Consider the following 143267-nt stretch of genomic DNA (forward strand, 5'->3'; position numbering starts at 1 on the left):
GAGGTGACTTGTCTGTTAAAGAAAATCATTGACAATCAAGTAACGCATTTAGATACAGTATTCTACACTTACACATCTCACTTAGAAGCATGACAGAAATCCAAATAATCATCATCGTCTCCACAGTATTTGAGTGATTGGCTTGCCTTGATAAACTGCTGCCAGATTATACTGTACACCTCTGTGTCTTTCTTTTTGTGACATCACAGACTTCCTGTAACCTTTTCTCGAAAAATGTCCAGACCACAACAACTGTACAGCACAATTTAATGGTAAAATATGGATAACTGCTAAATTAAGAGATACAAACATTGTGAAAGTCAACTAAATCACTTTGATTTCGTGAGAATTGCAAGTGTTTATAAAAAAAATAAAAAGTTTATTTAATATGTCCTTGTTTCAGTGTAATTATACATTTATGTACTGAGTAATATTAATTAACTTGTACTTACTATAGGGTTACGGTTAGGATTTGAGTTCGGTTTAGGGTTTGTTGCATGTATTTGCATAATTTATAGTTATGCAATAATTTATAGGTAGGCATAATTTATTGGTAGTAGCCTAACTACATGTAAAAGGGACACTTTAAAATAAAATGTTAGCAAAAAAAAATTCAAGACGTAATGTTTGGAGATTACATGCGGTCACTTTCCCTTTTTTCTTGCAAACTCTTTTTGGTGGACACCCCATCCACATCTGTCTTCTTTTCTTTATATTCCTTTATATGACGTAAACACGCATGGACGAGTGGCAAAAGTTTGCAGTTTCCCACAAAATCCGTCCTGTAAGAAAAAATGATGTGGACGTCGAAGATCTCAAAAATGAAGTTTATTACAGCGCATAGCAGTGGCAAAGTACACGAAGCGTCAGAATGAACACAGATAACAATCTCTGCTCAAGCATTTGATCACATCCGTCTTCCCTCTCAGCATGTAAATGAAGCTCTGTCTTAGTCTTAAATGTAAACTGAGGATAACAATGAAAGTGATAGCATTCTGTTCCCACATCTTCGATATTCTTTCAATAAGAACAGCCAAATGTTGAGGTGATAACTGATAAGATCGTTTGAAATCCCTGTATTCAGGATGGTTCTTGATTGCCCGCTACCGCTCCCACGCTTTCAGTGTTCACTGATCACATATAACCACACACACAACCAGGGGTGCCACTAAGGGGGAGAAAGTTAGGACGATTCTAAGGGCCCATACTTTTAGGGCCCCCAGAGATCGATTTTATTAATGTAATGGGTGCGGTAGGGGGCCCAACCTCATATTCTTTCATAGGGCCCAACATTTCTAGCGGCGCCCCTGCACACAACCACACTCATACAGCCCCTGTTGTATGAATAATTCAAATATTTAAATTAGTTGTAGGCGATACCTGAGATTTAAATGAAAACCACAAAAACATGCAATTTGGTTAAAATTATTTTCCTAATATCTGCTTCTCTTACCTCCCTAAAAATGGTTTAGTCCGATCTAAAGTATTTAATAATTATTCAGTCAGTGACAAACATCAGATGGACCCAATAAAATTGTAAGATCTATATAATTCCCACCGTCATTATATAGATCAGTGGTCCCACCCCAGCTCGTGAACAGAACCAATCAGAGTTGAGGCGGCAGTGCCTGAAGTTAACGATGAACTTGGTGGAAGAGCAGGAGACTAATTGACTGAAAAATGTCGGGGAAAAGAAAACATAAATCAGGGTACCAGAAACGCCATGAAAGAGGGAGGCCAGGAGAGTTGTTGCATCCCATTCGATCAAGACGTTCTTAAAGACAGGTTGTATTGTTAATTACAACCTGTCTTTGACAGGTATTTTGACAGGTACAAGTATTTGACAGGTAACTGTCAAATACTGATGATGTATTTATTACATTAAGAAAACACGAATACAACACACTGCACTTGAATGAATACATTTATTAGCTTTATTTAATAATATTACCAGTTCCATAATGTCTTTATTAAAAAAATAAGACAATAAATGATTTTATTTTTTACATTTGACTGTATTCTTGTCAATTTCTAAATGTTTACTTTTTGATTTATGAATTATAACAGACTGATGGGGAAAAAAAACATTATTTTGCTGTTACTTTTTTAGAATTGGTTTTATTATTATTTAACAATTTCTTGCTTTTTGTTAGTTTTTATTAATTGCAATTTTATATAAACATTTAACTTTTAAAATAAAGTAAAATAAAAAATGTACAACAACATCACCATCTGTTATATGCAGGCCTCCATGCTCATCTATTGTACAGAATATGATATTGTTGGAGGGTAGTGGAGGCCCACATCAATATTTTTTCAGGGGGCCCCAAATCCTCTAGCTACGGCCCCACTCCGGTGATACTATTTACATATTACTGAGATCAGAAGGAATTGTCTCTATGATAAATAAGCTCTTTTTAGGGAAGGAGCATATTTAAATATATATATATGACTAAATGTAAATGTAAACTTTCACTCCAATATATATATATATATATATATATATATATATATATATATATATATATATATATATTGGAGTGAAAGTTTACATTTACATTTAGTCATTTAGCAGACGCTTTTATCCAAAGCGACTTACAGATTAGGACTAAATTAAGCGAGTCATCATGAAGAGGCAAAAACAACACAAGTAGTGCCCAAAAAACAAAGTTCAGGCATTATTCAGAGTAGCATAAACCCGACAAGTGAGGTTTTAAAGGGAAGGGGAAGGAATTTCTTTTTCTTTTTTTTTTATAAGGTTAAGTGCTCACGGAAGAGATGGGTTTTCAGCTGTCTTTTGAATGTTGTCAGGGATTCTGCATTCCGGATGAGGGTGGGGAGAGCGTTCCACCAGCATGGAACTGTGAATGAGAATGTTCTGGAAAGTGATTTTGTGGCTTTCTGTGATGGAACCACGAGACGTCGCTCTTGGATCAGAGCAGGCTATAATTCCTTACAGTCTCAACATAATTAAATCATTCTTTTAGGCTTACCATGGTGATTTAGGGTAAGGCAGAAACACAGGTTGAAAGATGGTTTAAAAAAAAAAAAAGTGTAGTGTAGCAAACATCATGTAAATATGTACCTTACGCCATAAGAGAAAGTTGCTTATGACTTGAGTTTCTGCCAGAGAACACTGCTTGTGACATTTAATGCATAAGCGACCTTTATAAAGGAGTGCACATGTGGGAAAACGTTGGAGAACAAATAGGGTGCTTCTCAGACGGAACCGGCTGCATCCTAATACATTATTGGCAGTTGTCACAGGAGACGGTAGATAAAGGAGACTGAGGAAATAATAGTCTTTAATAATGAATACAACTCGGGAGAACACAACCACAACAAATATTGACGATACAGGACAAGGAACTAAGGATAACTCAGGTCTTATAAACACAAGAGGTAATCGGGGCAGAAACAGAACATGTGTTGGGAACTATGACAACCAACGAGACTAATTAGTGAACTAAGGCAAACGAAATAACAGAAACTGAGCATACATGTTACACAGTTTAGTTAAGTAATACATTTTTTCATCAAAACAAAAGATAACATGTAGGCCTATGCCTTCATCTCTAAAAAAAAAAAATATTTTTGTCTTACATTTCATGATGATCTCAAACAAGCTCGGTGCCAACCTGTTTTCTGTCAGTTCTTTTTTGTGAATTGGAATGTGTCAATCCTTAAAATTAAGACAACCTTCGACGAGATATGCAGCCTTACTAGGAAACAGCCTTCCATTTCAGAAGCACCCTATAGGCTAACGCAGTGGTTCCAGGGGGTCAATCCAGCGCTTGAATTCCGTACCACCCCCGGGAGCCGCCATTGGCTAACAAGCCTTCACCTGCTGTTAGCATCCCATTGACTCCCATTCATTTTTGCGTCACTTTGACAGCGAATAACTTTACATCTGAGGCGTTTAAAGACTCCATTTGTCCATTGTTTATTTCTAAAGAAACACGACAATCTATAAAAGGCTCCATTACCTTGTATCTTACGTTATGGCCCCGTAGATGCAGTTTTTGTAAAAATAGGCTAACGATTGCGTCATAACCACGCGACTCTCTGGAAATTACCGTATGCAGGAGGAGAAGCTCGCAGTCAATTGGGGGGACGTGGAGGCATAAAGTCAAGGGAGAAGCCCATAGAGTCATAAAGTTTCTCCTGCTCCTAGCTCATGGACAGCTCCTACTCACACTCTCCGTCTCTGCAAGATTCGGAAGGGAATGATTCAGATTTCGCTTGGCACAGCTACTAAAAAACGTACAACTGTCAGACAGGCTGCTCACGTCACATCCACGTCGTCAAGCTCAGTTTGAGTCTGCGCAGTACGCTCAACCATCAGGAAGTGAGTGCTTCTAATGTTCTTCACTTTTCTCCGTTGAAACCTATGGGGTCGCTGTGTCCAGTTTATATACTGTCTATGAGTGGTTCCCAATCCTGGTCCTGGAGTACCCCTAAGCCCTAACACTGCACATTTTTTATATCTTTCATATCTAACACACATATTTGAGGTCTTGGAGTCTTTACTAATGAGCTGATGAGTTGAATCAGTGGCGTCATGCCCATTCAAAGTGAGGGGGCACGTGCCCCCTCAGATTTTTCCTCCCTGATAATTTTTTTGTCACAACTTTATTCCTATTATGCTCCATAATATACCAGAGCCTATAACGACTCAAGTGTATTCTTCTGGATGTGTAATAAATCGGTCAGCAATGCATCAGCCCGCCCCTTTTTCCTAATATGGTGTCTGTCAAATCTACGCGCATAGCGCTCTAGAATCTTTGCTGTGTATGTTCAAGCAACTCGCTCGTCTCGCACGTTGAGCTGGCAATGTTTTACAGATGGTCTTGAAGTGGTAAGTGGGCAAAGCAACAAATCGGCATTGAATTAGTTATCGGATGATATTAAAAGGTAGTGGGATTATTTGTGGTTGACCTGGAAATTTTAACTTGTTCAAAAAGTTATGGATTTGATATTAGCTGCGAATTCAGAGCATTAACTTAAGTTGTGTCAGTGTAACGTTATCGATAGCTAGCCTAGTCTAACCGTAAACTAGTTGGCTAACGTTACTGCCATACAAAGCCATAGTAACGTTATCTGATCGGTTTTGATTACTTTTTTACATTTCTGTCAAATATTAACCATTTTCAAATAAACGGGGTAGTGTTAACCTTATTCAGCTCTGAAATCTGTCAAACTTCTTTCAAAGTCCTTCATCACATATTAATATTAAAATAACTTAATTTCAGAGCACCAAAAAGTCGACAGACCTCAGCACCTTTATGTACCTTTAATGTAAGATCGTTCTTAGGTCACATACCAATTATCATAACATAAAAACTGCAATGGTACTGTTTTTAAAATAATGTGTAGTAGGCCTAAGTGTACAGTAAGTGTGTGTGTAAACATGCTTTAATGAAGTAGACTTCAAAAGCTTTTGAATTTGAGCTTACAGTTCTTTCATCAACCTGTCTTTTACATAAACTTACGAAATAGATACTTTACCTTAGTCCTCAGATAGAGGAGGGTTGCTGCTAGCTCCGTTAAGGTATTTCTGTCCCTCCCAAACTGCATTGAAATGGTATGTTTAGCAGCCAGAATTTAAAAATGTTCAGGGGGAGAAACCCCCTGACCCCTCCTAACATGATCCATATCACCCGTCAGAAAACAATTGCAACGTCTCAGATTGTGCCCCCCCAGAATTTTGGCTTGCATGACGCCCCTGAGTTGAATCAGGTGTTTTTGATTAGGGAGATCTCAAAATGTGCAGTGCTGGGGGGTACTCAGGGTTGGGGAACACTGGGCTAACGCAAAAGTGTGGAGAAAGTTGCTTATACTGACGACACATGCGTGTATACGAGATTTAAAATGTGCCACTTAAAGAGTGCATAGGCTACTTAAACAGATTTTGTGCAAAAAAAAAAAATGGTTTTCTGGTGGTCTGCATGTAAACAGATCAGTATATTTATATCTCTCTCTCTCTCTCTGGCAAAACTCTCTCTCTCAAAACAAGCCAGCATGTGACACCACACTCAGACAGCTTTACTGTGAAAATAAATTCTCACTTTGCACAGCCGTGATTATGATGCAACTGGGAGTGATATTTTAATTGCATGTCATCTAAATATATTGCTACTAGCTAATTCTGCACAGTCCGCCCTAAAAGTAAAATGAAATCATTTAAAGTAATCATCATTTTAAAGGGTGGCTTGCCTGCTTCAGGTTGGTGGAGAGTTCCTGTCTCAAGTGGAGGATTTCAAGTATCTTGGGGTCTTGTTCAAGAGTGCGGGAAGAATGGAACGGGAGATTGACAGACGGATCAGACGGGTCGATGTACCGGTCTGTCGTGGTGAAGAAAGAGCTGAGCTGCAAGGCGAAGCTGTCAGTTCACCGGTCAATCTACGTTACTACTTTCACCTATGGTCATGAGCTGTGGGTCATGACCGAAAGGACAAGATCCCGGATACAGGCGGCCGAAATTAGCTTTCTCCGCAGGGTGGCTGGGCACTCCCTTAGAGATAGGGTGAGAAGCTCGGTCACTCGGGAGGAGCTCATCTTAGAGCCGCTGCTCCTCCACATCGAGAGGGGCCAGCTGAGGTGGCTCGGGCATCTGTTCCGGATGCCTCCTGGACGCCTTCCCGGGGAGGTGTTCCGGGCACGTCCCACTGGCAGGAGACCCCGGGGAAGACCTAGGACACGCTGGAGGATTATGTCTCCCGGCTGGCCTGGGAATGCCGCAGTATCCCCCCGGAAGAGCTGGAGGAAGTGTCTAGTGAAGGGGGTGGATTGGAATCCACTGCTGCTTCAATGTATATGTAATGAGTGATTATAATCAAGGTATTAATCAATATTTAAGAGTTGAATGACTTCTCTGGAGATTTTACTTTGTTATAGAAGTTACCAGTGTGATTACTGAAATGTACTTTTCATGTATTCTTTAATGTCTATATTTGATATTTGAATGCAGTAACATTGCTTGCCTATTTATTCCGGCTTCCAGAAATGAAATGGGGACATGTTTTGTGTTTGAGAAAAGGTCTTCAACGTGTTAAAACATATAGGGGTCATTGAAGTCTATAGTTTAAGGGACCATTTCTCAGTTAAAGCCTATATTTTCCATTTAGACTAAAGTGTCCTATCCTGAGAGAAAGAACTTATCTTGATGTTTTCAGACGAGACTCCTGTTTATAGTTAGAGCCTGGCCAAATCCAACCTTGGAAAAGATGTGTGTCGGTGTGTGTGTTAGTCTTCTTGCTTACAGGTTACGGAACCACTGGCATTGTTGGAGATTGACTGAGTTGTTGTTCGAGACATGCTGGCACCCAGCAACCCAAATCTGCAACCTGGAAGGTCACGACGTGTCTAACTTCAGGGTCTGAATGTCAGCTGCATAATCTATGGAGATACATGCTTCAGTCTATCTGTATATGTGTGGAAAATGTTTATCTATTTCTTAGCCAATGAGAATCATTCAACCTGTAAGCAATGACGTAGCTTAGACCTTGGAAATGGTATAACTGCTGTGATCTTTGTAACTGTAAGCGGGGCGGCCTACAAACTCCTGTGTGAGTCTTGAAGCTGACTTCTGCTCATGAAACGGCAAACTATCTTCAGTAAAACTTTTCTTCATATTTTTATAATTCTGACTCCGTGTCTTCTTTCAAACATCTGGTCCTTGGGTCCTAAACTGTTAACCCCTAACACTAGGGAGAGGGAAGTCTGGGCGTCTCTGCCCCCGCGACCTGGCACCGGATAAGCGGAAGAAGATGATGATGATCATTTTAAAGTAACCTATAAAAAAAAAAAAAAATGGATGCATTGTTTTTGTCTACTGTCACAACGTTGTGGGTAAACAGATCTTTGTTTTACATATCAAAAGATAACTGGTGAGGTGAGGAGGACAGGCCTTTTTTTTTTTTAAGTATCTCAACCAATGGTGATTAATTTGGTTACCAGTGTGGTTAGTACAGGAAGTATAGCTGCAACGTGATCTCATGAGAATACGTGTGTATTTTTACATAAAGTGTAATTCTACCATACGTACATTTACTTACGTTTTATACACACAGAAACGTATAATACTGACGTATTTACAGCACTAAAACGTAAAATATTTACGTATTAAAAGCACAAAAACGTAAATTATTTACGTATGAACAACTCTACCGACGTACATATTTGTACGTATTCTTATTTATGCATATTCAAATCGTGGCATTAATGTTTTGACTCTGTTGCATTCAAATGTCTTATCAATTAGCCTACGTTTTCAGTCGCATTTATTAAATGCAGTTTACTCAAGAAATAGGCTAATAGCATTTCGCTCTGTTCGTGCTTTCTGCTGCAAACTCGTTTCGGAGGATTAGCCTACATGCAGTTAAACAAGAATACACTTTAAAACCTTAAAAATACCTTATTTAATCGTTTAACCATTTTGTAATATTTAGCAGCAAGTTTATTTACAGTGAGACACAAAATGCGTTTTCTCCAATAAAACAATAATACACCAAAACCCAACATAAATTCACAAAAGTCATCAATTTTATTAGCTTGATATAATCCAAATCTTTAGAATCCATACGTTTGCAAGAAAGAGATCCAAATGCTGCCCTTTATCCAGTGAGTGATCTTCATCTTCATTTCACAGGCTATCACAGCAGCGCAGTCCGTAACTGCCAAATCCCGCGCTCGTGATGATGAATTCAAATTCAAAAATTGCGCCCTCAAGAAGCGTTACGACATGTTTTACGGCAGTGATATCAAACGCTCATTGGTTCTCGCCACAGATTGCGACATGCCGTATCGCAGTCGGTAAACTACATTTGAAATGGAGAAGCGCGCGCGCCTTCACACAAAGAAAATGACAATTTTCATGGATTAATAACTTAAATTCTGAAAGAGAGGACTGTGACTGCAACACATCGTCATGTGAACGACTTTTGGTACCGGTTTTGACATTTTCGCAATAAATAAATTATTGTGATTACACGTATGTTGTTTTTCTTCATAATTGTTGTAGCCTATGTAGTTTAAAGAAATTGTCATGGGTAGGTTTAGGGGTAGGAGTAGGATTAGCTGCAAAAAAAATCTTTTAATGCTATATTGTTAATAAAATTGCCATTTCCCTACACATCTCTGTACGTTTTATCCTTTTTATATTCTGTAAGTTATAAAATGGGTAACGTTATGTTTAGGTTTGGGAGTAGGGTTAAGGGATCTTCCATTTATCTATAAAAGGTAAATTATACAGATATCTTAATTCGTAAATATTTAACGTTTTGTAGCTGTAAAAACGTAATAATGTTACGTTTAATTGTTGCAGATACGTCCATATCATACGTTTCAACATCTATCCAAACGTATAAAACGTACGTTTCCTATCTTTGAAAATTACGTATTAATACTACGTATTAACAATGAGACCAGGCTGATATAAGGAACTTCTTCTTTGCAAGAAAACTATTCCCAGTTTGAAAAAGTAAATGGACAGCAGAAAAATTGTTACAGTAATTTTACAATGATTCATTGGGCATTTGTTACTGTTTATATATTGCGTAAGTCATGTTTAATTTTTTACTTATTTAAACGTCTCTTATGAAATGTTTATTTTAAATGATTGCTGAGATTTATTTTACATTTTTGTGATGGATTTGCATAGATAGTGCAAACAATTGTTTGATTAATAATTTATTTATACTGCATATCCAGTAGTGGACATTTCATGTCTTAACCTGTGGGCATTATCAGTTTTTTCAGGCACTGCACATCATCATATTCATCAGCCAAATAAAGTCATAACTGTGGCACTTGGCAACGTGACTCTGCAGTGTAATGCACGTGGAGATAACATAATTTGGTATAAGCAAATTGCTGGAAAACAACCTCAAGTCATATCAGCATTTTTGAAATTGTCGGAACCCATATTTTACAAAGAATTCAAAAATGATCGATTCTGGGGCAAGAGATTGAGCAACGACTGTAATCTGACAATATCAGGCATCACTCAGTCAGAAGAAGCAGTGTACTATTGTGGATTAAGAACATCGTATATTGAGTTTGGAAGTGGAACACATCTGATAATTAAAGGTAAAACAACTTATTAACAAATTAAATGATCACAATGACTTAATTAAAAAAACAATGTATTCATTATAATTATTTCATTTAAATTTAGTCTATCATGTACATCTGTAAAATTTGAAATATTTATGCATGTCTAAAACAATGAGTTAAAGAAAAATGTTAACCCTTCGGGTGTTTGATTGTAGGTCAACTAAATTTAGCATCAAAGATTTCAACTGATCATCTAAATCACTACATGGAGTGTCAACAAAAATGCTATGAAAACAGTACAAATCAAGTCAAGAGAGGTAAACAAATTTTATTGCTTTCATTCAATAACTTTTGTGACAGAAATGTGTTTATTATACCAATCTCTTTTGTATTCATAATAAACATTTAGTGTGCATATTTCAGAAGACATTTCAGAAGAAAAGCTCTATCCAGCAGTGCTTGGGTTGGCATGTGCTTTAGGATTTTGTGGAGTTCTAGTTTTTGCTCTCGTGGCTTTCCTGTTTAAGGTGAGCCTGGAAGTAGTTTTTGTTCTTTATTTTTGCATTTGTCTTTGAAAATGCTTATGGTTGTTTCTGCATCTTTTTCATACAGTGCGAGGCTCTGGACAAGACAACCAAGTTAGAGGGCAGTCAAATCCTCAGGTAAGAGGATGGATGATTTGCTATCTGTCATAAAGCGGAACCTATAATTTAAGTAATGCAGCAGTTTAGTTTAATTTAGTTTAGTTTAGTTTAGTTTAGTTTAGTTTAGTTTAGTTTGTAGCAGAACAGACACTTCTAGACAGGTCCCTTCATAGACCACATTAAGTGCTGCCAAACTAGGCAGGGTGTGTTTTGTTCAGCACCAACAAAATGTTTTATTTAATTACAGTTAGTTTTCTATTCATGTTGCTTCTGGAAATTAATAATGGCCTTTAATAGTGTTTTTTAAATTATTTGTTATTGTTATTTGTCACTGTTAATGGTTTGCTTTAATCTTATAAATGCGGTGAATTAGCATGCAATAAGTCAGTTTTATACATCTGGTAACTTTTTCTCTTCAGGACACTGATGATGAGAATTTGACATATGCAGCCTTGCGATTCAGTCGGAAAAAAATGAAATCTGGGGGAAAGTGAAACATCTCAACAATCTATGCGTTTACACATCTAATTTTTTTAATGTTCAGCTATTATCTGTTCTGTTGTGCTGTATAAGATGTAAAATTATGAGTTGAATAAATACATAGTGTTATTCCATTGTGATTTATTTTTATTCATCACTTACATTGGTCCTGTCTATTCATTTTCCCTCCACAATATTTTAAGTCTCATTAGCAAAAAAATAAATAAAAATAAAATAATTATATATATGTATGTATATATATATATATATATATATATATATATATAAGCATTGATAATAAATGATATGCCTTTATAAGTTCTATTACAACTGTTACGGAGGACAAATAAATAAATGTCATTGTTTAATCCATTGAAACAATACAGTTGAAAGATTAAGAGGGCTAACCAACTACAAATCAATTTCATGCATGTTTGCTGATAAGATGCACAAATACTTCATATACTCTTCGCACTCAGACTCAGCAGCTGATGTAGCAGTGAATGGATTTTTTTCTTCTGCCCTGTAAAAGCAATGCTAGCATGAAGGTGTTGTTGTGCACAAATGTGTGATTGCTGCTCTGATGATTGTGTGGTAATGGTGGGTTCTGTTGTAGCTGAAAACTGGAATAAACTAGACTAAACTCTGCAGTGAGCACTGGTTACAATAGTTGGCTAAGTTTTCATGTGGGCTTGTCTAGGTCAAGTGGGAAGGAAAGGGGATCAGTCAATCTAATATGGCTAATTAAAAGTGAGTGAATTAGTTGCACATCAAAATTGTAAATGGATTATAAAAACAGAATACTTACCACAATGACTTAACTTAGTATTCTGGACAGCTTTGCAAACTGTTTTTCTAGTTTTTGACAGTTAATAGTCAAAATATTCCCTAGCGACCACAGGTTAACTTTTCATTATTCTCTTTCTTTTTGCACTTGTGTATTATTATTATTATTATCGGTCTGGATTGAAAAAAAACGCATGTGTCTTATATTTTGTAAACACCTGTTGGTAACACTTTTACAGCGAGTTCCAATTTCATAATCAGAAATAATATTGGTAACACTTTACAATAAGGTTAACATTAGTTAATGTATTAAATAACATGAACTAACAAGGAGCAATATATTTGTTACAGTATTTATTAATCTTTTTTTAATGTTAGTTAATAAAAATACAGCTGTTCATAGTTTGTTCATGTTAGTTGTAAAGTGTTACCATAATATTTAAGTATGTTACATGTTACATGCCGGTCGCAGTTTTGTTTTATTTAATTGTTTGGAACATTTTCTTCCACAAAATGAGGAATTAAGAATGTTTCATTGCCTTGTAACCAGCCAAACAAATTAAATAAACAAAGCTTAGAGCTTCAAGCTTTCATCTTTTTTAATTTTTTGAAAAATACTTGTATGTAGTGTATACACAATACACCTCCTATGAGAAGTTGTGATTATGTGAGGGAGGGTTAAAATTCAGTCTTGACTTAGGCTCCGCCTCCACCACTGTGCATGGCTGAAACACCAATATTGGTTTCTAGTGTTTCAAAGTCTGCTATTTGTTAAGTGTGTTAGCCTGACCTCAGTTTCTCAGACAGGCCGTTAGTATTTGTCATTTTCAAGAGAGAAATAAAAACATTAATATATAAATATATTATATAAAGTGTTGGTAAAAAGTCCATCCTGTTGTATGAATGTCACTAGTTCTGATCCCAAAACACACAAATAAGAGAGGAGCAAAACAAAATTTTGTGTCTCTTGGGACCATCAAATGTCAATTTCAGGAATGCATGCATATTTTTAAATATCAACTTGTGTTTGGGGTGCACTGTTGAAGTGGCCTTGCATGTGTGAATGATTGTTTTTATGTGCATGGGCTTCTATCTGTGCAGAAGTGCATCTGGGCTTATACGTGTGTGTGTGTGTGTGTGTGTGTGTGTGTGTGTGTGTGTGTGTGTGTGTGTGTGTGTGTGTGTGTGTGTGTGTGTGTGTGTGTGTGTGTGTGTGTGTGTGTGTGTGTGTGTGTGTGTGTGTGTGTGTGTGTGTGTGTGTGTGTGTGTGTGTGTGTGTGTGTGTGTGTGTGTGTGTGTGTGTGTGTGTGTGTGTGTGTGTGTGTGTGTGTGTGTGTGTGTGTGTGTGTGGTGGTGCAGATCATGAGACCTGTTTTAAGCGGTTTCATTGTACCGCTCCTGTCCTCCTGTCACCATACCCACACTTAAGTTTCCCCATGACCACTCATCTCTACTGACTTACACCATCCTCAGTGGGTTTCTCAGTAAACAACTCACTTGCCGCAACAACATTTAAAGTTTCCACAGGATGTACATCTATTTTTGTCACAGTTAAAGTTAGTAGTGCTCAGATGCATGCTGTCATTTAAGGGAATAGGCTACTTATAAAAAGTAATCTCTTTTTAAAAAACACTTTTTATACTTTTATATGAATTAATTTTCAATTACGGTATTAGTTGACCAGAGTAGGTTTAGGGTTAGTTGATATGTACTTAAAAAGTTACTTGTAGTCAGTAGTAGAATGTCTGTTGGGGGACCATCAAAATAAAATAAAATAGCAGATATTAAGCAGACAGTCTACTAATACTCTAATGAGAGTTAGTTGACATGTACTGTATAGGTGCAACTTATAGTAAACAGAATGTGTTGAAAATAAGAGAAAATACATTTTTACCATTATTATTTGTCATTTGCATGTTGTTGATCATCCGGAAGGCAGCTCGTGAGACCTTATACCTTTCAGTGCTAAAACCACAATGATGCTTAAGTTTCCAAACCATGGCCACTATGTGTGCAGAGACAAGTACTGCTAGTGCTACTCAATAATGTAATGCAAAACAAAGGCCAATCAACCGCACCATCATACCAGGACTAGCAGTCACACATGGAATTTGTCACATTTTTAAGTTCTTTTCTGTAACTTTTTCTAGCATTCCAAAATCCACACATTTTGTGAATTATGAACCCATTTAATGCATTCAATTTGATCATTTTAAGGGGATTTTTCCTAGATGTAGAGTTGAGGCAAGTTGTCACTTTTTCATGTTATTTTAAATGAAATAAATGAATACAATTGTTTAATTGTGCAGGCAGTTAAAGGGGTAGTTCACCCAAAAAAAATTTATTTGGTCATCATTTGCTCACCCTCAAGTTGTTCCAAATCTGTATGAGTTTCTTTCTTTTGTTGAACACAAAAGAAGATATTTTAAAGAATGTTGGTAACCAGACAGTTGACTGTAGCCACTGACTTCCATAGTATGTTTTTCCTATTGTGGAGGTCAATGGCTACGGTCGACATTCTAGTCTAGAAATCTCTAGCGCCATCTTTTGGTGAAATGTGTTTTATCTGTCCGGACAAAACGGATTTTAATTTCCATTAAGACAAACAAAAAACAACAAAATTTGATTTGGCTTCGAGGTAGATATCTGAATATTTTAGGCTTATAAAGGTAGCCTATGTTATACTTATAGGCCTATGTTTTGTTTGTTTTTAAATGATGTCTTTGTGGCTTGCTCGTGTACTAAAGTTTATTTCTCATTGCAAATTGCACCGACATTACGATTCTTATCTTGAACTTGATTAAACTCCCAGGAAATGATCGAGGATTAAAGGGCATGTGTTCACGTTTCCTTTGCAGGTAAACATTAACTTTCTTTACTGTACAGTTGGTCTCCACACCCTGAGAACATAAATCAGCCAAGGCTTATATTCGTCACATCGCCTCGCCCTACGGTGATAGTTTTTCTTCTGGAGTAGATCTCTTAGCCCATTTCCAGCTCCAGAGAGGTCCACCATCATGTTGTTCAGTCAGTGGAGTCTCCTCCTGACCGTGTGGATGCTTCGGCCACCGCAGTTTTCGGCTTTTAACCTGGACACACAGAACGTGATTAAGAAGCGTGGAGAAGCAGACACTTTGTTTGGGTTTTCTATGGCCATGCACCATCAGCTCAAACCTGCAGAGGAGCGCGTGTGAGAAACCTTTTTTTTTTTTTTAAACGAACACGTGATAATTGTTTAAATTACGGCAGAACTTTGCAGATTGTGTTACATCAACATTTTATGTTATTCTTTTTTAAATTATATCTATTGACATTACTTGCATCTTCAGATTGCTAATTGGAGCGCCTCATGCTAGAGCATTGCCCGTTCAAAATGCCAATATATCTGGAGGTCTGTACAAATGTAAATTCACAACACAACCTGATGACTGTGAACGCATTGCCGTTGATATAGAAGGTTGGTGTGGTTTACTTGATTTATGTTTTGTTTCTTTATTCCTCTTTTTTTATATATATATATTGTAATGATCAAATACTTTTTATTATGTGTATTATTTAATAATACAAGCAGTTTAATTATCCCTAAAAAAGCATTCTAAACTCACTTTTTGTATACTGGCAGCTCGTCCTAGGGAAAGGACAGGAGTAGACTATAGAGAAAACCAATGGCTAGGTGTTCGTGTCCAAAGTCAGGGCCGAGGAGGCAAAGTAGTGGTAAATTGTGCTTTTCATTTTAACTGGTTCTTATTCATTGTGAAAGTATTTTATTTAAAGTTGACACTTCAAACGTAAACATATGTGTACATATGTTATCTTAATGTTTTAATTGACGCTATGTGTAATGAATGTGTAATAAATATGCTCTGTTTTATTTAGACTTGTGCCCACAGGTACCAGGATTGGAGTTTTACCAACCAGCGGTTATTGGGCAGATGTTTTGTCTTGGAACAGGACCTTAAATTGGTGACGGATGGAGTGGGCACAAGATCATTTTGTAGGAATCGGGAAGCAGATAAGTACAAGTTTGGATACTGTCAACAGGGTCTCTCTGTAGCGTTTTCCAAAGACAGCAAATATCTTGTATATGGAGCTCCAGGAGCCTATGACTGGAAAGGTACTGCAAAGCATTTTTTATTGATAATGTTAAACTTCACACATACAGTAACAGTAAAGTCTGTAGTATTACCTCGCAACCTATCATTTATAATGACTTCTTCTCCTTTTCACACTTAAGGCATTGTGCACATGGAGCCTGTAGATGACTTCTCTCTAGAGATCTATGAAACAGGAGATCATAACCAACAACAACACGAGCTTATTCCTGTGGACATCAGCAGCTTTTTAGGTGATCATGGTCAACCTACTACTGTGTACCAGAGGCCAATCTATCGCACAATTGTCTGTTCAAAATAAAATATGACTGTAAATTTTGACTTATCTGATGCAGTAGTTAGCAATACATTAGCAACTATAAAATGAAGAATACATTTTCTTTAAATCATACTGTAACTTCCAGAAGTTTCAAAGAGCAATTATTAAAAATGAGCTACAAAAATGACTCATTCTGACTCTTTTAAATCTGATATCATCCATTTATCAACAGTTTTCCTTCTGTTATTTCTCAGGCTTTGCTTTAGATACTGGGATGAACCTTACAAAGAAAGGAGAGTTGAATGTTGTGGCGGGGGCTCCGCGCTCATACCACAGTGGGGAGGTTTTGTTGCTAAGACCGGATGAAAAGGCAGAAAAAAGGAACTTGAAAGCTGAACACATCCTTCGAGGTCCAGGTTTGGCCTCCTCCTTTGGCTATGACCTCGCTGTTCTTGACTTAAACGCAGATGGGTGAGTTTACACTATGACCAAACAGGATGTGATTGTAAAGTTTCTTATGTAATCACAGGGAATTATTGTTTTACAAGTTTAGTCTGTATTAGAGATGACAATGTCCTCATTGCCTCAGGTGGGATGACATCGTGGTGGGTGCACCTGAGTTCTCTGATAAAAACATGGATGAAGATGTAGGAGGGGCTGTGTACATTTACATCAACCAGGCCAATGGACAACGCTGGAACCAAATCGAACCAGTGTGTCTGTACGGGAAAAGGGACTCCATGTTTGGACTAGCAGTGGCGCACATTGGGGATATAAATCAAGATGGATACCAAGGTTGAACAAAAGGTTATATATACTTCAGTCTTGAGCCTCAGTTTTCCAGTACATCTGACAAATGATCTTTTCTGATGAACAGATTTTGCAGTGAGTGCTCCCAATGAGGATGCAGGGAGAGGTCGAGTGTACATACATCATGGTTCAGCTGCAGGCTTTCATCAAAAACCAGTGGTTCGTAAAAGGACTCGCATATTTATAATTAATATAATTAATTTATATATACATTTTTATCATTTATTTTTCTTTAGATTTAAATTGTATTTAAAATATATTTTTAACACTTTTTAATTTCATAATATTATATATTATATTTACAAAATATTACAAATTATATTATATTATATTATATTATATTATATTATATTATATTATATTATATTATATTATATTATATTATATTATATTATCCAGCATGATTCATTATACAGGTCTGGTGAGGAATTTTGCATTTGCTACTTTTTTCAAAGTGACTGTTAAAACAATCTCTTTTTATAGGTTTTAGATGCTGGAGACCGCGGTATCAAATTGTTTGGCTATTCCTTGGCTGGAAACATGGATATGGACGGTAACGGCTATCCAGACCTTGCTGTGGGTTCACTTTCAGATACTGTGCTGGTTTACAGGTTGGATGCTTCCCACTCTGATAAATCTATAGATTCAATGCTGATCAGGGCCCGTATTCATAAAGATTCTAAGAATCCTCTCAGAAAACTTTTAATTTAGCTTAAAAACTTTTACGTAGGAGTCTTAGCTTAAAAGCGATTCGGGAACGATCTGAGAGCAACTCTGCGTAAGGAAAAGACAAAAACTTTCATCTTAGTAAGGTGGCGGGGTTGACCCCGTTGCTATGTATGACACAATCTTTTGACGACTGTGATTGGTTGGTTGTCCAAGAAGGGAAAAAAAAAGTTATTTTAAGTATAGGGTCTATTCTAAGCCTTCACTTTGAAATTACATACGTCATTTTTCCTATTTGACCGTTCTCACACACACACACACACACACTCACACACACACATTATATATGTGTATATAAATCCTTTTTATTTACCATGCTGTTAATTTCCTATAAGGTATTTGCTTGGCTTAGAATGATAAAAATTGTTCCACTCTTTCCAATTACACTAATTGCTGGCATGTCTATTTAAGTGGTGGTTTGAATGTTGGTTTTAATGTATCAAACATGGAATTTTCCCAGTTGCCAAATATCGTAATGTAGTGATTACTTTCATTTCTGGCGCTATGGCATATGCGCTGTATCGGAGATATTAGCGTGTCTCTAATAAGATCAGTCACAAACATGATCCCTGCACGATCTAATCTATAGCGTCTTATTAACTCACTGTTATTCATTGTCTGCAACACATTTCTTCTCCCTCTTCGTCTTTCTGCCATTTTCTCCTCTGCTAAAGAAACTCTTAAGCCTCTTAAAAGTCCTCGTCCGTGCTCCTAACAATTTTGACCTTAAGACCTCTTTTAAGGGTTAAGATGCTTTCTGAATTACTCTTTTCTTTACTAGGATTTTTTCTTTAATTTTAAGAGTAAACGCCCACATTTCTAAGAATTTTCTTAGAATTTTGTCACTAGGAGCTACTCTTTGCATTAAGATTCTTTATGAATACGGGCCCAGATCTTTTGCATTCATATAATTCATCATATGAAATGAAAGAATAACCAGACACACCCCACACTATAAATATACTTTCATTAAATATAATTATGTAGGATCTGTACATTTTAGAATTCTAAATTAATTACGTTAATATTATTAATAAATAATATGTTCTTTTTTTTTAAGGACTAAACCAGTGGTAAACATAGAAAAGACATTGACATTAACACCGAATAATATTGACTTCAAGGCAGATGACTGCAAGAAATATCCATGGTGAGATAACAGCAAAATCTAACACTAAGATATATATATATATATATATACTGAACAAATGTATAAACGCAAATATACCGATCCAGAGCATCCCAAACCTATTAATTCATGCTGACTGCAGGAATGTCCACCAGAGCTGTTGCCCGTGAATTGAATGTTCATTTCTCTACCAAAGACGTTTCAGAGAATTTGGCTGTACAATAAAACTGCACATTTTAGAATGGCCTTTTATTGTGGCCAGCCTAAGGCACACCTGTGCAATAATCATGCTGTCTAATCAGCATCTTGATATGCCACACCTGTGAGGTGGATGGATATCTCGGCAAAGGAGAAGTGCTCACTAACACAGATTTAGACAGATTTGTGAACAATATTTGAAAAAAAATATTACATAGAAAAAGTCTTAGATCTTTGAGTTCAGCTCATGAAAAATGGGGGCAAAAACAAAAGTGTTGCGTTTATAATTTCGTTCAGTGTATATGTGTATTTTAAAATAATAATAATTTGACTTATAAAAATAAACATACACACTTATATACATTTTTGTTTCTTTCCTCTTCTTTTTTTTTTCTTTTTTTAAAATCTTTCAGCATTATTACAGCTCAGTCCTGTTTCACTTACACTGCCCAGCCACCTACATACAATCCCAAACTGAGTGAGTCCATTTCCTGTTCTCCATACTGCATTAAATATCAAAACAAAAATAAATGTCCCACTGCAATCTGTATGAGTCATTCCAGCTGGGTGTGTTTGATTAATTATTATATCTTGGCAAACAGCTTCTTGTCAAAGCAATTTCTTGGAACTTTTTGAGGCATGTGAAATTGCATTTGATAGTCACCTTTCTGTAGGGATCGAGTACAAGCTGAAGGCTGATACAGTGCGCAGAGAGAGGGGTCTTCCTTCACGAGTGGTCTTTGTGAATTCTGAGGCTGCGCAGGGAGACCGGGAACTGCCTGGCCAGGGCAAACGAGAGTGTGTCCAGACCAAGCTCAGGCTGCTGGTACTATCTACTCACACTCTGATTTGCTGGTTTCAAGAACTGAAAGTGAGAATTTATGATTAAAAACCATCGTACTGTTTTTAGGGGGATATCCAGGACAAGCTGACCAGCATTTCCATCAGCTTATCTGTTTCTTTGCCATCTGACAATCCAAAACAGACAATCAGAAACCTCCCTGACTTAGAGCCAGTTATAAACGCTCTACAAGAAAACACAACCAAAGCAGAGGTATATTTCCATATCACTTCCTTTATTGCTGTAATATCCCACTGTAAAACATGGCTTTCTTTACCACAAACTTCTTATCTCCCAGGTCACCTTTTTGAATGCCGACTGTGGAAGTGACAACATCTGCCACAGTAACCTGCAGCTCCAGTATAGCTTCTGCACCATAGACCAACAACAAGAAAAATGTGACCCTCTATCCATGTAATATCATTATCTATGTGGCTTGTGCCAGATTTAGAACAATACACTACTGTTTTTTACAGTTCAAAGACCACATGATTGATATTTGGCATTTGGCATATCTCAATATTTAGCTAAAGTTTTGTTGCTGTAACTGCAAAACATGTACTGAGAAATCAGGACCAAATCAGGAGTTTAAATATCTCAGGGGTATAGCTTGCAAATCCATTAATTGCACTAAGTTATAATCATATTGTGTAAGCACTACATAATGCAAATTGCATATTAGCTACATATTTGACATGTGTTTGGCCTTCTTGTAATATAGACTTAAGTAGCCATCCTTGGAATTGCTAAATTTGGGTGTATCTTTGTGTGTTGAAGGGAAAATGGTGTTTCTGTCATTTCTCCTGGTGATGAGAACGTCGCCCTGGAGGTCACTGTAACCAACATAGGTGGAGAAGATGCACACCAGAGTCAACTGTCTGTGACGTTTCCAGAATTTCTGCACCTATCATCAGTCATGCCAAAGAAGAATAGTGTGAGTGTCCTATTTCACTGAAAAAGTTTGCATCAACAAGTCTTATTGTGTTTTGCTTTTTACTGTAAGATGGACACATTTGTATAATGCTTCTATGCATCTGTTTTGAAGGACTGTCATATTCAGGCCTAGACTTGTACACTTGAAAAAATAGAATGTTGGATTTGAAAAAAAGTCTCAAGTTGTTCCATACAACTGTGTAAAGTAGTTCCTAAATTAAATTGTATGCACTAAATTACATTGTATGCACTAAATGTATGGTTCTTACATTTTAAAATGTTGCTTAATTATGATGTACACATTCTGCCTTATATTTATAATTTCACTTACTAAACACTGACTGAACAAACACTTGTCAAGTAAAGCTAAAGCTTGTCAAGTCAAATTTCAATGAAATAAATCTGTTATATTAAGTTCACTTGATTACGCAAATTTTTTGAGTAACAAGGGGATTTAAAAAAAAAAACTGTTTCAGATTTTGCATAGATGTTTTCAAATACCATTTGTTTTCATTTTTATCGCTGTGCAGGAAACCCAGGTGCAGTGTAACCCCAATGAACACAAAACACAGGCTGACTGCCAACTTGGAAATCCTTTTAAAAGAGACTCTGAGGTATGAAGAGTAATTCAAATTCTCTCAAACCATCAAGCATGCTTTCAATATAATCAAATCTGTCAGTCTCCTAACCTAGGTTCTTTTCAACACTTTCAGGTTTCATTCTACCTGATACTAAACACGGAAAGGCTTTCCTTGAGAGTGACAGGCGCTAATGTGACAATGTCCCTTAAAACGTAAGAAGAGTCTAGCTTAGCTATGATGGTATCTTCTAGGTACCTCTAGTTTAACAGTTAATCAACATAATACATTTATAGAAGTAGTACTATAAAGTTTTATTGCATGAAAAACAAGCTAATGAAGTTTTAAAGTTTAAATGTTTTAGTGTGTTTTTGTGTGTTTGTGTGTGTGTGTGTGTGTGTGTGTGTGTGTGTGTGTGTGTGTGTGTGTGTGTGTGTGTGTGTGTGTGTGTGTGTGTGTGTGTGTGTGTGTGTGTGTGTGTGTGTGTGTGTCCTGGTAAACCCTACATTATGGGGACAAAATGTCATATTACAAAATCATATTAATTGATTTTTAATTTTTTTATGTAAAATGCTTTCTATGATTCATAGAGTTTTCTATGATGGGTGGGTGTAGGGTTAGGGGATAAAATACAAAGTTTGATTAGTATATAAATCTTTATTTCTATGGAAAGTCCCCTTTAAACATGGAAACCCAATATGTGTGTACATGTTTCATTTTTTTCTCTTTTTATTTTTTTTGTCAAAAGGATTAGCATTCAAGATATTCCAATAGTTGTTGCAGAAGTGAAAATTATCTTTGAACTGCATCTGAAAGTCACTGGGTAAGTCTTATTAATTGTTTTAAAAAAAATGATGTACAATACCATTTAAAAGTTTGCTGACAGATTTTCTTTTTTCTTATTTTTTCTTTTTTAAGAAATGTATATTTTTATTTAGCTTGGTTATTTCAAATTAATGTTGTTCCTTTGAACTTTCTATTTATCAACAACAACAAAAATCATTTAAAAACACAAAAGCAGCACAACTGTTTTTATTATTGAATGGTTGTTTTATGATGTATTTTGTCATTGTAGTGTTGCTAAACCTTCCCAGTTGTACTTTGGAGGAGAAGTGAAAGATGATAAATCAATGAAATCAGAAGATGATATTGGCTCATTGGTCCAGTATGAGTTCAGGGTTGGTGTCTCAGTCCCCCTAATGTCACAGTGATGAATTTCTCTCTTTTACTATTCATTATCATTAACTGTAATTTAATCTGGCATAATCCCTTACACTTGCTAGTTGCTAGCTTTACAAAATGAATGGTTAAAATAATAGCCTAAATTGTAGATATTATCATATCTATATCTCCAATCAAAAATAAATCAGTAGCTTATCACAGAGAGTGCTATTGCATTCATGTCTGTAAATATACAGTATTTAGATGTATATTATACTTATTGGGTTTAGTACAATTAAAAGTCTGTTGATTTTGCGCTTCTTGTGCTTGTACTTTCTATGTCAGATTATTAACATTGGTCGCCCTCTGAAGTCCTTCGGTTCTGCAGTGCTGAACATTCAGTGGCCAAAAGCAACCAAGGAGGGAAAGTGGCTCATGTACCTTGTGCAAATCAGCGATCGAGGAAATAATATTATTCACTGCACACCATCAGAGGCTATAAACCCACTCAGATTTATCAAGGTAATTCCTTCATGGGACATAAAGTTAAATAACTATCAATTATTAACATCAACTCCCACTGGTTCTACTTTGCAGCTTTCTGTATTTGATGAATGATAAATCCTTGAGACTCAGACACAATATGACTTATGACACTCTGGTAGAGGTCACTGATTCTATGTGCTCACTTCTTAGGCGTCATCCAGAGGAAGGCGTGAACTAGAGCGTGAATCAGGCCTGAAGGCTCTTGCCTCCACTACTGATTTTTTCCCCTTTTTGGGCAACAAAAGAAAGTATAAAACTCTGGTAATTTCACTTTACACATGATTATATACAATTCCACTGACCAGTGCTTTATTTTCATTTCACTACTATCACTAGTTATATACTAGTATTGTGTGCCTTTAAAACATATATCAAAGGTTTTAAGGTACCTACCTTTGTCCAGTTCTTTGCAAATGTATCTCTACCTTTCATGTTGCCGCCCCAGACGTGTGCTGACGACTTAAAATGTGTGGAGATAAAGTGCCCTCTTGAGGCACTGGACAGCACTGCAGGCATCGTCCTTCATGCTCGCTTATGGAGCAATACTTTTCTTGAGGTACACTTGCTGACATTCTTTTTTTATTTCCGCACTGTAAGACTTAAAAGTGAAATTTACAGAATGAATTGAGTTCAATTCATTTAAATAATATTGAATGTTTATTGCAGGTAGTAGAAAAAAGTACTCAAACTGAAAGATACATTTTATTTTCAATTCAAATGACTTTAGTTACAGCATTTCATTTGGTTTAGTAGCATATGTGTAACAAAAACAAACAAAAAATGCTGCTTGCTCAATCTATGTTGATTAATGCAGCAAATTCCTCAATATTTGAAAATTGTGGTAGCATATGCATGTGTGCTGTTTCCAGCTAATAATTAACAAGATTTTTTATTTTTATTTAAGTGTTAGTTCACCCAAATATTTTAACTATACTTGTACTTGTTTCTGTAAATGTCAGTGCATTGTTTTATTATTGTTGCATTGTTGTATGTAATACTTACAGTAGGCCTACCTTATGCCTCTGAATCTATGCCTGCCTTCCTACCCTCATATCAATATCAAATTTATTTCTAGAACACAGTTCCAGTAGTGGGATTGAATGTGAGATTGAATTAGTGCACTCAATAACATCCACAATGGTTTCGGACACCCAAATGGCTGTTCCCTCAAATAGTGCCCTATTTAAAGTTTTTTGGCTTTTAGTATGAATATGTTAGCCTTACTGTTATCTATAAGCTAGTGTGCTCCAAAACAATAACAAAATTCGCATTTAAAAGACCAAACCCAATGTTGAAAATGAAAATGAGGTTGATTTTAGAATCCAACGCCAGATTGACATTAATCTCCAACGTTGGAAAGACATTATATTATGGTTGAAAATGAATATCGGGTTGACGTCAGAAACCAACATCAGTCGGGTTCTGACGTCAATCCGACTTTCATTTCCAATCAAAATCCAACGTCTGTCCGACGTCGGATGCTGACGTCAATCTGATGTCAACCCGACTTTCATTTCCAACCAAAATGCAACCCCTGCAACCAAAATCATCCCCTGACTGACATTACTACTTTATACTCAAGGACACTGACAGAGTTGTAGTGGAGTATAAAGTATGATATTTGTCTTTCAAATGTAGTGAAGTTAAAGTAAAAAGTTTCCAGAAAAAAAGAATACTCAAGAAAAATACAGATACTCAAAAGGTGTACTTAAGTACAGTGCTCAAGTAAATGTACTTTGTTACTGTCCACCTGTGGTAACAAATGTATTATAACTAGTTGATTATTGACAAGATGGCTTCTTTTACAGGAGTATAACTCATTGAACTACTTGGATATTGTACTGGATGCATCTCTGACCATTAATGGGACTCAGGAGAATATTGGGATTCAGCCATCCAATACTAAGGTTACGTGTCATGTAGATTAGTATATACTTACGCATATTAGATAAGCTATTTTTATTTGATGTAGTAGTAGTGATTAATAAAAAGTGTATTAGGCAAAGCTCACTCAGTGTTTTTATGACTGATATAGGTGAAGCTAACTGTTTTTCGTGAAAGGAAGCCTGCTTTGCTCAGTCGAGTCCCGTGGTGGGTCATTCTGCTCAGTGTACTGACAGCACTGCTGTTACTAGCTTTGCTGTTCTACTTGTTATGGAAGGTAAGGTGACCCTTTTCATACAATATCTTAATTAAAACTAATACTTGATTTACCAGAAGCAATTAATACTGTTACATTGTAGATAAAAATATAGAAAAACAAGTGTAGTTACATGTTAAAAAAGGGAGTGTTAAGGTGCTTCCATATTAGTGTTTTTGACTGAACCGTGTTGTATTTTTTTGTGCTCCTCAGTTTGAATGCTTAACTTGTGGAATATGTGCCAAAGAGAAGAAGGTTTATTAAGAATCAAGAGAGGAACATTTGACCAAACAGAGGTGCGTCTTCTCAAAGATGGACAAAACAGTCTTCTGATTCTGTGGAATTGTTTTCCTGCACAGGTCAAAAAAAGATTCGCTTTTTTTACTGTTTTTTAATGTTGTCTGTAAATAAAAAAAGAGTGTATAACTAAATTATCTACAAACAATAGATGTCTTACAAAATAAAGTTGTAAACAGCATGTTGATTCACTTAGGACAGGTGATGCTACTTTACACATTTTACATTTGACTTAACATTGCTGGTCATCTTATGATGTTAATCATAAATCTGAGTATTTAATGCAGTGAAAGAACAAATTACTTCTACATTGTAATGTGCGCTGTCTGCACTATTATTGGAAGTACAATAATATTCCCATTTGTAATGTGATGGATTTGACTGTAATTCTGGACGTCTCATGGAGAAGGAGGGGGGGTGCTCAGGAACATCTTCACGGCAGGTGTAAAGATGAGGATGGTGCCAAGAACAGATACAGTGAGGAATGCCCAGAGGAAAATCCTGTCCAGCACCTGGGCCACAAACTTCCAGTCCTGTACGACCTGCAAGAGCCAAAGAATATTCACTAACACTTTACAATAAGGTTCCATTAGTTAACGGGAACTAATCATGAAAAATACTTCTAAAGCATTTATTAATCTTGGTTAATGTTCATTTCAAACTTTGCTACTGTATTATTCAAATCAAAGGTTGTATCTGTTAATATTATTTAATGGAAGTGAACATGAACTAACAATGAACAGTTGTATTATTATTAATATTGTAACGCATGTATTTCTCAGTGTTATTTAGTGTTAGTTAATGCAACTAATGTGACCTTATTGTAATATTCATTGCATCATAATTGTCACGACTGGCATATTCATCATCAAATAAGAGTCAGCATAACACTTGATTAGCGTAAACATTTTTATTCCTGACTTTATCCTTAGCATCAACAGTATGCCAGAGGAACCTTATTACTGCAAAACATCATTAACTTTATAAAATAATACATTTTCTGGCCAAAATATATTTAAAATATATGGTAAATATATCAAGTATTCAGTGCAGCTTAAGAAATAATTTTTCAAACTGAAAATAGTTTTATACATTTTTATATAAACTTTCAAATGGCAAAATATATTACAGAATGTTATTGAATCAAGATTCAATAATAAAAAATGCTTTGTGTGTTGGACAAGATAAATATATTCAGATTTATACACTACTGTTCAGAAACTTGGGGTAATTTTTTATGCTTTTAAAAGAAGTCTCATATTTTAGTGGAAACCGTGGATTTTTTTTCCTTTTCAGGATTCTTTGATAAATAGAAAGGTGAAAATAACAGCATTTATTTAAAATAGAAATCTTTTATAACAATGTAAATGTCTTTACTGTCACTTTGATCAATTTATTGCATCCTTTCTGAATAAAATGTTTATTTGTTTGTTTGTTATTTGAAAGTTTGTTTGTAACAACTGAACTTAAAGGTATATCTAAAAATAGCTTTATTTCTATAAATATTTGCAGTCATTCACTTTACATTCATCTTAAGACATTTTCAAGTCCTTACCTCTCTAATAAAATGCTCCTTCTTAATGTGACTTGAGATGTAGCGAACCGAGTTGGTGGCTTGCTCCAGCATATTAATCAGAGCCTGACCTTCTCCTTCAGGGCCTTTCTTGTTCCTGGGCTTCAGGTCAGGGCTGTGGGGCTCCATCTCTGGGTACTGGTAGCGGTCAGTGTTCCCCCTCATGCAGAGCAAATGTGGCAGTCGCTGGAGGAACAGCGTACGCACCCATGGAGACATCGGGTGGTAAGTAGCTGAAGAGCGGTGGTGTACGTTGATGACAAACACGGTCACGATGATAGAGAGAGTGACAAAGATCATGATAAAAAGCAGGTACTCCCCAATCAGTGGGATAACCTTAGAGGAAGAAGGGATGATCTCTTCAATGACGAGGAGGAAGACGGTGAGAGACACCAGGACGGAGGTGGAGAGGGAGACTTTTTCCCCTTCATCGGATGGAAGGTAGAAAACCAGCACTGTTAGGAAGGACAAGCCCAGGCATGGAATAATGAGGAAGAGTGTGTAGAAGAGAGGAAGGCGTTTCAGGATGAACGAATATGTGATGTACGGGTAGAAGAGGTGGCCGTCTCGCCGGCTTCCTCTGACCCCAGTCGCACTGAGAATCTCCCATTCGCCGTTATCAAAGAAGTCCCTTCTGTCCACCTGCTGGTTGAGGAGCACTAGTTCAACCATGTTTCCATCATATGTCCAAGAGCCAAACTTCATAGAGCAGTTCTGGCGATCAAACGGGAAGAACGTCACATCCATGGTGCAGGCTGATTTGTAGGTGGAAGGGGGGGTCCAAGTGATCATGCCATTGTACCTCACAATGACTTTGGTCATAAGTGAACCTTCAAAACGTCCATCAGCACTAAAAGTGAGTGGACAGGATGACATGTTTAATATTCCAAAATGATGATTTACTGTTGTATTAGATAGCCACACAAACTTACTTCTCGTATAAAACAATGTCTGGGAGCCAGACGGTCTCTGACGGGACTCTGATAGAGGTGACGCCACCATATTTATCAGGGTTCCAACGCAGTTTATAATCCAGCCATTCCTACAAAGAGTTTATTATGAAAAACATATCCGATTTGCCAATGTTTGTTTCATTACTTTTCTATTGTCAATGTCCGGTATCATTCGCAGAGAACTGCTAATTTAGTCTCTTACATCATATGCATTTTCTGTTATTTTCAATAATGTTGCTAGAAGCAAGCATATACTGTATATGTATGTTTGGGGATTTGTACCATCAGAATTTGAGGAAATTATTTTATATTTTTAAATATTTTAAATAAGACCAAAACACTAAACTTGGTTAAGGTATTTATCCGACAAAATTATTTGGTAAAAAAGGGTAAATTACAGCTACAGGTTTTAGTCTATGCAACAACAACAAAATGCAAAGAAAAGCAAAAAGCTCACAGGAAAAAGCATACACTGACTATAACATAATCCATTGTTTATATTTCATTGGTTCTATATTGTTTTTGCATGTGTTCATAATTTCAACAGCCAGGGCAAAAATAATACTTTTGACTTGAATACAACCAATTAATTTATCTGCGTACAGCACATTATTCATTTACCTGGCGAAGCATTTTTACAGGGATGTTTGAGGTTATTTACCTGCCATAGCCACACATTAGTGGTCATGAGTTGGTTTTTCTCATCCTAAATTCATAAACAGAGAAAAAAGAAAGATAACACCATAAACAACTGAGATATATATGTGAGATTCAATATATGTGATTATTTTGCATTACTCAAGTCTAAATTCTAGTAATTGTATTCTAATGATTGCCTAAGTCTGTTGTAATACACCATAAAAAGAGCACAAAAGACACATCAATCAAAAAACTGAATTATATTATTATCTATTTTTCTTGAGATTATGAGACAGTTGAGGCAGAGTGGTGCTGAGAGGGGTGACTGGAGCCCACATAATAATAGCTGTCTTTATTAATTTTCCATAGCCCTCAAAATCATTGGCTATATCTTTTGATAAACGTCCAGCATAACCATTTTCAAAGCCGTCTTATACTCTGAATTACGGGGCACTTGGGCACCTGTGCCTTCAGGCAGTTTTTAAATCAATAACATCAAACAGGCACATCTGAGCCCTTATCAAGTAAATCAAATTGCAAGATGTACATGTAACAACAGTAAGTTGACGTCATCTTTTTTTATTGTTGTCATCATGGAGAGAAACAATTAGCCCTAAAGGTGCAACTTTGTTTATTATTACTAATTTGTTTTGTCGACAATTAATAAAATGCACATTGAAGCTGGTTAATACCTGCAGCATTTACTTAGCAAATATATTTTCTTAGCAAATATATTTTCTTCAGGCTGAATTCCTGTCAATTTATTTTGTATAATTTAATCACAAAGGGAAATGGTACACCGATGGATTTGTGTGGAGTGTGTGCACACTGTTAAAAACGTGAAAGCTCACTGCATCTCTGCACTTTAAATAATTCAGCCTCCCATCATATGAGTCTTCAGAACAGCAAAACCCTTTCAGAGAAAGAGCAAGGCAAAATAAAAGTTGGAGGAGGAGAGCAGCAGTAAGGCAATATTTTCTATTTATAGACTCTAAGGAAGCAGATGCCCTAATATATGCCTAATATAGAGAGATGTATTGACTTCATAAGTCAATAGCGTTCAGAACCACGGACAGCTCCATCTGCTGTATTTCAGCACCAAGGACAGAGACCAACTGAGTACCGTTCACAGTAAGGCTTCCAAATGAAGTTTAAAATAGCTGGATCTGTATGTTTGTCTTACCACATCCACTAGCTGAGATATCTTCAAGCCAAAGCGGACCTTCACAGAGTGGTTTGCATGCTGAACAGGCCTGACCCAGCGCTGGTACCCCTGAAACAAGTCCCTGAGCAGAGCATCTTCTCTTTCTGCCAGAGATACAAACTCTCTAGCTGCTAACACACATACTTATTACATTACATTATTGATATAATTTCTACAACAATCACTATTTATACTATCTCAATTGATAAGGTATTAATGTTACATAGATAAAATAATAGTGGTATTCTATTAAAGAGTCCTGTTATAAAATTGAGAGTCATAGACTAAGTACATTAAGTGTAATGACACACAAGGACAGACAGAAACCAGACACTTTCATAGACATGGCAGTCAGCAGAAGTCCGCTCATTGCGTCCTCCACAAATTGTTTACTGACCTCAACTGAGGACAAGTGCACTCATCAGCAACACATAGCGAACAAATAGCATTTTGAGATACATTAAAGTAAATCAAATAGAATCACAAATCTATATATCTACAAGATTTCTTATAATGTGTAGATTTTATTGCTGATACAACGAGCGAAACTTTGTTCAACGACTTATTCAAGATGTGCAAGGCATGAACATAAATCATTCTGATAATAAATAATTAACGATTACAAATTGATTTCAGATAATAAAATAACTCATCTCTTTAGTAACATCCATTATGTCTATAACTCATAAACTATAAAAAAGGATGCTAAACACACTAACATAACCAAGAAAGTACTTTACAGGGCAGAGAGACAAGGATTGGTTTGCACTTACCAGGCGTGGCGGCGATGATGCTGATTAACAGGGAGAAAAGACCAATGACTGCCAACGTCATTTCGAAAGAAAGTATTTTATATTGGCGTGACACGTGACAACGCATTAATTGCTCTTTAAAAACAAGTTTTCATAGCAAGTGATACAAGTTTGTAGTTGTTATTTTCTGTTAGTAAAAGCAGAGGATGGGAACGAATCACTCCCAGAGAGAATCCATCCAGGTGCGCGCGCCCGCGCTCCGGTCCCACACTAGGAGAGGAGGAGCGCGCACCGTGCCAGTTTTTAAAGGGACAGATGAATGTATCGCTTCACCAAGTAGATCACCACCATTCACAGAAAATGCAGCAGAGTGTCATTTTTTGGCCAGCCAACAACAGCACAATTCAAGTGAACATAAATTGCATAAAAAAAAAAAAAATTTAAATCGAAAAAGATTTTTAAAAGTTAGTGAAAAAATTGCTAGTCAACAACACCCTATTGAAAGTTGCATTTAACAAAGCAACTATTTAGAATAACACATTTTTTAAGACAATATTTAAGATATTAAATACATAAAAAAATGTGTTAAACAGTAATAGACATTTTGAAGAAGTAATTGCATAAAGTTATAATAAATGCATTTTCTAATGTAAATTAATCACAAGAGGCTGTGTTTTCTCACACAGGTCACAAATGCGACCACTGATAAGTTTGAATGTATTTTGAGCATGATTTATATGAGGCATGAGATAGATAGAGCAATCTTAATACACTAATAACAGACCCTTTAAATATATGTTCCAGAAATGGTAGTTGTATTATATGTTTCCTTTTATGGAATTTTGACATGGGAATGTGGGCACAAAGGCATGTCAAAATGAAAATGAAATATAGTTGTCAACAACTCTTTTTGCATTATTCAAACACAAATGTGGATGTATGGATGATTTTGGACCAGGAAAAATAAGAATATCAACTGACCACTTAGGTAACACAATGTCATTTGTTGTAAATACAGAATATTATGCTGCAGCTGATGATAAGAATAGCCTTTCTTCAGCTTTGGCCAGTTTTGTATAAACATTATTTTTTTATGTTTCTTTTTGTTATATGCACTCGTGTAGAGAGTGTTTGTTTACAACAACCTTGCAGACAAATTTAAATAAAAACTCAGCGGCGTCTCTTGTGTAAACCCTCACACTGAGTCCAAGCAGCAGCTCAGGCAAACATATCTCCTCAGCATTCACGGCTACTGTCTGAGCTCAGATGATTTTCTGCTCCAGTTGGAACCAGCTGTGGCCTCCGTGAGGGTCTGTGTCACTTTTCTCTCACGCCATTGCATGTTATTCTGTATCATTCGGAACATGGGAAAAACTTCACTGGATAACAAAAACATGGTCAAACGTTCTGATACACATCAGAACTCTCAGTTGAAATAAAAAATGCACTGATACAATCAGAAAACAGCATTGCAATAGCAAAGTCAAGTGAAGTCTACGTTGGCATTATTGCACTTGGCATCATGATTTAATGGTTGCTGACTCACATGCTGTGCTTATTAGCTTCCTTCATCCACACTGCATGTCTGCATGCATCTGAACATAGACTGCTGTCTTTAGAAGACAGCAAAACAGACTGGAAAATGACTTAAATATTCATACACTCCTTTAAATAATGCATCTCAGCCTCCATTTGCACACTCCCCTGACTTCACTGTCTCCACCTGTCAGATCAGCAGAGCCACAGTCATGATGAGTTAACACTGAAAAAACACTAAAAATATCTCAGAGTCCTGAGAAATTAATACAGCAATAATAGTCCTAAACCGCAGCAAGAATGATTGGTGATTAAAGTAATGAGAAGGGGAAAAGGCCCCCTTCTGCATTGCAGATGCATGCTTTGTTTTTGTTTTTACTACTGTAGTGTAAAAAGCAGTCATGTAGAAGCACAGAAAAAAACATTGTTTTAACAGATTCTCTTTTAGTGTTATTTTAGTTTTATAACACAGTGTATTTAGCACAATATTTTAAAAAGACTTTTTTTTAAAAAGAGATTTTATTTGTCAAACTGTTAATAAAAAGTTAATGTTCATGTTAGTTCGCAGTGCACTAGCTAATGTTACCAGACGCAACTTTCCATACAAATATATTACATAACATTTACAAATATATTCGTAAATGTTGAAATTAACATTAACTAATGTTAACAAATTAACCTTATTGTAAAGTGTTACCGATTAATAAATGCTGTAGAAATACTGTTCGTGGTTAGTTCAAGTTAACAAATGAAACCTTATTGTAAAGTGTTACCAAATTACCTGAAGAGATTTTTCCTTGCCCTTATATGGCTAAAGATAAATGAATTATATGCATACTACACATCAGCAGTAAAATATACGTAAATGAAAGCCCAAACATGATACAATTTTGTATGGTTTTAATTTACTTTTCTTAATATATCACATAACCATCATAATAAAATGACATGATAATTATATGTTAAGCACTCATCAGTAATTCCAACAACAGCATGTTCAAAAATCTGTCTGTAAAACTGTCAATCAAAATGCTGTTGCAGGAAGCTGCCTATGTAACTTTTAAACCAATCTAACAGTATAATGGGGGGGAAAGGTCTTGAAAATGTGTGTTAAAGAACGGTACATGCATGTGTGTACAGGTGTGAAATCTATGTTCCAGTAAACAGCTTATTATTATTACTATTATTATTATTATAGTAGCCACGTCTCTTTTGAGCTAGGATTGACTTTTTTTTAAAAGACAATATATATTGTAGTCTTGATGCATCAAAGCATCTTAAAACAGGTTTCAGGTCTATAAAGAGTTCCTCATCCTGCACATGAACATTTTGAGAATTTCTGAAAATTAGAATACGTTTCAGAAAAACAGTTTTGACAAATCAAGTCAAGAGGAGTGTTGGTTTGGAGCCATTTAGGGATTTGGGGAGTTATTTTCTATGAAAGGTTAGAGAATGCTGAGGCCTCCTGGGCTAAATGTTGTGGATGAATGACAGCTCTGAAGGGTTTTTGAGTTCGGGTCAGTGTTAGAGGCAGATAAATATTCAGTGTGTGTCCAGTATTGTGCTCTGACTCAACGCCATCTAAGAACTTTGTGTCATTGTGCATTGAATGGTACACAGAGCTTAATGCTTTATGAAATGTGTCAGGTTTGAAGTCCATTGTTCGGTTTGCTACAGTATTTACTAAAATAAGCAGGATGTCATGTCAAGTTCATGATAAGTCTGGGTTGTGGGGTGTGCGCTGAAAATAAACATATGTGGGTTGGGTTGAAGCTGGTCTGACTTTAAGTGATCTACAAATCATCACTGGTGGGTGTGTTATAGCTCTTGAAGAGCGGCTGCGTAAAGAGGCCGAGGGTTCCTGTAACACACACTAAAATAAAGATCCAGAGAAACAGACGGTCAATCACCATAGCCACGTATTTCCAGTCCTCGACAATCTGTGAGAAAGAAAGAATATGCACTGATTCATTACATTTTGACATTTACATTTATTCATTTAGCTGACGCTTTTATCCAAAGCGACTTACAATTGCTATATATGTCAGAGGTCGCACGCCTCTGGAGCAACTAGGGGTTAAGTGTCTTGCTCAGGGACACATTGGTGTCTGACAGTGGATTCGAACCCGGGTCTCTCACACCAAAGGCATGTGTCTAATCCATTGCGCCACTACCACCCCATTTGAATTAATTTGTGAAATAAATGTATCTGAAAAACTCAAAAGAAATGATCTGTATTGTTTAGTAGTGCCCATGTTATAGTGTTGATTATTATTTAGCATATATATGAGGTATGCACCAAAACCAGGAATTAATTTTGCATGGGTGGTTGTTGTAAAATTGTAGTTAATTTTGCAAGCATAAATTTGGCCCACATATATAAATACATACACACACACACACACACATACACATATACTGTATATATATACACATATACATATACATATACTCACCTAAAGGATTATTAGGAACACCTGTTCAATTTCTCATTAATGCAATCATCTAATCAACCAATCACATGGCAGTTGCTTCAATGCATTTAGGGGTGTGGTCCTGGTCAAGACAATCTCCTGAACTCCAAACTGAATGTCAGAATGGGAAAGAAAGGTGATTTAAGCAATTTTGAGCGTGGCATGGTTGTTGGTGCCAGACGGGCCGGTCTGAGTATTTCACAATCTGCTCAGTTACTGGGATTTTCATGCACAACCATTTCTAGGGTTTACAAAGAATGGTGTGAAAAGGGAAAAACATCCAGTATGAGGCAGTCCTGTGGGCGAAAATGCCTTGTTGATGCTAGAGGTCAGAGGAGAATGGGCCGACTGATTCAAGCTGATAGAAGAGCAACTTTGACTGAAATAACCACTCGTTTTAACCGAGGTATGCAGCAAAGCATTTGTGAAGCCACAACACGCACAACCTTGAGGCGGATTGGCTACAACAGCAGAAGACCCCCCCGGGTACCACTCATCTCCACTACAAATAGGAAAAAGAGGCTACAATTTGCACGAGCTCACCAAAATTGGACAGTTGAAGACTGGAAAAATTTTGCCTGGTCTGATGAGTCTCGATTTCTGTTGAGACATTCAGATGGTAGAGTCAGAATTTGGCGTAAACAGAATGAGAACATGGATCCATCATGCCTTGTTACCACTGTGCAGGCTGGTGGTGGTGGTGTAATGGTGTGGGGGATGTTTTCTTGGCACACTTTAGGCCCCTTAGTGCCAATTGGGCATCGTTTAAATGCCACGGCCTACCTGAGCATTGTTTCTGACCATGTCCATCCCTTTATGACCACCATGTACCAATCCTCTGATGGCTACTTCCAGCAGGATAATGCACCATGTCACAAAGCTCGAATCATTTCAAATTGGTTTCTTGAACATGACAATGAGTTCACTGTACTAAAATGGCCCCCACAGTCACCAGATCTCAAACCAATAGAGCATCTTTGGGATGTGGTGGAACGGGAGCTTCGTGCCCTGGATGTGCATCCCACAAACCTCCATCAACTGCAAGATGCTATCCTATCAATATGGGCCAACATTTCTAAAGAATGTTTTCAGCACCTTGTTGAATCAATGCCACATAGAATTAAGGCAGTTCTGAAGGCGAAAGGGGGTCAAACACAGTCTTAGTATGGTGTTCCTAATAATCCTTTAAGGTGGGTGTATATATACGTATATATTATATATACAGTATATATATATATATATATATATATATATATATATATATATATATATATATATATATATATATATACAGTGCCCTCCACAATTATTGAACCCCCTGGTAAATATGATCAAAATTGGCTGTAAAAAATAAATCTGCATCGATTATCCTTGTGATCTTTCATTCAAAAAATGTGCAAAATTCTAACCTTTCATTGAAGTAAAAGAATTGAAAGTGGGGGGAAAATCACATTATGAAATAAATGTTTTTCTCCAAAACACATTGGCCACAATTATTGAAACCCTTTTATTAAATACTTTTTGCAATCTCCTTTTGCCAAGATAACAGCTCTGAGTCTTCTCCTATAATGCCTGATGAGTTTGGAGAATAACTGACAAGAGATCAGAGACCATTCCTCCACACAGAATCTCTCCAGATCCTTCAGATTCCCAGATCCATGTTGGTGCTTCTCCTCTTCAGTTCAGCCCACTCATCAGGTCAGGGGACTGAGACGGTCATGGCAGATGCTTCATTTTGTGCTCCACAACAAATTTTTGTTTTGATTTTGATGTTTGTTTTGGACCGTTGTCCTGATGGAAGATCCAACCACGGCCCATTATAAGATTTCTAGCAGAAGGCGTCAGGTTTTGATTTTTTATCTGTTGATATTTGATAGAATCCACGATGCCATGTATCTGAACAAGAAGTCCAGGACCTCCAGCAGAAAAATATGCCCACAACATTAAAGATCCAGTGGTATATTAAATTGTACACATGGGGTACTTTTTATCCTTGTGTTCACCAAACCCATCTAGTGTGTTTGCTGCCAAAAAGCTCTGTTTTAGTCTCATCTGACCACAGAACCCTGTGTTGTTTGAAGATCCAGTCGTGTCTGACAATTAAATTTGCTGGGATTTGTTTTTGGATGAGCGAGGAGGTTTTTTTTTAAACCCTCCCAAACAACATGTGGGGATGTAGGGGTTGTTTGATAATTTTTTTTTTAGGCTTTCTGACCCTAAGACTGAACTAATCTCTGCAATTCTCCATCTGTGATCCTTGGAGAGTCTTTGGCCACTCAAACTTTCATACTCGCCGTGCATTAAGACAGTATAGACACACGTCCTCTTCCTGGCAGATTTGTAACATCTTTAGTTGGTTATAACTTCTTAATTATTGCCCTGATGGTCAAAATGGGGATTTTCAATTCTTTAGCTATTGTCTTACAGCCACTTTCTAGTTTGTGATGCTCAACAATCTTTTGCTACTCATCAGAACTGTATTCTGTGGTTTTACTCATTGTGATGGATGATTAAGGGGATTTGGCCTTTGTGTTTCCTCATATTTAAACTCCTGTGAAACACGAAGTCATAGCTGGACAGTTTCATGTTCCTAGTCACCCTGGTGTACTAAAAAAGGTAAATATTAATGGGAATATACTTCAGAGATATTTTACTTGTAAAAAATTCTAGGGGTTTCAATAATTGTGGCCAACATGTTTTGGAGAAAAACATTTATTTCATAATGTGATTTCCCCCCACTTTCAATTCTTTTACTTCAATGAAAGGTTAGAATTTTGCACATTTTTTGAATTAAAGATCACAAGGATAATCGATGCAGATTTATTTTTTACAGCCAATTTTGATCATATTTACCAGGGGGTTCAATAATTGTGGAGGGCACTGTATATATATGTGTGTGTGTGTGTGTGTGTGTGTGTGTATATAAATACTGTATATATGTATATATATATATATATGTGTGTGTGTGTGTGTGTGTGTGTGTGTGTGTGTGTGTGTGTGTGTGTGTGTGTGTGTGTGTGTGTGTGTGTGTGTGTGTGTGTGTGTGTGTGTGTGTGTGTGTGTGTGTGTGTATATAAATACTGTATATATGTATACACACACACACACACATACACACAATATATATAGAGAATTTTTAATTTTAGAATATATTGTTAAAAATATATTTTTTGTTTTATATATATTATTATTATTATTATTAAATCGATGAGAGCAGATGTCCTCAATTTAATTTGGTCCATTGATCTTTTGTTTTTCAGTATATTTGAGTGAAAGCCAATCCAGCACTCACCCCTTCATCATCATCCTCATTCTTCATCTTGTCAGCAATGTATCGGACTCCCTTTACAGCCTCCTCAATGTCCACAGGGCACTTTACTGCCATTCGCTTACGAAACTCTGTGTTTTCCTGCAACTCTCCAGGTCTCCAACCAATGTGTTTGGCAGAATCTTCATTGACAAAGAAGGTAGAATCAGTCTCATCAGTCTCACTTTTTGCTGGGAGATCAGATGAAGAGCACTGCTCGTGCTTCATGCGGAATTTCTCTCGTTTGTTGGACTCTCCTGGTCGTCGCATGAAGAGAAAATCAGGCAAACGGCTCAGGAAGTAGTATTTGACCCACTTGGGCATATTGTGTGTGCTTGGGGACCGATGGTGCACATTTAGCACACACACACTTGTAACAATTGAAAAAGTCACCAACACCATTGCAAACATCAAGTACTTTCCAATAAGGGGCACAGCGAGTGAGGTTGGAGGTACGATTTTGGAAATCAGTAAGAGGAACACAGTTAAGGCCAAAAGAACAGAAATACACAAAGTCATCTTCTCCCCACAGTCTGACGGTAGGTAGAAAACTAAGATGGCCAGTGAAGTGATAAGAACACAGGGGATGATTAGGTTAATGGTGTAGAACAGAGGTTTGCGTCTGATGATAAAATCGTAAGTTATATCCAAATACGTGATGTCATTAGGGTCTTCGTTTTTGCGACCAGGCAAGGAGACAATATCCCACTCACCGCTTGGCTTGAAGTCATCGCGGCTGGCAAAGTCTGACAGCAAGATGAGGTCGATTTCTGTGTGGTCATAAGTCCATGAGCGGAACTTGAGTGTGCAGTTTTGCTGGTCAAAGGGAAAGTCCCGGACCTCAATTTTACAGGCACTCCTATAAATGGCTGGTGGTAGCCAGGCAACCTCACCGTTATTTGACACGACTGCATTGGAGTAGAAAGACACTTCATATGTCCCATCAGCACTAAAAATGACAAACACATTGTTTAAAAAAAATAAAAAAATATCTAAGTATCCTAATTTGTGTATGATAAAGTGCATAATAAAGGTGAAACTCAAAGCTGATACTATTATCCCGAGTGTTTATTTTTGCATATTTTTGCATATTTATAATTTTTGCATCATCATGTTCCTGAGATTAACGCAATAACTGTCCTTGGACAAAGTTAAACCCTGCCCAAATCCTGTGTCGATGCAGCATTGTAAAAAGATTACAAAATAAGTCACCTGCTGCCACCTGTATTTTTTATAAGGATTCAACCTTTGCATAAATAAAACCTCTTCTAAATTATTTAAAGAGATAGCATCAGCAGCACACAACAGATGTTTTGAAAATTAGTTGGGGTTTTTTGCCCATACAAATGAAAGTCAATGAGGTCCAGTGTGGTTTTTGACCCCACTGACTTCAGGGCTTTTCATAATTTATAATAGTTAACCCTGGGTCTATAAAGGTAAGGATGAAACAGTCTCTTTTTCAGTCCAATTGTCGTGCTTTCTGTCGCCATTTTTCCCCTCAAACAGAAACTACTGTTTATACAACATGCTATGTTTCCCTGACTGTCCACAGCACATGAATAACACCACAAAAGCAGTACTAACACTGCTCTGAAGCAGGGTTTCATAACCCAGGGTAAAAAGCGATGCTAACCCCGCTTCTAAATTACAATTGTGAAACGTCCCTTTACCCGGGCTTAAAGGCAGTCTATAGAACAACAATAACTCGGGATTAAGTGCAGTGCGAAACATTTTCAACAGTTTGTTTTCCGCAGAAGAAAGTCATTCAGGTTTAGAATGACATGAGTGTAAAGTAAATGATAACGGAATTTTCATTTTTGGGTGAACTGTCCCTTTAAGTGTTAACAAATTAAAATAAAATCAGAACAAAATTCCATGGTGTACTTTAAGTGCTAGAAAGTTTCTCACTTGTTGTACAGGACAATGTCAGGCAGCCATATATGCTGGGAAGGAAGGCGGACTTTCCTGATCCCTTCATACTCCTCTGGGTCCCACATCAACCGGTAATCATTCCATACCTGCAAAAGACACACGTCTTAGAAAGAAAAAATACTACCCAAACACAAAAAGTTCCACTGCTCATACCTGAGTAAGCCAACAGTTGGTGGTCATGATCTGCTCTCTTTCATTCTGAAATACAAACATTATCATATAACATTGATATAATCAAATAAGCAATGCGAGTCAGCTTTTCACGTTTCAACCCACCACACTGATGAGCTGGGCAAGGGACACTTGGATTGCAATGGTGACCTGCTGGCTCTTGTTGATCGCCGGCCGGATCAGCTTGTTGTATCGGTCAGGGGAGAGTAAATAGTTTATCAACCGCTCCTCCACCTCTGCACAGCATACAGCTGAAAAACACAGACATACACAGTTTTTTTAAAAATGTTTTTCTAAAAGAGGTTTTGAATTTGAAATGGAGGTAATTGTTTATTCGGGATTTATCTAAATAACCTACACATACGTATGTAATAAGCACAGAATTTCAAACACCATCAATATATTATACTCTACCAGTATAAGATTAAGATTTTTTTTACAAATGCAGACTTGGTGAGCATAACACCATGCCTACACCGGACGCAAGCGTCGTGAATCGACAAAAGACAATAGAACACATTATAATGAGCGATGCGGTCTACACTGGATGCGGTGCGACTCAACAGACTCAATCTCCTACAGTAAACTGATGCCCCGTTCTATTTCTGACATACTTCAAGCGCTCGTGCTACTTCTGGCATGAAGAACAAATGAATTTGCAACAGTAGCTACATCACATCCTGTGTAGACAGCCTCAAGCTGTTGCGACAACTGTTGTGTCCAGTGTAGACACGGTGTAAGAGACTTCTTTTAAAAACATTAAAAAATTTCAGCAACCCTAAACTTTGAATGGTAGTGTAACTTAAAAAAAAGAAAAAGTTTCTAAATAAATAAATAACTCAATTACTGTTATGTGTCTTCTAACAGCCTTTACATAGAAGAAACATTGACAATTAAATGTTTAACAAAGTTCTTTTCAACTGTTCTCAAGTTCTTTTCTACTTTTGTCATAACTTCAGAATATATATATTTTAAATACATGGTATTTATACATGGTCACATACATAGAATTATAATTTAAGGGAATAATATGAAAAATAGTTTCATGGCCATTGAAAACTTATGACTGATGGATTTTCTAAATTTACCCATTATTAGCAAATGTACCAAAAGGGTCATTAATGTTTTACACTATGTTACACTTTATTTTAAGGTGTTATTGTTAAAGTGTAATTATACATTTAAGAACAGAGTAATATTACTTAACATGTATTTACTATAGGGTTAAATTAGGTTGCATGCAATTATGCATAATTTACATCTAACATGTAACAAAGACTGTAAAAAAAAGTTACCGGATACTATATGCACTTCAAAATAGGGAGGCCAAAAAGTAAGTTTCAGAAAGAAGCAAAAGAGAAAGCCCAAAACTCTACTGGTGTTTCTGTTCCACTGTCTCTAAGGGACAGCAAGTCAGGACAAATGACATCACTCTGCGGACAAGCAGTGCGCTGTGGGGACAACGAGAACAGAGACTACAAGATTAAAGTTGACAGAAGAAGCACTGGGGCAGCAGTCAGCATTCAACACACAATCACCCAGCCTGTGCTCAGCGAGACATACTCCATCTGACTAACAGCTCAACAAGTACAGCTGAAACATGCGAGAAATTAAATGAACGCCATGATAAGCAGTTTTGGGAGCCATGTGCAAACGAAGCAGAACCTCTGAAACTCTCCAAGAATATCTCAAAGATGAGAGTAAACATTATCTTAGTCAACCATCTTTTTAGAACACTTTTTTTATGTTATTGAAATGGCAAAGGTCCCAGACTGCGTATGTTCAGATAAATTAACTATTTTTAAATACTAAAGACACAGTACTTTTTTTCAATGCTTTACGGGCTGTCTTAATAATGTATTTAGCTTCTGTATTTCTTCTCAGCAAATAGTGACATTAATCAATTGACAGCTCTATTAGAAACATATCTCCAAAAACAAGGCAATAACAATCTGTTTTATGAATCTCTCTAAGGGCATGTTGATGCTACCTGTGATAAATGTCTCTTTAAAATGTCAAATTACATTACCCCCTCAAAAGAACTGACACATCCATTATGAATCTAGACAGTTACATAATGAGCCCCATTCATTTGTAAATAAGATGCACAGAAGCAACAATCCTCGTGATTCAGGGACAGCTTGCAGAGGGTCATAGAAGCCCTATGCCACATCTCCCATTAGACCCTATGGGGACGATCATTCTTTAATGCCAAACATGAGTCAGCAGTTCAGCCCATCACTGCTCCATCAGCACACATTCTCTTTATCACAAGCTCTCATATTACAGCATATGAAAGCAGAGTCTGACAGTAATTATCCTAATGAGAGGTTAGTGAGCAAAATGGCATGACCATAAATGAACACTACAAACAAAGCAGTAACCATGTTAGTTTTTGTTTTCAGTTGCATCATGTTACGCATTGTGGGAAACATACAGGAACAGATTCTAGTCAATAGTAGATATTTAAATATTTTTTAAAAAAGTTTTGAAGTAAGTGACATCAAGTAAAAGACTTTCATTGTGAATTTGAACGTAAACCAATACATTCTGTTAATTGTTTTGTGTTTGTTTACTTATCTTGCATATTCAAAAGTGCATCAAAATATATAATATAACTGTTATGTTACGGTTATATAATATAACCTACTAAGCCTTAGTAGTGTAGTCAAAAATATTGATATTTAGTAGAGATGCACCGATGTATCTGCCAACAATCGGTATCGGCCGATAAAAGCAATTATTTTCACTAGTATTGGCCATCGGTTGATTGTTTAAAAACAGCCGATTATCAGGGCAGATTATATCCTGTCAATCAAAAGGGTGCAGTAAAACCATAGACTGTAAAAACAAATATGGACGTAGTGTCCGTGACGTCACCCGTAGGTTTCTGAAGACCGTTTTTGAAGCCTAAAGTGGGCGTAGCTGACCGTCGCCATCTTGGCAGCGCGTCACTCCCGAATTTATTTATTTTTACAGTCATACAATGAGCTGAGGTAACGTGACGGCTAAAGGCTGATTTATACTTCTGCGTCGGACCTACGCCGGAGCCTCTACGCTGTAGGCAACGCGCTGGTTTTCATTTATACTTCTGCGTCGTTGTCCGCATTCAGGCGCGCAGAGGGAGCATGTGAAACCCAAGGGAGCGGTCCTAGCAGACCAATCACAGCGCTTGCGTCCGCGTAGAGTTGACGTGTTGTTTAGGCCAATTTATACTTCTGCGTCGAGTGTACGCCGTAGTGTACGCCGTAGTGTACGTTGTAGGCTACGCACGTAGGCGACGCCGTCGTGAGCATTTATACTTCTGCGAATGTCTGTGTTGCTCTGAAGTTACACCGCCGAAACGCTAGGAGGCGCGGGTGGGTTTTAATGTTCCAGTTCCACTGTGTTTACATTCCTCGCGGCTGTTTTGAGTTTAGGTTTCTACGAGCAATGGCGACTGAAGGAGTCATACAGATGGCTGTATTTCCGCACTTCTTCAAGCAATCTCTCGGTCACTTGGTCTATTTCCATGGCTCTTCACTGATCTTCGGAATTTAAAAATGGCGGGCGGGCGGTGCAGAGTGCAGAAGATCATTCTGGAAATGCGTAGGAGGAAACGCGATGCTATCCAGCCGACCAATCACAGATCTTGCGGTCCGCGTCGCCGCAACGCGTGCGTAGTTACATTTTTGAGGAGGTGCGCGTCAGGGTACGGCGAAGGGTACGCCAAAGCCACTTTTTGCTCCAGGCTGTAAACATGTTTTTTTCTGCTGTAATTTCAACATGGGGGAGATGCAGATTTGACTCACTTTTGCAGCCAGCCTTAAGCCGCCAGTTGATGAATTGCCATTTAATTCACTTCCGTGTTGGTTTCAAGAGAGAGACAGGGAGGTTGCCGCTTGAGTAAAACATTATGGACTGCAACTCACACTGTGTGTGAAAAAAATCTCTCATGTTGAGTTAGTTAGGGCAAGTTAATGTGACAATGACGCATTAACAGCTAAAAACAACTACATAAAAGCAGACTCTATTTGACCCTATGAATCACCCGTAGTTCAAGCCAAGGTTGCCAGATCTGCAGTTTTTCCCTATAGACCTTATTCACAGCAGCACCATCTTTGATTTTTAATGGGAATGAAAGCGAGGCAGTGAGGGACATTCTTCTCTTCAATGGGCTGTACTGTTGTATGGGCTGTATTGTTCTGCTCATGAAACACTGGAAAAATATATTTCCAAGAAATTTCAGTCTACAAAAAACTCCCGACAGTATAAGCTGTGGAAAATTGTAGTAATCTAGGAGCTTTTTACAGCGGATGCCATTGGAAACAAGGCAAGACTATCCCTCACAGCCTCACTTTCATACCTTTCATGGCACTGCTCTGAATAAGGTCTATAGCTACTAAACATTATTTGTAGCGCGCCTCTCACCCAATTAATCGCAAATAGCTCTGTGCTTTGTTACTAAAAAGAAACAGTGTCATCTTTATCACGAATTCAAACAATAAATGGCGTTTTGACGCTCTTTTATGTGACGTGACAGTGCCTCAGTTCAAGCAGCAGTGCGGAGCGCAAGTCTATTCTTCCACTTTAATACAAATTATATCTAAAAAAACATGCATGAATATCAGAAGGTAAGTTGAAAGTTACAGTGCAACTTACCGAAATCTGTATCATGTCTCATGTAATCACTCAATCTGTGTTTCAACCGTGGAAAGATGTCAATAAAACTTGCTTGTGAAGCTTGTGAACAAGTTCACTTAATGTAGCATTTACCTCAGGAAAGTCATCGGTTTGTTAGTTAGCATAACATTTTTTTTTTTTTTTAAACTGGAGAGGAGCTTATTTACTGTTAATTATATATGTATGTTTGAATAAATTTGCCATGAAGGCAAGTGCTTATGAAAACTACCTTATATGTGTAACTGAGTTGTAGCCTATTCAAACATTTCAGCTTTTATTTGAGTGTAAATATTATATCTGTAAATAAATAGCAGTTGAATATAATAGCTCTGTTGTTAATTTTAACCTCTAATATTATAGTGTAGCAAATGAGAAATGAATTTTTTTTATCCATAAAAAAAAAAAACTATCGGTATCTGCATCGGCCAATATCATTCTGAATAATCGCCTATCGGTATCGGTTGAGAAAATCATATCGGTGCATCTCTAATATTTAGATATGTATCGATACTGAAATATCTGAAACGGTTCCAATACTCCTTTTCTGCAGTATTGATACACAGATAACAGCTGCGCATTCTAACTCTCTCTTCTCTCCAACGCGAATTGACACAAAACCACCGCTTCTCACTCACTCACTCGTCTCGTTCGCTCAAGTTGAATTGTGTTTGTATTGCACATAACTTTAGTCATTCTCGCAGGTTTCACGCTTACACCAAAAGCTCATGCACCACTGATCTATATACAAGTGGAGATATCATAAAGCCGCCTTTCAAACAGTTCACGGTTACCAATTGACTACTTTTACGGTCAAATGATTTAAACGTTCAAATACATAAAATTTTTTGTCAAAATGCCATCTTGCCGAGTAGAGTATTCATGTAAATACAGTCAGTTTTAGAATGGAAATAGTTGAGAGGAAACGCATGTTGTGTAGCAGTATATTGGATCTGTGCATAAGCTATTAAAGTGACAGCCGCCTAATAAACCTGTGGACATCTGTCATGTTAATCAAAGAACAAAAGACAACGAGCAAATCACTTGCTGCTCTTGACTGAATAACTAAGCATTAATCTGTATTTAATTTTTACAATGGAAACTATCCAGTTTTATTTTATATTTGATTACTTTAACTAGTATTTCTTACCTAAAAACTGTTTGACCCACCTGAAAAACTCAAACGCCATGATTATTTTATTTGTCTCTTTATTCTATTGTATATATTTGTGCTATCGTTTGCAATTTGTTTATTTATTCTTATTTTATTACTGACTGTTTACTTGTCTTTTTTTTTTTTTAAATGTAGTTCAACGATTCAAATAAAGCCTCCCAGTGCTGTGTGTAGGTTATTACAAAAAATTCCCCAAATTATCAAAAAATTATGAGATAACAAATGATCTGTAAGGCAGTATATATCCATGGTATCGAAAATGGTATTGAATATCTATATTTTTCAAGGTATCGTATCGAAGTTGAAATTCCAGATATAGAAATTCCAGTATTGTGACAACACTAAGTAATTTAACAGTTAGAGATTACACCATCCTCAGCATAAACACAATAACTTGACATGACTATTCAGTGTGGATGATGCTGTCTACAGTGGTGACTAACATCTATGGAAAACCCTATGAAAAAAGTGTTTCTAAAACACTTGACTTGCTCAGACAAGCCCCATGTCCTGCTTCAGGGCTCTTCACAAAAATACACACACACACCGAGGCAGGACAGGCCAGGGCCTTGGAAAGGAACACAAACTTGCACCATCTCAAGATTATACAAAACACACACACACACACACACACACACTCACAGTTGCCTGCACTGAGCTTTTCCACCCCGGTGCACTTCAGCTCCGTGAATAATTCAGCTGCACTAAAATAAAACCTGCCTCATCACACAGACAGCAACAACAGATACACACACCAACACAGACAAACACACACAGACCTAGTCTAACTCTCAGAATACTTTACTGGGGGGATAGTAGCATTCACATAATGCACATAAACACTTCCCAATCTGAGTTAATACAGTTCAATACAGTGCTCTACGGTTTGACAGGGCGGTGCTTAACCAGTGTGTTTCAGCAAATGTGTTATTGTTTGAATGGCATAAATATCCAGCAACTAAATTATTAAAAGCTTCTCCATCTGCGGCCAAGCTTTACTGCATCAAACAACTTACGCAAACATTTATACACATATTCAGTAGCTGTGGCCCTACAGTTGCCCTAATGCCACAGTTTATGGTAGTGGCTTGGGCAGTGTGTGAGTGTCAATTCCACTTCATGCTACCCTTTAACTCTAAAAGAGGGCGTTTTGAGCTTTCTCTCACTCTCGATCAGACGCTTTCTTTATGCTGAAGGCTTTTCCCCACATTTCAGTTTACATTAAGAATCTGAGACTGTGTGGGGCTTTAAGTATAAGTCACACATTTTCTGCAATAACAGAATATTTTCTCAATTCCAACAGAGATTATAACTTGACCAAATTGTAGAAAGCCTGGTTCAGATAACCTGACTTCCATTTATTGGGCAAAGCATGTCGTTTCAAGCCTTTCTAAGGTTTTAATAGACTAATTGACAGGTCATTGACAGGTCAAAAGCAACTTTAGATTACTATTAAAAGGAATTTTTGCCCAATCTCGCCTGATACATGACAGCTGCTCAACAGTCTGAGGTCATCGTTGTCTGATTCTCCTTTTCATGATGGGCCATGGAATTTCAATAAGAGACAGATCTGGACTGCAGGAAGGCAGTCAAGCACATCCACTCTACAAAAGAGCGTCTGCACAACCACTCTGTGGTAGCACATGCTGAATGAGGCCCGTCATTGTCTTGCTTCCCAGGAAAGATGTCATCTTGATGACATGAAATGTCTGTAAAATCAAAAATTTGCACTAATGCATCCCCATTCCGTTACAGAGGCTTGCTTTTGTACCTGTCGCTGACGAAAGTCTGGATGGTAACTTTCGTCTATGAGACTGAGAACTCAATGTCTGTTTTTCCCAAAAACCAGCTGAAACGTGAACTCATCTGACCATAGCACACATTTCCACTGTGTTTTGGATCATCTGAGATGAGCTCGGGCACAGAGAACTTGCCAGCATCTCTTCATCAAACTGATGTATAGATTTCTCCTTGCGTAACAGATTCAAGTGGCATTTCTTGATGCAGCATCAGACTGTGTTCAGTGACAACAGTTATTCAAAGTCCTGCTGAGCACATGTGGCTGTATTTAACAGAGCAGCATGACGGTTTCTCATGCAATGCCATCTGAGGACTAAAAAGGTCAAGCACATTCAACAGAGGTCTCCTGCTTTGCACAGACTGAGATTGTAGGGAGATGGTGAAAGACCTAAATTTTTTGCAATCTTCCATTGAGAAATATGATTTTTGAATCGACAATTCTCTCATGATATTTGGCACAAAGTGATGAGCCCCATCTTTGCTTGCAAAGAATGAGATCCTCCTTTTACACTCAATCACAATCCCCTCACCTACTACCAATTCACCTGCTTATTGTGGACCGTTTCAAAAGAGCTTAACTTGGATATTCTATACTTTTCACTTTTATTTTCCCTCTCCTCTTTTTTTGGAGTGTGGCTGATTTGGGGCTGTACACGGATTGTTTAAGCAATAAAGCAAGTCAATTCAGGCATTTAATGACAAAATACATTCAAAGGAGTTTTGTTCGTATGTGCATGTTGAAAGAAAGTAGTGCAAGAAATGCATTCAAAACAAGCTGTCCACAGAAACAAGCTATTCTGAAGTTCAGTTCTGTATGTGTGTGTACGCGCATTCATGAACGCGTTTAAGAGACCCTCTGCAACTCTGACTCACTGAGCAAAAGATCTAATCAGAGTTATGACAGAGTAAGCATGCCTCAAGAACCAAAACACACACACATATACACGCTATTACAATGCATGTCCTGAAACTGACTGAAAAAGACACTCTAATACTGAATTGTACATTTGCTCAGTTTACCTGCACTACTTGTGGATCAAGCAAATGCATGTAACCTTTTGGTGGCAAAAAAACTGTAAATAATCTTATAGTTATTTAATGTTCAATGTGAGTCTGATCGATGATTTTAAATGATTAAAAGTCAAGACTTTATCATGCGTACTCAATGAAACATGATGCACTCACAAAAGACTGCTGTGTGGGCACTGACGTGATACTTCACAGCTGGAAACGGATCTGTGAGTGAACTGTGCTATGGGGCACAGAGAACGTGTGGACTGGCCCAATTTAACCCCTTTAATCCCAACTTAAAGCATTTGATTAATGCTAACTTGCTGATTTAATTTGCAAAGAGTTGTCAACTATGAATGAAAGTGAAGACTGTATTGATATGTCATGTGAATCTTTTACATGTCTGGTGTAAATAGTCACATACCCAGAGCCATTTAATTCTTGTTTTTCCTTCTGAAAAAACATGTCTGTCAAAACTTCACAAAAGAAAGCAATACCTGTCCAGCCAACTAGCATATTTATTAGGCTACATATAATATTAGGTAATGTCTATTATTAATTCAAGAAAAAATATATATCTATCTCATATTTGTCATGCCCATAATACATACAAATTTCATTTCACCATTTGTGACAAGTGGGAAAACAGTCAACTGACTGATTCACAATATAGCGATGTACATTAAGTTTTAATTATTCAATTAATTAAAGTTAAAAGAAACAATCTTTATTTTATTTATTTATTTATTTATTTGCATTTTCCTCATAGTTGCTTGTTATGTATTTAAATATTTTTTTTAAAAGAATGTGCTAAATTATTGTTCTCAATTGTCTTATGGGCAATTTTTGAACGACAAATTTTGACCAGAAATAAAAAATGAATAAAAACACTCTTTCACTAACCATATTTAAAAAAACTAAATACAAAAAAAAAAGAAGCACATTTAAGCCTTAATCGTAACCATATAAAATGGAGCGTAAATTTGAATGATAATGCATTTGACCATTGAAAGTAACACACACCAATAGAAAAAAAAGAGCTGCTTGCTTACTCGCCACGGTGAGCGCGACAAACCAAAGTCCTGAAGCCATCGGAACTGCCATCTCCTGTACGAGCCTCTCCGTCCACACTTACGTCAACTGACAAACAAAGATCGCGCCTTTAAAGATCCATTTTCCCCGTACACTTCACGACAGTCCCTGCGATTAAGACAAACAGATTTGTATACGCGATAATGAGCAATCCAGGCTTGTTACGCACTCAGATTGGCGCTTCTTACGCCTGAAGAGTTGTCCGGTGCCTTTTCAGTGATAATCGCCCACAAACACGTGCGTAATGATAAAAGATCTATGGGATTTTCTTTTCTGCACGCGAACTGACTCACGCGCACTCGGCAGACTGCGCTTCTCTTGCGCGCGCGGGAGACTTAACATCCGCGAATGCAATCAAGTCATGAACTTATGAAATAACAAGGCTTCTAAAACTTAAACACATTTCACAGTCCGTTTGTTTTTTTCCCATATGTCCAATGCCATCGATTTTAATGTCGTTTTAAATATTATAGCCTAGCATTTTAGAGAGAGAGCAATTGTTGGTGGCCCGGTGTGCTAATATAATGATAATTACAGACTCAACTGCACGTTAAAAGGACTGTAAATTGCCACGGTGTCTTGCATGGGCAATTGGCTAAGTGTGCGTCACGGGGGAGGAGAGTTTACTGGTTGTGTGTTCTGCACCATGAAGCATAAGACAACACTTTATTAAATAGCCTACATATTTGCACTAGATGGTTATTCACTTTGCCACATTATGGGAGACACTGGCATTACAATGACATTACAAAAATAAGTTTCTCAAGCAATGGCTTTGTATATTGCTAGTTTAAATGTAATAAGTTTGCCCACCAAACTTTCCAATTTCATATTTTTTTGCTATATCTGCTGAGTAAACAGGAAAACACCATAAACCCACAATGTCATACATTCAGACAGGAGTCAACTAATAAACAAGTTATTTTTAATGTGCAGTTTGTCACACAAGTTTTATAAGTTGCAGGTCAAAACATTCGTTCAGTATTTTTCAATGTTATTTTTGCCGTTTCATTCTGTATTTCAGAATTGTTTTCCTTTTTAAATGTTGCTGAATAGCCTATAATAGACTGTTTAGTAGCAGGTTGTTATAGTGACAACTTACCCCATGTAGTGTGACGCTATAGTCAACATGTCAAATTAACAGCATCATTTTGGTGGCCAATAACGAAGGAAATAGTCCCAAAAATTGTAGTCAAGACTTTAATATACGTCACTGCAGAAACTGACTTTCAAAATTAAACCTGTAAAATCACTGTGAAAGAGTGATCGCCCAATTCACTTTCTCTCAGGTTCGTTTTCGTCTTTATCCATAGACGAGAGCTTAGAGTGTCAAGTTCAGAATGAGGAGAGCTTATTGCAGTTTACTGCAGTTTCTCATAAAATAGCTGCTCACTTCAAAGGATAAATGTATAGCTAGAAAAGCATTGTTTCCTTAATTAACTTTCGATAAACTTAATTAACCACGAAAACCCCAATCACGCAAGCAAATTAATCTCTCACACATAAAATCTCACGGGGAAAGACATAACACAAAACGGCGCAAAGCAGTGGACCCTTGAAGCGAGGTATAAAGCAGAGACCTGACGTTATAGTCCAAAATAGGACTCCCTGTCTTTCCACAAACCATGTGCAGTGTGAGAGAAATCAAGAAAGCATGAGAAGAATGAGGGAAAGGACAAGGGAGATTTGTTTGTGTGGAGCCAAAAGGAGGCTTTAAGGTCAGTATTTCTACAAAGTGGCTATGGATCTTTAAACTCCCTAAGCTGTGCATGCATACACAAACACATACTCGACGCTCTCTCACTCAGCCAAGCCCAAATGTTACAGCTATTAGTGTTGGGTAAATGGCTGCTAATTTAATTTAGTGAAAGTGAAAGAGGATCTCACATAACGTTACCTGATCCAAACAGAAATAATTTAATACACAAACAATGCACAGCCTTTCTTTTGTTTAAGGACATATATGGGAGATATATTTTCTGGGACCGACAGTAACAGTGTATGTTAACAAACTGTAGGCATATTGTGACGTGTATCAGAGTAAAACAGCTTCTCAAACAAGAACAAAAAATGTAGGGCTGGACTTGATTTTGTCCTATGGGAAATGGTTGGATCGTTGTGGTTTACTATTGCTGTGATATAATGTGAGTGACAGGTTGTGAATGCATATGTGTCTGCATACACATAAATATACCTACACAGACATTCACTGCTATATTGCCCTTCACTGACTGTCTGCAGCACTGTGTGGTTAGCCATCCCTCTCATGCTCCAATTCCCCCATTGGAAGGTGTTTGGGGCCTGAAGCAGACTGCAGTATAAAGATTTAAACGCTAACTGACATTAGCTCACCATTCGGATGCCTTATATGTTTACACATCAAAAGCACTCATCCATGGACTTTCAACATGTTCCAACACAGCATTTACCTACCACATATCCGGGATAAACCACTTTACTCTTCAGCATCTGTTGGCTGATGGTTACTCACTTCAGTCATCTGATCTCCAGCAGGTGAAATTTGCTCCATTCATTCTCTGCTTGGGCTGAAATACTAGCCAAATGCATCAGTCTGAGAAAAGAAAAAAAAATCTATTTGAAATAGTATATACAAAATATTTTCAAAAGTGCACATAAACCTTTCAAACCATGTACAGTGTAAACAAACTATTGTTGGTTTAAGTTAATACAACGAAGGAGATTATTTTAATTAACAGAAACTCAAAATATATTATCTAAACCATATTATCTAAGTTGATTTAAAAAAAAAAAAAAAAAAAGGTGTTATAAATCATGCATTTTTTTTTTTTTTTTCAGTGTAGCCACATATGAAATAAACAAATAAATACTCACTTACATATACTTGTTTGAAAATCGAACTGAACAATGTAGGCTAACGATTATTGCAGTTTAAAAGTTCTTTCCTGACTTTTAGTCTTGGGGGCTTACAAACCCTTGCCAATAACCAGGCCAATCATTTACCAGCCGTAGATCACAATTCAATCACAATAATCATAGAAACTATCATTGTAAGAAATTCCATGCTAGCCTCTAAATCTTTTGTAACATATGTCTACTCTTTTTTAGTTGGGAGCAAAAAAACATACCACGTGTAAGATCTGCTAATAATAACCAAACCATGACATGCGAATAATGTGCCTGATTTGGAAGACTGCTACAGGGAATTATGAAAGACACAGGGAAAGGTTAAATCTACCTAAAGCGTGATAAAACAACATAATGTTGATTTTTACGAAGAATACGAATTGCTGCCCAGTCATAAGCAATTCATTTAATTTGCACGCGGTCACGGTTTGTTTACTTGCGCATTGCGTGGCACATTCACGTCTTTGTCTTATAGCGCCATCTTGTGGTGAAAAGTTGTTACACTGTCCCTGACCAAAACTCCCTTCCAACGAAAAAAGATTTTTTTTTCATTTACCAGACAGTGAGGATAAACAAGGATTTAGATTTTGTTCTTTACATTCTTCTGTCACTTGGAAAGTGTTTATAGATACCTGCAGATGCTTTAAATTTAAACCCAACTTTAACCAGAGGGAGAGTTAACTATTAGTAAAATCATTGAAACTTGTTAAAGAAAGCCCTTAAGTTGATTTAACTTTTGGATTTAAAAATGGGCCACCATTTCTTTATTTGTTTGTTTGTTTGTTTGTCCTTCGACATAGTTTAACCGGATAGAGGGAGATGATTTATTTATATTTTAGATGTAGCTATAGCCTATGCATTTTTTTAAAGCATTGATAAAAAATAAAAAAAATGATTCCAATCAAATATTTAAAGGAACCGTATGTAAGATTGTGGCCAAAACTGGTACTGCAATCACTTTCAAATTACTGTAGAGTGGTGTATCCCCTCCCCCTCCCCCTGACTCGAGGTTGCCAGTTAGGCTGCAGGATCCAGCAGGAACGTAGGCTGACACGTAGCTGTGGTAACTAGAGCAGAGCTGGCAACCCGGATGCCGAAACACTACTGACTTTGTGATTGGTAGATAGGTGGAGGGTGGAGCTTCAGGCCAAAACACAACATGACAACATCAACATCAGTTGAGGGCTGCAACTTCACTTTAAAATGACAATATCCTGGACGGACTACTGTTGTCAGTGATATAAGTATTTGAAATGAACATGATTTCTTAATGTCTAGTGACATATCAGGGCCATTTTATGATTAATTGAAATACATTTCTTACATACGGTTCCTTTAACATTAAAAACTGTCCAAGTAACAAAAAAAATACTACCTGCATTGATAAAACTCTTTTTGCTATGCTGTTATGCGTATAGGCTAGGCTACTTTGTTTTATTGCTGGTTCCAATTTTATTTTATTTTTTTCGTTGTTTGTTTAGCCTACTGCATGAACCCTTTAGAGAAGTTTTGGACTTTTGAATAATTGTTGTAACCAATGAATTTTGTTGAAAAATGTGCTTGTACTAGGCTTTGAGTTAATTTTTCAGCTATTTTTTCTTTTATGTAACTTATGTATGTCCATTTTAATGTTATATTTATAGCTTTCCCAGACTTTCCCAGTCCTTTATCTTGGTATTAGGACTTCCTGTCTGGAAAAGACTCCACACAGCACCCTCCTCACCTTCAGTTCCCAAACAAAACTTTACCAACTCGCAGTCTCTCACTCCAATCCGCAACTTTTCCTCCAGCACTCTCCATCGAAAAATCCTGTCGCCAGCCAGAACCGCTGGGAAAACAAAAGCAGAAATGTCCCCTCCATCCGAACGTTTGCAAACCAAACCCGTGATAACGTGTCTGAAGACATTTCTCATCTCGTACAGTTTGATTTTCTGGGTGAGTTTGTGTTTTCATCAGCTTTGCGTTAGCTTGAGGCGGCTACAGCTAACTCAATCTGAACAATGGGCTCAGCCAACTAACACGTCTTACTCTTAGTTTGATCCCTATTTAAACTTTAACTAGATAAGCCTGCGTTTAACTTTTACAAAAACAAGATGCCATTCTAGGTTTTAATTAACGTTAGTTGTTTATTTACTTCTGACTAGCAAAAGACTTTGCATAAATCCCGTCGACGACCTTTTATTGTTTACCGGCTTGTTTGAGATGTGTCGATTAATTTTATGTTTTTCCTGTATTTTACATTTTATATATCAAAAGTATAAAGTAAAACATAATTGTAGTATACAAGTTATAATTTATTCCAGAGGAAGACCTATGAAACTTTTCAGCCTTTTTGTACTTTGGGAACACAGCTGTTTTGATCGATGTTCAAATATATTGATCTATTCAAATATTCAATAAGGAAACTGTTATAGACTAAATAATAGTTCATCAAACGTGTCCCAAATGGGTGCGAAGTCCGATGATGCACTTTTATCTCGACTATTTATTGCTATTCACAGTGATTTTCAGCAGGCAGGGGACAGATGGTCATGTTTATAACCCCTGCTGAGAAAGGAAAGTGGATAAAGATAAGTAATAGTCTTAGACGCAATCAGTTGCTTATGGTCGAAAATTGAACCCCGGTTTTTATATACATTATACAACTATACTTTATCCACATGCATAAAGTATATTCACATTAAGCAACTATGTACAAACAAATCTCAAGTGCTTGATTGTTTATAATCACAAAATGTAAACTATATTATCACACAGCTCTATATATAAGGTTGGGTATAAAAGTATCCAACTTTACCCACACACAATACATATAGCCTACATAACGCAATGTATAGCAAATCTCAACTGCTTGATTGTTTGTATTGTTGCAAATGTATAACTATTTTAGTCAAGCTCTAATCTGCTAAATGTGACATAAAGACATTAAGATATTATGAACACCAACATCGTGATTATTTTTATTTATTTTTTGTAAAGAAGAAAAGCACTACCCAAGAAAATTTTACTTTACTTTGCTTTTATTTATTTTAAACAGTTTCTAAATAGGTCAAGGCTTATATTTGCTAACAACAGTTGTCATGGATCTTGAGCATTCCCAGATTCCCTGTTTTTATTTAACTCTCTCTAAACTGTCTGAGTTTTGAAGCTGAAATTACAAGGTTGCAAGGGTGTTATCAAGAATCAGGATGCTGGAAGGCAAATCCATAAACACGTTTTGAAGAGTTTTTAACTTCATTTGTAGTTCACAGGAGTGATCCTGTTGGCTGTTGGAGTATGGGGAAAGGTTAATTTGGAGTTCGACCTCCTGCTGAGTTCAGACAAGGGCACTAATGCACCATATGTCCTCATTGGGACCGGAGCCATCATCATTATCTTCGGATTGTTCGGTTGCTTCGCGACCTGCCGTGGAAGTCCATGGATGCTAAAGCTGGTACGTTCTAAACTAAATAAAACAAGTTTCTTAAATGTGAAAAAAAAGTATTTGGAGCACATTTTAATGAATAGGGTAAGGGTACACTTTGATGGCTTAAGTGATAATCCTTTTATATGACATACAATTGACCTATCAAGAAAAATACGTAATGTCCCCTTAAAATGGTAATTTCAACCTTCAAACCTGTTAAAAAAAAACTTTTTTCTTTATGTTTATTACTGCAGACCATAGACTGAAAAAAAGAAGAAAAAAAACATAGGTGACATTTCTCCACTTCCTTCCACTATAGAAAAATGAAGCCAAAACATTCGATAAATAACCATTGATATGTTGCACTGATTACATCATTTGGAGCCTGAGTCTGCGCAGTAGTGATCCTGAGGTGGAGCCGCGGTATCAAGGTCCCGCGCATACTCCCCCTCCCACAGATTCAATCACAAGCACAGCTGTAAATCATGTTACACCCGGTTTTTATAACTTTACTAACTAAAACGAACACTTACTACTCAGCGTGATAATACCTAAAATAACAGAAACCGTCTTTAGAAAAAAATATTTGAAATGTTTTTTTTGGTCTCATTCAATTACATGGAGAGGGCTGGGATTCTGACCTATATTGCAGCCAACCACCAGGGGGCGATCAAAATGATTTGGCTTCCCTTTTCCGGATGTGTGCAGACCAACATTTTTTTTTTTGCAGTCTATGGAGCAGACCAACATTTGGTCCTAGACTAGCTAGCCCTACTGAGTGTCTATTTATTTATTTATTTATTTAGACGATTGACATTTTTCTGAAAGATCTGAATATTTTTAGATTTAGATTTTAGATGTCTCCTATTTGTTGAAAGTGCATTGTGTTTTCAATCAACATTATTGTTAATTGTTTTCAAGCATTTTACCTTTCTCCCTCCTCTCTTGTAGTATGCTATGTTCCTGATTATTGTGTTCTTAGCTGAAATCGTGGCAGGTATATCCGGCTTTATTTTCAGACATGAGGTAATATTTGTTTTTTTTTTTTTGTTTTTTTTTTTACCTTTACATATTCATATGCCATCTGTTGTCTACAGCCAAATGATGTTTGTACTCTTTTTAGATTAAAGCAGTGCTTAAAGAAGGCTATAAACGTGCTGAAACAAACTACACTGGTAAAGACACTGAAGATCTGGACAGGATCCAGAGAACAGTAAGCATATATTACTGGAAGCAGTACAAAATTAGGAATTGTGCAATATCACTTTTTCATGTAGATATCGATACTGTAACAATGAGTATCTGCTAATACAGATGCCTATCTGATACCAGTACTATATATATATGTGTGTGTGTGTGTGTGTGTGTGTGTGTGTGTGTATATGTGTATATACACTACCGTTCAAAAGTTTGGGGGCAAACTTAAAAAGTTTAAGATTTATGTTTTTAAAATAAGTATCTTCTGCTCACCAAGGCTGCATTTATTTGATAAAAAACAATAAAAAAAACCAGTAATATTGTGAAATATTATGAAAATTTTTATTTATATATATATATATATATACACACATTTTTTGTGTGTGTGAGATATAAAGTCATAATAACAAAAAATAGTTCACAATTACCTTTTTTCCTGTAAGGTGGAAACAGGTTTTTATATTAATGTGATTTGAAATAAACCTTAAACCTGTATCTGATTTGTTTGTTTATTAAACGTACTGCTTATCGTTTATTGTTCCAGTGAACATCCTATATCCAGCTACAATATTGTACAATAAAAATTAAGTGAATGTGAGTTTAAATGATTACATCTGGTAAAAATCTTAATTAAAAAAAACTAAAACTACAATTTCAAATGACTATTTGTGCTACATGCATGAAAAATCCTATGAACAATATATTTGTGATAGTTATTACTACATGAATGTACACACTATAAAAAGCATTTCTTTGGAATGTATGGCACAGAAATAGGACAACAGACATGGTAGATAAGATAGAACCAATATATGGGCTACACATGAACAAATATATAGGCTACACATGAAAGTCTTCAATGCAGAGTGGCACAAAAGCACTTTTGCGCATTCTGGGCTCATGATGATGCTTTTAAAGCAAACCAAGTGTACCATGATGAAAAAGTGTAGAGCACATTCATGGTGCTTTTATAATACTTACAACCAAAACAGTAACAACCATAATGCACTGTATTGAATTTGGATTGGTCCCATCTGACCAATACCCGATTCAACAAAAAAAAGGTCCACATCTCTATACAAAACATCCGGACTACATAAAACTTCACTAACCTGCTTAAATGTTTTGAGGAGCGTAATTCAATATTTTGTTCTTTGTAGCTGCAATGCTGTGGAGAGAAGAACTACACCAGCTGGGAAAGCACTAATTACTTCAAAGATAATGGCATCCCCAAAAGCTGCTGTAACGTGACTGCTGGTGGAAACTGTACATCTGAAGAACTTAGGGATCTTAAAAAAGCTGCATTAGTGGTATATCAACGGGTAAGAACTGTTTCTGAATATGCTAAATCAACAAAATCATAATCCTTATTTGCAATTCTGGAATAAAATAATGTATTCCTCCTCTTGTTAGGGCTGCTTCGCTCTGATGACTACAACGATGGAGGCCAATCTTGGTATTATTGCTGGAATTTCTTTTGGAATTGCATTCTTCCAGGTACTCGTCAGGCCCAGTTATTTTTTAAATGTTTCTGGTCTGTAATGCACCTAATTATGTATTTTATGTGCCATTCAATTCCTCAGCTCATTGGGATATTCTTGGCATGCTGCCTGTCTCGCTATATCACCAACAACCAATATGAGATGGTGTAGCGATTCTCCTCCACAGGTACATTTTCTTACTCTTCCCTGTAGGGTGTTCTTTTTTAAATGCCACACTTTTCTGTTCTATTACATGTCATTTTAGTAATTAATATTATTGAACAAACTGCATTACTAGGTTATGATCTAGGGGTTCTTATTCTCACTTCTGTCTGTTTACAGGGTATCATCTGCAGATCACAGAGGGCTGAACATGACACAAAGGGAAACCATTTAGTTTCAGTGTTTTGTATGTGTGCCTTAGCTAAACATTTCATTTTAGAGGATTTCTGACTGCTTTTTAAAGAATATTTCTTGTTGGTAATTACATTGAAGGGAAATAACCCATTCCAAAGGGATAAGATCGTTTTGCATTTGTTTTGCCCAAGTGTAAATGTAATAGTGATTAGATATACAGAAGTTTGTAGAAAGTGCATATGTTTTAAACCAGGAACACACAGTCAGTTATGACGTAAATAGTGTATTGTACACCTTGACTTTTGTTTCACTGGAATTAACACATGCTAAAACTTTGTATCTATTAAAAATATTTGTAACTTTTCTTGCATACAACCTTAAAGTTCAACATTTTCCAAAAAGGATGTTTTGAAAATGACCCGATAGTAATATTGGGTCATTAAGGTGTTATCCACTTCACATGTTACATATGGAGTTCTGTTTATCATCACCAGTTCATTTTCAAGAACTAGTTTTAATACATGTATGTCCATTTCTGTTTGGATTGCTGCTTTGAAAATTATGTTTCTTTGCAATTTCTTTGCTGTCTTTATTAATGTAGCAGTGATAGTGTTTATTATAAGGTTGTTGAAAGTCATGGCTGTAATGTGCTGAACAGAAAATGTGTAGTCTCTCTTTAACTTTGTCTGTGAAATGTGAAATCTGTTGTCGCTCTGGTTGATCAGGTAACAATATTTAACATGTACATAAAAGGCTACAACTATCAAAATTATCCATGCCAGGGTTGAAAAGTATTTAAAACATCCTTGCATTTGTAAGGAAAGTAAAGTGATGTATAATCCAGATTAAGTTTGAAACTATTATTCTTTTCTCTTATGTCATCATATTCATGCTCATTAATTCTTGTCATAAGTCAGATAAACCACCCTCTGTGCTTTGTCAGCATATGGATTTATTTTTGAGTATGTGCACGTCAAAGACTATAGATATTTATATCTTTGTAAGACAACATTTTCAACAGCCTTTTCGAGTGTTTGTTTTTATTTTTTATTTTTGCAAACTGTAAAATGCATAGGAATAATAAACTGTTTTTATATGCTCATAAGCTTCAGACACAGAGCCACCAGATGGCGCTATCGGTTTATTTATACACCTGTACTCTGCATAAATGGTTCAGAACAGAGGAATACTTTCATATAAAGAATTGTTAGTCGCTATTGCTATTACTATCACTAGTAATGAAAACACAACTACTGTAACAGTTAGTAGAAATAGTATTTTTAAAAGAAGGTCGCATTATTGATAATACGACACAGACTAAACGATTACACCGGGGAAATATTAGTTTGTGGGTTATCCCACTATTTATTTAATCACCACGAGCAACTTTAAATTAAAACTGTTCACTGCGTTTAGAGTAAAGACAATTCTGTTATCATTTACTCACCTACATGTAAAGAGGTTGTATTTTGTAAAATATAACGACAAACATGGATGCGGATGAAAAGCAGGCGCTTGATTGGTCCGATGCCCTGTCAATCACTTGCATCTCGGTATAATCATTGGACATGACGCTTCCCCGCCTGTCGTCAACAGTATAAGTTTGTCGGTCTCCCACTGCACTCTCAGAAGAAGGGAACTTTCTTCTCTATTGGAACGATATAAAGCGTTGGCAACTTCGTCAGTCTTTTATAGTTTATTATTGGGTTATACCAGTCAATTACCAAGTCTCAATCAGGTAAGTTAATTGCATCTAAACCCTTTTTTTAAAATGTACTGCGTGTCATTGCAAGGTCGGTGAAGCGATGCTTGTCTCCTTTAACGTTACATTTGCAATGCAAGGTTCTTTAGTAGTGTTACGTTCTGTACTACCGGTTTAATATCTGAAAATCTATAATATCAATGCAAAATGTCCTCTGCACTAGCGACGCGAGGAACTAAAACAATATTTTTTTTAGAGAGCTATTTTACAGTGACTCGATTGAACCGCTAAAACCCGGAACGAAATGGTCGCTCTGAATCTGCGTGGTTCTCTGGTGAAAATACGCGGAGTTGGTTTCTTTTAAATCGCGCTTTATTCAAACGTTGTAACGCCTTTCTGCTGAAACGTAAATGAATTCGTGTTTAAAATAAATACAAATTATATTTAATATTTCGAGCTGCATCATGGCTGCAACCAATTGAACTAGGGCCCGTTAAACCACAATAAACTGCTTTATTGGACTGTTGTAGAGCATGTATTTTGCAATACTGGCATGTCAGGGACAATGTCATGCCGTAACTCTGACGTAAAATAATCAGTTTATCACACTCGTCGATTTATAATGGTTTTAGTTGCAAGAGATTGTAGCCTAGTGTACACTTCCTGCATCGCAATGCGTTTCGAAGTTATGAATGTTTCACCTTTTAATTTCAGCTTTGCCATGATGCAACTCAGCAACGACACACACTGCAACAAGCACTCACTGCTCAACGTCATGAACCGGTTTATCGCCGCTGCCAACAACATGGACGAGACCATCATGGTGCCAAGCTTACTGCGGGACGTGCCTCTGGAGGACCAGGACAGCCAAGCCTCTGTTAGCCACAACAACAACATCCCCCCTTTCCCCAGCAAACAGAGGGATATGTATGAGCACTACCTGCTGGTGAAGTCCCTTAAAAATGACATGGAATGGGGCCTGCTGAAGAGGGAGATGGGTGGTGGTGCCAGCTTTCTAGAGATGGCAGTGAAGCAAGAAGAGCCGCCACAGGTGAACGGAGGAGCCGAGGAGGAGGGCTCCGACCTGGAGGGCCAGTTCCACTACCACCTCCATGGACTGTTTGCCGTTCTGTCCAAGCTCACCGTCCAGGCTGATCATCTCACAAGTCGTTACAAGAGAGAAATTGGCGGAGGTAGCCTTTTGCGATAGGATTGATTCGTTAACGTCTAATGGACAATTCATGAACTGTTGGACTGGGAAGTGAATGTGCAGCAGTGGACCTAAAGGGCTCTAGATCCCCCCTCTGCCATCAAAAGGGTTTTTTACCCAAATTAGTTGTCACGTTGCTTGTTTTGGCAGTCTCTGGTGCTTTCAGGATGTTTCCACTGGAAGTTAAAGGGCTATGAGAGTAAATATATTATTATAATTTTTTTCTTTTTTTAACTGACCATTTCAGCAGCGTGAATCTCTTCCAGCTAGTTTTGGGTTTTGTTTTTTTAAAATCTCTGTATGCCAAGTCAGAAAGCCCTTGACATTGTCATTTTGAAGCTGTAGAAGAATCTGAATGCTGGTAATTCATTTCTTCATATTAGCCAATTTGCCTTTTAATGAGGGGGTTTTTATGCATTAATGCTGCTCTTGTGCACTTGTCCATGTGTCATGGCGTGCCTTCTGTCTTCATTTCCCACTTGTGCTGTTCAAGTATGTATGCTTGTCATGCATTGTTTCCTTTTGAACAGGACCCATTTGAGTCTGTAATACCACTGGTTGTTTTTTGTTCTAAAAGATTTCAAGTTTTATGTTGTGCTGTTATGTAATATAGTGACTTATAAATAAAGTATTAACTTAAACTGCCTCAATGCGCTGTCTTCCTCCAGAGAACTGCGTGGCTTCTCTCAAGTGCAATAAGATGCCAACATTTACCAGCGGGCTGGGTCAAATTACAAAACCAGATTAGCAGACACTCACTGACTCAAATATCTAATCCTGAATGGAGTTAGTGAGTGTCTGCTAATCTGGTTTCGTAAGAGTTGCGTGTGTGACGATGGCTTTGCAAAGGCAGGTTTGAGCTTGTTTTTATTAAAGGTGTTCTCGTGTTTGTAACGTCTTGAGGGGGTGGTAAATTCTGCAACTCAAGTTTGCAAAAGGAGTGTAAACAAACAGTTTTTGGTTATTGACTTTTCATTTGTATGGACAGAACCAAAACATTTCTCACTTTCTACAGAAGAAAATCAAACAAGTTTATAACTAAATGAATGTGAGTGACAATTCATTTTTGGCCAAAGTATCATTTTTATTCTCCATTCTCAACCATTTTGACTCCTTTTAGATACATTAAAACCAGTGGCGTAAATGCTAATGCAGACAGTTCGAGACATTACACTACATAATTCTTAATGGTTCAAAGTGTATTAGACCCATAAATGTCTGATGGAGCTTATCAGTTCATGACCTTTAATCTAATTATGATATATCCAGTCCTTAAGACAGTTTTAATCTTCAGTTCTCATATGTTGTGAGTGTTTGAAACTGAATTAAGTCTCAAAAGATGTAGGCCTGGTTTCAAAGGCAGGGCTTAGATTAAGCCAGGATTAGGCCTTAGTTCAATTAGGACATTTAGGTAGCATGTCTTTTTGAAAAGGAAAACATTACTGGTGTGCATTGAGACAAAACAATGGCACTGACATGATTTAAGGTATGTCTGTGCAAGTTGGAGGGTAATGTTTAAGAAATTATTTTTGCATTTCCCTGTCATGCATTTTATTTTCCTGACTTTATCCTTTGTGATTGGATATTGATATATCTGATTCTGAAAACCTTCTCACCTTTCTTAGCCAAAGTTGTGTTTTTCATCTTATACTACACGTTCACTGAACCATGAACAATACAATTTTCTAACCGCCCAAGCCACAATCATGGTAGCACCCATCCTTTGAAGTAATGTAGGTGGATGGAAACAAAGAATAGACAAAAGCAAAGCAAATGTGAGAATTGCTGTATATATTAAATATCAAAATGGCTGCTGTAGCTACAAAGGGGCATTATGGTATGTCAGACCAAATGTAGTCCAACGATCTGACCATTCATGTGAAATAGGTCAGCGTGAGATGCGCATACTGCCAGGCGGTCAAAGGAACTAATCTGCATGATGCATACACTAGCGACTAAATAAGGGATTTGCAGTTGATTTAAAATGTCATTTTGAGGCTTGAACAAACATGTAGCATGGATTAAAAAAATTTTTAAAAGGCATTTATGTCGTTTCATCCACCCAGAGAGCATATTTACAGGATCCACATACATGTATACTAGAGAATGAAAAGGATATTATGCTGCGGAAAAACATTAGCCTATATATGATGGTGTTGTCAAAGCAATTATTCGCATCTAACTTAAAAGTTTGTGGTGTGTGTGTGTGTGTGTGTGTGTGTGTGTGTGTGTGTGTGTGTGTGTGTGTGTGTGTGTGTGTGTGTGTGTGTGTGTGTGTGTATATACATATACACACACATGTATTATATAAACAGAATTTATATATATATAGGCCTATATTATATAAACAGAATTTATGTATTTATATATATATATTACATTTTATATTAAAAAACATTTCCTTTTTGATGTGCACGAACTGTTTTATCAGGGATATGCAACCGTGACAGACTGGCATGATGATAAAACCATCATAAATCATAAAGGGACTCATAAAAGCATAAATCAGTTTCTAAATGTTTGGCTGGATCAGCTCTTCCCCATGCCATGGTGCATTGAGCGACTACGTGATCAGGCAATCCAGACTTGGCCGGGCACATCCAGTCTGCTGGATGATATCTAGCAGCTGCCCTTTATGTGGTCCAGAGCATCTTGGAACCCGCAAGGGAACATTGCTAAACAAATGTAATGCTAGTGACTAGCATTCACGTGTGAGACGTGGCAGAATGTTCCATGATCAGATTTATGATATGGGTCAAACTGATATAAACAGATTATTTATATATTCTGGTTAAAGGCTGACAAGCAAAAAACTTGAATCAATCAAAATTGATATAAAAATAATAATATAATTAAATAATAAATTGTAACTTTTCCAGTATGAGAGAGGACTGTTTATGATGAACCAATTCATTAGAATGAATCAAACTTTTCAACAATAGAGAGAGAGAGGTTAATTGAGATGAGCATGTCAACTTGTTACAGCTATACACTTTTAAGGCCAATTCACACTGCACAGACAAACGGCAACAAACATGTTTGTTGGGTTTTGTCGGATCAGTGTGTTACCCCTGTCGGCGTCTGTTGCTGTTGGTCGGGGTTTGTTTTCACCTGACTGAAAATGTTCAATCAGCATTTGTCTGTGTCTGTTGGGGCAGTGTGAACATGACAGTTATTTTTCATAAAATTCTAAATCCAATGGCCTACTTGTTTTTCTGTGCCGTGTGAATTGGCCTTTAAAAATAAAGGTTATTTTTTGGGCATTTAAGGTTCCATGAAGAACCTTTAGAATCCATGGAACCTTTCCATTGCAAAAGGTTCTTTAGAGTGGAAATGGGTTCTATAGATTATTTAAATGTTCTCTACACTAAGAAAAAATATATATTTTAAGAACCTTTCACTGAAAAGGTCTTTGGGGAACCAAAAATGGTTATTCTATGGCATAACTGCGAACACCCCATTTTGGAACCTTTATTTTTAAGAACGTTGCATTTAATCGAGCTACTCAATGAAAAAAGAAGCATGTTACTTGAAAAGTTACACTAAACTGTTTAAATGAATAGTTCAGGCATGAAACTCTATTCGATTTCTGATTGGTTGTTTCAATGTAACTTCCACAGACAAACAATTTTACATATCTATTACTACTTCCCTTTATAACCACGATGCATCCAAAAGAATACACTCTGCACGCTATGCAAATTCTTATTCTAGTCCTCCGCCTCCCCAGTACCACCTGCCTAGATCTGCTATGGGGGTCTCCCTCTCTCTAGGAGCAGCAGCTTGTTTCAATTCATTTTATGTTCTGAGCATTTAGCGGAAGCAATCTGTACTTGCTCTGCAGCAGCACAATAGCTATAGTCCACCAGGACCAAACCTGTATGTACATTCCATTTAAATTAATAAAATGTTTTATAAAGTATCCTGAGGGTCATGAAAAAACTATACTGTCGTAAGTGAAAGGCGTAGTAACTGTACAGTTGTAGTGAAAATTATTCAACCCCCATTGCAAATCAGGCTAATTGGCAAAATTTACAGACTTTCAGCTGTTTGCAATGAACAAATCAAACAAAAGTCATTAAAATAGCTCAACACAACAAATGTTTCAAGTGTTTTGCCCAAATTCAACTGAAAATGCAACTTTTAATGACTTCTGCAGGCTTCAACCCTTTCATGGTAAGCAGCTTTAGTACTTAGTAGAACACCCTTTTGCCATTATGACCTGCTGCAAACGAGATGTATAACCAGACACCAGCTTCTGGCAGCGTTTCTGAGGAATCTTAGCCCATTTCTCATGAGCAATGGCCTCCAGTTCAGTAATATTCTTGGGTTTGCGTGCTGCACCCACCCGCCTTCAAATCCCACCAGAGATTTTCCATGGGGTTCAAGTCAGGTGACTGTGATGGCCACTATAGAATCTTCCAGGACTTCTTCTGCATCCAAGCCTTGGTGGAATTTGAGGTATGCTCGGGATCATTGTCCTGTTTGAAGGTCCAATGATTCCCAAGCTTCCGCATTCCTCACTGACGGCAGGACGTTTTCTCCTAGGATTTCTTGATATACAAAAATGAATCCATCTTGTTGCAGGTTTCCAGTGCCAGAGGATGCAAAGCAGCCCCAGAGCATCACAGAGCCACCATGCTTAACTGTAGGCAGAGTGTTCTTTTCAGCATATGCTTCATTCTTCTTCCTCCAGATATACCGCTGATCCATAGGGCTGAAAAGTTCCAGTTTTCTTTCATCGCTCCACAGAACATAATCCCAAAACTTCTGTCACTTATTTATATGATTTTGAGCAAATTTGAGCCGACTTTTCTTGTGCTTTTGGGTCAGTAGTGGTGTACGTCTTGGAGTTCTGGCATGGGAACTGCATGTATTTAGTACACGCCTTTCTGTGCAAGCTGAAACCTCTGCCTGTTGCCACCAAGTCTTGCTGCAAGTCTTTTGCAGTCACTCGAAGGTTTTTCTGAACCTGCCTTCTCAGAAATCTGGTTGCAGCCGTTGATAGCTTCTCTTTTCTGCCCCGTCCAGGTAGTGTGACTGCTGTTCCTTTAACTTTGAACTTGCAAACTATCCTTCCTATGGTGTCTCTAGGAGCATTTAATCCATTTGCTATCTTTTTGTATCCTGTTCCTTGTTTGTGAAGGGAGTTGATATCTTCTCTTAAATTTTTTGGACCATTCTTTTTACTTAGCCATATTTCTAACATGCAGTCAAACGTGACTCAACAAACCTAGCCAGTTCAGATATTTCATGTGTTCTAGCTCAAGCACACCTGGTGCAGCTAATGAAGCCCTTGATTAGTTGCATCAGGTGTTCTTGAGACAACACCTGTTTTGCAGATTTGTGCTGTTGTGAGGGATTCTGTTCAGGGGGTTGAATAATTTTGAGACTGCAGAGGTCATGTAAAAGTTGCATTTTCAGTTGAATTTGGGCAAACCACTTGAAACATTTGTTGTGTTGAACTATTTTGAATACTTTTGTTTGATTGGTTCATTGCAAACAGCTGAAAGTCTGTACATTTTGCCAATAAACCTGATTTGCAATGGGAGTTGAATAGTTTTGATTACTACTCAATGTTGTGGTCCTGGGTAATTTATTAATGGCATAATGTTGGGTGGCTGACAGCTGTTAGTGATGCTATGGTGAGATGATCAGCTGGTTTGGGTAAGGAGATGCTCACCCCACTCAGCCTTACAATACTAAGCCTTGTGTTATATAATGAGAGCCTGTGTGCTCCATTAAAGCATTACCAATCTCTCTCTGTGTGCGACCTCTCAGTACTAGAGGCCGAGCTTTCACACCATTCACGCAGCACAAAAGTCAGCTAGGGATATGCCTTATGGTCCTGTTTTTTCATTGTGATTTTTAGGAGATGCATGACAGTTGTGTGGCAATATCTCTTGTGTCTGCAAGTGACATGTCTCTGACAGAGCAATAGTCTGTGGTAATGGTATGATTTCATAAAAATGCAATAAAGCAATAGTTCTGTTTTATTTTATTCTTAAGAAGTCAGTGTAAAATCAGAGTTGGTATAAACTCTTAGGTGTGATCCGTTGCTCTGTAATTTATAGCCTATGTAAAATACACAGGATTATGTTTCAATGGAAGCCCATTTCTGCTTTGGAACACAATATAAATAATTATTGTGATTCTCTATCTCACACTGATCGGAGTGAAAGCCAATATCATTAGGTTCTATGGAAGCCCATTCATTCTATAGGTTCTATGGAAGCCCCAAATATTGTATTGTTTATACTAATATAATATGTATTCATTATTTGAGTTAGCTTTTATTTTGATATACAGTATTCAGTTTAAGTGTCATTAATGTTGTTATGTGCTTTTGTCATTTTCATTAGTTTTTTTATACATATATATTTCTATTTACAGTAGCTTTATTTTTATTTACATTTTAGTTTTAGTAATCAGCGCTGTCTCACAGTTGTGACTTTATTTATTACTTTAAACTCTATCTCACTACTATATATATATATATATTTTTTTTTTACATTTGTCTGAAGAAGGAACAGGCTTCCATGTGTTTCCCACATTATATCTTAATATATTTATATATGAGCAGTTCTAAAACAGGTTGACTTCATGACACTTGAACTAATCCAGATGCTTATATGACCTTCAGACTGCTGATGTTTTTCCCTCTGATATATTTATCGAGTTATTTTGTGCATGCATGACACAAGGCTGAAGTGCAAACCCTTCCCCTATCTTTCACAGGAAACAGAGCCTTCAAAAAGTGCAAAGGTGTATGCTAACAAACAATCATCAAAGAATAAGTGCTTAGTGACCCTTAAAAACTTCTAAAGTTGACATTGCCTTGAATACAATATCTTATCATGAAATGTTTGTTCTCTTTGTGCCACACTGCAAGTTAAAGACTATGTGAACAAATACTAGACATGCTGTCATTCAACAGAGTCAGAGAGGGCAGCATCCTGCAGCTGTCTTGCTGTACATGATCAGCTCATGCAAACTATAAGACAGGGTGCTCTGTGAACAACGTGTAGCTGTAAGAATGTTCAAGTCAACTGAGGTTACATAACACGGAAGGTGTGGCGCTTAGCTGGAACGTTTTCAACCTGACATGCAGTGTTGCATTGGTTCCCTCCACCCATACAGCCAATAGCTCATGCAGATCTGCTATTACTTAGGATAATCATAGCATATCTGTTAAGTTCACTATAGTTTCTCTGGTAAAATGAGTGTGCTCACCCATTCACTGGAACACATTCCTTTTTTGTGATTATTATTTGCCTGTTGAGATTTTGGGAAATGCATTTCTTGTGCATTTACACAAAATATTCAAGAAAAAGATTTACTATTTACTCTTCTCAGCCTGTTATCCTCATAAATTGAATGGTATGTCCTCAGAAAGGGTCGAGCTGACTCCTTCACGTGATTTAATCTAATCTGAAGGACAAGAGGAACATTAGATATTGTCAGTCATGTAACGCTGCATTATGTGGAACTTCCACAGACAAGGATTCAACTTTTAATAATTGAACTCAAGCACTGAAATTGTATCTCTTTAAAATTTAAATGTTTCAGTTTGAAGCAATATATTTCTCAAATTTTACATTTCACATGTGTGTATACAAACCCTATGTTTAATCACTTAAGCTTCCATATGGCTGCCATATATTTCCCACTTTTATGTCCCAGGGGTTTATTATTATTTTAATTGTATTATTTTCTTTTCTTTTGTTTATTTTTTGTTATATGAGGGTCACATTAAAACTGTCTCGGAAAATTTTTTATTATGCTTTTGTAATTTATTTTTGCTTTATTTAAAATTACTTTAATGTATACATTTAATTGCTTTACTCTAGTCCCAAACTCTTAATGAAACCAAAACCATTATAAAAATATAAATTATCGTGTGATTAAAACTATAAGATAACATAAACAAGGAGTGTTATTAATGTCTAATAATATGTCTAATATGTATATGCTTATTTATTTTTATTTTATAGATTAAATATTTCCATACACACACAAAAAAAAACTGCCCTAGTTGTTAGTTTCCACAACAAACATTTTTACCAAGGAGTTAACAGTGTCAATATGGAGCGTATTTGAGATGAAATGAGAGATTTGTAAAGAAAAGAAAAGAAACTCAAGTTAAATACACTAGTGAACAGAATATTTTTATTGTGCATCATTTCCAAACAAGCTCTAATTTTGTAAACGTATGCAAAGAGTATGAAAATAATATTGTGGATTCAGGATTAATATCTAGGATGCTAGGTTTGAAATCTGCAATTTGTATAGCATAATTGAGGAAACACCTGTGTGTTGCACCAAACCTTGTGAACTGGCAGTGTGAAAGTTTGCACGTGGTCACACTATTCAAGTGTGTGATCTGTGCGTGATCAGTGATCTTGATTCACAAGGGCCACATGTCATGATGTTTGAATGACATTCTATACTTAACATCCAGGAATATTTGTCCCTGGCAGAGATGAGTCATTTAAGAATAGCAAGAGATTATCGAGCCATGCTAGCAAGGCTATAAATAATTATAAAGAATGGAATTAGCAGCACTGATCAGTGACAGTATTGCTCAGTCATTACTCAGCATGTCTGGAGAGTTAAACTAATACAAGGTCAGCTCTACAAACATCTGTTTAAGATAGCCTACATAAGAACAGAGTGTTCCTAAGTGAATAGATATCTGTGCATTGCTTTAAAATACTGTAAACCCTGATGAAACTGAATCTGGGTTAACCAGGGTAAGGAGAAAGGGTATCTTAATTAACATGTAAGCAGTGCCCGCTCAGGTTGTCTGGCATCTCTAACTGTTTCTGTTTCTCTATAAAAGCAGAATGCTAAAAGGGAAGTTCCCTGGTGGTGTTTGAGAGAAGCAAAGCTGGCAGGACCGCCTCTTTGTGAGAGAGCTCTTACATAATCTCCCTTTGAACAAAGACGAAAACTTCTTGTCCCCCTGTACGCAGATATTTAAGATGGGAGGGTAAACCACTGATGTAATCAAGTGACTTTTAGACTTTAGTGTTGGTAAGTTTCAAGGTTTATCTGATGAGTAACTTTGCCATTAGCTCACTCCAGCAGAGTTTAGCTTATGATATTTAGTCAATGCATTTAGTCAAAGACATGTGCATTATTTTATTATTTTAATAAATAATACTGTATTGGGGGGGAGGCTGATGTAACCTTTTTCCTTTTCTTATGTTATTTTTAACACTGCGATTACTTCCATATGGCCGCATGTGCATATTTAACTGTCAGTATGTCTTGTCAAGTCGTGCCCTAGATTTAGACCAATCACGGTTTAGCTCCAAAAGGGCCAACCAATGACAGGTAGTAGATCTTGTGGGTTTGGTGAAGGAGTGGCTCTGAAATCTGAGTCCACATATGATGCAATTGCGCTTGTAACAGAGAAAAAGACATGACTGGTCATTTTGGTTAATTCTAACATATTTAATCTAAATGGTTTTGATATCATGTCAATAAGCCAAGGTTTGGAACGATAAAGTGGTAGTCTGTTTTATAATAACTATGTGACACCAGTGAACTGTAGTAACCTCCAGTATAATTGCTTTGCTTTGTAAAGCAATCCCTGAAGGTTTGCATGCATGTTTTTTTTTTACTAAAACTATTAAAAATCATTTTAGGTAACTGAAATAAAGCTGAAATTAAATTAAATAAAATATAAATATGAGAAAATTAGAAACTTAAACTTGAAAAACTTCAATTAAAAATGAAAAAAGTTGCCTTGGCAACTAACTGAAATAAATAGCCTATATGTTTAAAGTTACCATGAAATGTTTTTAGTTTTTTTAATGGAATATTGTAGTTTATTATAAATGATTTATCCGTGCACATCATTTAAAAAAAAAACATGTAACTTCTTAATCTTTAATCAAAATAACCCTTGCAGCAACATCTCTTATCTGATGACGAGTATTCTGGCGCGAGGGCGGGACAACGTGTCTCTCACGTGACATCACAGCAATAGCAAACTACAATGATGACTTAGAGAAAAGACTATGGGCTTGTTCGACTTTGTACAGCGCTGCGCAGACCCATCAGTGTCTGACTTGAAGCAGCGTATGCCGGCTAGAAATTTTGTTTGATTTGAGACAGCACCGACGGCACGACTGTGACGTATGGCATCAAAGTACCAGTGATTCGAGAGCAGACGGTTGACTCAGCCGCCGCAGCTTCTCAAGAGCCGCACAAGCTCTGATGACACAGCCGTTTTACAATTGGTCGGGTTCACCGCATGACAACGATCACATGTGTTTCGTGGTCATTCTGACACCTTCATTTCCACTAATGCTCACATATCTGCAGTTTTTATAACAGTAAAAGCTCTTTTCATGTAGTCACAACAATGTTATATTGTGTCATGTTTATCAAAATAAAACTGATAAAAAACGTGACCCCACTTGATTGGTAGATTATTTGAATAGTATAGGCTTATGTAGAACTTTATTCTTGTACAAACAGATGCTGTATCAAGCAGTAGGCCTACATAAAGAATTGAATGAAAATGTATCTGAAACTTCTGTGTATTTGATAATAATTGCATTTATTCCACTTCAGCTGTGATAAAGTATGCAAACAGCGGAAGCGTCACTATGGGAAGCAGAAAGTATCCGACTTCACGTCTCCGTTTTCAGCTCTTCGCCCGATGGGTTACATCCAGCCGCAGACGATGTCGAATGGACCTTTCGTCTAGACGTCCAGCGAGGAGGAGTGAATGTAATTTGAGCCTAATGGGTGGAGCTAGAATATCCACACACCCTACCCACAACTCTATCCCTCCAGCCCATTAGACGTCCAGAGAGGTGGAGCTGGACGTCATTTGACTCTGCAGTAAGCACCACTTAAAGTTGAACACACCTAACAGCACAACTTCCGACTTTAAGTTGAAGTTAATTAAAATAAAGATGAAGCTGAATAGAAATTAAAAAACTAAAATGACAAAAGTATAACAAAACAAAAAAAGATTAAAATTTAAATGAAAACTGAAAATCTAAAACTACAAGATAATTCAAAATAGGCCTATTAATTAATAGTAAATTGCAGCCTATAAATAACCTTTTTTATTATTATTTAAGATTACAGAACAGTACAAATCCGTGAAGTGACTTAAGGATTCTGAAGAAATCTGACTGACTGACTGAATGGACGTTTCGTTTTCCATCATGAGGCGCCGATACAGAGATACAGTCGAGGTGTTAATTGAAGCATGTCGTCATTTCGTTGCATTCTGCTTTAATTCGGTCTCAGCCTGTCCCCAGCGGCATCCTTAACTCATCTTCCTCATGATGACTCTCTCCCACACACCTCACCGCTGTACCGTGCTGCAATTTCTATTCGCTCTTTTGCATATAAATGGCCCCCAGCCACTCAGCATTCTCTTCCATCCCACTGCTTCAATTCAGCACCAGGCAACCGAACGAACCGACAGCTGAGAGTCGAGTTACGCAGTTGCGCATGTTATTTAGCATTTTCTAGCTAAACTGTGTTTTTTAATTCATGGGCATATAAAGAAGCACTGAGACATTCCAAACTAACCGACTCATAGGCTGAGAAATATATGTGGGTGAACGAAGTTATCTTGTGGAGGATTGACTTGAAATGAATCAAGCTAAACTTTGGCATTCGACTTCATTTGTGTGATTCATTTAGGCATGCTGCGACTGCGTTATCTGTTAACTCTCGGATATAAAACGTAGATAGCGTAAGAGAGGTATATTGCAGGACTGTTTTATTGTTTAATTACTTTTTATAACACGTGTCCCTGCTGCAGAAAAAGCCTGACTCAGGAATTATCTGACTCCCTCACCTCAGCATAACCCGGTCTCCTGAGGCCATAGTCTACGCAGACAACTCTCATTTCTAAATGCTGTCTCGTCTCTTTCCCCATACAGTCCACTAGTTTCTCAACAAATTGATTGTCCTTTCCTCCGAAAACCAGCATCACCTACTTTGACTGACCTTTTACCGCAGCGAACTGCCCTCCAAACCTTTGAATTGGATGTGTAGGAAACTTTATACTGATACAGATTTTATTTATTTTTTTATTATTATTTTTTTTTTTTAAGAAATCTTTTGCTCACATAGGCTGCATTTATTAAATCAAAATACAGTAAAACATTGTGAATATTAGCCTGTAATTTTAAATAACTGTTTCTACTTATCTTTTAAAATGTAATTTATTCCTGTGATGGCAAAGCTGAATTTTCAGCATCATTACTCCAGTCTTCAGAGTAACACGATTCCTCAGAAATCATTCTAATATGCTGATTTGGTGCTCAAGAAACATTTCTTATTATTCTCAATGTTGAAAACAGTTGTGCTGCTTTTATTTTTGTGGAAACCGTGATTCATTTATTTCAGGTGATGATTCAGAGAATTAAAATGATACAAATTTGCTGTTTTTATTTGAAATATAAATCTTTTGGAGCCTTACAACTGTCTTTAATATCGCTTTTGATCAATTCAATGCATCCATGCTGAATAAAATTGATTAATTTTAAGAAACGGTCCTCAAAAACGTAGTGTAGTAGGCTATATGGTGTTAAAATGTGTAAATAAATAGCTTCTTTCATATTCATGTAATAATTTAAACGATTTAAACAAAATCAATTCAAAATAATTTGCTTCAATTTGAAACGTGCACTTTGATTCTCCTCTCAGATCATAGCGCAGATAAAGTCATGTTGTTAGTATCTAGTGCCCCCTTGAGGACAGTGCTCATTTTTATATCGATATTTTCTTTTCCAAAATGATTAAATGGCATTTTAATGGTTGGCGACATAATTTCTAATATGCAGTGTGGGTAAAATCTATATCAATGATTTTTATTAATATAGATTAATACAGAATTTGACTGTAAAAAGCTGAACATCACTTCTGATTTTTATTAATACATTCAATTACTGAACTTTGTCATCTTTAATCATATTGCTCTTAAATCATAATGCAAAAACGTATTTAATGCTGTCGTTACAGTGGGCTTACTATAAGTAAGTGTGGAAACTTCACCATATCCGGTGTTACAAACACACAGTAGATCACAAGCAAGACTTGACAATCATGCTTTATTCTGGTTGATTTCTTAAAAAAAAAAGATTCAAATAAACAGCTCTCCTCTTTGAACAGAGATCACTGAAGCAATATGCCTTCTTTAATCAAAACCCAAGTACTTTCTTCATGTCTCGCGGTATTTCCATAAGTAGTGAAACTAAACTCTATCTTTACATCTCTGTCTCTTCATTTAAATATTTATTGGTTTCAGTTCAAAACAAAACTTCATTGATTGTCAACACAAAATCTAGCTTAGCACCAGTACAATAAAACTGTACTTTAGCCTGTTAAAATACTGTTCGCAGTGTGGGAAAACAAAACAACCTCAGGATAAAGGGATCATTATTTGTACACTGTCAAATAAAGCACCAACCATACAAAGCAATTTTCATATATCATTTGTCTGATACACACAAAAAAAGGTCAAATATATTAATGACTATTAAATTAAGCACAAACAACAATCAGTGTAAATAAAACACACCACGCGCCACAAAGCACGCTGGAATCTGGTACACCAGGAAAACCTTGGAGAGGACCCCTTCCAGAAGCACTGGAAAGCAGTTCAAGACGGAATCTAGAAAAACAGCTCTAGAAAAACCTTTAAAAAAAACACACTCCACAGGCTCTTTTTTTGTTTACCACTTAACTGTCAAGGTTGATATCAGCTGATATCTTAAAAGAATTAAACCAGTGGATAAAACCAACAGCTCATCAACCTGCCGATTTCCAAAGCAAAAACGAAGCGATGTCACAGGAACACAATCCCGTGCCTGTTACGACACAAACGAAATAAAGAGAAGGTGTATTGATCCTGGCAGAGCTGCAGTGGTGCTGAGGTAAAGAGGGCCGGGGATGAGGAACATATGCTGTAGGTTAGGGGGCTTCTTGGAGCCGAGAGAGGCTCGATGGTTTACACAGGAACCATCTGGCCCAAAGGCATTCCTGCCGCTGTTAGCTTGACGTAAGCCTCTTAGCAACACACATTTAGTTTACCAAGATAAAAAAAGACTTGGATTACCACTCCTTCTAAAGGACAGTCAATAATGAGCGAACATAAAAACATGTTAATGATAAGTTACAACCAGTTGCGTTCACCCTGATGTCAAGATATACATATATATTTACTTATACATATAGGTTTATTTAAAAAAAAAAAAAAAAAAAAATTATTGAATACTGAAAAAACAAAACCCTACAGAAGGAACCTGAAAGTTGCTTCCCAGTGGAGTCCGTCCCCAGCCTTTCTCCCTGGGGTGAGGGCATGGAAAAGTCGCTCCCTAGGGCCCCTTTCATTGCTCAGGGCGTCTGTGAGAAGAGTGTCTGTGAGGAAATAGGACCTTTCTGGCTGATTCTGAACATACAAAGTGCTGGTACTGGTAACAGGCCATCGGTTGCAATGGACCTCGCATGACTGCGGACGGCACCTCGCTGTAGGGCAGGAGTCGCTATCGACTGCAGGGTCTGGTGTTGACCTCTGAATTGTCGTCCTCATCATCTTGAAGGATCTGTATGGTGGAGCCTAGCAGCCCCTGTAACTCTGGCACGCAGCGCACCAGCTCCACCGTCTCCTCTCCGTCTTCATCGTCGCCCGGCTGGAGCTCGTCCGAAGCGCTGCACGTTTGACTGACGGAGATCTGCTTCCACAGCTCTGCCTGAGCGATGCTGGCCACCTCGAACTGAGGGTATCGAGCCCGGAAAATGCGTGCCGACATCTTTAGCCGCTTCAGCACGTCTGCCAGCAAGAACCAGTTACAAAAACTGTGGAGAGGAAACAAACAGATTAGGTGTTGTCATGATCATGTTTAAAAAAATAAAAATTCCGCTGCCACTTACCCCTGCGTTAGTGATACTTGGACATGGTAGCAGGGTAGGAGGGGCTCGGAGGAAAACTCGAACAGAAGACAGTCAGTGTCAGCGTCTCTCTCCTTCACCTGCTCGCTCAAGCTGTCCCCGCCTTCTTCCTCAGGCTGAGACAACAGGAAGTCCCAGCAAGGTTCCTTTTCGGTCTCTGTATAAGTTTACAAACAAATAGAGACAGAAGTCAACCTCTAGTTACAAGACCTCACCACAGCGTGTTTACAGTGCTTCTGCTACCCTCAAGTGGGCAGCTATGTCACTGAATCCTTGGATCACTTCCAGCTTGAATTAGGGGACGCTTGGACAATCGATTGTGCTTACTTGGTACACCACCATTATTGAGTGATTTGGAGTAAAGATTATTAAAAAATTAAATACAATGATGTCTGAGACCATATTAAAATCTGGGATCCAAAATTGAAACACTAAATTACATTTATTAATTTTTTCTTGGTATTATGTAATGTGAATAAGAAATATTTAATATGCTGCATTATTCATAGTTACTAATCAAAACTATTGTTGGACATTGAACAAAATAGGTCAGATTTTCTTGCTTCTATTCTCAAATCATCAGAGCGATGCCAGTTAAAGCCAATACTGAACCAAACTGATGTTCATGTTTCAAATAAACTTTACTTACATTTTTATGCTGCTGATGGAAACAAAATTTTTTTTTTGCAATTTAAATCACAAAAATGAAAATTTCACGGGTGGTCTCTGACTTTAAATCCACTACACATTACCATACAAAAATACAATTTAATTAAAAAAGATTTTTAAATTGTTTTTGAAAGAAGTCTCTCATGCTCACCAAGGCTGCATTTATTTGATCACAAATACAGTAAACATAACACAAAAAATACAGTTTAATGTTTTATATTTTAAAACTATTTATTCCTGTGATGCAAAGCTGTATTTTCCACATCATTGATTCCTTCAGGAATCATATTAACATGATATGGTGCTCAAGAATCTTTTCTTATGTTGTAAACAATGCTGATTACTATTTTTGTGGAAACCATGATAAAAAAACATTTCAGGTTCTTGAACAGAATGTTCAAAAGAAATGCATTTATTTGCAACAGAACATTTTTCTAACAATCTAAGTTGCTGAATAAAAGTACTAATTTCTTTCTTTCTTTTTTTTTTTTTACTTACTAACCCCAAACTTTTGAATGGTAGTGTATTTAACTTTAATTTCTTACCAAATACAGAGCTACTGTAGAAATCCCAGTGTAGACTAGGATCTTGGTCTGCTCGTCCCTCTAAATCAGAGAAGTACTCTGTGGATAAACAACCACAAAGACATCTAATCAATGTTCCAGAAGGACTTTAGAGATTATTATGCAAAAATGTTTGAAAATTAAGGGGTTTTACCTTTGAGGAATGTTTTCATCCCGGGACTCTGGGCTAGTTTAACTGCGGTCTGACCAGAGTAGGTTGCCAGTGTGGGATCTGCTCCATGATTTAACAGCATCCAGACTGCTGCCAGATTATCAGCTGCTACAGCATCATGAATTGGGCTACAAAGGTTTGAAAGACGTGTCAGTACATAATATACTGAATTCCCTATCTAAAATTACGCTTATTGTTACTGCAGATGGGCTGCAATGATGAAAAAAGCATGGAAAAGCAAACTCGGACATGGCAAAACTCTTATAGGAAGTGGTAGGAGGAAGCATAGTTTCATACAGTATGGTAATTGGACACAGTTTGTTGGACACATTGTATCTGTGGGTGGACAAATATAATCTTAGTTTGTAGAGTATGATTCTAAAAATAAATCTCCCAAATCTAACATGGCCCATTAGCTACCTAGCTCAAAACTGTCATTACACAATTAAAAAAGAAGTAGCCCAAAGCGGTTTAACAGGGCTGAACTGAATTTGGTGCCTTTCAGTGGCATTAGGTACTTTTAATGAATATTTCAAGTAATAAATAAAGCGCTGAATCTATCTGTATCATCCTATCATATCCTGACTGTAACCTGCTGCTCACCGCGTCCCGTCCTGTGCGCTGCAGTTAACATCTGCGCCGTGCTTCAGCAGCACCTGTACAATGTGCGTCCAGCCACGTGCACAGGCCTCATGCAGTGCCGTGTATCCCGCATTGTCACGCCGGTTCACCTCTCGCACATCCTTTTCCAAGCAATATAAAACCACATCCTGAAAATAAACATTTATATAAATAATAAGCAATTGATCCAACATTCATATTTTTAGGGCTGTTAAGCAAATTATTTACATAAGTGTTTCCAAAACTGTGATTTGTGAGGGACCTGCAAGGGGTTTATGAACTGATGAAAAGATCAATTAAAATAAACATTTAAAAATAAAAACAATCAAAATAAAACAATTACTAAAAAGGTAAATGTGTTTACCTGTATGACATTCGTGACAATTAACCAACATCAGCGAACAGTCAAGGTGCAAATATGTTGTTAAATTACTGAAATATTAACTTAAAATATCAAGGGGTATTTAAGGTAAAGAATTTAGGTTAAAGGGTTCGGCTCAAAAAAAAAAAGTCAATATAAATTTTGTTATTATGAATTTAATATAATGAATTAAATCACACTGGATTAACTTTTTTAATGAATAGAACTTTTCTGTAATTTACAATAAATATGAATATATTTAATAATTAACATTACAATGTCAGCTAACAACCAAAAGGGTTGCTTTACCTGGTAACCTAATCTAGCAGCTCTCTGTAACAGCGTCTCTCCTGCATTCTTATTCACAATCAATCGACGGACTTCTGGAGGCACTGGACGGCTTGGAGTAGATTCAGGGATTCCTGTTTTCCCAGCTAATCCTTTTTTACCAGAGAGTGGAGAGTTTGACTGCTTGGAAGAAGTATAAGAAAGAGTTGGGGTTTTCTTGGCGGCTGGACTGTCCTCATCTGGCATGAGGGGCCCTGTGCGTTTGCCCAAGCTGCCTTTCTTAGTCTTGAGCTGAAACAAAGACATAAAGACAAAGAGAGTCATGCATGAGGGATGTGACATTGTGGGGAGGGCAATTGTTACATGGTCCCAATAAAAACAGCTGTTGTAGGAAAGTGCTTTAGTGACTCAAAATGCCACTAGGGGGCAGCATAAGACTAATTGAAAATAGGTATATACCTTTGCAATGAAAAAAAAACAAACTTGATATCACAATTTTCAGTTTAATTGCTCTAGTTTAAAAATGCTTTAAAGTTTGATAAGATGCTTCAGGCTAACCTTTTTCTGCTCGTCTGTGTCACATAAGTGTTTACTTTTGAACTTCCTCTTCCCTGAGGGTTTGTCATTAGGATGTGTGGCGGGAGGACTCTCTTGAGGTCGTGCCAAGCCAGAACGTGTGAATTGGGTCCGCCTAGGGCTGATGTCTGGACTGGGCACTTCGCTGGTCAGCGTGGCACTGAGACAAGGGTACACACCCACCTTCTCATCTGCAATGGCATAGACTGACATTTCAGCACCAAACTTTTTATTACATCATTCTTAAACATAAAGTCTATCCATATTGTGACATATATCCGAGTGAACCGGCTTCTCGAATGAGTAAAAAAAGCCAGGGTGGGACTTGATTTTGTCCATCGGGAATTGATTGGATCGTTGTCATTTGCTATTGCTGAGATCTCATGTGAGTGACAGGTTGCTGGAGAGGAGAGGTTTTTGTCCCGCCCTCGTGCTGGTGAACACATCATCAGAGCAGAGATGTCGTTGTAAGGGGAAGTGGGCGGTATATTTATTAAATATTATGTGGGCACATGAATGAAAAAATGTGGATGTGCAAGGGAAAAGGATGTTCTAAAACATTCCAATATTTCATAAAAAACAAGAATGGTCCATTTTGATTTTATGGGAACTTTAAATAAATTGCTTTCAATAATAAGCAATTATCAAAAATAGACTTCTGCTAAATAACCAAAACATGCCTACCTCAACCCTATTCAAACAGGACAATTATTTTCCTGAGGAGGTCAGGTAAATTTGTAATTCACTGACATACAGACCTTTGGTAACACCCACATTCAGACATGATTGGACACTCCTATTTTAGTAATAGCAACACCGATCTTATTTCCAGTACGTGAAATTCACGAACATCTTCACATTCAATAACAGTCAATAATTGTAACTAAAAGGTTTTTTTGAAAGTTTGAATCATGCTAGATATTGCTCCCCAACGGAAAATTTATTTGACATTTTAATTATGCTACCCTCAACTACAGCCCATGGACTAAATATCAAGACCAGGCAGGGAAATTACAGAATGACGTTCTCAGCAAAATGTTCATCAAGCCTCAGACATCTTTACTCAATGGTGGCCTTACCATTTTCCACGCCCAGCTTCTCCTCCTCTCCATCTGCCACCTTATCCTTCTCTGTGATGTATTCCCCGTTCTGATATTTACGATTCTTGCAGCGTTTCCTTTTCTTTATTGAAGAGGTGTCTCCACCCTCAGTGGGCCTGTCCTTGTCCGCATCCACCTCCTCAGGCAGCGGATTGATTCGAGGCCTGCCGCGCGGCCGGCGGACTGGTACAGTAGGGGGTGGTGTAGAGGGGGGATCGAGAGGGGGAGGAGTAGGTGGAGTAGCGAAGCTCCAGTCTCGGAGCAACGCTTCATCAGTCCGTCTGCGCCCTCGCCTCAGCCGTGGAGAGGCCTCCTCCTGGGAGTCTGATTCCTTACTAGGCCAGCCCGGACTGCTGAAAGAGCCCGAATCTCTGTCAACCTGAGGACTTCTGCATGGACTGCTCTCTGAATCGGCGATAAACCCTGGTGACAATTCACAATTATCCATGAGAAATACTTTGGTATCTGAAAAACCATCCCACTGTCTTAAATATGACAAAAAAGCAAAAACATCTTGCATCTTAAATCATCCAAAACATGTTTTGATGTTGTTGCATCAAAAACATCTTAAATCACCCCAAAATTTTTATTCAGTCATTCTTACTCACTCTTTTCATTTCAAACCTATGTTGTTATATTGTGGTGGAATCTTTTACACAGGTCTTTTCCATATATGTTTACAGTGACTACAGCTTTTGTTAAGCTTTAAAAAAATGACAATACAAAAAACAAAACACACCAATTTTTACACTAGTTGGTGACTGTATTCCAGATCTTATGAAGCCGATCATTGAGTTAGAAAGTAGAACTTGATCAGTGCATTAATCGTTCTTTTGAGCTGGTTCTTGTCAATGATCTAGTTGATCTAGCTCACAAATCGGGCTGAACAATTTATTCTCAAATTAGAGTTCACCTTAATGACTCTTATTGTGCTTTTTTTCCTTCTTTTTTTGATCTCTTCTGTCACTCAACAGCTATGACACATCACTGTAAGAAAAAGACCTGCTTAAAAATATAATTTTCTTTTAATACAGAAGATAGGCCTAGGTATGGAAAGACATAAGAGTGAGTAAATGATGACAAGGTGCCCCATGGGTGAACTACCCTTTAACTACGATTTGGGTCAGTACCTATTTTGTTTGAGTCCGAGTGTTCCATATTAGCTGGACAGATTTTCCCTTTGCGAGTCTTTCCCCCTACTTTGGGGGCTGCGCCTATTCCATCTTTCAGCACATTTTTTCCAACTCCAGGCAATGCATCTTTCTTCTGATAAAGTACAACACAATGGTTTAAAAAAAATCATAAAGCATTTCGTCTGTCAATAACACATGCATATTTGTCATTTAGATAAATGGCTATTTAAACAAAGCAAAAATTTAAAATTTAATTGTCTAAACCTATCACTGGCTCATAATGGTAATGCTATCATCTCTCACCAAGCGCTTTCACAGGGCTTAGACACATGCAGCTCATTTGCCCAGCAGAACACACGTCACTAGGCTACTCCCGCAATAATCTCACGAGAACTATTTTAATTTCCCTCCAGAATTCCCCAAAAAATGTCTGTGATCTAGCTGAATTGTGTAGGTCTAAATTTTGGGGGAAACCTGATTTGGATTGATACCCTGGTTTTGATTGAGGAAAAATATTGTTTTAAAAAAAAATTCAAAAAACATATAGAATTATTTTAGATGATTATGCTTGTGAACTATACACAATCAATATTGTTACCATCCACGATACATATTGTTGCATTTTTGTATTGCGATAGGCCTATATTGTGACACGATATATTATGATGTGTTACACCCCTAATTGTATCAGAACACATATTACAAAACACAGATTCAAAAGAAAGTATAACCACAAAACTTTAACAATGTATGATAAAATTGCTTACTAAAACTCCAGTTGTGACCATATACCACAGACTGTCTACATGGGGAAAAAACACCCATAGGAATTACATTGTAACTCATGATGAGAATAACACCCGAGTACTAAAAGGACAATTTAGACAGATCAAATGAAAAAAGGAATAATTAATATAAACTCTTATAATTAACTAAACCACAAGCTTCCTATTTTTGTTTTAAAATCCTCTAAGATGTCTTGTCAACTCTAAAAGCCATTTACACCAAGAACAATAACTACAAAGATTACAATAACCATAACTATATTAGCGTTCACACCAGCGGGCGATATAGTTCTGTTTGTTAGAAGCATGCGTTGGAGTTTTGTCATCTGCCACTTTAAATGCTGGTGCTCTTAAAGCAGAATGGATTTTGATTGGTGATTCCAACTATATAATTGTGGTGTGGATTTCACTATTTGTTTTATATTTCGAATTTTTTTTAGAACTATATCTTTATCGTTATAGTTGTTGTTCTTGATGTGAACAGGCCTTAAAAAAAAAACTGACTGACAAATCAAGATGATTTTGTTAATACAGACTAACTTACTTTTAACCCAAAACAGTCCTAAAGGAGAGTTGACTAAACGTTTTTTGACCAAGGGCTGAAAGTAAATGTTGCATTATATCAAACTTTATTATTTTAACAATTTCAAATTTACTTATATTCTCTACATTTCAATGCAAAGATAAAACAAAAATGTTAATACAATGAATGAGATTAATCAAAAATTTAATTTCTTTGAAAATTATATAGATTTTTCCTATCCTGCATGGGGTCTGAGGAGCATGATGATATAATATATACAGACAGAATGTGGCTCATCCAATCATAATTTTGAATCAAAACAATCACTTTAATATTAGTGTTACCATTTGAGTCTTTTGTTTTGAACTCAAATGTTAATTAAAGTTGTTTTTCATTGACACAGTTTGCATCTTTTCCATCAAGGTCCAAATAAAATGAGAAAATAATCAAATGAGATAAAGCACATTTTTCAAGTATTTAATTTACTGGATGATAAACAGACGTTATCACGTGTTTTTAAACCATTCTTGGCTGAATGTCAAGCAGAAATGATTATTTTGTCATATACTTTTCTTGAGACAAAATCACTTATGCTGTGATATCAGATTTTACCCTTAGACTGAATTAAGGGGATGGTTCACCCAAAGATGAAAATCTGGTCACTCACCCTCATGTTGTTCCAAACCTGCATGAATTTCATACACAAAAGGATATGGGCAACCAAACAGTTAATAGGCCCATTGACTTCCATAGTATGGGGAAAAAATCCTATGGAAGTCAATGGGGAACATCAACTGTTTGGATACAGACATACTTCAAAATATCTTCATTTGTGTTCAGCAGAAGAAAGAAATTCATAGAGGCTAAGAGGGTGAGTAAATTCTGACATATGACAGAATTAAAAATTGAGTGAACTATCCCTTTAAGGAAAATTTTAACGTAATCAGTCATGGCTTATGCAATTGTTGGAGATATATTACACACACTAGCTATAATAAAAAATGAACCACTAAATGTTCAGAGTAAAATAAATCTTACCTTTTTATGGTAGGGGCCTTGCTTGACTGATGGTCTGTCTTTATCTTTTTGCTTTTTAGTTACTGTAATAGTCTTTTTTTGCGCTTCAGAAGGTGTCTTCTCCTTGGCAGGCTTTTTCAGCTTCTTCTGTTTGGTGGTGGATACTTTGCCTTTGGAAGGTATCTCCTCTTTGGCTCCATTAATTTTTGCCTCTCCTTCTGCTTCTACAGTCTGGCTCTGAAGGAGGGAAAAGGCTTTTCCTTCAACCTTAACATTAGAAGAAGCCTTCCTCTCTGATGCTTTCTCCTCTTTTGTCGTCTCATCCTCTAACTGTTGAGACAATTTCCTTTTAAAACTGGTAGCAGTCCTTTTACTAGAGGAACTAGATTTATTTTTTTGTCTACCATCAGACACTAGATTTTCTGTCTCTTTTGCCTTTTTTTCTCGTCCCTTATCCTTGGTCACAGGAGCGGTTGTGATCTCCGGTCTGTTCAGAGCTGCTGTAGCTTCTGTTTGTGGAGAGGTTCTGTCTGACTTGTTGACCTGTTCTTCTATGGCCCTAAATGGAGGAGAACCAGTTGTAAGAGTCTGCTGCAACGTGGAGTCCTGACACCTGTTCTGCACGCTGGCTACCTCAGGCCTCTTGGATCCCACACAAGACAGATTACAGTAGTTCTCACCAGTAAGTGCAGTGGTCTCAAGAGTTTTCTGCTTCACTATCGACTCCAGGTTGGACAGGGGGGATTTGGCCTTCTCCCAGTTTTCATCCTCTACTTTAGTTGGGCTTAAATGGGAGTTATGGAACAGGGCTCTCTCACAACCAAGGGTGCTCTTAGTCTTTGGGGCCTGAGTCTGACTTGGCCTCTTCTGCAGAGATGATCCTTGGGAAAGAACACAAGGTGGTTGCCACAAGGATTTAACTGGAGGTGTAAACAGGGTCCCTTCTTTTCCACCACCAGACTTCCGGTGGGGCTGTGAATTTGCTGTAGTAGATAATTGGGTGGATAAAAAACCTTGTTGAGTACCTGTCGAGAGCTTGCCTCCCTTATTATGCTTATCCTTATTAACAGCAAATGGTGCTTTCCTCTCTGTACAAACCGGCTGTTCTCCTTGGTCAATGATGGAGATGGTTTCCTGTTTAGCAAATGTCTGAAAATCTTCAACAAAAGCAGCACTTTTTCCATCTTTGCTACGTAATGTAGATGCTAGAATGGGGCTTGCCACTCCAACATATGTACCAGGGAGATTGTTTAAGGAACCAGGAGATGAGGCTTTGGCCCAGGATGCGTTGGGTTCCAAAGCATGGTGATTAGTTAGTTTTGAAGATGATTTTTGTGTTGCACCATTTCTATGGGTGTCATATGTACTGGATGACCCAAAAGAAGCTGAATTAACTTTTTTAGAACCAGCAACGTTTTTCTGATGAGAGTCGGCAGAATGCTGTTCCGTGGCCAATGATGGGTGGTTCTGGGTATCTTTAATGTTTTTTTGTCGCTTGGACTTTGCAGACAGATCAAGGGGCACATCCCTTGACTCAACGGGGCAGGAAACATTATGCTCCTCTGGAGTGGACAGAGTTTTTGGTTTCAGATACGTTAAAGAGGTCTTTTCAGCACCTCGGTACGTCGAACCTTTTTCTACAAGGCTAAGCAGCCGACTTTGAGTGGTGATATTTGCCAGAGCTGGGCTGCAGCAGATGGCAGCAGTGGGAGAAATGGTATAATGGGTTTGTGGAGCCGAGCCCTGTGTGGCTTGCTGTACTGGAAGGGCTAGAGCTGGGGCTGCTACAGAAGACATTGTGGCTTTATGCTCAGATCCACCTTGAAAGCCCTTGGACAAAGAGTCACACCTGACTTTGGATAATGAAGTCTGAGGCTTCTTCTCAGCACCGGGTCCTCTCCCAACAGAAAAGTGATACGGGTATGTTTTAAGCATAGGTGTCGTGCTCGAACAAGAGCTTTGCGCTGGGCAGTCCTTTTGAAACTGGCTAGCAGTAGCTTCTCGCAGTGCTGCAATCTGACCTAACCCTGGTGGCAGTGTGATCTTACAGAGAGGAGAAGAAAAATTGGAAGGGGGAAGGAAAGCAACAGGCTGGCCGGGTTTAAACAGTGTGGAGCACTGGAACCCTAAAGGAACGCTTATCACAGGCTGGGTGGGTGCTGGTGCGTTAGTCTTCTTGTTTAGGTTTAGACTAGAATGAACAGAGTTCCCAGGGTCCTCTGTGGTGACCTTTTTACCACAAGGCCACTGATGAGTCGAGTAGATACCAGCACTGTCAACCTTGCCTTTGGAAACCTCAGTCCGATCAGGCAACGGTGTGCTCACGGGATCAGTGCTAAACACATTGCTGTGGGGTTGAACTTGGGGACAATGATTTGAATTGCTGGATTCTGAGCAGACGTCTGGCGTTTTACAGTCTGTGGTCACCCTCAGCTTGTTCCGCTGACTTTGAGGTATGTCACCTCTAAGTTCAAGAGGCAGTGTCTGCTGTGGATTCCCCACCATGCTCTCAGACACGTGGGTAGGGGCACTGCTCTCTCTGCTCACCGTCCCTCCATCCCCTACATTCATTGGTGAGGGATCCACCTGAGCAAAGAAACAGGGAAGAAAGTTTGACTTAGGGGGAAAGTAAAAAAAATTAAAAAAATTTAAAAAACACGAAAGAGACAAGAGGGGAGACTATAACAATTAAATATATGTTACCTGCATAGGCGTTTTCTCAACACATTACTCAGTGTGTGTGGACAAGTGATTCTTTATGGGATTCACCTCTGGGTAGCTTGCAGTTCTGTAGTAGAATTAGATCATAAAAAAAAAAATTTAAAAAACAGCTTTAAAAAGTGCACAAATTGAGTATGTAAAATTCAAATGAAAAGTTACAATTTGGAACATAAAAATTTGATAATTTAATTGTTTAACGTTAATAGCCTACAATCTTTTTAAAATAAAGATAAATCATTCATTGATCACGATCAGTCAATAATCTGCGATTGGACAACATTCTGACCCTTTCAAATGATGAAAGTTAATATTTGTCATAACAAATCTGTTTGCTTCATCAAACAGAAAAAGTATAGCTAAGCCATACTGTTAATTTTTCACTCATTTCCACTTCATTCATTTTTTAATATACCTATAACTGATTGCAGAGGATAAATGTTGTGTAGTTCAGCCAAGGTCAACTCAGACCTCATTAACTAAAGCAAATGTAAAATATAGATCACAGCACTCTCTACAATACACATTGGAAACAGGGATTTGAACTAAGAGGCAACTAAAATCTTGTTAGCACATTCATTAAAAATGGTTTAGTTGGTTACACTTTCCCCTAACATTCTTACAACTTGTTACACCCTATTAGTAGTGCAGAACTACATGTTTCATGCACATTACTGTCAAGAACTTTCAAATTATTTTGAGAGATAAGAAATATTTCTAGTCATCCTTTTCATTTGTCAGAAATAAAATCAAAGCAAGCAACTCCGCTCACAATTACTAAATAAACACTAACACTTCTAGAATTTTAACAAAAGATGGACATGGATTAGGCGATAGCTTTAATGTTTTAAATCTTTTTCCCTGTAATCTGACAAAAATGACACTCTAACCATGAGGCCACAACGTCACTTCTCTTGTTACAGTCAGTGATATGAGACAGGCTGGAAACTTCCTGTGAGTAACAGAGGTTTCCTTAGTCAAGATGTCACAATTTCCTTAAGACCACGGCTTGAGTAGGAATAGATATTAAACTTAAAAGCATTCAGATTAAAATAATGGATTTGAAAAGAATGCAATGATCTCTGAACTGTATACCAGCGATTTACATTTTTTATTTTAAGTTTGCAAATGCATGGTCATAGGAGATGAAATTATGAGATGAAAAACACAGAGTTTGACCCATGACTCTCTCTGAGATTGTGAGCAAATCAATTTCAAGTACACAAGAGTGCATAAACACCAAAAACTCAGTTGAAACAGAGAAGAGTAAAAACCTCAACTCCCGCAGCTGAAGGGACAGTTTTTACTGCAACAACATCCTCTTAACCCACATTGCATGTGGTCAAAATCTGCATCCTCTAATTCCCCCCTTTTTAAAGAAGCAGAGCACCCTACTGATCAGATCCCAAACCCTCACACAGCTCAATGGAGGGGAATGGTTGAGTGCACGACAGGCCACAAATGCCAGGGGTTGAGGATAAAGGATGCAGGGCCATGCAATAGTTGATGCAGGTTTTACTGCCTGATTACCTCAGTGAGACAAACTGCAGTAGATCAAGACAACATCAGATAGAACAGAGCAACCATTAATGTGATGCTGTGCCTAACACGGGCGCTTTACTCTTTACAGGCATTAGATAAAGGCGAAGCAACTCATGTCCAGTCACAGAGTGTGCATTACTAAAATGTTTACTTATAATGAGGTGGTCAAGCTGTGATTTAATCTAATTCTAACAGTGCTGTGTGTAGGGCCTTGCAAAACTCCTGTCAGAGCCCAACAGTTCAAATCAATATAGAGTTCCCACACTTTTTGACAAAGTCAGTTCAGTAACCTTTTCAATTATGCATAATTAGTGAATAGGGATTTTTAAATAATTTTGAAAACTGTGGTGGTAGATTTCGATTTCTGTGTCACATAACAGCTTTTCAAATGATCATAATTATTTGTCTCTAACAAAACGGTAAATTCTGGTTTTACTAAATATAAATGCAATGCAATTTAGAGCAGAGCATAAAATGAAAAAAAAACTTTAAACTCACTATAGAAATGTCCATGACTTTTACTCATTGTAATGACTATGTTCGCCAAGAAATATCTATTTTAAAATGTCTTTTTTGTATTTCCATGCAGGTGGTAATCAAACCGATTGTTCTGAGCTCGAAATGAAGTTACACCTTGTTGCATTCAAGACGAAATCATCCAAATCTATCTCTCAAGGTTATGTTCTTAACTGAAAAAAATAATAATACATGAATAAGACTGGATATTACTTAGGAAGATCAAACGACATACATAACCACCACAAATAACCAAATCTAAACACCCGAGTCTCATATGCAAACAATATGAACACCGTAAACTCGCATCAGAATGCAGGTGAGCGCAGCAGCAGCACCACCTTGACGATACAAGTGACAGCTGTCTTAAAATATGAACTGCTTATCTTTCTGCCTTAAAATTAGATCCAACTGATGTCGGTACACTTAAAGTGCATGTATGGCATAACCAAGCCGTATAGGCCTTTAGCAAAAGTCTGATAATTGGAAAGTTTATGATGTGTTATATGCGAGATTATATCTGCTAAAGATAGAACCGATCATTTTCGTTGAGACATTTTTCATCTCGAGGCATCTCAATTATTGAAAACACAGGATCAGTGGGAGCGGGAGCCCGTGTTTTCTTTAGCCCTCGTTCTTTTGAATGGGGTTACCAGCTCAATGATAAACGGAGACGAGGAAATAAGCATCGCCTCTCCTCTCTAGACTGGAGCTCAGCACACTCGCGGTCTCCCGGTCAGTCCGTCGGAGCTCCGCAGCCCGGAGCTTATAGATGCACAAAGGATGATGCAGGAAAGCAGTCGATGATCAGCCAATGTCACGTATCCACAGCCAGCTAAATATTAGGACAGAGCATCGTCCTAAAACAGACCAAAATGTTTGTTTCTCTGGCCAACCCACTCGCTCGTTCTAGTGGAGCTACTAAAAAACCGTATCACACAATACAAGAGACTCTCAGGTGACACGAAGCGCCTCGCGTGCTGAAATGGGAGTCAGTGATAAATAACGCCGCTGTTTAAACACATAAACAACAAAATGTTGGTCCCGCGAGCTGGGATTAGTCGAAAAAGACGTTTCCTTCGGATAGAGAATCGAAAGCCTACACAGTTCGTGTGGCCACAATGTTGTAGCCCAACTCACCGACGTTCGTACTGGCCGAATCCTGTCAAACTATAAAGTGACCGTTGGTTTTTCGCTAAGCGCGAGCCGAGCTATGACGTCTGAATTAGAACTCGACAAAAAATACACGGGCAGAGAAATGTCACGCGCACATTTAGGTTGGATGATATATCCTTCACGGGGAAACATCGTACTTTGGCTGTCTCTCTCCACATTGCCCTCGAAAGAGTGTTTGGAAACTAATAGGGTCACCGAGTTTTCCATTCGCTCCTTATTATTATCGTCACTTGTGCTGCGTGACACGCGGGGAGAGCGTTATTTAGTACGGAGCAAGGTGTACGAAACTGAAGGAGCGATTTTCAGATCCCTGCGCAGCGAAGTCTCCCCTCTAACAACTCGGTCTGCATTACTCTGCCACCGTACGACATGAAATGTTTCCATAGCGAAGCAGCTTCAACAATCAAAGTGTTATGACATGCCACAGCCCCAGAACCGACTCCTTCGTCTATACAACCCTGAATAATTCCAAAAGGCAATTAGCGAGCCAAATAACGATGTCAGATTGTACAAACGTGCACCAACCCGTTTGACCGACATTTGGAAGATGTTTGCGCATCAAGATAAGGGCTTTAATCCGGTCTTCCGTTCTTGTCTCTCGCAGTTCACTAATCTCGACGTTTTTCGGTTCTGAAAGTCCGGGGGGGTTCGTACCGTATCTCTCTGTCTCTGGTCTGGTGGGAGAGAGAGAGGGGCAGATGGAGCCGAGCTCGTGTGGGAGTTGTAGTGCTCCGACATCCACGCCCTGACCGCGTTCGCCCTGAGAAGGGAGGAGCGAGGACTGCAGGTCCCAGCATGCACCGCGAGAATCCAGCCGCTCAAGGGGAAAGGGGATCGCAACGGTGCGCTAAACTGCAAACCATACCCGAGTAACAAAGTGAAAATACACCCTCTCTCTCAATTAAACCGTTGCTCTCGGACGCAACACGCGAGGGTCGCGGAGTAGCACGTGCATGTTTGTATAATCTCGTTTTCAGATTCGCACACGTGGGCCGTCACAAAAAGAGTTGAGACAAACATTGCAGCGGAATTAATAAAAACCCTCCTGGGTCTCGAACTATTCCAGTAGAGCCACGAGACTGATGTCTACTACCGGACACCCAGGGAATCAATAGTAGAGGCACATGAAGATCCACACTGATGTGTTTATTTATATTTTCAACCTAAATGAAACAGATTCTTCTCAGTAGCCAACGAGAAACCTTTTTTTTTTTTTTTACATGCTGCGCAATACATGAAGAGCTTTTACACGCAAGTTCAATTAAAACACCATCATGAGGCCTAACCAAATCTATTTTAGGTGAACAGGAATCATGCTTAAAGAATTAAAACTGGGATCCTCAGGTGGATTTACCCTTCTTAACTTCTAAAAAAGCCCACCACTGACCTTAACATTTTAGTTGTTTGTTTTTTTTAGTTTTTGCCAGGTGACAAATAGCATCAGCTGTTGCAAAATATCTCTGGAGCTTCACTTTATGTTTCAACTGTGCTGGACTATTACTTAGCCTACTCTTCAGTTGCTGCTGAACAAAATATATTGCTATTTTTATTGAAACATCTGCAAATCCATTCAGTAGCTGAGCAATTTCCCTCATTTGAAGGCAAAATCATATCACTTATAAGATCAAACAGTGAAGTATTTTTTGTTTGAGTATTTAATGCAAACAAGACCTGGAGACCATACAAAAATCATCATCATTAGATTTGGTGCAGCTCATTACAATGGCTATCTATTTTGACATTCAAACAGGAGGAATTCAACAACAAAAATCGCATTATTATGCCATTCTTTAATAATTCATGTTTTATGAAGTGTTTGGAAACAAGAAAACTGGTCATATTTGTTTTCCTGTAAGAATATGATGATAACTAAATAATACAAACATACAATTCTCCTGTGGGTCTATAAAGTCTGTTCTCGCCATATTTTTTTAATTGGGTGAATGATTTTTTTTTCTGCCTGTCATGCTTATCTTGAAATAATCAGTCACTTTTTCAGCAGAGACACAAACAATCTAGGGTTATCTTCCTTATCAAGACAAGACAATGGGCATGATGATAGCTAAATCAGGTCCATCAGCTGTCCAGTAGACATTTGCTGCATGGCTTCTTTGATCTCAGGTTTAACAAGCGAAGCAACCCTTACTTTTCAGCCTCAGACACTGTGCATTGTAAACATGTCAGCCAAACACTCTTTATTACATCCTAACAGCCTGCTATATTCAACATCATTCGCACAATCGCTTATTCACAATATTCACTTTATTTTAATGCACCAACATCATGAACCTTGCAAACACCAGTATATATACCACAATTTGACCTTATCTACCACCAAACGAAAACAATAACATCTCTCCAACAGGTTGAAGCATCACTGTCTAAGAGTCTTCATTATTTGTGGTACAACTTTTTTTCTGTTTTAGCCTGATCTTCTGTAACTCACAATGACCATTTAGACATCCTGCTCAGCAACCACTGTATAATATCTCAAGACCAAATCAGTGTCACTGTCCCTGTCCCATTCAGCCATTTCTTCAGATGAAGTCTTACGTAGCAGAGCAGCATTACACACTGACAGCATTGTGTATTCTTATAAGTTAGGGGACGCTTATATATTTTGATGATTAGGCTTTTATTCCGACAGAAAAATGGCACTGCATCATCATCATCGGACGATATGCAATAGCCTATCACACAAATATCCCGTTTTGTCCCTCCTGAAAAACAGCTAAACAGAAATTTAACATCTTTGAGTCGGTGACCTATTTTTGTCATAACTGCTCCGATGCAAACTGACCCCGTATAGACTGCGCTGAGAGCATCACGTCTTCTCAAGGCTCTTACACTGATGCTGCCGTAAAAATACAGGGTATTAACTGTGACTGCAACATACGAGTAAAACAATCATATCAGACAGACAGTCACTGCAACGAGGACTAACTGCATTATTAAAAGCTAAAATATCACAAACAAGACGAACGTGCCACATGCTCCTCTACACGTGAACCCATCTATCTATCTATCTATCTATCTATCTATCTATCTATCTATCTATCTATCTATCATCATGAAGGCTGACACATTATTACGTTAACTGTAAAAGGAGATTCTGGAAAGTTTGACTTGATAGTGTCAAATCGCCACCATTATCTGCTTTAAACAGGCCTGGGGTGGCTGCAAATGAGCGTCACCGCTTAGGCAACATTTACAACTTAGTTTCAAAATACAATTAAAAAGAACTTGCACGGGAAATGACAACAGAAAGGCCGTGCAACAGTGCAAACTGAGGTGTCTGACCGGTGTATGCTCCACTGCATGATGACTGAGGTAGCCTAATGTCGCAAGGGTGGAAGAGAGCACATGAAGTGGACAGGTTGAGGGGATGCAAACGATATCCAAACTTATTGCACCGTGAAATTTTGCGCGATGCATCACTTTCCTAGGCCGTAACGCACGTAATGACATTGGCTCTTGTGATCGCGTGCGGTCAGTTTAGGACATAACATTATCCATATATTTGCAAATGTTGCCGCATGTTGTCTTTGCACTGTATTAATACATCCAACCGTTTCAGATAGTTAGATCTCGTCATGACAGGATGTTAGGACTTTGATGCACTCATGTACAAGTGCAAAGTTTAGAGAGTTGACTGTCGCCCTCCATTGCGTTGTGCAATGCCCCCTTTAATGCCCCCTCGCTCGCCAGTATAGCGCCTTTGTTATTAATCGCATGGAATCGCGCCGCCTTACCTTAACGGCCCCAAACTGTTTTCCTATGAATCTGAACTTGACGTATTCATCCAAATGCAAGAGGAAGTGTCTGTGCCTGTTGTTTCCGTTACCGTCCGATAGTATGATTCAGTGGAGGATTTAACACTGTGAATTTTGGGTTTCTCCTCGCGATCTTCCCTCATCGCCGCAGCAGCTGGAGAGGAAAATCGCGCACGCTGGGTCCTAAAGCCGGCTGCGTTCCCACAGGTGACCAGGCTCCGTTGCCGCGTGCACTGGTTACAAGCCACGCTCTCCTTCCTCCGAAGCCCTACCTGGTCGGAGCTCGTGCAGATAGGTGAACAGACTGAGCTACACGGCTAGACTAGTTTTTTGGGTTATACTGCGTACGATTTTCATGTGCATCTATTTGTAAAATAATGAAGGCTTTCATGTTTGGTCCCTTTTGTTCGTTTAACGGATGCGGTATTGTGGATTGGACCAACGGGCCCCAGACTGTCAGGGGCCTCCAGCTGAGCTATGTAGAAATAAAACAGATACATAGACAATGTGAAATAAAGAAATAAATATGTTCCCTTTATTGCAGCTTTGTTGTTATCGTGGTTTTGTTGTCTCTTTTGTAATATTATAGACATTTTGCGTTCATTTTGCAGCTTTATTTTCTCACATTTGCAGTGTAATTTCACATTATTTGGAAATTGCATCTTGCAGCTGCAACAAGAGGGGGCTTCCACAGAGATATGATTTAATGGAAGGGGCGTTTCCTCCGAGGAGGCAAGGGAGACATTTAGAAATTTGAATGAGAAAATAATCCATATTACAAAAATAAAGCAATGCATTACAAAATGTGACATCAAAACATGTATAAATCGCTTGTTTTTCTAAAGTAACACTGTCCAACAGCGACACTTCGCAGGTAAAGTTACAGCAGGACACCACCTCTCTCTTGCCTCCCCTGAGCCCAGTGAGTTTTAACAGACCCCCTAAAGCGTGGGGTGGGTTTGATGGGGGTTAATTGAGAATGAATGGGGAAAGTCAGGTGAGAGGATCGTGATGCAAAAACTTGAAATGGCCTGAAAGCATGATGACTGTTCTTTTTAGTGAGCAATCAGCTTGGTGAAATTAAAGGTAGGCTACATCTTCGTGTCTGTGACCAGTTTACCGAGCTTGATGACTAATGAAAATAACTTGACTATTAAAAAGTACAGTTGAACATCAGTTCACAAATAAAATATATTGTTTAAATTGTTACTGCCTTTAATTATTATTTTGGAATAGGCCTACATGTAAAAATGCTTAAATAAAACTTTGATGAGATTTATAATTGGTTTTGATAAAAAGAACGTTAGAATACAAAATAGAATTGAATTTGGTTTCTCTGTAATGTTTATTTAACCAGGAACATGTGACAACATTAAGTGTAACTGGGACTTGAATTTACATTTGATTTATATTTTAAAAAGAAACTGTGAGGACTTGGCCTCCTTATTTCAGAACCACTGCAGGCCACTGAACTTGACCTGCTATGTTGAAGAGGTTATACTGATATAAACCCCAGTGCCAATTAAAACAATGCTGTTATTATTTATAATTAACAAAGGGGGGTGGGAGTGCAATTACTGACTAATTGTCCAATTTTGTCCATATGCATTTAAGAGTGCATTATCTTGGCGTTTCGACTGTGCTGTAAAATCAAAGAGCATGCATGGTCTTATAGGGAGTGAAACCAAGGAGAAAACTTTGTAAATTACATGGGCATGTGATAAAAAATGCTGGGTTGTTTCAACAACCAGCATTTTCTAAGGTGTAATTGTTTATCTTTCAGAAACTGAGAGGCGTTAAAGAATTCAAACACTAAATTAAAGAAAATGCCTTGACTGAGTGTCTGTCTTTGGCAGTTCTTCACTGTTCCTTCACTCTGGTCTACCAAGCTTTCCAATCTTTATGCAATGCCGTCAGTGCCACAATACGTTCACAGTAGGGGTGTAACGACACCCTCATGTCACGATTCAATACATTTCACAATACTGAATTCACGATGCGATATTATTCCGATACTCCAAGACATGATAAAAGGTTAACAAAAATTTACTGTTGATTAAAATGCTAAATTTGATATTACATTGTGGGTGTAAATGAATATGCTTCGACTGATAACCCAATGCACAGGACAATTGTGACACCAGAATAAAAATAGTCATGATTCTGAAGCTGGAAATACAGAATTATTTTAGATGAATATGCTCTATCCCTGACTAGATATATTTAAAATAATGTAGGCCACTTTTTACTGGTAACGGAGGACATTTGGCATTATCAGGAAACAAATATTCCCCCACTGCATTATTATACATTGTATTCAACATTATGTAGTAGTTTAATGTATTATTGACACTAAAACTCTAATAACCTGATTTTATTCTCACACAGTCATTTTTATTTTAGGTGCACACAGTAAATATTGTCACTCACTATCCACGATACGTTGCATTTTTGTATTGCGATATATTGTGACACGATATATTGTTACACCCCTACTTCACACACATTTATTTATTTATTTTACAACCTGACCAAAAGTACAACTACAGCCCTTGTCAACTCTTATTTCACACAGAAAAGCCAAAATAACAGAAGTCAACAGAAATTCACAAGAAAGCTTAATGAGGAACTGTCATGTGATTTTAATTAAAAAGTGCATCAAGCTTTATGCACCCATTTTGCCTGAAGCAATGTAATGAAGAGAATATATTGAGATGTTTGCATATTAACCCCACAATGTCTCTGAAAAATACATCATCTGAATATTTTGATATGAACTGATATTTTCACTTACTGATTGAAATAGATAGATAGATAGATAGATAGATAGATAGATAGATAGATAGATAGATAACGACCTTAAAGCTCTGTTAAATGCGATGTAGGGGCGTAATCCGGGCAATTTGTCGGCCTGTCTGTTTTGTGTTGCTCTCACGAGCCAAACGTTTACAAGTGGTTCCATAGTGTAGTGGTTATCACGTCTGCTTTACACGCAGAAGGTCCTGGGTTCGAGCCCCAGTGGAACCAAGCATTTTTCGTGTTACAGAATGCAGAAATTTGCCTCCGAGTTTGAACGACGTCGCGATACTTCTATAAGCACAGCGTAGTGTTTCCTGGTCAACTGTGGTTCCGAACAATAACATAGGTTGCAAATTCCAGGCTGTTTGAATAAGGCCGATGGGACTGAAGAGTGCTATAAACAAATAAGTTAATAATATTCGTATATTTTGGTGGAGAATGAATCAAATCGCAACGCCATCAGCTCAACTGTAAATAAAATCCTTTGGTAATGACGGCGGCATTACTAGCGGAGTGCTAGCGTGAAGTGAAGAATAGTGTTTGTGCGACCCCTACTGTTAACTTTAATGATTACCCAGCATCACACATTTGTGCTTGATTGCCTTTCCTACACATTCAGACACCAATTAAAGTAGACTTTAATTAATGCAACTTGGCCCAGTGCTACACTTATAACTGAGCTTATAGGGCATGGTGCTAGCTAGCAATGCCATTATCAAAGATTGTAATTCCAGGGAAAAACACAAACTGATTAAATATAGGCTAAGATGCTTTGGATAAAAGTGTCAGACAAGCCTCTATTTAAATTCTCAACAGAGCGAGACACGTTTTTTGGTAAACCAGGAAATCTTTAAGCATGACATTTTAGACATAAATAGCCTTGCTAAATTGTTATACTCAGCTCTAAAATATGTTATCTGCTGAAAATCTCTAATGACCACTGGGGGGAAATGGCTGAAAAAAAATCATGGAAATTAATTGGTGGAGATGATTGTTTAATTCTGAATGCACAGGCAAATTAACATTCACTTACATTGATATAAATACACGTTTATTTTATTAGTTGCCTATTAGTAATGACATAAAATGAACATGAAGCTAATACTGAATATTTGTAATGCCAAAATTGAGTTTGTTCAAATGACCTTGAATATGTGACAATTTCCAGACTAATCAAATTGCAACTAACAAAAAGCTTAAGGACTTCTGGCAAGTGAGGCCTGTCTTATTATAGACCTCTTTTAGGCCCCAAAATAAGCTGAAGTAAACAATCTAATACATACAGATATCACTTCTGGAAAGAGGTTACTCTAATCCACATTTGTAAGCATTACTGTTGTCATAAATGTATATATAATATCAAATTTCCACTCTCTATAATGATGAGCAAAATAAATGCTGAACAATGTAGTTTATAGAAGAGAGAGGGCATTAGATTGTCTTCACTGAATAGATTTACTGAAATATAGTTATAGCTTATCATGTCATTATAATTTCTTGATTTAATGGCAGTGTTGGAGCTGTCCAAGGTTCTGAAGAAATTCATATTACATGATTTACAGTAAATAATAAACAAAACAACATGCTCTTGATTAATTTATATTTTATAAGATAAAATAAATAATAATAATAAAAAAAAACTGCTGATTCTACTGATTAACTATACTGTGTGAACTCACACAAAACACAAGACCCTCAAAGGCTGTTTGATGCTCACACTCGAATGCCTAATTTTACAGTATTGCAAGAACAAATCAAAATCCTTCTGTGATCACATGTATTGTGATTCTTTTTTCATCTCACAAACAATATTTAACGGAGAGTTTTGAGTTCAGATTTATTTAATGTTGGTTTCTTAAAAAAAAATAAAAAAAGCAAATAAAATAGATTCTTTATTCCAGTGCCTCTCAGGGTACATGGTTCACAGGGGGCCTCAGTAACCGAAAGGGGCCACAGGATGTATCGGAGGGAAAGTTCAACCACAAAATGGAAATTTTGACATCATTTACTAATCCTCATGTTGTTTCAAACCCATTTTCCTGACTTCTTTTGTGGAACACAAAAGGAGACGTTTTGAATTTTGTTTTGAATTTCTGCTATTTCATTACACTGAAAGTAGGAACCAAGGGCTGTCAGGCTGCAAAAAGGATACAAAAGTATTATAAACGCATTATAAAGAGACGACTCATGCACTATACTCATGCACTATATTCCAAGTCTTCTAACAGGAACACTGTACAAATCAAGAACTGACAACATATATTTCGTAATCTGCATGTAGAAAAATCCATAACTTTAATTTCCGTTTGAATTTTTAGTTCCTTAACAATTTAATTTATAGCTTATTTATAGTAGTTATTTGTAGTTTTATAAGGCCTATATATTGTTCTAAAGCAGCTTTGCAGAAAAAGAAAAAGAAAAAGAAAAAGAAAAAGAAAAAGAAAAAGAAAAAGAAAAAGAAAAAGAAAAAGAAAAAGAAAACGAACAACCCCTCAGTTAAGCTAAAGGCATGAGAAAAATCTCCCTAAGATATTTAGGTTGATAAATACACATGCACTTCTGAGCTCTCACTGTGACAATTTGTTTCATTTGCTGAGATAACACTTAAGAGATAAGCCTATTATTCATTTTGTGTTTTCTTTAAAAAGTATTGGTGTTCTGCATCCGATGAACCTGTGGCATCAAGAATCGGCTGTTTCATATTTTGTTTTCATTCACTAAAAATGTAACAATTCTTTAACAAAAAATCTCAAAATGTAGGCTATATTAGAAGACCCACACCCATAGAGGGACATCACAAGTTCTATTTTAAGAAAAAAATATAAAAAAGAAGAAAAAAAAGAAAAAAGAAAAAAAGAAAAAGAAAAAGAAAAAGAAAAAGAAAAAGAAAAAGAAAAAGAAAAAGAAAAAGAAAAAAAGAAATCGAATTATTTAATTCATGTTAGTGTGGGCTAAATTCCATAAACATAAACCCCAACCAGCCACATTAATATTATATATTCTATAAATAAATAAAATCCAAAAATAATTGATTGTGAGCTTTACAAAGTATTTTATTTGAATTATAATTTTTTTTATATAATTTTGGTAAGCTATATAATTTTGTTGTGCAGGGGAAAAAAGCGCTTGCTCGGACTCTTATTTTGAAATATCAATGTACCGGTTGTGTAGCACCATCTATATTTTTCCCACACGGTTTCCGGCTTCTCATCGGTCTTTTCTGATGCTTTGGTCGTGTTTACTGTGACTTTATCATTGAACATATGGCGAATTTAGCACTTGCCGCTGCAGCAGCCGCAGCTGCTGCCAGGGATCCTGCCGTGGACCGCTCGCTACGTTCGGTTTTCGGTATGTGTGAAGAGTTTGGATTCGTTTGTTTCTTGTATGTAACGTTACCATTCTGTTTCATTAGCCGCTAAGCTAAACCGCACTAACCTACAACCTGCCTTAAATTATGTACCACTTTATCTGACTGTTTGGTAGACTCCTACATTTTTACTAGAATTAATATTTTTTGCATACATGTTCACATACACATCATTAGTTGTAAAACTACTGCAGATTTCATACGGTCCCTCTGCTAAGTTTTGCAATGGACGTAATGATTCAATGGTGTAAGTGATAAAAAGTGTTAAAACAAATTGAGTAGCTCCTAAACAGATGCTGCAACAGTACATCAGTGTGCATGTGCAACATGATTTCTTATTTCCATATTTGTTTGTTTTTTGGTAACAGTGGGAAACATCCCATATGAGGCCACAGAGGAGCAACTGAAAGACATCTTCTCAGAGGTTGGACTTGTCGTCAGTTTTAGGTATGCACGATAATGCTTGAAACAACGATATGCTCTGGTCACTTTGAGGAAACCTGGTGCTGATCTAGAATTAAAAAAACATCTTGCAGGTTGGTGTATGACAGAGAAACAGGTAAGCCAAAGGGATATGGCTTTTGTGAGTACCAGGATCAGGAGACAGCGCTCAGTGCCATGCGTAACCTGAACGGCAGAGAGTTCAGTGGCAGAGCCCTCCGCGTCGACAATGCTGCTAGTGAGAAGAATAAAGAGGAGCTCAAAAGTAAGTTTCAGTACTTTTTAAATGTAATATTCCACCCAAACAGAGTTTGAAAGTTTGACTTATAAATCTTGAGTTATAAAAATGGCTGTTTTGTTTGAGCTGCATGCTTGTTTCCTCAGGTTTGGGTACTGGTGCCCCTATTATCGAGTCCCCTTATGGAGACGGCTGCACAACAGAAGAAGCCCCAGAGTCCATCAGCCGGGCAGTAGCCAGCCTGCCCCCTGAGCAGATGTTTGAGCTTATGAAACAGATGAAGGTGACTTTTGGAAAGTGGCTTGTTAAATTTAAAGGGCTCATATGATGCTATTTTAAAATATAATTATTTCGTTTTTTGTGTTAATAGAATAGGCTAACATGCTTTAATGTCTGTCTGAGACGTGCTGATTTCTCCAAAACCCCTCCTTACTAAAAGCTTATAGTGCTTTGATTGGCCAGCAGACCCAGTGCGTTGTGATTGGCCAAACACCTCAAGCTTGTGTCGGAAATGTAACGTCACCATAATCCCAAGCTTCAGCTTCCAAGGCGTTAGACAATTGTTAACATGCAGTTAAAGGGTTAGTTCACCCAAAAATGAAAATTATGTCATTAATGACTCACCCTCATGTCGTTCCAAGCCCGTAAGACCTCCGTTCATCTTCGGAACACAGTTTAAGATATTTTAGATTTAGTCCGAGAGCTTTCTGTCCCTCCATTGAAAATGTATGTACGGTATACTGTCCATGTCCAGAAAGGTAATAACGACATCATCAAAGTAGTCCATGTGACATCAGTGGGTTAGTTAGAATTTTTTGAAGCATCTCAAATACATTTTGGTCCAAAAATAACAAAAACGACGACTTTATTCAGCATTGTATTCTCTTCCGGGTCTGTTGTCAATCCGCGTTCACGACTCTGCAGTGACGCTGCTAACGTAAGACGCTGCTTAGTTCTTCGTCCGTGTATTCGGGTTCAAATAAATATGGCTGGGCAAAAAAATGCAAGTCTTCCTCTGTGTCGAAATCCTTAGGCATGTTTGCGAAGATTGTTTTGTTTACAGCGTGCGTCTCCCTCAGACTGTAAACGAAGCTCGGGCGCACCAGATAACACGTCAGCAGCGTCTTACGTCAGCAGACATGTCAGTAACAGACCCGGAAGAGAATACAATGCTGAATAAAGTAGTCGTTTTTGTTATTTTTGGACCAAAATGTATTTTCGATGCTTCCAAAAAATTCGTACTATCCCACTGATGTCACATGGACTACTTTGATGTCGTTATTACCTTTCTGGACATGGACAGTATACCGTACATACATTTTCAATGGAGGGACAGAAAGCTCTCGGACTAAATCTAAAATATCTTAAACTGTGTTCCGAAGATGAACGGAGGTCTTACGGGCTTGGAACGACATGAGGGTGAGTCATTAATGACATAATTTTCATTTTTGGGTGAACTAACCCTTTAATTATGTTGTTACCGTACCGTAGTTTTACCGTATCAGTTCGAGCCGAGTCAGATTCTGAAAATGCAGACGATTAACCCAATCAATCGAAAACAACTTTGCAAGCTTGACTTGAGCAGACCGTTTCACAGTGGTAAGTAGTATATTTGGAAGTTGTATATAGCCGGCGTTGTACTGTCCCAGGTTCAGGAAGCTGTCCTCTGTAAAATGCTCTCCACGAAAACACTACAGTTTTCTGAAGGCCTTTTTATTTTTTTATATTTTATTTTTATTTTTTATACATATGCCATTGGGTGGTCATTATGCTAATATTTCACATTGTGACGTAGTAGACGTTTAAGGAAGTAATATCTGTACTTGACGTTTTGGATCTGTTAGATCCCTTTGTGGGAGACCAAAAACTTTGCAACTTTAAGGATCATATTCATGCACAAACAGATACATTACACACTAAAGAAAAAGGTAAAACATTAAAAACCCAATAAGAGTGATATTTCAGATCAAATGGGTCTAAAAATAGCTGGAGAAAGCAAGTTACTTAAACCAATAGTTCACCCAAGAATGAAAATTCTGTCATCATTTACTCATGTCATTTTAAACTCATAAGACTTTTGTTCATCTTCAGAACACAAATATTTTTAATGAATTCTGAGAGATCTATTCCAGCAAAACATTGACGTTTCAGAAAGTTCATAAAGACATCAATAAACATTGATCAACACAGATTAAAAAAAAGATTTCTTTTTCTGTGAATAAAAGCTTAAAGTAAATCTTTTTATCATAAAAATCTAATGTTTCTTTTCAGAAGAGTTGGATTAGACCGGATTAGATTTATGTGGATTAATTTTAACGTGTTTTTATAAACTTTTTGAAGTGTGAAATTCATGGACTTCCAATGTTGGGACAGAAATCTTTCAGGTTTTATTAAAAATATCTTCATTTGTATTTTGAAAATTAGTCAAAGTCGTACAGGTTTGAATGACATAAGGGGCGACAGATATTTTTTCATTTTTGGGTGAACTTAGCACTTCATCCTTTATCTGCTATTTATTATGTATTTAATTTTATTGTTCCAAGTAATCTGATTTAAAATGAATTGTTGTTTTGAAGTGATTGTTAGAATTCTGATCCTGTTTTTTTGCTTGTACAGCTCTGTGTGCAGAACAGTCCCCAGGAGGCCAGGAACATGCTCTTGCAGAACCCTCAGCTAGCTTATGCCTTGCTGCAGGCTCAGGTGGTCATGAGGATTGTGGATCCTGAAATCGCTCTGGTAAGATCATTAAAGAGGAGTGCATTACATAGAAGAATGGAAAGTGTCTTAGTACATGGATTGGACAGACTTGGGAATGTCTTAATAACCTTCTTAAATAAGCACTCTTATAAATATCAAGGATTTTGAAAGTGTTTTTAACCAAATGTTTAGTATGTGGCATTTTAAACTGTATAAGATAGTCAATAGAAAAATCATCTCTTACAGAAAATGCTTCACCGTCCGGCTGTGGTTCAGCCCATAAACCCGAGCCCTCAGCCTGGGCCGGTGCCGGTACCTAACCAGCCCCTCCCTCAGCCCAATGTCCCTGTCTCTCAGCCACAACCAATGGTCAGTATTACATCTTTCATCGCTTTCTGAACACTTGTATCACGAGATGCATGTAGTGCTTTGTCTGTTATGATACACTACCATTCAAAGCTTGGGGGTTTTAATGCTTAAAAAAAAAAAGAGGCTATTATGCTCATCAAGGTTGCATTTTAATCGAAAGTAAAAAATAGTCATATTGTGCAATATTTTGCAATATTATAATAAAAAACTTTTTTCTATTTTAAATTAATGTATTCCTGTGATGGATTTCATATCACATGATATTTCAGAAATCATTCTAATATGCTTATTTAGTGCTCAAGTAACATTTCTGATTAATAGAAATAGATTAATAGAAAGTAAAAAAATAATAAAAAAATCACATCTGAAATATGTTCGTCAATACTGTAAAATTTTGATTAATTTAATGCATCCCTGCTGAATAAAAGTCTTGCTGGCCCCAACTTCTGAAACTTTTTTACCCTTTTGTGCTTTAACATGGACAATTTTTCACTGATTATGCTTAGTATACCAACGATTTGTTAGGGCATGTACATGTTATGACAATTTAAAGCTCCAGTCCGTAACTTTAGGCACTCTAGCGGTTAATAAACAGAACTGCATGTGTCTTGCATAAGAACATTGTAGCCGGAGCTACTTCTCTCTGTTTATGTCTATGATGAGTCACGCAGGTACTGGGCTACTCCGCAGCGGTTCGACTACGACCCGAGCCAGTCTAAAATAGTCAGAATATAGACACTTATTATAAGTGTACCTTAGTGATTCAGGATAAGACAAAAACACGGTTTGGAAAATGGATTCATGATGTACTCATTATATAATTTCTGTAAATTTTGAACACACAAAAAAGTGAAGAACTGCAGCTTTAAATAAAACCCAATAAATGCACTTGGATATTTTCCTCCTGAAACTCAGTTTTGCTTGGCATGTACTTTGTATGAGAGAAATAGAAAGTCTTACTGTTATTTTGATGTAAAGACTGAACACATTTCAAAATCTCAAGTTAGTGTTTTTATTCCATTGTGATTTAAATAGTTTATTCATAATGACATAATAGTCATCAGCATTTGTTCTACATAAAAAAAAATAATTGTCTTCATTGTCAGATATGCTCTGTAGTCTTTCAGTGAATGAAAAACAGCTCATGGTTGATATTTAAAAAAAGTTTCAGTTGGGTTCATGGACAGTTAAGCCGTTCTCTTCATTCATGGCACTAATGAGTAATTTTCTATTGATCCTGTGACTCACAGCCAGGTATGCATGTGAACGGAGCCCCTCAAATGATGCAGCCTCCACAGATGGGGGGTGGAGTACCTGGACCAATGCCAGGACAGGGACCCATGGGACCAGCTGGTAAGCCCAGTTGTCCTTGCAGTACTTTGGCGCTTGTGTATCTGTGTGCATAGATAGCAGTTTACCTCTGCTCCCTCCCTCTACAGGTGGGATGCAGCCTCAGATAGGGATCCCTCCTGGAGGCCCTGTGCCCATGGATAGGGGACCAGGTACTCATTTAAGGCATTACCAGTGCATTACTCATTTAGGATATTATAAGTCATAGTGAGAAAATGATCACATCGCTACATGATTTCTTTGTACCTCCTGAACACCATTACCAAACCTGTCCACAAGAAAGCAGTATTGGGCAAGCTTTTATGTAGATATTTCATTTTCGTTCTCATCTTTTCAAGGTGAAGTGTGTGATTTCTAAGTTGTTGCTGTCACCTAATGGAGTTACAAAAACAGTTTTATCAAAAATTCTGTTTTCAATTGGTCAGAAAGTCCTGTAACAAACTCTCAACATTTGGTTGAGTCTTAAATATTTTAATTGCATTAAAGTGCTTAAAATTATGAAATTACACACTTTACCTTTATAATCACCATTTTAGGATGATTGCCATCAGCCGATGACTGTGCATGATAGACAGAAGTGGAATTTCCCACTTACGTCAGATCCAAAATTAAAGCCTTTATACCTTTAAATATTTTTTGTAAATTTAAAAAGTGTTTAATTTGTAATAGATATTATAACTTTGTGTATGCTACTGTTAAAAATTTGGGGGTCAGTAATTTTATTTAATTTAATCTTTTTATGTTTATTTGTCAAGGATGCATTAAATGAATAAAAACTGTAAAAAAAAAAAAAATATATATATATATATATATATATATATATATATATATATATATATATATATATATATATATATATAGATATATATAGATATATATATATATAGATATGTTTCCACAAAAATATTAAGCAGCACAACCATTTTTAAATGTGTTTAATAAGAAGAAATGTTTCTTGAACACCAAATCAGTGACACTGAATACTGGAGTAATGGCTGCTGAAAATTCACAGGAATAAGTTGTATTTCAAAAAAATTTATATTTGATTTTTGGTCAAATAGTTGCATCCTTGGTGAACAAAAGAGACTTCTTTAAAAAAAACAACGTACTGACCTCAAATTTATATAAGACATCGATCTTGATTTCTTGATATTTATACAGTATCTGCATTAGCCAATTAGAAACCCATATCGACCCCTACTTTAACCCATGTCCATAAACATCAGTACAAGCATCCCTGGGTAATATCAGTAAGTGCTACCGTGCGCTGTCTCAGTTCTTTCTCCTGTTCTCTTCACTTAATGCTGACCCAGGAACCCTTCAAGACTCTTCTGTGGGAGCAGCTGGGCAGGCTGCTATCGAGCGGCCTCAAGGTATTATGGGTATAACTCTGGTCTGCTCAAAACAGGGCTGTCAAGACTGTCTCCTGCTCGTTATCTTACCCCTATGTGCACCTTTTGGAGTCCACTCCTTCTGTCGGCATACCCCTAAACACCACGTCTGAATTGACAGCAGTGTGTGAACTTTGTGGCAGTTTGCAATTAATAAAGTGCAACTTCCAATCATGTCAAAGAGAGAGAATGACTCAAAAACATTGTAAAGCAATATTCGTTGATTAAAACATGTTCATAAATAGTGTTGAAACATAGGTGTGCCTTTGTTTGTCTCTAAAACAAAAGTGCTTGACGCATTGTAAACAGTTTTGACTTTTTTTAGTGTCCGAATCCAAAACCTGAACAATGAAGTCTTGTTACCTAATGGAATGTGCCAGTGTAGCAGAATAGAGATGAGTATTTATGAGTTTTACTTTCTAAAGATGTTGAAACCCTTCGGTATGAAAGTCACTGTGACAGGTGAAACAGTATCCTTTTGTTTCTGAAATACAACCTTTTTGTTTCCTTTAGTTTAATTTCCTTGACACTCGAGGAAATGCCCTGGTGTATCATAACGGTGTCATACCTTGGAAATTTGTGTTTAACAATACAACAACATTATTCTTTTTTTTTTTTTTTGCATAAAAGGACATGTCCATGTTTTGAAATGTTTGTGTAATGCACTTTGTCACTAGTTTCTTTCATCATTATGATTCTGTAGACAGATCTCTTTTAGAGTCTTGTCAGAGTTACAATGCATGCACTTTTCTTTAAATCATAATTGTTCTTTGTTCTCAGTGCCAATAGTAGACCCACGTGCCCCAATGCGAGGGGCCCCGCAAGGCCCTCCAGGGATCCCACCCAGAGGCCTTCTTGGTGATGGTCCGAACGACCCGCGAGGTGGATCTTTGGTCAATGTTACTGGAGATGTGGTGGAGCCAGGGTAATGCCTACTAAAAATCTGTTGCAGTGACATTCAGAATAGATGATCACAGGTCATTAGTTTTGTTAGCTTAATTTTTTCCCCCTTTATGCATTTGCTATTAACCCTGTAAAGTCTGACAAATGAAATAATAATCAGGTAAATAAAATATAATGGAAAAAATTATCATTTAAAGTCATTGTTTATTAAGGTTTGAGGTTAAGGTTTTTTAAATGTTTTTAAACGTAGTCTTATGGTCACCAAGGCTGCATTTACTGTACATACAGTAAAAACTGTTGTGCTGATTTGGTGCGCAAGAAACATTTCTTCTTATAAATGTTAAAAACAGTTGTGCTGTTTAATATTTTTGTGGAAATTGTGATAGATTTTGTTTCAGGATTTTTTGAATAGACAGATCAAAAGAACCACATTTATTTGAAATGGAAGTCTTTTGTAACATTAATATCTTTACGGTCTCTTTTCATCAATTTAATGCGTCCCTGCTTTCTTAAAAAAAAAACTGAGCCTAAACTATTGAATGGTAGTGTACATCAGACTTTTATGGCAATTTATTGACCACTAAATCTTTTTTTTATTGCTTTTACAGTTTAAGTTAATAACGAAAGCTTATTTTTTTGCTTATTGTTCACGTACAGGCGTGGTTACATTGGAGGCCCTCCGCAACATCAGGGGCCGCCCATGCACATGGCTCCCCCAGACATGCGTGGCCCTCATGACATGAGAGGAGGACCCATGATGGGAGAACCTAGAGGCCCTATGATGGACCAGCGTGGTCCACCCATGGAGCCAAGAGGTACTTGAAGATGTGGTTTCACTTCATTTGTTGATTTGGTTTGTATATCTGTAATACTGGTTTTGCTCCTTACTGAAAGAAAACTCTGATTGAAGGATTTCTCTTACAAATAAGATTTTTAGACCTTTTCTTAATTCCTCAAGGTCGTGATCCAAGAGCTGTTGATGCTCGGGGTCCGATATCTGGCCAGAGGGTTCCTGTTGCTGGTGGAATGCAGGGTCCCCCCCCCCACGGCATGGCACAAAGTGCACCTCCAGCAGTGAGACCAGTAAGATTTCCACACTCCTATAGTTTGCTTTTTTTCAAACGTTTTAATACTTCAAATGTAATCATAGCCTTGTGAGGGACCCCCTTCCTAAAATATAAAGGCAACTATGTGTTCAAGTCAAAAGAACCTGTGTTTGTTGTACTAAACGTGATTATTTAAGGAAAGCAGGTTTGCAAAATTGATTCGCTTTTATTTGCCATTGTCCTGAATAAAAAAAACAAATGATTAAAAATGAACTGGAAACTATTTACTGTGTATTAGGTTATAAGCTTTTTTTCCATTCAGTATTAATATTAAATACAGCAGCTTTACAAAAAATAGTACTAAACAGAATTATTAAGAAAAACAAAGCCCTTAAAAAGATGCAAATAAAACAAAAAAAATTTTATCAAATGAACACCCCAAAAGTTTGGGGTGTCTCATGTTCACCAATACTGCATTTATTTGATGAGAAATACAGTGTCAAACTCTAATGTTGTGAAATATTATTACAATTCAAAATTACTTTTCTATTTTAATATATTTTTAAATGTAATTTATTCCTGTGATGGCAAAGCTGAATTTTCAACAGCCATTACTCCAGTCTTCAATGTCACATGATCCTTCAGAAATCATTCTAACATGCTGATTTGCTGCTCAGGAAGCATTTCTTATTATTTGTATTATTAATGTTGAAAAAAAAAAGTTGTACTGCTAAATGTTTGTGAAAACAAATTATTTTTTTTTTGTCTTTGATTTAATATAAAGTACGTAAGAACAGCATTTATATCAATTATATATTTTTATATAGTCTTCGCTGTCACTTTTAATCAATTTAATATCTTCTTGCTGAATAAAAATATGAATTGTTTAAAAAAAAAAGTCTGTCTGACCCCAAATGGTTTTCATTGCAAAGGAAAAATAATGTTTTCCCCAAAAAATCATGTTCATTTCAATTTTCCACTGCAGCCCCTCTCTCGGAGAGCAGTATTCAGCTTGCAGGACTTAATTCAAATATCTGCATGTTTTAATTCTGTCTGTCTTTTAACAGGGTCCTACGTCAGATGTGTCATCACAAGACCACGAGAAGGTGAGTAATTTTATTTTATTATTTTTCACACCCTTTTCAGATCAGCATCACTACATCCTTAAGTGTTTCACTGACCAGATTTTCCAGAATTACTTGTTGACATGTTGATTTAAAAGTTCACAGGTTAACCACGCTTCAATTTGAATCTTTCATTATGTAACAAGGTTTCTGTCACGCAGATACTAATCTATGTGCTGTGTTTCCACATTCCTAGGCTGCCTTGATTATGCAGGTCTTGCAGCTGACCCCAGAACAGATCGCCATGTTGCCACCAGAACAGAGACAGAGTATCCTGATCCTGAAGGAGCAGATTCAGAAGACAGCAGGCGCCCCCTGAAGACTCCTATTGTGATGTGAGCGCTTTTGTTTCTTTCTCATCTGTCCTAAAACAGCTTATTATGATAATTACAGGCTCTGTGACAAAGTGGAACATGTTTTTTTTTGTTATGTAACAGAATGAGACATGGTTAATTTGGGTAAGTGCAAGTGTGAAAATCTGACTCTACAACTCATGTGATTACAGGAACATGCGCATCCCATCGGACAACCATCACCTGGATTCTTTTGTATTGGTTTGCAAGAGTTCCACATCTGTAACTTCGTTGTTGTTTTTGTTTTCTAGTGATATTTTCTTATTTTAAGTGAAATCAGTTGTTTATTAATAGTAGTGGTTCACAATTTTCTGCTAATGAAAAAAATAAAGAACTGGATTTTGAAATAAACTGGAATTTTTTTTTTTTTTTTTTACATACAAATAATATTTATAATGTACAGTATTTAAAAAAAAAACCTCTTTTGTATGATTACACAACCAGTGACTAACCAAATGTGACATGTAAGATCAGATAATGTGTGATTCTTTTTCACTTTCATAAGGAGCAAAAATTTCCAAAAACTCAGTACCTTTTCAGCAGCTTCTTGCCATGCTAATTTTTGAGCTGTGCACGTATTTACACAAGGAGTTATTTATAAACACAATACATTCTGATGTAGGTCCTATTTCCCTAATTCTTGGTGATTCATTTCTAACCAGGAACTTGAAAAGCCAAACCTTGAAAAAATAAAAAAATACAATGAGAGGACTTTTGACCCAGACATGGAATTAGTTCCTTCCAGCAAGTTGTTCACTTTCCAGCAGGAAGGTTGTCGCGTAGTTTTCACACACTTTTCACGTAGTGTCACAGTAACAGAGAATCACTTAGATGGAAAGATTTGATAAATGACAAATCCTGATACTGCTGAAGAACACAATCCCTAGTGCACAAGTCTTTCAAGAGAATTAGGTTTCCTGTAAAATATATTTCCTCAGAAGTTCTCTTTGTTGAAGTAAAACTTGGTTCTCCGTGGATCCACGTCCGAATACTTTGCACATTTCTTCTCCAAGACCTCCGCTAAGGCTTGTGGGCCACACAAGAATGTTCCAACCACAGACCTGTTGATATTTAAAATAAAATGTTAGTGTTGGGATATTTTATGAGCATCATATGTAGGAAGCAATAACATGATGAAAAGTTTTAAAACGTACGACGGGTTATCTTGCCGAACTTGCTCAAATTCTCTATCCCAGTTCGGTCGGCCATAATGAGTCTTCTGCTTTAAGCCGGTGATGATATCTGTATCCTTATCGAAATGCACCATTGCATGGTCTGCCTGTAAACGCAAGATTAGATGTTCTGTGACATGCACACATTACTCATACTTCAATTAAGTTCATCGTACTTTTCATATCACAGGAGATTTATTTTTTTGCACCTACATGACTCTGGTCCCATCCGGTGAGATAGAGCTTATATGTGAGGAAGTCCCTCATTCCTCGTTCCTCCATTTCTTTCTCAAGGACTTGTAGGAGATCTGCAAACCACTCAAAGGCATGTGTCTCCCTACAGAGCCAGTAGAAGTAAATCTAAACACAAAAGTTATAAATGGTAAGGAAACTGAGTTTCAAGGAATGCCGGACTTTGTTATCTAGGGCATAAAGCCCGTTGTAATATAACAGCAACAACAGGAGTTATTGTACTTGACCTTTGCACTAACTTCCTTATTTAAGTCCCAAATGTTCTTACCCTCTTTGTTCGTAGTTTGGGGTTGGAGTCTTTAAACTTGTACCAGATGGACTTCAGGATAGAGGCAAATGGGGTCACTCCAATCCCAGCACCCACCAGCATGCTGACCTCGTAATCAAATACATCCTCGCTCGCGGTTCCAAACGGCCCGTCCACACCCATCCTGACACAAAAATAAAAGATCCATACATTATTCTTGATATTTTGTTTTCACCAAGAAACCAAATAAATTAAAATGGACAATTCGTAATTTATGGAATAGTCAGTGTTTATTATAAATGATTTATTAATCCATGCACATCATATTTTTTGGAAATCTGTGTGCCCTCATAATTGTTGATCAAAATAACTTCCCCCTCCCCGCCCTACATTCTTACGTGTTTCACTCAGACATACAATATGTCACAATAGGGAAGAAAAGGCTATTGTATCTTCTGTTTCATGCATATTTTAAAGTTGAAATTAAACAGCAATTTGAAGATTGCATGAATATGTTGTGCCCAGAGAATAAGTAAAATGGCAAAGAGTACATACTTAGGTCCTTGCCCACCCTCTGGTAGCTTTTCGACCATACTGATGAGCTTTTCAGTCCAGTCTCCAACTGAGCGGATGTGCACACTAAAGAAGTCTTCCTCCGGGGCTGATGTCATGGTGAATGGGTGCCACTCCAGCTGAGAGATGGCTGGGCAATTGAGGAACACATACTGGCCGACTTCCATCTTGAATCCAGACTTAACCAGCTGTAGTTCCAACACTTTGGATGGGCGGATTACAATCTAGTATACAAGCATGAATACAGTTTATATATTTGTAGTTTTTTGTAGTATATATTTATTAGTTTATATATATATATAAACTATATATTTGTAGTTTTGTCAAAACGTTCATGACAACACACCTTTCTATAACTGACAGGCTGCATGTAGCGAATGAAACGTAGAAGCCGCTCACAAAGGTAAATGATCATCGGTCCAATCACCCACATCCATGTCTGCAACAGAGGATTCAGCTCAGCAACCACCAAAAATAAATTTATCATAGGCTTGTGCATTGTAAATTTGACAACTTTTACCTGAGGAAACCCTCCGGCAAACTGCGGGATTGGACATTCAGGTGTTTTCCCCCAGATCTCTGGCCGGTCTTCGCAGAGATCATTATTGTGAGGTGGATCGGTCTCTTGCTGACTTCGCACAATCCGTCTAGAAATAAACCAAACCGCATGTTTACTTGCTGTTAATAATCTACTATAAATCAGTTTTAAAATTGAGCTCAACCAGTAAATAGCCCTTACCCTGCACCGTGGAAAACCAAGCCAGCAAAGAAAATGATGAAGAGGTGATGCGTGTACCAAAAGACCTCAAAGTAGCTCCTGCGAATGACTTCCATAGAGGAAGTGATAATAAGGATGAGGGCAAGAGTTATGACGACACCTGTGAGACCCGCGATAGAGGTGAATACAAAAACCGTTGGAGTCTGGAGAGGAAGGAAACAAGATTAGAGCAGGCATATCACACCTCAGAAAAAAATAAAGTATAGAGCTCATTTGTAATGTACCGTTCATAAGTTTGGGGTTGGTAAGTGTTTTTTAAAAATGTTTTTGAAAGTAGTAAAAAAACAAGGCGGCTGCATTTATTTGATCAAAAATACATATTCCTGTGATGGCAAAGCTGAATTTTCAGCAGTCATCACTCGAGTCACATGATCTTTCAGACATTTTTTGATAGGCTTTATGATAGGCTGATTCGGTGCTCAATAAACATGACTTTTTATGATCAGCACAGTTAAAACCGGTTTTGCTGCTTAGTATATTAGCGGAAACATGTTACTTTTTTTCCAGGATTTGATGAATAGAAAGTTAAAAAGAACAGCATTTATTTGAAATAGAAATCTTTTTAAACATTATAAATGTCTACTGTCACTTTTGATCAATTTGATGCATACTTGCTTAAAAAAAAAAAAGTATAAATAAAAAAGAAACCCCACATTTTTTAATGGTAGTGTATATCAAAAACCTTAATAAAAGTAACGAAAAGTACAACAACTCACCGTAGAAGTGGAGCGAATGGGATTAAGGTAAGTAGTATCTAATTCAGGGGAGTCGTCAAGAATGGACAGATTCCCGGCGAGAGGCCCATATCGACCATCTAAGCTGTTGCTGTACCACTCCACGTTAAGCAAATGAGCGACAGTGTGAACCGCTGCATTAAAGAAGCATTTCATAAGGTCAAAATCAGATACCATGTCAAAGTAAAAATTTAAAAACATAAAATGTCTGTTACAACAATTCTAATTTTTGTTCATTAAAATAGTTTACTGGCAAATCTGAATTTAAGTTGAAAATATGATTTATATATCCATGCAGAACCCCCTCGAGTAAGTTGTTTAATAGAACTTAAAATACAGCATTTTGGACTAAAACTTCTTTGGATGTTTCTTTTTTAGTTTTTTTCTTTCTTTCTTTTCTGATCTATCTTTTCACATTGAAATTTGAAAAACCTAACATTTCCTGCTGGATAAAACTCTCTTCAGCCAGACACAAACGTGTTAAATACTACAGTCAGCTTCTTACAAAATCAAAACTTGGTCAATGTTTATCCAGATTTGGCCTAGATCCTAAAAGAATAACACTACCTGCAATGCTATAGGGTTATCATGGGTGAAATACTCAGACTACCACTCAGACTGTGATTGATGTGTTGTTAATAATGAGAAAATGTTTGATTATGTATCCTGTTGCATCAGAGCATGAAAGAAAGAAAGAAAGAAAGAAAAATGCCAGTGTGAATGTTTTGAATAGCTATGGCACATGTGAGCTCTTTCTTGTAATTCAGGCGGAAAACCAAGCCTACTTTATGCACAACAACTTCCTATTAAGTTTTCAAGGAAAAGTTGTTTACCTGTCATTAGGGCAATCATGTAAGCGACCAATTTGTGGAAAGTCAGGTTTTTGTCCAGCTGTTTCCTCACTGTTCGTCCACAGCACTAAAAAATGGACATGAGGGCAAATACTTACAGAGGGTCTCATATAGGCTACTATCTCAAACACAAAGGTACAAGTGTGCAGCAACTCACCATGAAAGAGCCACGGATAAGAGACAGCAGGTTGCGACAAACTGGTAGAAGAATCAGCATACAGTTGAAGTTGAGTACAGCAGCTGGAGCTCTGGCCCAGGACAGTGCAGACTAAAAGAAACAGTCCCTTAATACTTTCTCTCTTTTTACTACATAAAAAGATGTTATTAAATAGCCTACATCATTTACTTCCTATTTTCTCTTAGAAAACGCTTTGAAAAATGCTTTTTTTCTGTCAAACTTACCCCTAAAAGTTCACGAGTGTATTCAAATTGTGGACCCTGATCATAGAATAAGTAGAAGTGGACAAACAGAAAGATGTTGATGGCCATCCACACCACCTACAAATACAGATCATAAATATCTTCAGATAAAAAGATCGACTTACTTTAACATAAGGTTTATAGTTAACTGCATTATCAATTTTTTTTATACAAATAGCAAGCAAAACAATGCCTAAATACCACGATGAAAGCGCTCAGCCCGTGATTGATTATCCAGTTGACCATCTTTACTCTTTAGCGCTGCATAAACGAATGAACAACACTCCTTGCAGATGAGTGCTATATTACTCACCTGTCCCGTTCAGGACGCCGCCCTCTCATTGACCAGGAAATAGGCTGTGAAAAAAATTATTTTGTTGCATTGTCTGAAGAAATTCCCGAGAGGAAGCTACCTGAACGTGTCTGCGTCTTGGTATTTGACTGGAAACGGTGACATAAAAATAGGCTCGGCCGACGGCCGTTACACAATGTCAGCAATTTTTTTCCATACAAGACAAAAGAAGGGAAAAAAATGAGAAAGAACGTGTCACACGTAGGCTTATGTAAAGAAATTACGTTGTTGTTTTTTTTTTTTTGAAAGATTTGTTTTTTAGTTTGGCGTTCAGACATTTTACTTTTACGTTTTACTTTACATTATGCTCAGTCATTATTAAGTTGGCTTGGAAAAGCCAACTTACTGATATTGTACTTAAGATTCTTCTTCTTCTTCTTAGACTAAATTTCTCCACGCATCTCCTCCTAAACTGGTCAAGCTACAACCACTAAACTCAGACTAGACCTTCAAACTGTTCTGACTCGAGTTGCTTCATCTATTTAGACTGATCAGACTTGCTGTTTTCCTAAAATTGCAGATAAAAACTTGGAAAAATCCCATAGACTTTCATTGCGGAATGTTCAAATTGAGCCAAGACTATTCAAACTTCAACTGTATAAATTCAAATTTTGACAGTTGAAGAGGCTGATTAGACACCATCAGCTGCCATTCTATGTACTATTTCTAATTCATTAAGACTCATACGCATTCTTTCTTTCTTTCTTTCTTTCTTTCTTTCTTTCTTTCTTTCTTTCTTTCTTTCTATCTATCTATCTATCTTATATTTCTTTCTTTCTTTCTTTCTTTTTTTCTTTCTTTCTTTCTTTCTTTCTTTCTTTCTTTCTTTCTTTCTTTCTAACTCCAAACTAAATTCAAATTTTGACAGTTGGGGGAGGCCCCATTAGACTCCAACAGCTGCCATTCTATGTACTATTTCTAATCCATCGACACTCATTTTCCATTCTATCTAATATTTCTAAACTGAAAACATTCAAACTTAAAACTTTTAAAACTACAAAACTAAAACTTAAACTAATTAAAACTAAAAACCTTCAAACTTCAAGCTTTTAATTCTTCAAATTTTGGTACTAACAAACCATCTTTCTTTCTTTCTTTCTAACTCCAAACTAAATTAAAATTTTGACAGTTGGAGAGGCTCATTAGACTCCATCAGCTGCCATTCTATGTACTATTTCTAATACATCAAGACTCATGCCGCGTAGGCAACCTGTAACCCGTGTTTTTCCAACTCGTAACTGGGAGTACATCGATCTAGTTCAAGTTCACGGGTGGGAAGTCACGGGTTTGACTGCCGTTCCAGTGCACTTTCACGGGTATAAGGTTGGAAAAACACGGGTTACAGGTTGCCTGGAACGCGGCATCATTTTCCATTCTATCTAATACATCTAAACTGAAAACCTTCAAACTTCAAACTTTTAAAATACTAAACTAAAACTTAAACTAATTAAAACTAAAAACCTTCAAGCTTTTAAAAATTCTTCAAACTTTGGTATTAACAAACTTTCTTTCTAACTTTATCTATCTATCTATCTATCTATCTATCTATCTATCTATCTATCTATCTACTACTTTAAACTTCAAGCTTTTAAAACTTCTTCAAACTTCGGTACAAACTTTATTTATTTCTCTCTTTTCTTTCTTTCTTTCTAACTCCAAACTAAATAAAAAATTTTGACAGCTGGAGAGGCTCATTAAACTCCATTAGCTGCCATTCTATGTAGGCTACTATTTCTAATCAATAGAGTAATTTAAGCTTCCCTTAATATTTCTAAACTGAAAACCTTCAAACTTCTACAAACTTTTAAAACTACTAAACTAAAACTTATTAAAACTGAAAACATTCAAACTTTTAAAACTACTAAACTAAAACTTAAACTAATTAAAACTAAAAACTTAAAGCTTTTAAAAATTCTTCAAACTTTCTGGCAAGGCTTTTTCATGCCAACTTAAAGTTTGTCTACAAACTTTTTCATCTAGTTCTAATTACTATTTGTATTACGATAAAAAAAAAGTGTAATACAAAGTTTTAATATTATAAACAGCACAACAAACACCATTATATTATATAGGCTAAATATTTGACCATTTACATAATGCATAACATTTAGTCTAGGCTAGTGTATATTTTCAGCATTACGTCATGAGCCATGTACATTTTTTCTTTCTTTTGATTTTCAATTGAAATATGACCCTGATATATTTAGTTTCATATTTTAGGTTTCATATATGATTTCACCTGAAAATTGTATTTATGAAATTATCAGGCATGATTCAAATATTCAATGCATCTTTATTCATATATTCCAACTCAGTACTTAAGAGGCACATATTTCAGGCAAACACAGGCAAAAAATATTTCCATACAAAATAAACAAACAGACTTTTTTTGCCAGTGGAAAATTAAGAATATTAGTCTATTCAGGCACCAAATTACAACATCACACAATATTAAGGCAAATGAGAGTTCAAATTGCCAACATTAAAGAAGGCTCTCCAAATCTAAAGGTTTAATAAAAAGCACAGGGCTGATGAGGCAAACCTAAGAAAAGTTCAGAAGGCTCTTTGGCTAGTTGAGTCACAGTTTCCTGGAAAAGGTTAGTAGCCTACAGCAGATACCAAAATGTTACCTTTTCATTCCTCCAAAATTGGCTCATTTCCCACACACCTGGCCATTCAGCTCCCTAATGAAAGCTGCCTTTGTGAATCATCACAGCATAACTCAACCGAAGGCATTCTTTGGTCTTCAATGGCCAACAAGAAGAAATGGGTCAGTCTATGGTCAGCGCTCTACAATTAATAAATGATGAGCTACCCTCTCCACGTAAACGTAATAAGGTTATCATGCTCTACACCTCCTTTTTTGGAGGACAGCTCCAAATGGCATAAAACAAAATTCCTAAAGCTTTTAGGACCATATAAAATCAATTGTTCCTTCACTAAGTACAGTAGTTCATCGACTTGAAATAATACTCCTGAGTCAGGATGTGTGCAAATACGCCTAGCATGGCCCCAAACAGCGCTACAATAACAATCAGCGAACTTAATTCATGCTGCCTCCATGATATCATCCAAAATATCGGTTTCTTTATCTGTCAGGTGGTTAGTGAGGTCAGGAGGTGCATGTTCCTGAAGACCTTCTGCACTGTCTGCAGGCAGCTCGAATTGCTTTTTCTTCCAGCAACACGCACAACGTAGACAGTCCTCAACGTTGTAGTGGAAGAGTCTGCGGCACGGATGGCAGAACTGATGGAAGACCAGCATGAAGATCACAGCCAGGCTGTAGCACACGATAAGCTGCACCACCAGCAGTGGTGTGCACACGTATACGTAGAAGTCGGACTTGAAGTAGTACCACAAGCCGATAAGGGTAACGTTCTCAATAAAGCGAAAGGTGTAGTAAATTGCCAAGCATCTCCAGCGGGGCTGTTTCTCCACCAGGTCGTGGTCGGCCAGGTCCAGCTGCACGGCAGACCAGCAGAAAATATTAATGCAGGCATAGAGGAACGTGATCATGCAGAGCACCACGGTGGTGCCCAGCTTGCTGAAGTTCTTCTCAATATTCTCAGGCAGTGACGCCCTCCTGACCCAGAACTCAACCCATGGTTGGAAGAAGAAGATCAACAGGTTGGTCAGGCCCACCAGGACCACCCAGAACGTGAGCGCTGAGCTGAAAAGCACCAGGGTGGTGATCCGCGTGGCGATCTCTAACCCTCGCCAGAGGATCATGCACAGGTAGGCGGTAGGTTTCATTCGCACTTTGTAGTCATCGTACTTGATCTGTATGGCCAGGACACTGCAAACTAAAGCCCCGTATACGATTGATATCAAGGAAATGATCATCAGGGCAACTGTAAACACAAATAGGATGAGCATTAGTGTAAACAATATCCTAAACAGTTTCCATTTGTTGACATTAGTTAACTACTAAACATGAACTACTAACAATGAAAATACTTCTAAAGCATTTATTAATCTTAGTTGTGTTCATTTCAACATTAACTAATATATTATTAAAATAATCTGTTGCATCTGTTAATATTATTTAATGGACATTTGTATATTTATGAAATAATGTTATTGTTAAAATATTATCACACAGCTCTCTGAAATGTTTGATTCTGATTGGTCAATCGCGACATTTTCGAGATCAGTTATTCTCCGATAATAACTGTTGTTAATAGCAACGCTGTATAATGGCCACTTATCTGGGTATTTTAGGCCAGCTCTTCTTTCATGTCTCTCGCTTTCTGGGAACTGTTTTTCTTGGTGGAAACTTCGTATTTTCAACTGAAATCAATCTTTTGTGTCTACTTATTTACTTATGTGGCAAGTAGCGGGATAATGTACATCAAACTGGTTGTTAATCGCAAAATAAACCCAGACAGGGAGATCAGGATTGGGGTTTATTTCACGATAACAACCAGTTTGATGTACATTATCCCGCTTATTACACGGCTGGATGTACATTATCCCTTTATTATCCCCATTATCCCTTATTTAACTAATGGGAACTTTTTGTGCAGAGGGTAACACTTTATTTTACAGTGTCCTTGTTACATGTAGTAATTATAGTAATAACTAGTTACCCTAACTACTAAACCAACGAACCCTAAACCAAACCCTCATCTTAACCCTTACCCAATAGCAAGTACATGTAGTTAATTATTATTACTCAGTACTTAAATGAATAATTACACTGCAACACAGACACCGTAAAATAAAGTGTAACTGTTACCAATATTACAATTGGAATCTGGTAAATAAATGAAACTCACGGCGTGGGGGAAGGACGTATTTCTCCTGAATGGTAGCGTAGAGCTGTAGAGTGAGCTGAGGAGTGGAGCCTAGGAAGGCCTGGATGACAGCTGTGCGCTTGAAGGCATTGCGGTGGACAGCTAGCTTGCGCTCAGAGTGTCCGATCTCACATTCGAGGGCTGAGCCTAAGCCTCTGCCATGCTTTAGCTTGATCTTTCTTGAAATCGTAACATATGGTTCCTCCTTTTTACCCGCCTGACAGTAAACAATAAGAGCTTCAATGCACCTGTTCATAGAAAGGAAAAAGGAATCAGTCAGATACTGGAAATAAAAAAAGCAGATTATGCTGTTTACAATGGATTTTAAGGATATCGCTACTGATTTATATACAACATAAAATAAACTTAAGTATTACTCTATTTACCAATTTGAACAAACACAGCAGAATTGTACTATTCATACACTTAGTTTCCACAAGGTGGCAGCATTATCTTAGAGATAAACCATTTCAAACCAGTTTATCAGCTTAGCTGAAATAAGAGAAACATGTTGCTGGGTAAAAACTACACAACAGTGGTGTATGCATGTCCGGCTTGAGTAAAACATTAAATCCTTCATTTGAATAAAGTATTGCCTTTAAACTTGAATCAAATTGAATTAAAAAAAGATATAATAATTACTTTTACTCAGCAAGGGCACCTTAAATTGTTTACAAGTGACAGTAAATACATTTATAATGTAACAAAATATTTATATTTCAAATAAATTCTGTTCTTTTAAAACTGCTCTTCACCAAAGAATACTGAAGAAAAAACGTATCATGGTTTCCACCAAAATAAATGTACTGACCCTAAACTTTTGAACTGGTTTGTATGAATAGGCTAATCAACTTTATACAACTGATGAATTAATTTTGTTTGGTGAAACATAAAAGAATATTTTTGGAGAAATGCCTCTTTTTTCCCCCCTCCATACAAGATGGGAACCAAAACTGTTTAGTTACTAACATTCTTCAAAATATCTTCTTTCGTGTTCCACGGAATAAAAAACATCGTACAGGTTTGGAACGACACGACTAAAAGATGTTTTCATTTTTTGGGTGAACTATCCCTTTAAGAGTCACTCACACTGATTGTGTGATTAAATTGTGTGAAGTTGTCACGTCTCTGTGTAGTTAGTTGGCAGTTAGCACTACTTGTGCACGACTGCTGTATGCAACGTATCAGGTGACGGATCACGTGAGCTTCACCCTGCTCACAGTTGCCTCACCAAATGTCTCTCTTGCCCATGTTGCCTCAAATCTAACCCTAGCCCTAACTCAAAATGAAAATAAATGACTTCCGCTCATTTTATCACAGCAAAGTCACTCTTTTGCTGTAAAACGAGAAGGATGATTTGAGCAAGAATTATAACACTTACACACAGCATCGGGAAGCGGCTGTTTCAGTTTGCATAAGTGGCCATGTTTATTCGAAACATGTAAATAAAATGTACAACCCTAACACTAATATAACATGTTTAATTTTCAGTTTGTTCAACATGATGAAACCATTTAATCATCTTTCACCACCTCAGTCATTGCAGTAAAATTCATGAAAAGCACCTACAGATATTATAAAAAACAAGCTGTTTAAGGCTTGTTACACTTTGGCATAATCTGATGCACAATCATGTGCACATCATGACATCTACAAAGTGCGGGTCACTTTTAATCTAATAAAGTGAGAGCTGTCTGCCATATTTTAATGCTTGGCCTGACTTACACAAAGAAACAGGAGCCTGTTAAAAGGATGTTATTCAGAGCTTGGCAAAATGATTACTAAAGACAGCCTATGGTTTCTACGAGGCAACTACAAAGCCTGTTATATAATGGGATGATGAAGGTGGCTATTTTGATCTTGAAATGTTATACTTTCTGGCAGATGCTTTTTTTTAATCAAAGGATACAGTACTATATCAGGATTCAATATGCAACATCTGTGTTTGCAGCCCAAATTTGGCAAAACACAACAACCGTTCAAATATATTATATAACTATGCAGAATTGTATGACCAATACTAACAGGAGAAAACATTCACATGACATAAACACTAATTCATAAAGAAATTGTAAAACTAATCCATATTAATTGAGCGGTTTAGTCCAAATCTTCTGAAGAGACTCGATCGCTTTATGACAAACAGATTTAATTTAGGCTTTTATTCGAAAGTCTTACGGGTTTGGAACGACATAAGGGTGAGTAATTAAAGAAATTTTGGGGCGATTTATCCCTTTAAGTCATTCTTCAAAAGATCTTCACTCAAGTAATACAATAAGATGTTTACTATGAAACAGGATGATCTGAGTTTAGTAAGATAAGACATTTCCTATTCAAAGGAATGCTTTTATGACATTGTGTTAGATATTTATAGAGCTGAGCCTGGCCCTCATCTGCTCTTTACAGTCTACGGACTGCTTCCCGATCTCATACCAAAGAAGGAGTCAGTCCACAACTTAGGCCTGAACACTGCATTCCTCTTAATATTTTTTCAGACTTGACAATAAGCGATGAAACAGATGTGCCATGTTGCCTGTAATGTACACTACAGTCAGTCATAGTATAATATTTTATACAAATAAATAAACCTAAAAATGATAACCATTTCTAATTTCAATTTCAATTTGATCTAAAGCTCTTGCAGACCCGAAAGACTGAATGCCAAACCACATGCCTTTTCTTTGGCAAGAAATGATCTGCTAAGCAAAAGCTAATTTTTTATATAAACAATTTAATTTGGTGGTTGTTAAGAGAGTTGTAAATACACATTTTAAATACATAAAAGCAAGTGTAGTGCCCTGCCGAGAGTATAAATCTATTAAATCTATTGCTTAAACCAGTCACAAGACTTGACATTGATTTCTACTGTACAGTCAACAGCCTATAAAAAGATATTTAAATATGATTTGACACCGGTCACAACCTAGATAGTATCTGTCCTTGTGGGATCAGCCACATATTCCTAAATTACAGTGTTGTTTAGAGAGTAGAATAACTGAAGGTAGACAGAGAAATGACGCACATCCTAAAAATTCCAACCAATAAGAACTTTTGGTTTTACTCTCATTCACCTTGTATACAAGACCAAACACATTTAGAAATTTGAAACCAACGGATGCCTGAAGCAATGGGAGTGGCCTACTGTATCTGAAAGGTGTTTTGGGTGACTTCCATATTTCTGATAGTCTATATTTGATTTCTGTTGTACTGTTTGAAGGTTCTTATGCTATTGAATTCTTGCACTAGTATAAACAATGTGATAACCTTCTTTGAAAATATCACAGTACGGCAGTAAACAATTCGATTAAACATTGATTCATTTGTAAATATCTCAGGTTCTTAAAGAAAAAAAAAAAAATCTCTCCAAACTAATGCTGCAAACTATACAGGGAACCCTCATTTCGTAGAATAATATTAAAGGTTACAATTAATAACATTAACATAACCTATTATATTCAATTGCTTTTTCAAAAAAAAAAAAAAAATCTTGCTGACCCCAAACAACAGTGATTATAGATACTACATAATGAGGTCCAAAGTACTGTTCCTATATGAGATCTAGGGATGACCGATACTGATAGCTACCAGTACTCGGGTGTCGGTCCGATACTGTGCTCATGTACTCGTACTCGTAAAACTACCCCAATACAACCGCACCTGATACCACTTTAAGGGGCCATTCACATATCGTGTCTAAAAATGCGCGGAAAGCGCGGCTGCACCGCTTTCTCCTTCTTTCCACAAGTGCTTGTGCTCCCGTGGCATCTGTCGTTGCTATGCAACCATGAACATAGCCCGCGGCTATAATTATACAAGTTGTATATTTACTTTGTTACAGTCAGAAAGTGAAAAACATCTGATGAAAATAAAACACTGTTAGAAGAACTGTATGGTATTATTAAGTACTCATATCGGTACTTGGTATCGGCAAGTACCCAAATGTAAGTACTTGTACTTAGTAGTGTGGTAAGTAGAAAAAAGTGGTATCGGTGCATCCCTAATGAGATCACAAAAATTACTTTTGGGGAGCCCAAATATTGGTTTGATATGTTTACATTACTATTGACATTTAAGATTGTATTGTTTTTAATTGTTTAATGTATAGCCTAAGTATAGCTGAAAGCCTATAATGCTATAAAACTATAATGTCAGTTTCTATTGTGACAGCTTCTCATATTAGTGATATGGCACACACTGTCACAAAAGCTCAATGAGTGTTCAATGAACTATCTTGTACAATAACAATAATTCATGGCCAATAATGGAGGAAATACTCAATAGCTTTTTTTGTAGCCAATAGAGTAACAATATATCGTGTCACATATCACAATACAAAAAATGCAACAATATGTATCGTGGATAGTGACAATATGTGTATAGTTCACCCAAAAGGAAAATTACTATGTGAGAAAAAAAAAAAATCAAGTTTACAGTTTGTGTCAGCAGCATTACATTAAACTACTATGTATAATGTTGAATATAATGTATAATAATGCAATGGGGGAACATCTGTGGGTCCTGATAATGCCAAATGTCATGTTACCAGTAAAAAGTGGCTTACATTATTTTAAATATATCTAGTGAGTGACAGAGTGCAAGCATAGGCTATTAGTCTAAAATAATTCTGTGTTTTCAGCTTCAGAATCATGAATATTTGTATTCTGGTCTCACCATTGTCCTGTGCATTGGGTTACCAGCACCAGGTCCAAGCCTATTCATTTACACCCACCATGTAACGTTAATAGGCTACCAAATTTTGCATTTTAATCAACATTTTGTGTTAACCTTTTACCATATGTCTTGGAGTATCGCAATAATATCGTATCGTGACATGAGGGTATCGTTACGCCCTAGTAGCCAAGTGTTTAAAGTGAAACTGACTTTCAAAAATAAACATAGGCCTACGCCTACCACGATATATATGTATGTATGTATGTATGCATGTATGCGTTTATTGTGGTCATGTGATCATCAAGTGACATCATCTCTCACACTCATACCGTATGATAGGCCCCATCTGAAGCAGATGCATGAAGAGCACAAGGGGTCGGTCTCTCCCCAAGTCCCGGTGCACGAAGGTCAGGGTGAGCTGGGTCAGCACCGACGGAACCAGCATGAATGTAATAGTCAGTCCCATCCACACCACGTTCTCGGTGTCATGGTACCTGCTGCTGAGCACAGAGGCACATATAAACTCCGCGCAGTACAGGACCGTGGCCCACAGCACGCTGAAGGGTGGCTGGACGTTACTGTGGCTGATCACCATCACGACACCGTTCTCAGTCTTGTTCGCGGCGGGCTGCTGCGCCACCACCTCCGTGATGTCATGCTCGCTCGGCTTGTTGTTTTCCATCTTTGCCACTTCTCGTGCGCTTTATATGTCTCGATCCTCGCAGCTTTAGTGTCATTGTTCATGAAACGTCATCGTCGATGTTTCGTATCTCAAATGACAGTCTGCGTGGTCCATTTATGTGAACTCGGCTCATATGCACATTGCCACATATGCAGTGCTGGGAAGGAAAGTAACATTAGTACCTATATAGTATAACGTTAGTGATCTTCTGTGTTTTAAAGCATGCTACGTACCGATCTAGACATTACGATGCCACCAACATCGATTAATTAAACTGTCAGATTATTTCCATTTCGAAGAGAGACTTTCAACGGAATTGTCTCTGATCAGAAAGCCAGGTGTGTCCCGAAATGCAGTGAGTGACTGAAAGCCTGCGCTGTTATTAATGCTGCTGGATTCCCACAGGTCCTAGTGCACACCGGATGCGGTTAAAGCCAACTGAAGTACCTTGAAACACGCAGCATTATTCAATGTGTTGACGTGTTTTCCACTGAAACAGGAAGACAGGGCGGGACATATCGAAAAGCTTCTCCCCTTTTTAAAAAATAGCCAATAGTATTTATTTTATATCACAGCTCGGCCAGAGCCGTTGAGCTCGGTAAAGCCGCAGTGTCCTGCTCTCTAACCGTTTCTCCTCCTATTCTCCTACATATGACTTTAAAATATAGCATTCTGTGCATAAATCAAATGGGTCAGATAGGTTTTCTTGTATGCACAGACTCGATCATATGATCCGTTCTGTGCTATCGAGCAGACTGTGCACGTTCGCGTGAAATCATACTTCATTCGCCACAATGGAAAGCATATTTACACTGTCTAAATCGTTCCCTATCCCATATAGTGCACTAGGCCTCTGTGCCATTCACCAGGTAGAAAATAGTAAATGTGTGAACAAGTGACCGATTCCAGCCACAGTTTCAGCGTATATTTATGATGTAGGGGGCAATTCTATAGAGCATTTGATTGGACAGAAAATCTGATGAAAAGCTGAAGTGCAGAGTGATGTCATCAAAAACATTGATCCATTGGCGGAAGTGAGAGACTGTAAGTTTTGAATGGTTATCTTCTAAATGCGAATTTTGTCATTGTTTTGGAGCACACTAACTTATAGATGACAGTAAGGCTAACATATTCATACTAAAAGCAAAAAAAAAAAAAAAAATTTGATTTCATGGGGACTTTAAACAAATTATTTGTGCAGTGCATTGCATACATCTAATGTTAGGCTATATTCTGTACACCTTTTTCTTTTCACTGCAAAAGAGAGGGCAAACTGATGGCAGCAAATTAAGAAACGTGAATTTAATTTATATACTGATGGCAGTATCTTTGAGGCCTTAAAGGGATAGTTCACTTTGAAATAAATTTTTGGTATGTTTTAGCTTACCTCAAGGGCATCCAAGATGTAGGTGTCTTTTTTCCGCAGTAGTTTCAATTTTGATATTTTTAGGTCAAACCGTTCTTGTCTGTCAGTCATATAATGCAGGTCTATGGTCACCACCTCAAAGAGCATGCACAGAGTCCAAATTAAAACAATTCCCCGTCGTCCAAATTAAACAATTCCCCATCGTAAGTACACATTGATGGCCTAAGACACGAAACGAGCGGTTTGTGTGAGAAAACGAACAGTATTTATGTTGTTTTTACCTCTTATACACAGCCATGTCCAAGTGATCTGATCTGACGTGTACGCAGACTGGTGCATAGATATACACTAGATGTCGCCTTGTCTACGGCAGTTCATTGGAACGAATATCTAGTGTATATATCTATGCACCAGTCTGGACAAACTTGTGGACAAATTTAATGCATTTAATGGACAAACTTCTAATAAAAGAAGAAAGCAGCAGTACCAGCTGGTACTCATCAGTATGTGTTCATAGTGAAATTCATGTGCTTAGAAAAGTTACCTGTACCAGACATTTGATTTAGCAATACAATATGTATTACTTTAACATAATTTTGCCTTTTTGGATAAATTTTAAGGACATTACCTATTTGAGGGCATATTTTGATTCTAACCATACAACACACTTATAGGGAATACATATATATATATATATATATATATATATATATATATATATATATATATATATATATATATATATATATATATATATATATATATAACCCCAATACAGGGGAAGTGGCTTTATTGCATCAGAACATGGATAGTCTCGCTTAACCAGAGTTTCAGACTGACGGCAGAAGGTCTGGATTATAGTGTGCCATATATGCATCAGATGTTCAGCCAACAAGTGTGTGCGACGTCTGAGGCTGAGACCAGAACAACTGAAACCGGCTTCAGGCAACAGGCCACTTGTCGTATTCAAGGGACAATGGCAAAAGAGTCATGGGGATTCTGTAACCAGAAAACCCCCACACAGTGCTATGTCAGTTTCTGTCAGTCCTGAAATTCACACACCACTGTGCGTCTCTTCGCTGTCAGGTATTGTGAACACATTGTGCTGATAGAACACACATTATAGCTGTTTGTGCTACTACATGTAAACAGACTAGTTTATTTTATTCTTTAAAACACACAACTGCTGTTCGGTGTGTCGGTTGGATGTCTTCACTACATGAGGAGAAACACACAGTAGTGCTGTTGTTGTTGCTCTGCAGTCCCACCCCCACAGATTCATTGTCCCAGACTGAACAAGCCATGATCAGTGAACAAATGCATATGGCCTGCTCTGACTCCGATCCACACCCGTCATGCTCACAAATGCCCAGTGAATCATAAGATAATGCAGAGATTAGTGAAATACATGAGCTTGTGGAACTGTACCTTAGATAATATGGTATGTGCAGCTGTCCAGCTTGTGATTCAATCTGGTGTAAGGACTGGCTACATGGTCACTGAGCTGTTTCCATTCGTGTCATAGCCAGCTGACGGGGGGGGGGGGGGGGGGGGGGGGGGGGTGCCTGCGTTCATGTCTCTGCATGAGTTTAGTCAGCAGATGAAGTAAGCAGTAATTACTTAATCAGATCAGATTACATAGGAGAAAAGAGGATGTTGCTTTTGTTTTGTTTTGGCAATGGCCTCACATCCGGTTTTAAATGGAAGTTCTTTAGTAATTTGATCTTTCAGAGATGTGGATGCATGCCTAAAGTATTTTGTAGTCAAGTCAACTGGAGTGCTTTATACAATACAGGTTGTTTCAAAGCAGCTTTACAGTAATAGACATAAATATAGCTGCAAGCAGCAATTATCGGGGCAAAGCGCAAGAAGACGACAAGACATGCCAAGATGGCGTGTTAGACCTACTGCAGCAAGGAGCAATTAAAGACATTTTTTAAGATGATTTTAGGCAAAAGTGCTGAATAATAATAAATACAGTCACTGATTTAATGGATTATCACTTTCGATCAATAGGTGGCACATACAAAATGTATGTGGTGTGGTCAGAGTGAGGTGACAATGACACATACAAAGTTTGGTGTCAATATGTCAAGGCATTGCAGAGATAAAGCCTAAATAGTCATTTTGGCATCATGTCTTAACTTTGGTGCTATATGCTGTATACGAAAATGTTTTTGTCTATCGACACGAAATCCATAACTTTTAGTCGGCATGGTCTGGAGATGATACTATTCGATTTTGGTGAAAATCGGACAAACGGTCTAGGAGGAGTTTTTATTTTTTCTAGGAAAAAGTAGGTATTGAATGAAAATCAAAATGGCGGACAGGAGGTTCGGCCAAATACGGCAAACTTGGTATCTATGTTCTCGGCGTGACCCAAGACGACCAGTTTCATTGCAATAGGCCAATTTATTTCAAATTCATTAGCATTTTTGGAAATTTCATTATAACTTTTGACCAAAAGGGGGCGATGTCTCAATCTTTTGAGTACCTTCAGGGCATGGTGCTGATAGCACATAATGAGTTTCGTATTGTTACACCAATGCATTCGTTAAGTATAGCATTTTATATCACAATACTGTATTGAAGTCAATGGCAATTTCATGTTTTGTTCTATTATAGCGCCAACAATAGGCCAAATCCCACTGTTTTTTATGTGTCCTCAGAGTGAGACCATACATGTGTGTGTCAAATTTGGTGAAAATATCTCATTTTGTTTTGGAGAAATAGACATTTATGTATAATCACATAAAAAATTACCCACACCTGACTTTGCCACCTGACATTTTCTTGCCACTTACTATTAATATTTTGACATTTGGGCTTTAGCGTTCTAGCCAACGACCTATATTTCCAAACTTCCTACGGTGGTTTGTCTCAATCGGTCTAACGGTTTTGAAGATATTGGCAAATGTTTTTTAAGCGCTAAATCACAACGCTACACAAATGTTAAGACGGAACCTAGCATGTTTGGTATCGTTGGACTCAGCAAGGATTCAGGAACCTAAGGAGATGACTCCCGTGAAAATCAGTCAACCACACCCAGAGTTATAAGCATTTGAAAATATTTTTTTTCCACTAGGTGCCGTTGGTGCTGGTTCGAAACTTCTCAGGCTCCTTCAGGGCATCTTAATGATGACCCATACCGAGCTTCGTAACGATACGTTAATGTTCACAAAATACAACACCCCTACTATTTTACGAGAAGTGCCATGGGATTTTTAATGATCACAGAGAGTCAGGACCTCGGTTTAACGTCTCATCTGAAGGACGGTGCTTTTTGACAGCATAGTGTCCCCGTCACTATACTGGGGCCTAAGGACCCACACAGACCACAGGGTGAGCACCCCCTACTGGCCTCATTAACACCTCTTCCAGCAGAAACCTGGTTTTCTCAGGAGATCTCCCACCCAGGTACTAACCAAGCTCAGCCCTGCTTTGCTTCAGTGGACAACCAGTCTTGGGCAACAGGGTGATATGGCTGCTGGCTTGAGCTAAGGAATCAGAGGAAAATTTAATTTAGTTTCTAGCCCTTACGGTTCAAAAGTTATTAGCATAAACATGAGTGAAACTTTGGACAGTTGGTGCTAGAGGGAATGAGTTGGAGACTCCAAATTTGCTATGGTGACAGTTCAGACTGTCCTCTATCAGTGTGCCAAATTTCATAACTTTCCCGCAAGCAGGTCTATGGTCTTCCATACACTTCCATGGCGGAATAATAATAATAATAGGAATGCCAACGATTTCAATAGGTGCCTATGCACTTTCAGTGCTTGGCCTCTAATGATCAATAATGCAAACAGAGTTCAATTCTGCTGTAAAGCAGCAAAGAAGACTTGTGTCATCGTTCAGCTGAAGTCAGTTCAGTGTTGATTTGTTCAAATCTGTGAAAAAAGAATCAAGTATGGAATGAGTTCAATTCAGCTGTAAAGCAGCTCTGGGGATACTAATGATGTCATTGTCCAGCTCAGTTCGGTCCTCCTCCGATAGTGTCAGTGCAGTTAGATCAATAATATTGCTGAATATTAAGTGTAGTTTTGATTAATAGATCCTGAATGACTAAACAGAAATATAAATGTCTTGAATTGAAATTTAAAGGCCTCTGGTGGTCAAAAGTATATCATACACTTCAGGAAACGCTGCAGTTTATCAGACCCTCCCAGTGACTCTATCAGATGTAAACACTGTGTTCTCTACTGTTATTCTAAAATTCTTAGAAAATGAAAAGCAGCTGATAAAACAGTGATCAGAGCAGATAAAATTTAACGCCTATGGCATATATTTGTACATTCAAATTAAGTTGATTTGGATAAAGTTTGAGATTCAATGCAGTTTGTTTATTGTGCTTAAAAAAACCTTTGACTTGAAATCTTGTGACAGTCAGGCACAGACAAAGTTTTTTATTATTATCATAATTACAGTCTACCAGATATGAATTAAGGCAGGAAAGACAGTCATGGTGTGGTTGCTGAAACTTTGACCTGAAATTGACTGTCATATAATGCTGATAGACTTCGTGTAAAATGTATACTTAACTGCATACAATGGCTCCAAAAAGTATTTTCCCCACTTCAACATGTATTGAATGTCATTGCATTAACAAAATATCAAAGATAAGAAAGTTTTCAAAATCATATAGTATAGAATTGAGACAAAGTATTGCTAGTGGTTAATGTGACCTACATTTGTGGTTCTCTTCTATGAACTATTATCTACCTAGATTTCTGTTTTTGGCCCCATTTGTTTTTTACAGCCAATCACAATAACTGATCTTGCATTGTTGCAAAGGTTTATGAACAAAGTTTTGACATGCTCTTTCAAATAAAAAAAGTTTAATTTAAAAAAGAAACTTCGATTTTTGTGAAAAAGGATTTTTGTAAATTAATAATAATTTGTTTACATTTATATGGAAGGGGGAAATCTCCTCAACCACCACCAATGTGCAGCATCCACCTGGATGATGCGACGGCAGCCAAATTGCGCCAGAACGCTCACCACACACCAGCTTATTGGTGGAGAGGTACTAACCAGGCTCAGCCCTGCTTAGCTTCAGTTGGCAACCAGTCTTGGGTTACAGGGTGATATGGCTGCTAAAATAGAAATGGCATGTTGAGCTAAAATGGGCCACAATTTTCAGCTAAAATGGGCTACACACACACACACACACACACACACACACACACACACACACACACACACACACACACACACACACACACACACACACACACACACACACACACACACACACACACACACACACACTTTTACACAGAAGTTACACAGAAATTGAGATGTTCTAATCTTTAACAAAATGTTTGACAAATATTTGACAAACACACATACATGCACACAAAAGACACTAATGCACAGAAACACACATATACAACATGATCAGCTAATTTTTAATGGCATTTTTTAATTAAATATATGTTAAACTTTCTATTTAATGAAATACATTCATGGTGTTGCTATGGCACGCTAAAGCAATAGTGTGAATTTACTGTTAAAAATAAAAGGATTTCAGCAGAAATGACATGTGTTGTTCTCTTTTAGCTGAACAGCTGGCCCATTTTACCTGCATGTTGTGCCGTGGCTGAAGAAGGTACCTGCTGATACTATAACTTTTTCATGTTTAAAAAAGATATAATTTATAAAATTATCATTAGAAAAATATCAAAATAAGTATTCCCTTTGAAAGCAAGAACTGATAAGAATGTAACTGTTTACCTTGAAATGCAATGAAAGTCGCTTTGGATAAAAGCGTCTGCCAAATGCATGAATGTAAATGTAAATTTCAGGCATTTAACCAAAAACGTAGGAGTGAAGTCAGCTAAAATGGGCCACGTTTTGGTAAATTACTTATAATACCATCAAATAAGTTTATTTGACGGAATTATAAGTAATTTACCAAAACATGGCTGAAATAAGGTCTGTGGTTAAAACGAGCTCAAAATATGTTCACGTTTTATTCTACTACAAACAGCTACAGCAGTATATTTTTTCCCAGTCGTGATTTTTTTTCTTTTTTTTCCCGCTTTTTTACATGTCTTGAAAAATGCGATTGCTATAGCTAATAGGATGACAAAGGTTGTTGTTGGAGACATTAAACATCATCAGCCAAACAGGTATAGGCCTACTCAGTCACAAACACTAGTCTGCTTTTACAGCCTCGATATGTTTATATTGGCAAACTATCTAACTCAAACCTTTTAGGGAATTTTATTTTTATTTTTTAAATTAAGGCTAAAAGAGTTGTCGTAAGTTGATGGTGTTGATTGACTTCATGCAACCGTGGTGTAATTTTACTTCTGGCGATTTTATTTAGGCTTTAAAATTCATAAAAGTTGTGCTCATTTGTGAAGATCACGATGAACAAAATGTGTAAGAATTATTAACTTTTCTTGGTCACAGAACTTTCTGCAAGCCTATGGAAAAATCCTATTGGTTTTTGTCGAGGGAACCAGGGTGATGATAACAACTTCCGGGAATATAAAAGAAATATAAAATATGTTACGTATCATGTATTTTATATGTCTATGGCAGGGGAAGTTGATGGGTTTTTTTTAAATTATACGTTCACGTGAATAAAAAAAAGTATTCTGCAGTATTCCATGAAAAAAAAAAGAAATGTCAATTTTTCTTTCATTGTGACTTTAACTCTGGATAAGCAGCAGCAATAATCTTCTGAAGTTGCAGAATTTGGATGCTTTATTTGCCAGAGGTGTGAACAACAGTATGATGTCATTCTATGATGTTATAACGTAAATAATAATTGTAAATAAAATATTTCTCATTTAACTCTAAGCATATGTCTTATAGGCATTTCACATAACTCACAATAAACTAAAAATCGCAGTATTTGTTAGGATGTTTACATACAGTTGGCTTAAAATAACCTGGCTGACGTCTACGTTTAACCCAGTTAAAGAGAATGGCAGCTTGCCAGTATTTTCAACTTCTCAACCATATGATTGGTTGTAAGGATGTGATGGTGTTCCTTCCAAGCTCCTCCTGCATGAGGTGACAGGATTAGAAGAATAAGTAGAGCCTGATTAGATTTTAGCAGCCTTGTGCAAAATGTCTCTGGACAGACAAACAAAAACGCATGGAATCTGACATACTACTGTGAGTAATGTGATGTGTATATATTTTTTTGTTTAATAACTGTATAAACCTGATATGATGTTCTAATTGTGTGTCTGCATATGTTCCTATACTCATCAATGCTGTTAAGGATCATATGTGGTCGTGCAGAGAAGGTAGACTGAATATAATGTGGGTTTTTGTTTACAAATTTTTAAACACTCTGAAATTAAAAATGTTTTGGTTCTAGAATAAGTTTACACTGTATTTATAAATTAATCCACACTATTATGTTTATGTACTGTCTCTGTGGTCAAATGTGCCTTTTAGAACTGACAGTTGTAGCATCCTTAGTTATAGGTGTCAGTCAAATGTTTATATAGAAAATTTGTTTAAACTTATTTTTCGATTCCAGACATGTGTAACTGATAGGTGGGCTGTTGCAGTACATGCTGCTTGGAAAAAGGGGTCATGTGTTCAGAATGAGAACAGCGTAATGGACTCAGACTATTCTTTAAAGGCTTACAGGGCTGAACAGATGTCCAGTGATGGACCAAGCACTAAGATAACAAACCTCCCTACATCTCAGACACCTGTGAATGTAATTAGACTACTGTGTGTTTCTACATGCAGCTGCTACAGTATGTGAATATAACCAGTTATCTTTGTATTCAAGAGCTAGTCGGCTCAAAAACAATGCCTAATCAGCTCTTTTGCTGTGTTGTGATCTCGTAAAGCCATGAAAATAAAGAATATATGCTAAAATGCATAAAGTATGAAAAGATGGCTAGAAATACGTTTTTGCTTTGTTTTTGTTTGTTTTTTGCTGTAAAATTAAGTGTTTATGAAAGTATTTTTTAATTAAAAGTGTTGAAGAAAATATTTACATAAACAAGCAAAAGCAATATTCAAAATTATAAAAAATATATAAATAAATAAATAAAAAAAACTTTAAAAACCAAAGTGAAAACAGCTCTTTCTCATAACGGATCCTATCTTTTATCATACTGCTTGATATCTTATTTTTAGGCCACTTTAAACATTATGGGTATTACAGCGTGGGTGACAGAAATTCAAAGTTACTAATGAATCCTTAATTCTTGAGGTTAATGCTTGTGCGAGACACAACAGCTGAGGTTTACATGCATGTAATGTTGGGTACAGTGATTGAGTGTCCCGTTATCTGCTTTCAGGTACGAGTTAAGGAGACGATGGTGCTCTCCCTGGTTCTCTCCTCCTCAGGTCAACATGTTCAACCTCATGAGCAATTGCTGCAGCTGGGTCTCCAAACTCCAGCAACCCCTGAGGTACCAGTCATCCAAGCAAATCCTATACAGTTCTATATGTTTGTTGTTGATCAGAAAGGGTTCTATATATAGAACCTTAAAGTGTTCTTTCAGGTGCTTTATATAGAACCTTTTAGGGGTTCTCATCATGGGATCATTTTATGGATTTTGCTTCAATTAATAATTCATTAAAGGGATAGTTCACTTTGAAATTAAATTTTGGTATGTTTTAGCTTACCTCAAGGGCATCCAAGATGTAGGTGTCTTTTTTTCCGCAGTAGTTTCAATTTTGATATTTTTAGGTCAAACCGTTCTTGTCTGTCAGTCATATAATGCAGGTCTATGGTCACTGTCTCAAAGAGCATGCACAGAGTCCAAATTAAAACAATTCCCCATCGTCCAAATTAAACAATTCCCCATCGTAAGATGGGGAATATATATATATACACTAGATGTCGCATTGGCTACGGTAGCCAATGCGACATCTAGTGTATAAATCTATACCCGCCCGCGCTCTCAGATCATTTGGACGCAGCTGTGTTCAAGAGGTAAAAATGATATAAATACTGTTCGTTTTCTCACACAAACTGCTCGTTTCGTGTCTTGGGCCATCAATGTGTACTTACGATGGGGAATTGTTTAATTTGGACGATGGGGAATTGTTTTAATTTGGACTCTGTGCATGCTCTTTGAGACAGTGACCATAGACCTGCATTATATGACTGACAGACAAGAACGGTTTGACCTAAAAATATCAAAATTGAAACTACTGCGGAAAAAAAGACACCTACATCTTGGATGCCCTTGAGGTAAGCTAAAACATACCAAAATTTAATTTCAAAGTGAACTATCCCTTTAATTCATTTTAATCAAATTGTATTAACTAAACCGCTCTTAAACACTAGAAAAGTTTTAAATAACCCTTTAAACATCGAAGAACTATGCGATAATTTAAAGTCCCCCTGTATAATTGTATCCCTTAAAACTCATCTTTGATCACCAAAATGACATATTTAAAAAAAAAATTCTTCATGCCTTAAAATAGTTTGAATGACTACACCCCTGCTTCAGTCAGTATATGTGGATCCAGGAATATGCAAATTATTCCCCGCCTCCACTCAATCACACCAGCCCGGACTAGCTGATCCACTCAATCAACTTTACTGTAGTAAACGCTACACAATGGCAAGTGGAAATACTGGTTGAATTCAGCCTTAATGTTTGAACCAGAAGCTGATTCAGAAGAAGAGGAAGAGCGAATTATAGACAGGCTTGTCGACAAGCCGATGTATCAGAATATGTTTTATGTATCGCTCTCTATGTCGGACACATAACGGTAACTGATATTAGCCTTTAACTTGACAATGTTATCAAACAGCTAATAATGTGTTGCTAATGTTAGGCTACACAAACCATGTTCACGTTCGTCATCTCAGAATCACAAATCTGCCTTCAAAAAATCAGTATCCTTAGAAACGCTTTGAACAACTTAGAACATCAGTGGAGAAAGGCATACAGTTCATCATCATAATATACATCATAATACATAATTCATCCGCTATATTGCTAAATGTACTCGGTTTTTCATTTCAACAGAAAAATATACCGGGGGAACCTCTCTTTAGACTCCCCTGCTTCAGAGCGGTCATAGTTAATGATATGCTAAAGCCAGCCGGCACGTTGACGTGATTGGTTACAACATGTTTGTGACGAAGAGAACAATGGTGTTGACTGATGAATTTGCTCATGGTTTGTCTTAAAGCACATTAAAAACACCACATAGACATATAAACAACATTAAAAACTTGATTTTCCCCACAGGGGGTCTTTAAGACATTTCACTTTATATCGAAACTTTTTAGCAAAAAGGGTTCTTTAAAACTCAAGAAACTTAGGGTTTTATACACTGAATTAACCTTGTTTAAAAAATTTTCACAGGAAGATCACAGTGCTAGTGGTTGGTTTGGACAAGGTTGGTAAAACATCTTGTGTCAGAGGGATGTTGAGAGGTAACTTTAATCAATTAAAATGTATATTAGAGAGAGATTTGTAGATACTAAATTGACTGCAATTTGTTCAGTGCCCCCTGGAGAAGTAGGCCCCACTCATGGATGTGTCCGCACTGAATTAAAGCTGGAGAACTACTTGGTTAACATACTGGATATGGCTGGGGCTCAAGAGGTTCGGGGGTCCTGGAGAGAGCATTACGGTGAAGCTCATGGCATCATCTTTGTGGTGGATTCCAGTGACAGACAACGAATGAAAGAGGTCAAAGAAGCTCTAGTGGACTTGCTGAAGCATCCAAGAGTAGCAGGAAAGCCTCTTCTTGTGTAAGATACCTCTGTTTACATCTTCTATACTGATTAACCTGTTCACTGTCACCCCCTTTCTGAGCATAGATATGAACTTACATTTCTGTAATTCATGAATGCTTTGGAATAAAAGACCAAAGCAGACCAAAAAGAGGCTTTTTAAAGAAGACACTCAGCAGATTATTGCAGATAATCCACTTTAGACATTTTACTAACTTTAAGTAACTTTGCAACTACATGTCAACTAGCAGTCATTCCAGTATTATTAGACTGTCTGCTTAATACTTCTAAAAACTATTTATTTTGATGGTCCCCAACAGACATTCTATAGAAGTAACTTTGCAAGTACATGTCCATTTTAAAATCTTATGTCAAAAGCTGTTCCATTGCAAATGCTGTTTCCATGGCAACACAATGTCCAGTTCCACAATGGAAAAAAGGCAAACGGCACTACAAAAAATTCAATTTTAAAATCAATATAAAAAAATCTATTTTAACAAGCTACTTAGGGCAATTGCTGCCCTAAGCCATATTCAGTGTCTAATCTGTGACTATTGGAATTTGCCTGCAGGCCAGTTTATTTTGGCCATCTCTATATCTCCTAACAGGCTGGCCAATAAACAGGACAAAATGAATGCTCTGCTGGGAAATGAACTCATTGAAATTCTCTCCCTTGAGAGGCTGGTCAACCAGAGCCGGTCCCTTTGCCATATTGTGAGTACTGTGGACCAATAAAAATAAAAATCTGACATATGTAAAACATGTGATAAACCTTCAGGAAGTTATTATGGAGTAGAGGAACTGATAATATGTTCCTTTATTGTATTGTCAACTTGTAAATGTTAAAGGTTATGGCAACACCCTGACTGGTTACCAGTAGTGTATTACCATATACTTTGAGCTGATCTTAATCTACAGGAGCCATGCTCTGCCTCAACGGACCTGCGTCGCTGGTCAGACAGAAAGACCCTGCGAGGCCTCAGATGGCTACTGCGAGCCGTGTGCCTGGACTACCCAGACCTCTGTGCCCGCGTGATGAGAGACGGGAGGCGACCATTAGGGCCAGAAGAAAAGGAAAAGAGAGGAAAAATAGAGAAGAGCCGGAACAAATCTAAAGAGGAGAGGTGAGTGCTGCTTTATACACACACACAATTTTTTTATTTTAATATATTTTCAAATGTAATTTATTCCTGTTATGGCAAAGCTGAATTTTCAGCATCATTACTCCAGTCTTCAAAGTCACGTGATCTTTCAGAAATCACTCTAATAATCTGATTTGCTGCTCTAAAAACATTTCTTATTATTATCAATGTTGAAAACACTTGTGCTGCTTAATATTTTTGTGAAAGCCGTGATACATTGTTTTGAATAGAAACAGCATTTATTTGAAATAGAAAACCTTTGCTACAATATAAATGTTTAACGGTCACTTTTGATCAAATGAATTAAATTTTAAATCGTAAGGACCCAAAACTTTTTAACGGTAGTGAATTATATGCTAATTTGTGTACATATATAATAATTAGATAAGATGTTCTTGTCTTGCAGAACACGGACAAGCAAAACAGATATCCGTCAAGAACATCACAGTGAAACGGAGAGGAACAATGGGACACTGCAACCAATCAAAAATATTCTAAATAAGGTTAAAAATCTTTATCATGGAAATTTTAACAAATCTATACTGTTAAATAACTCAGTTCACTTACTGATTTACCTCTTGACATTTTAGGAGAACTCTTTAAAAAAGAAATTAAGCAAAAAGAAGAAAGTGAAGGTTAAAATTAAGAAGGAGAGTCCAAGCAGAGGAGTAAATGAAAAAGAGGTGGAGGAGACAGAAGGAAATGAAGCAGAACAGGAACACAGCAGCCAGAAAGAGAAAGCCAGCAGTGCATTGCTGCCACCAAAACGTGGAAAGCTGAAACGTAAAGCTAAAGTAAAAGAGGAGAACTCGGGTATTCCTGAATCCCCCAACAGTGAGGTCTCCAAACCCTCGAGAGGTACATGGTGTCAGCAACTGAATACGGAAGCTAATACACTCTTAAAGGGTTAGTTCACCCAAAAATGATTCACCCTCATGTCGTTCCAAACCCTTAAGACTTTCGTTCATCTTTGCAACACAAATGAATTAATGTTAATGACAGAATTTGGGTGAACTATCCCTTTAAAAACAGAGGTTCTTTATTGGCATTGATGTTCCACGAAGAACCTTTAACACCCATGAAACCTTTCCATTTGACAAAAGTTTCTTCATAGTAGAAGCGAGTTCTTTAGATTATTAAAATGTTTTTTACACTAAGAAGAAACTGGTTATTTTAAGAACTGCTACTCTTCTTCTATGGCATTGCTGCAACAACAACAACAAAACTTTTGGAACCTTAATTTTTAGGAGTGTATGTCCTTAAAACTGTGAAATACTGCATCATATTTCCCTCTCATGCTTTTAACCTACTTATTCACAGGAAAAGAGGAAAGAAAGAGAAAAAAGAAGACTGTTAAAGTAAAACGAAAGAACAAGATAAACACAGAGGAAGTTCCCTCTGCTTATGCACAGCCTGTTGATCTTTCAACTACATTCGGTGAGCATCAGTGACCTCTAAACCACTATTCATTTTAATCAGGGCTGTTCTTTGGATGAATTTTGGCTTTGTGGGAGGAATTTTAAAACACATGCATATGAACTTTATACTTATTGGTAATAATTGTTCTACATTGATTTTAAAACAATAAAACAAACAAAAGAATTTGCTCAAAACAGACAGCCCTGATCTGTAGAAATGTAGGAGACTAATTTAAAGCATTTAATTTCCCTGTTTCCTAATAGACCTTTACCGAAAAGCAATTTTGGCTCTCAAAGCCCGACAGGAACAGGACATTGTTTCTGGATAGTGAAGAAAAAGTATCATGAAGGTTATCACAAAGAATGAAGAAATGGATGGCTTGCTGAACCACGTATCGATGTCTTTTACCCATGGATGATGAGCTGAGCCCATCTGCAAATTACTGTTTTGTATTGGCTAGAAGGTCATCATCAATACTTTTGTAAAGACTTTTTGAGGCAATTTTAATAAGAATATGTATATAATTTGTATTGTAATTGTATTAAGAGATTATTGAGTAATGACTGAGAAAGTATTAAACATTCAGGAAGTTCTGTCTTGAAGAGAGACTAGCCTTCCTATGAAGATGATGGTGTATTATTAGTGAAGACTTTTATATTATTAACATACTCATATCTTTATCAATGTAAACCTAAGAAAGTATACGATGAATCAATCTGATGCTTTACCATGGTGTACATTGCAATGACTTACTTATTTATCTTTGAACCTGAGATGTTCTTTACAGGTTTGAATAAGAAGTTGCCTACCCTTTTTTGTGAAATTTTATTTATTTGTACTTGTACCTTTTTAAAAATATGAATCCATTTCATTTTAGCCATTTTGTACTTTTTATAGAAGTGTCATGGTTTTATAAGGAGAAAAAAAAAATGCATGATGGGATTTTTCATCCCTGAAGTTTTTCCACCTGATATGAACAAATAAATCCAGATCAAAACATTGTGCTATTTTTTTTAATCAACTGATCTAAGCTTATACACCTGTTTTTTTTTTTTTTGGAGATGAAATAGCTTGAGTAAAACTTGAATGACTCTAAGACTTAAAGGATAGGTTAGTTCACCCAAAAGTGAAAATTTTGGCATCATATGAAAGCGCTAGCCTATATAAATGCATGAATTCATTCATTCATCATTTACTCACCCTCAAGTTGTTCCAAACCTGTATGCATTTCTTTCTTCTGCTGAAGTAGTTTTGGGTAGTTTGTTAACCCATATTATTCAAAATATCTTTTGTGTTCAGCAAGAGAAAGATATTCATAGGTTTGGAACAACTTGAGGGTGAGTAGCCTAAATGATGACAGAATTTTAATTTTTGGGTGAACTATCCCTTTTAAGAGCTTTCTTCAACATTTACTCACCCTTATGTCGTTCCAAACCCGAAAGAGCTTCGTTCATCTTTGGAACACAAATTTAGATATTTTTGATGAAATAGAAGAGCTCCCTGGCCCCTTCATAGACAGCAATTTAATAACCACTTTCAAGGCACAGAAATGTAGTAAAGACATCGTTAAAATAGTCCATGTGACTACAGTGGTTGAACCTATAGTTTTATGAAGAGACAAGAATACGTTTTGGTGCAAAAAAAAAAAACGACTTTATTCAACATTTCTTATGTGCCTGTCCCAAATGGAGTGTGCACTTTCGGTCTTGTGGATGCATCGAGGGCGCATGTCGACCCCAAAGGGGTCGCTCGCGAGCACCCTTCTGAAACCTAAAATGGCAAATGGGACACCATATGGTTTCAATCTTTTTTTTTTTTTACAGTCTATGGACTTAACGGACACGCGCACGCGGCAGCCATTGTAAAGTCCACAATGAAGTGTGCCATTTGGGACAGGGCCAGACTCGTACACTGCTGACGTAAACACACATAGACATAGTATGTCTATGTAAACACATGCAGCGCTTCCAAGTTCCACGTCAGAACCCCGGCTCACAATTGGTGGGCCGATATCATGGAAGGTCTTACGGGTTTGGAACGACATGAGGACAAGTAATTAATGACATCATTTTAATTTTAGGGTGATCTAACCCTTTAAACCAGTAGACTAGCTGTTCGCTTGCTATCTGAAGGCTAACTGGAAGAAAAACAAAAATAAAAAAACAATTGGAAATATTTTTTAGCTTAGGTGATAATGTCATCTGCATTTTAAAATACATTAAATCATTATTAAAGCCCCACTAGGTAAGATTTCCGTTTTGGTCAAACAACGACCCCTAGAGTCGCTGTGGAATACTTGTAATTAACGTTACTGTCGTAAATACCACTCACGCAGCAGTCTCTTCACTCACGGCCTGATCCCCTGTAT

General features: G+C 37.2%; 11 protein-coding genes and 2 long non-coding RNA genes across 24 annotated transcripts in view; 7 read left to right on the forward strand and 6 right to left on the reverse strand.

Annotated features, from left to right (window-relative positions):
* The window catches only part of LOC309504928 (signal-regulatory protein beta-2-like), a 7800-nt gene extending 7650 nt beyond the window's left edge, over nucleotides 1–150 (reverse strand). For all 3 annotated transcript variants that reach the window (XM_082178241.1, XM_082178243.1, XM_082178242.1), the window contains exon 1: nucleotides 73–150. In XM_082178241.1, the coding sequence (XP_082034367.1) occupies nucleotides 73–115 (43 nt within the window). In that variant the 5' untranslated portion in view covers nucleotides 116–150. The remainder of the gene's footprint in view (nucleotides 1–72) is intronic.
* Nucleotides 151–14759: 14609 nt separating this feature from the next.
* On the forward strand, nucleotides 14760–26239 carry itga6l (integrin, alpha 6, like). Of its 2 annotated transcripts, XM_082178196.1 has the most exons (26): nucleotides 14760–15156; nucleotides 15296–15423; nucleotides 15589–15680; nucleotides 15843–16080; nucleotides 16201–16311; nucleotides 16592–16808; nucleotides 16927–17132; nucleotides 17215–17306; nucleotides 17631–17758; nucleotides 18934–19023; nucleotides 19614–19678; nucleotides 19875–20026; nucleotides 20111–20254; nucleotides 20340–20455; nucleotides 20819–20975; nucleotides 21505–21588; nucleotides 21688–21767; nucleotides 22301–22375; nucleotides 22628–22730; nucleotides 23059–23235; nucleotides 23410–23520; nucleotides 23705–23815; nucleotides 25068–25166; nucleotides 25295–25420; nucleotides 25613–25695; nucleotides 26106–26239. In XM_082178196.1, exons 1-25 carry the CDS (start codon nucleotides 14984–14986, stop codon nucleotides 25661–25663), a joined length of 3126 nt encoding a protein of 1041 aa, XP_082034322.1. In that variant the 5' UTR covers nucleotides 14760–14983; the 3' UTR covers nucleotides 25664–25695; nucleotides 26106–26239. The 2 variants fall into 2 exon arrangements, with proteins under 2 accessions (XP_082034322.1, XP_082034321.1); XM_082178195.1 differs by lacking the exon at nucleotides 26106–26239 and having other exon boundaries at nucleotides 14761–15156; nucleotides 25613–26081.
* On the reverse strand, nucleotides 26095–31165 carry chrnb3b (cholinergic receptor nicotinic beta 3 subunit b; the record flags this gene model as incomplete). Its single annotated transcript, XM_082178248.1, has 6 exons — nucleotides 30839–31165; nucleotides 30045–30193; nucleotides 28884–28928; nucleotides 28202–28311; nucleotides 27252–28119; nucleotides 26095–26238 (listed from the first exon to the last, which is right to left on the reverse strand). The coding sequence occupies exons 1-6, from the start codon at nucleotides 30942–30944 to the stop codon at nucleotides 26095–26097; spliced, it is 1422 nt and encodes a 473-aa protein (XP_082034374.1). The 5' UTR covers nucleotides 30945–31165.
* Nucleotides 31166–33238: 2073 nt separating this feature from the next.
* Nucleotides 33239–54732, reverse strand: chrnb5b (cholinergic receptor, nicotinic, beta 5b). Of its 3 annotated transcripts, XM_082178226.1 has the most exons (8): nucleotides 54608–54732; nucleotides 52465–52545; nucleotides 49934–50081; nucleotides 40343–40488; nucleotides 40220–40264; nucleotides 40043–40152; nucleotides 38120–39083; nucleotides 33239–34293 (listed from the first exon to the last, which is right to left on the reverse strand). In XM_082178226.1, the coding sequence occupies exons 3-8, from the start codon at nucleotides 49983–49985 to the stop codon at nucleotides 34147–34149; spliced, it is 1464 nt and encodes a 487-aa protein (XP_082034352.1). In that variant the 5' UTR covers nucleotides 49986–50081; nucleotides 52465–52545; nucleotides 54608–54732; the 3' UTR covers nucleotides 33239–34146. The 3 variants fall into 3 exon arrangements, with proteins under 3 accessions (XP_082034352.1, XP_082034353.1, XP_082034354.1); XM_082178227.1 differs by lacking the exon at nucleotides 49934–50081; XM_082178228.1 differs by lacking the exon at nucleotides 49934–50081 and having other exon boundaries at nucleotides 52407–52545.
* On the forward strand, nucleotides 54608–60413 carry tspan6 (tetraspanin 6). Its single transcript, XM_082178247.1, has 8 exons — nucleotides 54608–54794; nucleotides 56104–56292; nucleotides 57217–57291; nucleotides 57389–57478; nucleotides 58623–58784; nucleotides 58876–58959; nucleotides 59046–59130; nucleotides 59286–60413. Exons 1-7 carry the CDS (start codon nucleotides 54708–54710, stop codon nucleotides 59112–59114), a joined length of 756 nt encoding a protein of 251 aa, XP_082034373.1. The 5' UTR covers nucleotides 54608–54707; the 3' UTR covers nucleotides 59115–59130; nucleotides 59286–60413.
* A 466-nt stretch (nucleotides 60414–60879) lies between these two features.
* On the forward strand, nucleotides 60880–62858 carry mid1ip1l (MID1 interacting protein 1, like). Its single transcript, XM_082176797.1, has 2 exons — nucleotides 60880–61038; nucleotides 61717–62858. The coding sequence occupies exon 2, from the start codon at nucleotides 61724–61726 to the stop codon at nucleotides 62210–62212; it is 489 nt and encodes a 162-aa protein (XP_082032923.1). The 5' UTR covers nucleotides 60880–61038; nucleotides 61717–61723; the 3' UTR covers nucleotides 62213–62858.
* Nucleotides 62859–71142: 8284 nt separating this feature from the next.
* LOC309504401 lies at nucleotides 71143–75454 on the forward strand. The gene is made up of 2 exons (XR_014208075.1): nucleotides 71143–71248; nucleotides 72800–75454. It is a non-coding gene; the product is annotated as an uncharacterized lncRNA (long non-coding RNA).
* On the reverse strand, nucleotides 75288–95014 carry bcorl1 (BCL6 corepressor-like 1). 5 transcript variants are annotated; one of them, XM_082177473.1, is made up of 12 exons: nucleotides 94659–95014; nucleotides 87658–87742; nucleotides 84976–87540; nucleotides 82627–82762; nucleotides 81476–81919; nucleotides 80379–80587; nucleotides 79842–80111; nucleotides 79154–79320; nucleotides 78533–78678; nucleotides 78361–78438; nucleotides 77129–77303; nucleotides 75288–77053 (listed from the first exon to the last, which is right to left on the reverse strand). In XM_082177473.1, the coding sequence occupies exons 2-12, from the start codon at nucleotides 87661–87663 to the stop codon at nucleotides 76741–76743; spliced, it is 4509 nt and encodes a 1502-aa protein (XP_082033599.1). In that variant the 5' UTR covers nucleotides 87664–87742; nucleotides 94659–95014; the 3' UTR covers nucleotides 75288–76740. The 5 variants fall into 5 exon arrangements, with proteins under 5 accessions (XP_082033599.1, XP_082033601.1, XP_082033600.1 ...); XM_082177475.1 differs by lacking the exon at nucleotides 94659–95014 and adding an exon at nucleotides 91561–94616; XM_082177474.1 differs by lacking the exon at nucleotides 94659–95014 and adding an exon at nucleotides 91445–94616.
* Nucleotides 95015–100658: 5644 nt separating this feature from the next.
* Nucleotides 100659–111108, forward strand: cstf2 (cleavage stimulation factor, 3' pre-RNA, subunit 2). 2 transcript variants are annotated; one of them, XM_082178223.1, is made up of 15 exons: nucleotides 100659–100826; nucleotides 101214–101292; nucleotides 101382–101551; nucleotides 101671–101807; nucleotides 104141–104260; nucleotides 104468–104590; nucleotides 105841–105943; nucleotides 106030–106092; nucleotides 107254–107313; nucleotides 108112–108256; nucleotides 108892–109049; nucleotides 109193–109317; nucleotides 110348–110386; nucleotides 110601–110739; nucleotides 110910–111108. In XM_082178223.1, the coding sequence occupies exons 1-14, from the start codon at nucleotides 100742–100744 to the stop codon at nucleotides 110721–110723; spliced, it is 1530 nt and encodes a 509-aa protein (XP_082034349.1). In that variant the 5' UTR covers nucleotides 100659–100741; the 3' UTR covers nucleotides 110724–110739; nucleotides 110910–111108. The 2 variants fall into 2 exon arrangements, with proteins under 2 accessions (XP_082034349.1, XP_082034350.1); XM_082178224.1 differs by lacking the exon at nucleotides 107254–107313 and having other exon boundaries at nucleotides 100660–100826.
* Nucleotides 106099–107044, forward strand: LOC309504945. The gene is made up of 2 exons (XR_014208237.1): nucleotides 106099–106718; nucleotides 106802–107044. It is a non-coding gene; the product is annotated as an uncharacterized lncRNA (long non-coding RNA).
* Nucleotides 111109–111175: 67 nt separating the features above from the next.
* Nucleotides 111176–116076, reverse strand: nox1 (NADPH oxidase 1). Its single transcript, XM_082178220.1, has 13 exons — nucleotides 115986–116076; nucleotides 115767–115862; nucleotides 115522–115632; nucleotides 115347–115431; nucleotides 114496–114647; nucleotides 113741–113922; nucleotides 113522–113648; nucleotides 113348–113440; nucleotides 112984–113225; nucleotides 112450–112612; nucleotides 112143–112289; nucleotides 111912–112036; nucleotides 111176–111818 (listed from the first exon to the last, which is right to left on the reverse strand). The coding sequence occupies exons 1-13, from the start codon at nucleotides 116028–116030 to the stop codon at nucleotides 111692–111694; spliced, it is 1695 nt and encodes a 564-aa protein (XP_082034346.1). The 5' UTR covers nucleotides 116031–116076; the 3' UTR covers nucleotides 111176–111691.
* Nucleotides 116077–118409: 2333 nt separating this feature from the next.
* Nucleotides 118410–126712, reverse strand: xkrx (XK related X-linked). 2 transcript variants are annotated; one of them, XM_082178232.1, is made up of 4 exons: nucleotides 126519–126712; nucleotides 125933–126442; nucleotides 120915–121180; nucleotides 118410–119987 (listed from the first exon to the last, which is right to left on the reverse strand). In XM_082178232.1, the coding sequence occupies exons 2-4, from the start codon at nucleotides 126283–126285 to the stop codon at nucleotides 119185–119187; spliced, it is 1422 nt and encodes a 473-aa protein (XP_082034358.1). In that variant the 5' UTR covers nucleotides 126286–126442; nucleotides 126519–126712; the 3' UTR covers nucleotides 118410–119184. The 2 variants fall into 2 exon arrangements, with proteins under 2 accessions (XP_082034358.1, XP_082034357.1); XM_082178231.1 differs by having other exon boundaries at nucleotides 125933–126712.
* Nucleotides 126713–134703: 7991 nt separating this feature from the next.
* Nucleotides 134704–141900, forward strand: arl13a (ADP-ribosylation factor-like 13A). The gene is made up of 10 exons (XM_082178238.1): nucleotides 134704–134782; nucleotides 135934–136047; nucleotides 137965–138035; nucleotides 138107–138356; nucleotides 138947–139052; nucleotides 139257–139462; nucleotides 139887–139983; nucleotides 140071–140338; nucleotides 140801–140917; nucleotides 141163–141900. Exons 1-10 carry the CDS (start codon nucleotides 134763–134765, stop codon nucleotides 141225–141227), a joined length of 1314 nt encoding a protein of 437 aa, XP_082034364.1. The 5' UTR covers nucleotides 134704–134762; the 3' UTR covers nucleotides 141228–141900.
* The last annotated feature ends 1367 nt before the right edge of the window (nucleotides 141901–143267 follow it).

Source organism: Leuciscus leuciscus (genome assembly GCF_965113295.1).
Source record: "Leuciscus leuciscus genome assembly, chromosome: 8".
Classification (NCBI taxonomy): Eukaryota; Metazoa; Chordata; class Actinopteri; order Cypriniformes; family Leuciscidae; genus Leuciscus; species Leuciscus leuciscus.

Excerpts from the sequence above, each read along its gene's own strand:
- itga6l (XM_082178196.1), top strand. The coding sequence starts at position 14,984 with ATGTTGTTCAGTCAGTGGAGTCTCCTCCTGACCGTGTGGATGCTTCGG. Across the intron at positions 16,312-16,591 it reads GGACATCAGCAGCTTTTTAG|GCTTTGCTTTAGATACTGGG; the intron begins GTGATCATGGTC and ends GTTATTTCTCAG. Across the intron at positions 19,024-19,613 it reads GACTGCAAGAAATATCCATG|CATTATTACAGCTCAGTCCT; the intron begins GTGAGATAACAG and ends AAAATCTTTCAG.
- cstf2 (XM_082178223.1), top strand. The coding sequence starts at position 100,742 with ATGGCGAATTTAGCACTTGCCGCTGCAGCAGCCGCAGCTGCTGCCAGG. Across the intron at positions 101,552-101,670 it reads GAATAAAGAGGAGCTCAAAA|GTTTGGGTACTGGTGCCCCT; the intron begins GTAAGTTTCAGT and ends TTGTTTCCTCAG. Across the intron at positions 104,591-105,840 it reads TCTCTCAGCCACAACCAATG|CCAGGTATGCATGTGAACGG; the intron begins GTCAGTATTACA and ends TGTGACTCACAG.
- chrnb5b (XM_082178226.1), bottom strand. The coding sequence starts at position 49,985 with ATGGCAGTTCCGATGGCTTCAGGACTTTGGTTTGTCGCGCTCACCGTG. Across the intron at positions 39,084-40,042 it reads GACATTGTCCTGTACAACAA|TGCTGATGGGACATATGAAG; the intron begins GTGAGAAACTTT and ends TGTCATTTTTAG. Across the intron at positions 34,294-38,119 it reads ATGAGGATGATGATGAAGGG|ATTGTCGAGGACTGGAAATA; the intron begins GTGAGTGCTGGA and ends TCTTTCTCACAG.
- xkrx (XM_082178232.1), bottom strand. The coding sequence starts at position 126,285 with ATGGAAAACAACAAGCCGAGCGAGCATGACATCACGGAGGTGGTGGCG. Across the intron at positions 121,181-125,932 it reads CAGATGGGGCCTATCATACG|GTGCATTGAAGCTCTTATTG; the intron begins GTATGAGTGTGA and ends TTCTATGAACAG. Across the intron at positions 119,988-120,914 it reads ATACGTCCTTCCCCCACGCC|TTGCCCTGATGATCATTTCC; the intron begins GTGAGTTTCATT and ends TTGTGTTTACAG.
- tspan6 (XM_082178247.1), top strand. The coding sequence starts at position 54,708 with ATGTCCCCTCCATCCGAACGTTTGCAAACCAAACCCGTGATAACGTGT. Across the intron at positions 57,292-57,388 it reads GCTTTATTTTCAGACATGAG|ATTAAAGCAGTGCTTAAAGA; the intron begins GTAATATTTGTT and ends TACTCTTTTTAG. Across the intron at positions 58,960-59,045 it reads TTGGAATTGCATTCTTCCAG|CTCATTGGGATATTCTTGGC; the intron begins GTACTCGTCAGG and ends TCAATTCCTCAG.
- bcorl1 (XM_082177473.1), bottom strand. Across the intron at positions 79,321-79,841 it reads CTGCTAGATTAGGTTACCAG|GATGTGGTTTTATATTGCTT; the intron begins GTAAAGCAACCC and ends GTTTATTTTCAG. Across the intron at positions 77,054-77,128 it reads CAAGTATCACTAACGCAGGG|TTTTTGTAACTGGTTCTTGC; the intron begins GTAAGTGGCAGC and ends TCCTCTCCACAG.
- arl13a (XM_082178238.1), top strand. The coding sequence starts at position 134,763 with ATGGAATCTGACATACTACT. Across the intron at positions 138,357-138,946 it reads GCAGGAAAGCCTCTTCTTGT|GCTGGCCAATAAACAGGACA; the intron begins GTAAGATACCTC and ends ATCTCCTAACAG. Across the intron at positions 140,339-140,800 it reads GGTCTCCAAACCCTCGAGAG|GAAAAGAGGAAAGAAAGAGA; the intron begins GTACATGGTGTC and ends ACTTATTCACAG.
- mid1ip1l (XM_082176797.1), top strand. The coding sequence starts at position 61,724 with ATGATGCAACTCAGCAACGACACACACTGCAACAAGCACTCACTGCTC.
- nox1 (XM_082178220.1), bottom strand. The coding sequence starts at position 116,030 with ATGGTCAACTGGATAATCAATCACGGGCTGAGCGCTTTCATCGTG. Across the intron at positions 115,432-115,521 it reads TTATCCGTGGCTCTTTCATG|TGCTGTGGACGAACAGTGAG; the intron begins GTGAGTTGCTGC and ends TCCATTTTTTAG. Across the intron at positions 111,819-111,911 it reads GTTCGGCAAGATAACCCGTC|GTCTGTGGTTGGAACATTCT; the intron begins GTACGTTTTAAA and ends AAATATCAACAG.